Raw genomic sequence first — 144,179 nt, 5'->3', positions numbered from 1 at the left:
AGTAATATTTTAAGATATTTTGAGAATTCAAACTTTCTCCCCAGGTCCTTGAATTTCCCTTCTGAAGTATTTTAAAATTTTGGGTTGTTGGCCATTCAAAAGAATAAAAATAAGTGAAAATTCTCCCTAAAACTGGCTCTGGTCAATACCAGTGATGGCTCCTTTATTTACGGACCTCTGGTGGCAAAACCAGATCAGAGAAAGTGGAAGGAACTGATTTGAGACAGCTGCAAACTAGAAAATATGGCTCAGTTGGTCAGAGCATGGTGCTAATAATGCCAGGGTTGAGGGTTTGATCCCTGTACAGGCCATTCACTGAAGAGTTGGACATTATGATCCTTGTGGGTCCCTTCCAACTCAGAATATTCTGTGATTCTGTAATACAGTCTTCTCGAGATTCACAATAAAAAAACTGTCTTGCTTTCATATGTACAGTTAATTTGTTGATAGAGGATAGCTTAAGACTGGACAAACAAAAATGTCTTTCCTATCTTCTGTTTTTCTGATTTTGTGAAACCATACCATGTGCTGTCAAGCTATTAAAATAAGCTTTGAGTGCTTACCTTCAGTTTCCAGCTCTACATTCAGTAATAGCAAAATGTGAGGCATTGCTCAGGTTCAGACTAGTGGGTGTACTGTGACCTGACATGGTCAGAAAATGATCAGTCCTGATTATGAGCTTCTTCCCAAGGCCACCGTGTAATTTAGAAGGTAACTGCATAAACAAAATTTTACTTACTGGTAAAACAAGACGCCTGGTCTAGACCTCTATGTGATTTAGGAATGCAGAATAGAATTGAGTGATTTAGAAATGCAGAATAAAATTGTAGATTTGAACATGGACCATTTCAGTCTATATTATTTTAACCTGTGCTGGTGGCAAGGAACAGCATTATTCTGGATACCCAGAACCTACCAGGGGATTGGGAAGAAAGGATTAAGTCAGAGGATGGAATGAGAGTCTGCAGGAGTGCAGGAGCTGGTTGGCACTTGTACATCTGCACCTTCAGTTCAGAACAGAGAAGCCATTGTCTCCCCACACTAATCTGCATGACATCTCATGGGATCAGGAGTCTAATCACAGCTGCCTAATGACTGAAATACTCATGAGGGTCAGCTGGGCATGCAGTCCCACTCGAGGGGACACTGTGGCATGGCTTGGGTCCTGTCTGCCTGGGTGGTTAAGTTGCAGGTCAGCCCACTATCAACAGCTCTCTTGTTGGTCTACTGCCACAAGATGCTACCAGAAAGGGAATATTGTACCTTTTGAGGCAAAAGACAGCAAGAGATATGTGTGTTATAGTAATTTGTTTTCTCCTGTGCAATGCCCACAAATTCTTTCTCAGCAGGTCCAAGGTTCCTCCGTTGCAAGATAACCTGGCAATGACAGGGTGTTTAAATGGACGAATAGCAGGCAAGAAAGTAAGCAAAGCAACCAGTGTCGCTGAGAAGGTCATGATTCGCATTCCACCCTTCAATTAAGCTGCCACCTTTTCAGGTTTTGATACAAACTTTACTCTTAGTCTTCTGTAAGCCCCGATGTTCCTATGTTATCTCTTCTGTTAATCTTGAAGCAAATACATGTGCCAGCATATTCCAGCTGTCCAGACTCAACTGATCTGGATTTTAGGAATTTAAAATTATGGTCTTGTCATTAAATTGATCTGGATAAAGGTGAAAACAATTGCATGAGGAAACTTTACTGCAAAAAGGACAAAACTTCTCATTAAATTACCAGCTAAGATCTGTATTATTTCATTTTCTGCAATAATTAGAGTTTTTCCTTCCCCTTCTAGCTTTCTTCTAGAAGAAGGCTGTCCTTCTGCATTTTACAGTCCTGGGTATGCATTATGCACGAGCAGAGTGAAAGGCTAAGTCTTTAAACACAGCTGTGCTTGACAAATGTAGAAGGCAAATTGAGGCTGATAATTCATTAATAATTTATTTCTCCCTCAACAGATATTTTTAACACAAACTGTGGACACACTGGAGAATATAGATCAAACTAGAGAATGAGTTGTCTTATTAAGGTTAGTGGGGTGATTTGAATGGTTAAGTATACTCATGATACTACAAGCTGTCCTCTATGGCATGGGTTTTGAAGCTGTGCAGTGAGAAGTCCTGCTCTGAACAGGTACTGGTTAGAATGAAGAAAAAGACAGTATCTCCCTATACTATTACAGCTCTGTCCTTTTGGTTTGAAAACTGAACAGAGGGTTTTTGGATTTTTTTTTTTTTTTAAATTTTGTTTTTCCTCATCGTGACTGGACCTTATGCTTCTGAAAAAGCAAAACATTAGACCAGAAAAATATTTTTCCAGCATTTTTTCTACTGTGAAAATAATTGTAAGATTTGAAACATAACCTATTCAGTAATTTCTTTCCACTTTCAAATTTGGAGTACTTCTTTTAGAATACATGCACAACAAAAATTTGGGTTTTCAGAGGTAATTTTCAACCAATAAGTAGTCTGTGAATTCTAAATATTTTGAAAGCCTGTTCAAATCCCAAGCTTTCCTATTCAAAGTCAGAACGAAGTTGTACTACTTCAAAACAAACTAATTCACAGTCAACAGAGCTTGCTGCTTCATCAGAACCATTTGCCATCTTCTGCTAGTTGCTAGACTAACAATTTTTCTATATAAATAGATGTGGTAAAAGTGATTGAACAGGACTGTAACCTAATCATGTGTGCAGGTGATCTGAGAGCTGTGGACCCAAAGGCACTGGTCACCAGTTTCCTGGGATGCAGCTCTGGAGCCAGAACACCTCTGCTTCTCACCATGACTTACCTCAGCCTAGTGCAACTCGTCAGCAGAAGGAAGGAAGATTCTTTTACTGAAATCTGATTCTGGCACCTCTCAGAATTCAGGAACTGTCTACCCTGGGAGTGGTGTCTTTGATTCTTCATCCTCTTGCTTTGCAGGTATAAATTTGAGGGTCTCAAAACTTTTAGACTAATAATTCATCTGTACATGCCAACATTTTTAAGAATCTGACTCTTTTTCACATCTATAATGATGTAAAAAAGAGGAATGTCAACTGATGCTGGCACCCTGTGAAGATCCTTGGGGCTACTGCCTTCATTCAGTGCAGAATTCCTCTAAACAGAATGTTCCAGGTGTTTTGAAACAGTATTGTAAAGTGTGGCTATTTTCCCTGCTACAGATAATATAAAACTATTGTATTAACAAGTTTCTGTGTCTCCACAAACTGTTAGTGAAAGTTAAATGGAAAGCATTTTAAAAATTGTGAATGCAATTATCTGTATCCATTTTTAGTTCCTGATTAAAAGTGGTGCCAGGACAGGAATTTTGTGTGGCCTATCACCAGGGTGTGACTGAGGAGACCAGGGGCATGCTGCATGTAGGGCTTAGGTTTAACTTAGTAGCTGCAGAAGAGGAAGACACAGCTATACAGTGAAGAAGTGTGAATGCAGATGTACGACATCCCTTGACCTTTCTGGGGGAATCACCACAAAATACAACTGGAGGAGCAATTATGGGCTCAGAGAGCTGTCAAAGTCATTTATTCTGCAAACCTTGCACAAAAAGCACTGGGGAGAAACTCAGGGCTCCTCTGGTGTAGTGCTGGACTAAAATTAGCTAAATTGTAGATATGTATTTTAAGTTTCTGCTCCAGTTTCTTAGGATGATGAAGCTACTGTAACACAAGGGAACAGAGTTATTAAAAAACTCAACAAAATTCATTCATCAAGCAGCAATATTTGAACCACCATTACCCTGAATGACAATGTTCTCTACTTAATCCATAAGGGCACTGTGTCAGGGGAAGTTTAGGTTGGATATCAGGAAAAGGATTTTCTCCCAGAAGGTGTTTGGGCACTGGAAGAGGCTCCCCAGGAAAGTGATGTCAGCACCAAGCCTGACAGAGTTCCAGAAGTGTTTGGACAATACTCTCAGGCACATGATGTGGCTCTTGGGATGTCCTGTGCAGGACAAGGAGTTGGACTTCGATGATCCTGATGGGTGCCTTCCAGCACAGGATATTCTATGATTCTATTACTTAATTGGCACACACACTTGACAGCAAGTACTTTCAGTCTGTCTGTAAGCAAAGATGAGTAATTGGTATTGCAGGTCTGACACATTCATAACAGTGTAAGTTTCATCCAACGCAAACAACACACATGCACATAGTGTTATGTTAACCTAGCTGATAATTAGTCAAGACTTGTTTATGCCTTACCATATTCATCCTGAAGCAGCTCATTGAATTTCCTACACTATAAATATTTACCTATTATTTCTCTAATATAATCCCTTGAAATAACAAAAACTAAATTGCAGTCTTGTAAGGAATGTTGATTTGCAATTGATGTTGTTGAAGAACTAGTTTACTGTGAGAAACATATTTTTTTTATATAGTTGGCTTTATTGCTTTTGCTGTAATGAAACTCCTACAAGTTGATATTTGGATATATTAAAATGAGACTACATATGAATGGAAGTTCAAGTAGAACAATGTCAGTTTGCCACTTCTTCTGGAAAAATTAAGTATTTTTATTTGGAGATAATAACAATTAAACTTACATACTTAATATGTGATGGTTACAGCAAGAAATCTGGATTAGCTCTAAAAATGGCAAAGTCATTATTTTTCTCCTCCCCTTCCAGAGAGTAATGGACATCAGGGAGGATTTATTTCCTCTCAATAATGTACGAATCTATGATAGTAATGGAAAGGAGGCACTACCATAGTGATGGGTGTGCTTTTGTGAAAGTATAGTTTTGCAGTGACCTTGCTGTGAACTTCACTCACTAACTATTCTCACTTCAGCTGGCAATTAAGTACCGCCTTCATCTCTGTCCTGTTAAAATTTTTGTCATGATTTTGACTATATGAAGAGTCTTTTCACTCTACAGTGAAACTGGGGTGTTTTGACATATTCGACATATTCTGGTCTCGATAAGAAAAGATCTGCCCCAGGTTGCTGGAAACACTTTCATTCAGCATTTAATTTTCGATAGCTTCTGGGTTCGGTTGTGAAATGGGGCAGACATCACCAAACTGATTTTAAGTGACTTAGGATGCAACAGAGGTAGGCCACGAGGTGGGTTTAGAGCACTATAGGAGTTTTAATTTGATGTATTCATTACAGCTTGGCTTTAGTACTGGGATTTGAGAAGCTTATTAATGCAGTGAAATAGTTTTTTCTTTGTTCTCACTTCTAGTATTTTGCTCCTTAAAATTTATAATGAAAACATGTTAGAATATAGATAATATCTGCAGATGAGTAAATCTCATTGGTGAAATGTGTGGATATTCACTATACAGAAGCTGACTGGAAAAAGAATTATAAAATAATAAGATCCTACTGTTTTAGAATTTTTTTAAAGCTTTCCTTCTAAAAGCATCTAAAGGATGTTTTTTGCTTTGGCTTGGGTTTTTTTTCCACATTTGTTCAGGGTGGTTTCACTGGTGCCCAGTGCTATTTTTTCTGCTGTTTTTGCCAAAATGTGTATTTCCAGCAACAAATTGTCAAGGTCATAGAATGAGATGGGCAGAGAAGGAAAAGAAGATAAAAAAAAGATGCTGAGAAAAATAAATGAGAAATTCCAAAGCAATTTGTCCCACCTTCCTTTCCTTTATTAGTCTTGGGCTGTACCGAGCATGTGGTGTGTCAAAAAGGTGGATGTGCATCCTGTCTTTCAGGACCGTTCCCACCTGTCACAGGGGAATGTATTTCTCAGGGGTTAAGGTTTTTTTTTGTTTGATCATTCCCATTCCAGCCCTCGGTGGAGAGGTGTGGGAGAGCAGGTTGCGTTGCGTTAGTAACGAGGGAGTAGCCTTTACCTCTTGCATCTGTCTCAAGCTCCAAGATATTTAACCAACAGAAATGTGTCCTGGGCTCACAGGGTTCAAATAAACAAGTTTCAGGTCATGCACATTGTGTTAGTCAGCTATCTTTAGGGAAGTTATTTACAGCTAGTTCTGCCTACCTTTTGACCTCACTAGCTTTCTGCCCCCCCTTCCCCAAATTCTTGAGTAATTTCCAAGGTATGACTAACATGTTTCTCTAAGTGCTTTGGGCTTCACACCCTAGCTCTTTTACTTCAATGATTTGTTTTGTCATAATCCTGTTTACTAATGTTTCAGTCAACAAGACTTGCTTGCTTGCTCCCTGAGGGGAGGAGTAACAACGCCTAAAATTATTCCTAATCAAGTTTCAACTACTACATAATGAGAAAGATGAGAGATTTATTACTGTTAATATATTCTTGTGGGACATCAAATGTGTTTTGGTAATGGGCATCAAGATAAGCACCCAGGTACTTAACTGAGAAGGAGATTAAAGAATGGAGATATTAAGGTTTAAAATGGAATACTGTACCCTTCTGTTAGTGAGTGTAAATCAGTTGAGAGAAGAGTTGTAAACATTTTCCATTGTTTCATTTAAACTTATCTAGGTTACCTTTTATCCAGACATTTACCAATGTTGCATATTCATTAAAAGTTTTATAGTATAGGAAAAATAAAGTTAGTTACTCAGTTCTAGCACCTGTTTAAATACCATTGGTTTCTGTCTGATCAACTGATGGCAGGCAGTGCAGGAAAGCTACCCCAGGGAGACACAGTAGAGAAGCTGCAAACATTGGAAAATTACCATCTGTGTGAGTCCAACATAAAGGGGAGGCTGGGGTCTGGCAGGGATTAATAGCTGGCAGGAGGCCTTTTGGGAAGTACAAAGGAGCCCTGGAACTCCCTTTAATCTTCTGAGAGGTTCCTGTGGATATGGGGGGGTAGGTATGACTATGAGTGTGATCTAAGCTGGAATTCAAGATCAGGGACTGGAGAAGTCACTCAGACTTTATATTCTTCTGCATCTACTCTCTTGTACTCGGCTGAAGTGAGAATCTTTCTCCCTTCAGCATGTGCATGACTGTTAATGTTCTTTCTGCCCTGTGCCACAGCAAAAGACATTGAGATCCTGCTGAACTGTTCCCAGAGACATGATCATTAGCAGGATTGTGTGAGGGTCCACAATGTTATGATCAAGATACTGTGATACTATGATCACAATATGTGGAAAACTTAATTAATTTCAACACAAAAGAATAATGTATTGAAATCACCCATTCATCTGAAAAAGCAAGTGGGCACAGTGGGCTAAGAGGACTTCTATATAGTTTCCTTTTAATATCTTAAAATAGGGAGATGTAATATTCCATAGAGGATCCTATGGACATGGGAGAGAAAATGACTTTGTCTGGAATCTTAGCAGGAAGGTGGCATAAGGCTCATGCAGTCTTGAGCAACCAGGCTGACGATAACAATACGAGCAGTTGTCTGGGAAGAGACCTAAGCCTTTGCTGGAATTCCAGGCACATAAGTTGGTTCTGTGCAAGAGCTGTTCTCACAGTTTTCTAAATCCTAACCAGTTTTAAAGACTATAGTAATCCAGGTAATTAAGAAAAGGCACACTTTTTCTCTTGTTTTCTCTCATTGACATCTAAAACTCAAAAAGCAATTATACTGAGAGTGTTTGCCGTTCCACTTGCTGCAGCTGCTGTTTTATCATTTCTTGTTCCAAAATATGAGCAGGAGAATTCCTTTCAATTTTTACATTGCAGTTGACAAGAACTAATCAGCAAAATTTTCAGTTCTTGCTTTGCAGATATCATAGAGTTGATAAGTAAACATTGATAAAATCAAGTGAAGTTTCGGCTTCTTTCTCCAACACATACTGAAAGTCAGTGTTCACAAAACAGGAACTATTATGAGCTTTCAGCCATATCTAACCTAGTTTGAATCTTAGATGCTGATAGCAGTGTTGTGTCATCTTTTGGGAAAAAAGGTATCTTGCTTGATATTAATTAGGTGACATTCTATATTTGAAAGTTATGCCACAGATATTTTAAAGTCTGCCTGGTGCTTTTGATATTCCTCTGATTTAGATTGATTTGAAAGTAGTTGTTTTTGTAGCATTTTCCTTGTCAGGGGAAAGAGTTTTGATGCATCTTTGTGTGTTTCAACTGGTATTTAAAATATCACCTTTTAAAAATACTTATTTCATTAAATTGCACATGTTCAACAGCAAAGGAAGTACATATTCTGCCATGTAATGCTCTAAAATAACACTAGTACATGCTGCTTCAGGCCTGTATGGTACTTGATAAAGAAGAAATTGTTCAGGGAGTTCTTTTTCTTCTACTTACAAGCATTTATTTAAAACAAACAAAACCCCAAAAAACCAAATCCAAACCCAAAATAGACCTGACTCCCTGCCCTCCCAAAACTCACCGCCCCCCCCCAAAAAAAACAAAACACCAAAAAAACAAACCTCCAAATCTCCCTCCCCAAACCAAAACTCTAATAAAAGAAAAGTTGATCAGTCACAGTGACAAGGATAAGATGTACCCAGCCTGGACTCAATGCGTTCATCATTTAGAGTCTTTATCCAGCACATTCTTCCTCCAATTATCACATATTTGCGCATGGAAAGATGAAGTTTGGCTCATGCAAACAGTCCCCAAATTCCATCAGTTTTGAGTAGGGACAAGTTAGAGTCAAAAAGTGAGTAATCTTTGGCTGAAAAGTCGAGGCAAAATTCACCAGTATGTGTGTGAGGACTGGGTGAGCCCAGGTAGACAGGGACTTCCCTAATGGATTTCCACTCTATCACTTCTATATTTTCCAACTACAGTTAAACTGTGCGAGCAGATCAGAAAAGAAAAAAAAAAAAAAAAAAATGGGTTATAAATGACATGATAAGAGGCACTGGAGGAGCACTGTAGTCTTCTCCAGAGCTACTGGTTGCTAGGAGTCGAGCTTGATCTGCTAAGCATGTAGGGCCATTCCAGGTCAGCTGACACCAGCTGCTGAACTGGCAGGAGCAGGACACACAGCAGGAAAAGGACTCATGTTTCTGTTAGGAGCAGATTTCTAGGAAGTAGCTCAGCTGGTGAGGAACACTTGCTGCATTTCTTATGAAGGCTGACAAGGTTTTCGAGGAATGGTAGGGTGCTGCATACCTAAAGGGGTCCTGCTGGGAGAAAGCTGGAGAGGTCACGTAGTGATAGGACAAAGGGTAATGATTTTAACCCAAAAGAGAGCAGGTTTATTAAATATTAAATATATTTATTTATTTAATAGATTAAATATTAGGAAGAAATTCTTTATGGTGAGGGTGATGAGACACTGGCACATGTTGCCCAGAGAAGATGCAGGTGCCCCACCCCTGGAAGTTTTCAAGGCCAGGCTGGATCAGGCTTTGAGAAACCTGGACAAGTAGGTGTCCCTGACCATTGCAGGAGAGTTGGAATTAGATGATCTTTAATGTCCCTTCCAATTAAAGCCATTCTATGATTCTACTGATTCTGATTTACTCAGACACAGGAAAAGGTTACTCTTCAATGAGTTTTTTTTTAAAAAAACAGAATCCCTGTAAAAGAGTAGCACCAAGTGAGGGAATGAAGAGTTGGGATGTACTAACTGTTATTACCCTGGGCAGTTCATAGCAAGGATGATCCAAGTCACTGAATACAACAAAGCTTTTCTGTTCAAAATAAATCGAGGGCTCAACACCCTCCTAAACCAAAGCTAAAGTTCTTCACTTAAGTTACCTCTGACGGGCTTTAGTTTCAACTAAAGAAGTAGAGTTAGTAGCTGTTTCTTGGATCTTATTTGTCAATAAATCTGTATAAAATTAAAAAGGAAATATTAGGGTATGTTCCTATAGAACTATTAGTATTTCTTAGAAATCTTTCTGTTTGGATACTCTACATTTAAAAGTGAAGTATTAAAAGGTAGAATCTTGATACCAAGTGCAGATGGTTATGATACGTACTTACAAGACATTTACTTGACTGAACTTGCTACAAATGTAATTTGTCCTTTATGTAATTTCTCTGAATTCTAGTGGTTAAGACTCAGGTGACCATATGCTTGTAGAAATTTCTGGAAGTAACATGGAATGATATTTCCTAGGCAGTAAATTCAGACCTTTTTCTTACAGCAGTGACAAAGATGTGCAGTGACAATGACATGCTAGATACCCACCAAACACACAGAAGAGTCCATAGTGCAATGGAATAATGTCTAGGAGGGAGACCAAGTGACAGAGAAGAGGGAGGTAGAACACTAAAAGCTAATTGCTATTGAAACAAACAAGATTCTCCTCAAGAAAAAACAAGATTAAGAAAAATCCCTAAACACCTTGGTAGTTTGTTTGGTGTTGGGGATTAAAAACAAAGTAAAAAGTGAAAAAAAATAATGGCCTGTAGAGGAATCCATGTGTCCTGGCTGGAGAAGAGCTATTAACAAAAGTATATAAATGGCTTTGTGAGAAACTGCCAGTCACAGGGAAATGAATGATTGTTTAGCAGAGTGTCATGAATGTAGAGAAACACAAAAAACCGTGAAAATAGGGAAAAAAATGCAAAGCGAAACAATCCTGTAATTTCAAGGAGAAACGGGGCAGAGAGCAACAAGACACTGCAAACCTAAACAGCAAATAAAATATAACACGTAGAGCCTACATGTTAATTTCTTTTGTGCCTTGACACATTTTCATTTTGCAGTCCTATCCCACTAGTACAGTAATAGTCAGAATACCATTCAAGTATGCAAGTATATATACATACTATGCAAGTAATAAAGCACCACTAAAATTGCTGCCAAATTCCTCCCTGTTTTCAGAGTCAATTCACCTTCAGATACAGTACACAGACATGAGAAGGGGTGGGTGGTACCCTGGGAGGACCTGGAGAGGCCTTGCAACTAAAAAAGACAGGAAGTTGTGAGGCCAAATAAACAACTCACTGACCACAGCATTGTTTCTATTCTAGATGAGTCATCTGTATTTTCCTTACCTTTACAAGTGCTTCTATGCAGACCTTGTCTATAGAGGAAAGATGTCCATGTCAAACAACCAGAGACAAAGATCTTAATTTGTTCCAAAGGTTGTTAAGAGCACTTTCTGAATGTTGTCAGCCTACTTTTTCCTCCTTCCATTTTGCATCCTTTCCTATCACTCTTTGAAAAAAGTCTTGGTTATTTAGGATGAATTGGAGTCTGGATGGAGTAGGAGCCACTTCATTGTTCAGTTGCCTTGATCCTATTCCTTGTGGCCTATATAGCTGCAGGAGCAAAGTTTATTTCTGTCCCATTAGTCCTTGGACTTTATTCTGCATGCATTGTCGTGACTTCCATGGTAAGTGGGTACTGGCCAGTGTACATAGCAGCAGCAAAAACAACAGCACAATTTGGAGCAGTCTGATCTGTGTGAGAATGTGTTTCATGCAGCCTGAAGGGGCTATCACAGAAAAGCTGTCAGAGTAGTAATCCCTTTCTACATGAAAGGAAATGAAAAAATGTCACGAAAGCAAATTGAAAAGAGAACAGAAGGTGATGGTTGAATGTACTTGGACATCACACAGCAAAGCTCAAAGTTTCAAACAAATATAACAGCAAGGTTACATTTGTAACCGGGGAACCAATTTTTCAGTGATAAAGGACAGTGTGGGTGTAGGAGAGGCTTTTTTTTTCAGACAAATCCAGAATAAAGGCAACAATACAGTAGTCTGCAGTTCAAGACTGTAGCTCAAGACACAGAAAATGGTGTCTGAGGAAGACTAACCACCATGAGAGAGCAGCAGAGCTGTGGAAATGCAGATCATGTCAATGGGTGAGAAGTGCTGAGTGAAAAATACACTGGAAACCTTTTAGTGCCTCAATGAGAGTGGGAGTGGAAGGGGCAGAAGGGCCCACTAAGGAATCATTGCAGGGACTTTACTGCATCTTGCCATGGTGAGCTTACTTCTACTTACTTCAAAAGTGCTGCAGAAAGTGATTCCTGGGTTAACTGACTACATCTAAAACTAGCCTCATGTTTATTATTATTTTTTAAATAATAATAAAAAACATAGTCTATTAATACTTAATACTTAATCTAAATCTATTATTAATAGGTTTAGATTAAGTATTAGAGAAGTATTAAGGTATTACAAATATCTGCTGAAAGCAATGGGTTTTTTACAAATAAAAACAATAAAGTTTTTGGAAGTAGAATAGAAAATGAGGTGAGGAAAAGGGCTAGTTCTAATTAATTGAATGCTATTAAAATTCTCAAAACTATGTGAAAGTATTAAGTTTTGTGTACCCCATTATATTTCTAAGCTGTATATCCTGATGGCCAACTCTGTTGCTTTCTGGACAAGAAAGGATTGCTGTATCAGTTATTTATTTACTCTGGTTATTAGGGTACACATCTTTAAGCTGTGTAAAGAACAGTAGTATCTCACAGTTGCTTTCAAGAGTAAGTTGCAGTTTCCTCAAGGCACGAATTTTATGGCCTGTGCAGTGCTTGTCTGAAGCCTTGGTAGAGCAGCATTTACTTGTGATGCTATCAAAATGCTTGTAATAATAATCTCTTTTTAGTTTATTGAATCTTTTTTCTCTAAAGAATTAAGTATCTGAGGTACCTTAAAAAATATACCCTGCCCTAGGAAGGACTTTTTCTTTTCTGTAGTGAATTTGTGTTCAGGGTTCACAGATTTAAGGATTGCAAATATTTTTTCTCCCACAAAATAATGAAAAACAATAACCGATATCATTTTCTAGATAATGAAAAACAATAACTGCTAATCCTACCTTCTTTTTTTTTAATATTACTGTATTCTATTGTAATGCTCTAACCAAATATGCTTGACAAATCTGTGACTCTCTGGAAGTGCCTGCTGTATTATGTCCTCTTAATTTCAAGGTGCTTATTTAAAGACTTGCCTAGTCTATTAAGATCTGAAAGAATGTGGGTTTATATTACTGGGGAGGATCTCTCTTTCTACTGGTGCTTTCTCTTGGCATTAGTGGTAGGCAGTGTACTTTGGTCAGCAACTGCTGGAGTCCACCATCCCCAAAACTCTGGATCATCTAAAAGGGGATCTGCTCCCTTCTGGACGTTCCTCTCTTAGCTGAAGAGCCAACTTTGCTGCCATCAGCCGAGAAAAGGTTGTTCTAGTTGAAAGAATCTCATGAGCTGTGAATCATACACATAAGGAAAAACCAGGTAGATCAACTCACACTGGCTGTATAAACCAATTTTGAACGGACAGGAGAATGCTCCTGTAATCCTTTTTCCAGTTTTGTTTATAATGGTGACAACCAACCATAAACCAGAACACTCGTTTGCTAGCTAAGCATCCCTCTAGTGCCTTGAATAATTAGCTTGCACTTTTTGTTTTCTCTGACCGATCTATGAGACAGGAATACCAAACAAAAGTCTTCTTTTGAATATATATATATGAGCTATCCCCATGTGATATAAGTTTTCTGCTGTCTTCCTGACTGTTTATTCATATGTAGTTGCATTTGCCATATCCAGTCAAGCTGAGAATGAAATCTAAGTTAAAATGCTCAAATAAGTTGCAATGGATTTAGTTGGCTAATAATCTAAATATATAATATATAATGATTTATTGTAAATTATAATATATAATAATCTATTTCCTAGAAATCTTAGAAGGAAGGTGGAAAGAGAAATGTAAGAGCTAAAGTACACATGAAATCAAACATATTTTTATCAAGAAACCACTTGCTAAAAGACTTTCACACTCAAGGCTGGATTTTCTGAGTGTCTGGACAGGTTAAAAACAGTAGAAGTCTCTGGTTTAATCTGGTTTTTCTGCTCGAGATTCCAAGGCTGGTGGTTCGTGTGGGCTCCGAGGGAGTGATTTTCCCTCTTGACCTCTGAAGGATTTAGGGTCTGCTGTCTGACTCTGTGTCTCTGTGTTCTGTGGTTGGCGCGAGAAGGATGTGGAGTCTTGAGGTCTTGGTTTTCTTGGTTTCTCACGTTGTTTATTAGTTCTTACAATTCTCTGTGTCCGGCCAAGATGCTCACAGCAGCCTGGACACGAGGTGACTCCCCCTGTGATGGGAGGTCACTGTCTCTTATACAGATAACTATGTACCCATTGTTTACAATTCTGTGCCAATGTCTATCACCTACACTAACAGGGTCATTTCTACTTTGACCCAATCCACTGAAACTACTTTGTGCCCATGTCACCACAGAAGATGGATGCCAAGGGAGAAGAAGAAGAACCCAGGGCACCGCCCTAAAAACTCCATCTTGTCCCTTTGCATCTACATTCTAAAAATCCAAAACTACAAAATCTTCTACACAGTGATAACTACACTACTCTCTGTCACACATATGTGACTTGCAATTCTTCTCTCTGTTGGATGTTTTTCTCATGGACCAAAATCAAAGACTGTGTCCTCCTGGGCCCTGTGCCAGGCAAACCCCCCTGCACAGACCCCAGACCCTCTTTCTCAGGTCCCAGGCCTCTCTACCGAGGTCTGTGACCTTCCAGGGTGCCCAGAGGGATGCCCTGGACTCCAACACAGAAGAAATAGGTTCTGTTTGCACACAGCAAGGCCCTTTATATTACCATTGCTGTTCTTGTCAGTGCTAATAAGCAGATGCATTGCCCAATAGTCCTGATAATTAGTCTATCATCAGAAGGAGCTGGTGTTGCAAGTATGAGTAAAGATGAGGTAGATAAAGATAACTCATTTAGAACAGGAAGGGCAGTGTGGTTGATGACTATCATCACTGCATTTCTACTCTGAAGGAAGAAAAACAGTTACAAAACACAAGTACATTTTTAACTGCTGCAGAAGATTTTCCTGGATCCCTAACAATAGAAAAAACAATTCATTTACCTTGTTACATTTTCTAGATTACTAGCTATAAGAAGCACCCATTTTCCCTGCAATTGCACCTGTGGTGTTAGGTTTAATTTCTGACCAGTAGGCAGAGACAGTAATTGAGGTCAAACCCTCAAACTATAGTGCTAGTTTGTGTAGCTATTTTCCTCTTTAACAAGCTACTCATTGATTTATTGCTTTACCACTGTGATTCTCACAGGTTTTTTTTTATTTAGCAGTTCTCTTTCTTGCAGGGTAAATAAATAATTGATCACCTGGAGTGTATTTTCCCCTCCCTATCCCATGTGTGATATTTAGAAGAAGCTTAAACATCTCAACAACTTTACACTGTGTTTTCAACTTAAAAAACCCATTCAGCTGATTTTTTCCCCCCCAGAGAGTTATATTGTTGGAGCCCTTGAGGCTTTTCAGTTTTGCCACTTGAGGAAACATATACCCATTTCCAGAAGACATGTTGAACATTTTTCAGCTTGCTGACTGGAGCTGATTGTAACTGATGAGGTTTTTTTTGAAGTATGTAATCACATTATATTTTAAGTTTTGTTGTGCTTTTCTTACACCATCTGTTGCAGACTCCCAGTAAACAATAGAAATATATTATGTAGTTCTTCTTTAGCCACTTGATCATGGCTACCTTTGCGTAGCATGAACTTTTCATAACTAGTGTTTGGAAAAGAAGGAAAAAATAACATTTAATGAGAGGTATTTTTGTAAAGAAACTTTAACTTAACTAGCATTTCATTTAGCAGAGGTGCTGTTGCTGAAGGCTGTCACCCTTTGCCTTTATTCTCAGCCTATACTTGAATAGCTCTAACTTCATTCTTCTTTGTCACAGGCAAAATTATTTTCCAAGACAAATTTGCCTTTATGAATGGGGTTAGCTTCTTCTAGTTACATACACTCTCAGTTCTAAAGATACAAACTGGTTGTGAGATCATACAATGGCTTAGATTAGAGAGCTCATCTGTGACAAAAGCTGGAATAAAGACAGAAGAAAATATTTCACAAGGAAATTATCTTCATGAGCTGTAACAACTGAAGAGCTGAAACAAGGATGCTGTGGAGCCTGGATATCATGTAGCATAGCTATTCTCATTATGTTAGTGAAGACTATTAAAAGTAAACCTTACCGGTCTGTAAGTGAAGAGTAAAGTCATTCTAATTTTCTCCACTTTTCTGAGCAGGCACTTCAGTAAGCACTGTCCATCCCTTCTTTCAGGCTGCAGACCAGAATATGGAATTTCTGTTAGCTAAGAAAAAGGCATGTGGTACACAGAGCCTGAAACTCAGTTATGCAAAGTTATGAGATAGATTTCAGCCTGGACTGAAGGGGAAGTGGTCCCTTCTGTCCCTAACTGGACTACATTTTTGGCAAGATTCACAAAGTGGGAAAACTCGTGAAGGAGTGGTGAGAACCACCAGTGTTTTTATGGACTAATATGAATGAACCTGCTTTGGAGAAGTGTTTTGTAGATAATATCCAATTGATTTTTAATATCAGAAGGTGCAATTTTATCTTGTAATAATTCACCTTTTCTTGTCATTTTTTTTTTCTGTGATCCATTGGGACAGTGTTCATCAAATATCTCTCTTTGTTCTTCAAATGGATTTGAATGGACTTGACCTCTAAGCAGATGAATGTGTTTGATGAAAAGAAGATCAAAAAGAAATATGAAGTCTGGTGTTTCCAAACACAGAAATGAGATAATCTTTGGTAAGCTGAAAACTTGTAAATATCCAAAAGTACAAGGAGTACTAGCAATTTGAATCACGGTCTGTCTCCTCATTCAGAAAACGCGTGAAATGATTGCTACTCTCACAGCAATGTAGCAACTCTAAAACCTGTCCTGTAGTTGAAAACAAATTTTCCAAGTGAGGTGATTCTGTTCTTGAGAGAAAAGCTTTTTGAAGGTATTCTTCTCCGAAGCTATGTACACAAGAAGGCATTTCAAATGGCTCTTGACAATAGAAGATAGGAAATGTGTACTGTTTCCTAATCCATGAGAATACCTTGTGGTTTTATTTGCTCTTCTCTGCTGACTTAAAAGAACAGCTATCTGCTCCCGTATCCAGCATTGCCATTCTCTAAATAATGGTTATAGTATTTTCTTTTTTCATTCTGAGTAAGTTTCATTTTTTAAATGGAGCTAAGTTAAATGTATTATTTTAGGTCCCATTCGATGTGACTTCTTTGTCAATGGTACCATGATAGGGAAGAGATGAGCTGCTTTGATATTAAATAAACATACTGTCGGGGTGTGAAAGGCTTCCTCCCCTGTGATGTGCTTTTGTGAATTGGAATTATTATCCAATATGGCTCAGGCATGCTGTAGGGTCACCACTGAACACCACTGCCCTTCCCTACCAACGTCTTAGTGAGATGCACCTTCTTTGGCCTTATAAGATAGATAAAGCCTTAATGATTGCTGTGATTTCAGTGAAATTCAATCAGGCAAAATTTGACAAGCTTTTTTTATGATCATTGTATGCACTGAAGGTTTCTTTGAGATGTAGCTATATCCATTTTTAAAACAGACTTACAATCTGGGGATAATTTCTCCTACATTAACTCAGATTTGGTAAAAAAAAAAGGAAACGAAAATACACTTTGATATCTGAGTCATTGCATGGAGCAATTTTGCATATGGGTAGTATTTCAACAATATGACACGAAAAAGGACAAATAAAAAAAAAATACTCATAGAAGGAATAATTTCCTTTAGGAGTCTGGGTGAATGAAAGGAAAGCAAAACCATAACTCTATGTGCCAATGGCATTGTTTACTTATTTTAAACTGCAAACAATATAGCTTGATAATTTCTGTATTGTCTTGTTTTTATTAAAAGGGAAGGAAGACAGTGTGAAGTGAAACTCTCAATATACTTTTTTCCCAGGCTCAGAAATGTCATTTACTGTTTTAAATTTTAGTTGATGAGGGACAACGGAAAAGGGTCTGAAGGATAAGATGCACACAGGTATCTAGGACAGATCTGAGTGCTCCTCATGCCTGTGCCTAGAGCACCATGTGGCATTTTGCTGTCTTTTTCAATTTACATCCTTCATAACAGTATCTCAACAATATAATAATGGTATCCGCTTCACCCTCCTTGTAATTTTTCTTTTTCTTATTTAATCAAGTGTGTAGGTGGAGATTTCTTACAGATCACACTGCGACATAAAATCTGAGCACTCAGCCTTCTGCCTAAGAAGTAAGGGCTTTATCTCAGAGAAACCAGACAGTGTTTTAAGAACATTATTAGAAGGCTTGCTTCAGGCATATTTTTAACAGAAGTTTTCTGTGTCATAACATTTGGCACATTACAAAACTACTATCCTTCATTTATCTTAGCAGAGAGTGTCTTAATCAGATAGCTGAAGATCTAGTGAATAAATCCAACAGCGTGTGGGTTCTTCAGGCTTTCTAAAAATAATTTACCAAAGGCTATCAGGTCTGCAAATCAAAATTGCTAGTATAAGAGTCATACTGAACAGAACTCAGTAAGAAAAAGATGCATCATATGACCACAAATCTATTAGCCATATTCAATATGGATACTTACAAAAGAGGGCTTTTCACAGAGCAGAATTTTCAACCTCAGGTATATTGAGAACAAGAGGTACTGCTTGAGCCCTGGTTGCTTGTGGTGTCCTATCCTGCAGGACCAGGCTTAGTGGAATGAGTAACAGATTACTGTGTGCACAGAGCCTTCAGCTCCTGCAAAATGAATTAGTTTTGCTTAACTCGGATGGACTAACTTTTCAGCTAAACTAAATCATGGCAAGACTAGTGGCTTCTTTAGAGACCTTTTCTTGTCCATATCATGCAGTAAAACATCTTAGCTTTTCCTCTTCTTTTAGCTACTAAAAAATAACTTGTTTTGAAGATTGCTCTGCATTAATCATTCAGGCTTTACTTTACAAAGCAGGGAGATGTGACTGGTGCCTCTGCCTTATCCTATCCAATGTTCCCAGAGAGCATGGAGCCAGAGTGACATTGTCTAGAGAGGGTGGGAAGGATGACAGCAGTGAGCATACTTTTCTCCAGGGTAACACCGAGCTCAGCTTTAGCAATTTAGAGCATGAAAATATATATTTTGCTAGAAAAGACATGATAGGTAATTAAAGAATGTATGGAAAGCAAGTATTTTCAGTACTTCCCCCACCAGGTTTATTTAATATGCAGACTAATTGAGAAGTCCTTCTGATATCAGTTCCAGGAAAATATATTTCCTTTTTTTAAAAACAGGTCAGTAGGAAACTTGACACCTCCTTGGCTACCTGACCTCTTTTTTTGCAGGTCCAGAATATCATCTGCAAATGAGAAATAAAAAAGTGTCAAAGGGACTAGAAGACCTTACTGTGCTAAATTAATTCACCTTTTTTATTATTTATTTATTATTTTTTTTTCCTAGAACAATAAAAATTCTCAGGCTTTCCAGCCACAGTGTTATAAGCATCTGATTAATTTCTTGTGTAATTCAGATAGGGGAAGTAGTTTGTTGGAGAGGATTGTTTCTTACTGATGGGGAAGATCCTGCAAGATCTGGCTCTGATGGCAGCTCCATATGTGAGGGAGCAGACACTCCTATTGTGTCTGAATTGAAAAAATAATTGGAAAGCAGCTCATGCTTCAATTCCTGTTTTTGTTTACTTCATCCAGCTGCACCAATGAGAAGCCCTGTAATAACATGAGTGAGTCATTCCTTGTGTTGCTTGATATCTGTTTTGAAATTCTGACACAGATTTGAACACCTGACTCCTTTTTCTATGATGACTTGGTTTTAAAATCAACTCTGGAATTGTTGAACACTATTTAAGGTGCTGCAACAGGTACCAGCTCTGATCAAGCAGAGATATGCTTCTGTTTGTTTGAGAGTAGAGTTAATCTCTGGAATGGCTCAAGGATTTTTTATGTATGGTGTTGTGGTTCTCTGTCTGGAGTCTGAAAAATATTTTTGTGATCCTGAGGCATACACAGAGACAGCATCTATGCATGCAAACAGACAAGGAACTTGTTTTTGTACCCTGCCAATGAGTTTTAGCCAGGGAGACCATATAAAGTGGAAAGATTGCAATAGGAGAAAGAGAAAATTTTGGACGCCCTATCAAGTAGGATTTTTTCCAGTGTACATGCTCCAGCTCAGCATGTTAGAAAGGAATTTTGAAAAATCCCATTGCCTGCAATATGAATGTCACAGGGTGAAACAGGTTGTTTTAGCCTTTATTTATTTTGGCACGTAAAAAGTCAAATTCCTCCTTGCCTCTTGTAGAAGAAAAGAACATTTCTCTTTAGTCCATGTAGGTGCTGGTTTTGGGTTTTTTTCCTACTTTCTAACAGTCAGTGAAAGCATAAAGATATCAAGAATGAATAAATAAACAAATAAAAGCAACAAACAAGAGCCATGGTCTTAATTTCAAGTGGCAATGTGTGACTTTTATATTGAGAATTCCACTTACCACTACAGAGAGATCCCAAGGGTGCAGACTGCCCATACTACACCTTTCAGCAGATCTCTCTCACTGTAATTTGTGGTGAGTTGTCCTACTGTGTCCCCATAGGATCTCACTGTTACTGCTTCAGGAAAAGCTGGCACTAGTTCCTCAATGCTAAACCTTCATCTGGCGTGTGTATGGCATGCATAGCATGGTGAGTGGCAGGGCTCAGCAGAGGCTGGCCATGGCTGAGATACCTGGGAAAGCTGGTGAGGCTTTTCCTCAGGGATCTGCCAAATCATGAATGCAATGTACCAGGCAGGAACATTTGTTTGCTGTTTCTTCCAAAATGAATGTTGGGAGGAATCAACAAGCAGAGCCTCAGGTTCATCAGGCTGATAGGGGTCAGGGTGTGAAAGGGCACGTAAATCATTCATGGGTTAATGGACAAATTAATGAAAAAAGAATTCTTCTGGGGACCATCTAATGCACAGTGATTGTATCAGGTTTGGGAGGTCTGTGAACTGGAAAATGTTAGAGGCTGAGAGGAGGGAAGAGTCAGAGGTGGCTGTCTTCCACAGCTAGAAGTGCATATGTGGCCATAGAGTTTGTAACCAGGCAGGAGGGACCTTCAGTCCAGTCCAGGAGAGCTGTTCTTATTTCTATTTATGCAAAAGTACAAAACCTACTTTGAAACACCAAACCATAAGAAGAGTGGAGTATTACTTTGAATAATGTCCTAGAAACATTTTTTGAAGATGCCAAAAATGCCAGGGGATCTTGTTTTTCCCAATGCTTTTTAAAAATACTGCTTTCTGCTCACTTGTCTGAGATGTTTCTAACATATTCATGCATAGTCAGGGATATTGACATTGCTGGGAAGAGTAAGGGTTGTCCATTTCAAAGAGGTGACTTCCTGCTTTGTCATAGGAAAACATTTTAACTCAGAAGTCTTGTATGGGCTCTAGAGTTAAGCCACACATCATTTTTTAAGAATTCTGTGAGGTAGAAGAAAATTTCAAAACGTTGGTGGATTGCTTCCAGAGGCGACCTCAGTCTTGCAAGGAGCCTTCCCTACACATGTTTTAGTACTTGTGACTCATGCTGGAGTGTGATACTTGTTGTTAGTGCCAACGTTTTCCTGAGAGCCCCTTAACTCAGTGTCACTCCATGTTTGGGTCGTCAGATAAGAATGTAATTGGAAACTTCCTCTAATTAAGTCCACTACCTTCAATGGGTGTTAAGAGTCTCTCTACATAAACATGTGAGTCTCACTGGCTATTCTGCATTTTAATCACTATTTTCATTTGAGTGAGCTCTCTGTTCTGTTCTGAAGACAAACAAAGGTGTCTACAGGACTTTATTTAGCCTCATATGTGCCTCTGCTATGGAAACTCCCTGTAGAATGTCCCCATCTCCTCAGCTCACCAAAAATTGATTTAGGTGAGATCTCTGTCAGGGCACGGACAGTCCAGCAGACTTGGCTCACGAGGCAACGAGTAACTTAGCATACTTGGCACCCCTACAAGAGTGGCACAGCTCTCACATGACAGAACAGTGTGGTTAAAAACAGGAAGGTCAGCTTCCATTTTTAGACAGAGGCTGCTGTATAAACACTAGGATATATGAACTTGACATATCTAGCAGTGATTAGTGCAGTTTAATGATGTAACTGGCATAATATCATGAGCTGGTAACAAATCTGAAACCCATTTTACCATGGTTGTTCTCTTTACATTGACTCACAATAAACAAGCACATATAAAGAGAGCTATGATACAAAATGCATACATTTTTTCTTGTGACAAAAAAATACCTAAGTACAGGATTTTTTGCTGTCTAGATCATGAGAAACCAGATACAGAGCACAAACCATAGCTCCTGGTTATGGTTTTCTTCTGGTGCTTCCTGCCAATTAGGAAGACAGCAGTTTCTTGAGCATACCCTGTATAAAAACAACCGACTGTTGATCACTGACAATCTTGCACTATCTGTGTGCTCTGTACTGGTTTGATTGACTTGCTGACAGTAGTGATTTAATTACTCTAGCAGGCAGAATCCAGGTGGCAAATGGTGTGTATATACATGAATAAACTATTTTTTAATGATCAATGTAAAACCAGTGAGTAGAGAAACTATCAACAATAGTTGTATACACCGATAAAGCTCCTGCTGATGGAGGACCATCTCTGTTTCCTACTGTACAGAAAGAATACAAAAAGATAAAGTGATGATGTTAGTTCATTAATTGAAATTTGAGTTATATATATACACAGTGTTTAACCATTGTCATAAAAAATATGGAATTTATTATTATTTTTTTTTCATCTGCGTTATATAATTATGCCAATGAACCCCCAAAGTAGTACAAAAAATACAATAAAAAATCTATTCTAGTTTCATCTTATCAAAAATCTTTTTGGTTGAAAATACGTGCAGTATTTTTTAAAACTAAATTATAAGAGAAGAAAAAGGAAAATCAGTAGGACTAAATATCTTACAAGAGACTAAGCTGTAAATTAATTAGGACAAATATATATTAGGTTCATCATAAATCTAACATAGTAAATTGTTAAAATAAGGGGAAAAAAGGCACGAAAGAGCTAAGATTTTCTGACTCCTGAACTACATAACTTGCATAGGTTCAAAACAGTATTTCAATGAGTTTAGATGTCTAAAACTGGAGTAATGACATGGTGAACAGCAATAGTGCCCTGCCATCTGTGTGGGGACTTGTGCAAACCTCCAGTGTCTGATTTGAACACTCTTTGAAACAAATGGCCGGTCTAGTCACTGGCCTTGACATGGTCTTTTCTTTGTGGAGGTTTTCCCATCATGCTTATGCCGTTTGATAAGAAGAAACGTGATTAGTCACTTAAACATCTAATGGCTAATTTTTTCCTTGGATGATACTGCTGAAATGCCTCACATGAGCATGTGCTTTGATGTTCACCTGAGCTAGGGTCTCCACTAATCATCTAGACAACCTCTATGACAGTTTGATGGCTCTGGTCAACAGTGACTCCTTTTAGTCCTTGAGAAGCTTGGTACACTTTCATTTTGTGCTCACACAATCTCAGAAAGAAAATTACATCAATGTGTGCTTCAGTTAATTCCTAGAAAAACCACTATAAAATAATAATAGAAGATGCAGAAATAGAAATAAAAGAAGAAAGAAAAGAATTGCAATATTTTCTTACTCATCTGCACCAGTACAACCAGGCTGGAAACTTGCTGGATGAGGAATGCTGACTACAGTTTGTATACTGGACCTAGCTTCTACAGATGTAGTGTCCTGTCACAATATCTCAAGGTACTGATTTGCACAGTTTACTAGAGTATGTTCTTTAGTGTATGTAAGATTGACATCAGTGTAAATTAAAGTAGGTTTTCTAAATCCAATATCTACCCCAGCTGAAACCAGCACATCTCCTCCTTACTCCCTATGATTTGCCTCATGCACAGGTCCCACACAACCCCAATAATGACCACCCCACTTCCTATTCTTTTATATAATATACACACATAGTAGTCTCTTAGTCTAGGACCATCTCTGAAAAATGTGCATAAAATATCCACCAAATGTCTGTTGAATTAAATTAGTTCATGACTTTGGGCTCCATATGTTATGGTGGTCCCTCAGGACAGAAAAGGTGATGTGTTGCAGGGAGTTACTGAGCACCAATGTTATGTCAGGTTTGGTCACTGCTGCACTGCAACTGCTTCTTGCAAGGCTTCTCCTCCATTGGTTTGGGTAGTTTCTCTTATCATAAGCCCTGAAACATCCACTCAAATAATGGCTTAATTTAAAGCTATGTCCATTACAATCTTCACCCTGGTCCTTTTAGACCAAGTTATCTAGTTTAACCCTGCAATGAACCCCTCCCTTTGTTCTCAGCTTGGCTAAAAAGCTGAGGGGTGGTTCCTTCCAGAGCTGGCCAGTAGCACAGTCCATACCCTAGTCCTCTATGGGCTGCAGGTGGATCTCTGTTCCGTCATGGTCTCATTCACATCTCAGTCCCTTCAGCTCTTCCCACTGGAGCTCCATCCCGTCCAGTACCCCACCACAGAAAGCAGCAGCACCACACTGGCCACTGGCCAGTGCAGGCACTTCACCATGGTTGTAACCAAAGTGTTCCCAGGCAGAGCACAGGAAGGTGATTAGCAGTACAGCAGCAGCAAAAGTGAAAGGTGGCCACTGACAAGCACTAGACTCTAACAGTCAGTCAAGAAATAGAGCCCTATAGAAAGAACAGTAGTCTGCTCTCTTCCAGCTGAACACCACTTGCAATGTAATTTCAATCTAGTTCATCCCAATCAAATCTGCCATTGTCTCAAACACCTCAAGCTCCACATGGAGAACCAAAGAGGATTGTGGTGGGTTGACCTTGGCTGGATGCCATGTGCCCACCAAGCTGCTCTATTGTTCCCCTTCCCAGCTAGTCAGAGTAGAGAAAATAAGAAAATGAGTCATAGTCTGAGATAAGGCAGTTTACTGAAGGAAAACAAAAGTTTGTGCATGCACAAAAGAGAGGAAAAAGAAAAAAAAAATTCCCATCAGCAAGCAATGTTCAGCCTCTTCCCAGAAGGCAGGGCTTCAGCATTTGCAGAAGTTGGTCCAGAAAGCAAATACTATAATTCCTTCCTTCCTTCCTTCCTTCCTTCCTTCCTTCCTTCCTTCCTTCCTTCCTTCCTTCCTTCCTTCCTTCCTTCCTTCCTTCCTTCCTTCCTTCCTTCCTTCCTTCCTTCCTTCCTTCCTTCCTTCCTTCCTTCCTTCCTTCCTTCCTTCCTTCCTTCCTTCCTTCCTTCCTTCCTTCCTTCCTTCCTTCCTTCCTTCCTTCCTTCCTTCCTTCCTTCCTTCCTTCCTTCCTTCCTTCCTTCCTTCCCCTTGCTCTTATGTCTGACCTGATATCATTTGATATGGAACATCCTTTTAGTTAATTTGGGTCAGCTGGCTTAACTGTGCTTCCTCCAAGGATCTTGCTCTATCCAGCCCCTTGATAGGGGCAGAATGTCGGAGAGGGAGTGCTGTTGCTGTTCCAGCCCAGCACAGCAGCAGCCAAAACACTGCTGGGTTATCAACCACCTTCCAACCAATGCAGAGAGCAGCACTGCAAGGGAAAAGGGACGCCAGCTCACTCCAATCCACTACAAATGATTTGCCCTTAGAGAAGCATTCTTGACTGTCAATTCTCACCTCCTTTAACATGTAGGAGAATCTGCCTCATGATCTTGCTGGGCACAGAGGTGGGACTTGAAACTATGTTTCTTGGGTCTTTCTTTTTTCCTTTTTAAAAAGGGGGCTTTTCAGTGAGTGTGGTCCTAACCAGACTATGCCCTGACTAGCCATTCAAACCTGATGACTAGTGGCTTAGACATTTCATCTGCCAGTTTCCTCAGGATCTGTGGATCCATATCATTGGGTACCACAGACTTATGCACCTTCAGCTGCCTTAGATGGTCTTGATCTTCTACAGCTCTTTGTTCTCCCAGCCCCTCCCTTTTCCTTTTGCAACTCTGGTGGTGTGGCTAGTGTGCTTGCCAGTGAAGATCGAGGCAGAACTTTGTCGAGTGCCTCAGTCTTCTTCATATCTCAGGTAATCAGGTCTCCAATTTTCTCCTAGAGTAGATCCACCATTTCCCTACTCTTCCTTTTACCACCAGCACCTGCAGGTGCTGTTTTCTTGTTGTTCTTGATGTCCTTATCAAGGTTTAATTCTCTCATGGCTGTAGGTTTCCTAAACCTTAGTTTCCCCAGGTTTCTCTGTTTCCCATATTATCCCTGTTTCTATCCTCTGTAGGTTTCCTTTTTGTTTGATTTTCTTCAGGAGCTACTTTTTCATATACACAGGACTCCTGGAATTTTTGCCAGACTTCCTTTTTGTAAGGATGCATCACTCCTAAAGTCCGGGGTGGTGAGCTTGCTTCTTGTCCTCCTCACTGCTGCAAGGATCTTGAACTGCAGCATTTCATGGTCACTTCAGCCCAGGATCCCTTGAGTTTCACCTTCCTTGCCAGCCCCTCCTTGTTGGTGAGAATAATGTTCAGCACAGAATCTCTACTTGTTGGCCCTTCTCTCACTTGGAGAAGGCAGTTGTCATCAGTGTGTGCTGGGAGACCCCTGGATTGCCTGTGCCCTGCTGTGCTGTCCCTAAAACAGATGTCAGCGTGTTTGGAGTCCCCCATGAGGACCAGGGCTTCTCAATGTGAGGCTGCTTCTCTCAATAGAGGGCCTCATCCACTTGGTCTTGCTGGTCAGGCAGTCTGTAACAGACCCACACTATAATTGTCACCTGTCCTGTCCTCTCTTTAATCCTGACCTATAAGCTCTCAGTTGGTCCCTCATCCCTCCCCAGACAGAGCTCCATGTACTTCATCAGATCATTGACATGAAGAGAGACACGCTCTCCTCACCCCACTGCCTGTCCTTCCTACACAGCCTGTGTCCGTCCATTCCAACTTTGGAATCATAGGAGTCATCCCACTACATCTCTGTGATTCCAGTAGGATCGTAGTCTTGCAGGCATATGCATGTCTATAATTCCTCTTGTTTATTCCCCATGATGTGTGCATTTGCATGGAGGCATTTAGATATGACTCTCTATGAATCTGACTGCAGTGGCTGGAATTCTTTTGAACTGTCTCAGCTCTCCTGCTGACCTGTGATCCCTCTCTAGACTGTGCACATCTGTTACTGCTCCTGGAATGAGACTGGTAAGAATGGGATGGATTGAGGCTCCCCTCTTCTGGTAACTTTAGTTCAAAGCAACACCATTACTTTGTTTCTCTGTGTTAAATTGGTAACTTGTATTTAATGATGGCAATGAAAATATTATTTACAATTAGAACAAGACAAAAATTATTAAAATAAAAAAATTAAAAGGACAGACATGATATGTTGTGTAAAAGAGTTTGGGAGAAATACTATACCTGACAAAAAACATCATCCTCTCCCGAATTTTTTTATTGATCCACTACATGAAGTCCAAAATTGAAGAAATACTTGAATTTTAGGAGCTTTTTAATGTCAGTTTCTTCATTAAAGGTACTAGAGCTCACTGGAAAGGTTTAGTGAAACCTGGGGATGCTCCAGTGCTAGCTCTCCACCTTTGGCTAGGGATGTGTCCAGGCACTGCAGGCTGATTCTGAAGTGCATTGCTTCTGCCCATTTAACTACTTCAGTACAGCCCAAGCAGTGCTGCTCCACAGGAGAAAAAAAAAAAAAGTCAGCTGTAATTTTGAACTCATTGATGTTGGTAAAAGTATACTCCTTAAGTATACTTTAGCACTTCAAAGTATATAAGAAGCGCTTCAAAATGTTGAATCCTGTCTGAAGAAAAGAAGAACCTGTGCATTCACAGCATTCACAGATATCCTCTTCTTGTAATTTTCCTGAAACACTTTCCTCTGTTAAGTGCTTGCTGACTCTGATGCACATGAACATCTTGACTGACTGATTTCTGTAGTTTGTCAAGCTGAAGTGAAGAAACTTCTGTGGTTCAGTGTAGAGGCCACAAGGTCCATGAGCACCTTGGGGACTGTGGAGACTTCCAGGAACGCTTATGCTGATTGCTAGGAGATGCTTTTTTCCTGCACATGTATTTGCAACATAAGAGATTCAGATTTTCCTTTGTGAATGATAAGCAGGACATAGCATCCCATAGGCAAGTAAACAGCAGGTGTTAGATTCCTTGTCAACCCCAATAAGAGTGTTACATATCCTGGAGTGCCATCTACTGGCTCTTTTCCTCTGTATTAGGTAGATAAAAGTGACAGCTTTGTGTGTTTGTTACTTTATCCAGGACTAAGGTAAAATTGCATCCCGAGGAGGATCTTTCCCTTCTCCCACTGCATTCAGGACTCAGATCCCCAGAGAATTCCATCTCTAGACCTTCAAAGACTCCATACTGGTATTCAGCGCAACACTATACATATCTCAGCATCCTAGTTTTTCCCTTGTAGTGGTTCTTCCCACTCCTTACCATTTCTGATGCCTTTGAGAGTATCTTGGGAGAGAAGCTCAAGTGTGCCTCCACTGAAACATGCAAACACTGTACAATAGTAACGGTGAAACAGTTAATCATAGAATTACAGAAATGTGGAATATTTCAGATCAGAAGATAGCCATAAGCATTGAGTGCATCTCCCTGCTCCTCTCAGGACTAACCCTAAAACTAGAACACCATCCATAATCTCCTTGACTTTTGATAGACTTTGTGCTGTGGCCACTTTCGAGGAGAGCATGTTTCAGTGACCGACAATGCTTTCAGTGAAGAATCTTTACCTGAAGACCAATTTGAACTTCCCCTTAAGCAGCTTCATTCTTCTCAAGCAGTTCCCAGAGAGAGGAAGTCAGCATCTCCCCCTCCACTGCTCCATCTCAATGGGGTCCCCCCCAAGCCTTCATTTCTCCAAGATGCGCAAGTCAAGTGACCTCAATGCTTCTCTTAAGTCTTGTCCTTGAGTCCTTTCACCCTCAGCTTGGCCACTCTCCTGTAAATATACTCCAGAGATTGATGTTCATATATTGAGACGCCCAAAATTGACACTAGATTCAAGGTGAGGCCACCCCAGTGCAGTGTAGAGTGGGACAATCACATTCCTTGATCAGCCAATGATTTTGCTCTTGATGTACTCCCGGGAATGGTTTGTCCTTTTGGCTGCCATGGGACACTGCTGACTCATGTTTGACTTGCCACCAGTCCAAATCCCCAGTTCTCTTTATGTTGGGCTGCTTCCCTGCCTCTTATCCCCAAGTTTGTACGTATGTCCAGGATTTTTCCATGTCAGATGTAGAATCTAGCACTTGCTCTTGTTAAATTTCATATGGTTCATGATTGCCCAGCTCTCTAATCTATCCAGATCTCTCTCTAAACCTCTCTACTCTCAAAGGAGTTCACAGTTACTCCCAGTTTAGTATGGTAGGCAAAATTATTGAGTGAATTTACATTTGATTCCTGTGTTCAGATAATTTATAAAAAGCATTATAGAGCAGTAGCCCAAAATACCAATCTGTTTGAACCCAAATTAATGCAACCCTTTGAGCCCAACCCATCAGACAATTGCTCACCCAAACTATTGACTTGTCCAGCTGTGTGCTGGCCAATTTATCTGTAAGGATACTGCAAGAAACATTACCAAAATCTTTGCTAAAATTCAAAACCTCACACATTTCTTGACTTCCCTTAGTCAACTAACTGGGTAACCTTGTCATAAAAGGAAATTAACTGAATTAAGCAGCACTTTCCCTTTGTCAAGCCCTGCTGGCTGTGACCAATGACTTTGTTGCCTCTCTAGTGTTTTGCAGTAGCTCCCAGATTAACCTTCTCCATGATTTCATCAGGCATTGTGAGACTGACAGGCCTGTAATTACCAGCCTTCCTTCTTTCCTTTCTTGAAAACTGGGGCACCGTTTGCTAGTTTCCAGTCCAGTGGGACATCTCCAGACACCCAAGACGTTGAAAATGAAGGGAGATAATGTGATGCCATAAGCCAGTTCTCTCAGTACCTGGAATGGACCCTCTTGGAGTGATTTATGTTCATCCAGGTGAGGAAGCAAGTTTTGAACAAGCAACTTTGGAGTTGACATCTTTCCCCCAGTCATGGTCTTCCAACACCAGACTCTAGGGGCATCAGGGCCCCCCACTTATGTTAAAGACAAGAGCTGAAAAAGGTTTTAACGTTTTTGCTTTGTCTATGTCCTTATTTATGACCGGCCTTGTCAAGCAGTGGACCAGTATCATGTTTGATCCTCCTTTAGCTTTTCAAATACTTCTAAAGCCCCTTTGGTTGCTCTTCACAGTGCTGACCAGCTTGGACTTTGATTGAACTTCGACTTCATGCAGGAGAAACACAGTTTCTCTGTGCATCAGGGAACAGCATTGCTGTAATTGTCCTGTGTTGCCTGTCTCTGTTTTTCTACACCTTCATTTTCTGCCTAAGTTCTGGAAGCAGATCCCTGCTCAGTCAAGCTGGTGCTCTGCCCTGCTACTTTGACTTCTGACACTTTGAAATTGCCTGCTCTTATGAAATTGTCACTCATGAGAGTTGAAAGAAAAGTAACGAGCATTCATTGCTCCAAGTAAATTCAAAAGCAGATCCTCAGAGGATCTTACTAAGTAGCTCCGTCTGCACCCTGAAGTCTGGTCTCCCTGTTCTTTATTTTCTTTCCCCTTCATAAAGGGTCTCGGCAGTGTCACCTCCAGCTCCAAGAGGCATACATTCCACATCATCCATTACATAAATAGCCACCCCCTCACCTTACCAGCCCTGCCTGTACCTCCTGAAGGAGGCTGTAATCCTTGAGCAAGGAACCCCAGTCACAGGATTCATCTCATCAGGTTTTGCTCTTGCCAATTATGTGCTTTTTCTAGGACTGGGCCAAAACTTCTACCTTCTCCTGCATGTTCCTTGTATTTATAGATTGAATAGAAATCTTCAAATGTGATAGTAAGAATGGGAGTAATAGTCACAGATTTGAAGGGATGATGCAGCCATATAAATAAATTTATATGACAGAACATTAGAGGAAAACAGCTTTATTTAAAAAGAGGGGACGGGCGAATGGCAAAGTCAGTACATTTGAAAATATTTATTTACACATGTCCACCTGTCTGTAGATATGTCTGTCCTCTCTGTAGCAAACTGTTGGTATATGTTATTCCTGTAACAATGGATTGACAAAATTATTTGCAGGTGTTTAAGTTTTACAGTGACATTTAGGTTTTTGGTTTGTGTGCCTTTTGAAAACACACAGATAGAGTTATTTTCTACTTTTTCTTCTGGATAGAAGAAGAGATGGAATAAAGAATAGAGATCTCCTTGCTCTCTTCAGCAGTTTTTCTCTGCTTTGTTGAGTGCTACAATTTCTGCATGTAAGCATCCATTTTCTGTTAGAAACACTAGCAAAAAAGTAAGGTTTGCCTCTCATAGCAAGAACGGACTTCTTCCAGAGCCTTTCTTTCCTGTAGTTAGTTGCTCTTTGAGTGTTGTTTTGAAGTTATTTCCATACAATGAAACAAGAGAGTGCATTTTTTATATCACTGACAGATTGACCAAGAATGATATTTTATCTCTACCATCCAAATAGTTGATTTATTTACATGTAACAGGTCATGACAAGAACAGACATAACTGACAGGATGCAAGATTAATGCACTTTAATTTTGTGCTCTCTTTTTTGCTGCTTTTAAGCAAAACATCTGTTGAGTGGTTGTTCCACAGCTTTCCTAAGAAATGAGACTGATTTTCCTTTGGTGCAGGTTTTGCTGGGAGGGGAACCCTTGCTTTAAGATGTGGTTGGTTGACATGCATTGCCATTTGTGGATAGCTGAAACTGCAGAACCACAGGAGAGGTCATAGAAAGACAGAATCACAGAATAAGCTGAGTCGGAATAACCCCATCCAGATCATATAGTCCAACTCCTGGCCCTGTACAGGACATCCTAAGAATCATGCTGTGGGTCTGATAGCATTACCCAAATGCTCCTTGAACACTGTCAGGCTTGGTGCTGTGACCTCTTCCTTGGGGAGCCTATTCCAGTGCTCAACAGCCCCCTGGAGAAAAAGGTTTTCCTGATATCCAACCTAAACATCCCCTGACACAGCTTCATGCTGTTTCCTTGAGTCCTGTCACTGCTGGCAAGAGTGAAGTGATCAGTGCCTGCCCCTTCATTTCTTCTTGTGAGGATGTTACCTCAAGACCACTATGAGATCTCCCCTCAGTCTCCTCTTCCCCAGACTGAACAGACCAAGGCACCACAGCTACCCCTCATATGGCTTCCCCTCCAGACCCTTCACCCCCCTCATGGCCCTCCTTTGGACACTCTCTAACAGCTCAATGTCTGTTTTGGATTGTGGCACCCAGAAGTGCCCCCAGCACTGAGATGAGGCTGCCCCAGCTCAGAGCAGAGTGGGACAATCCCCTCCCTTGCCCGGCTGGCCGTGCTGGGCCTGATGCCCCCAGGACACCCTTGGCCCTCCTGGCTGCCAGGGCACTGCTGGCTCATGTTCAACTTGCCACTGACCAGGACCCCCAGGTCCCTTTCCACAGCACTGCTCTCCCATCTCTCATTCCCCAGTGTATCTATCTGTACATCCAGGGTTGCCCTGTCCCAAGTGCAGAATCCAGCACTTTAATTTATTAAACCTTGTTAAACCTCATCTGGTTGGTGATTGCTCAGCTCTGTCATTTTCAAGGTCTTTCTGCCCTCAAAGGAGTTGGCAGTCTTTCCAGTTTAGTGTCATCTGCAAGTATTCCTTTAGGTCCTGCTTCCGAGTTGTTAATGAGGATCTTGAAAACACAGGGCTGAGGATGGAGCCCTGCAGGTCTGCACTACTGTCCCCACCACTGTCTGATGTTACCCTGTTACTCCAGTGTCTGTTCACTGGAGTTCTTCCCAGCAAAATGTAATCCAAATTTCTATCTGTTGGACTCTGTGTGGTATATATGTGTGTATGGCCAAAGAGTGATGGAAATAATAAAATAATTTTTATCCACTTCTGCATAAATAAGAAGCATTAAGTCAATTAATATAATTTGACAGACATGTACGTGTGTGTGTAAAACTGCAATTAACGAGTGTGCGTTGCATCACATAATGAAAACAAGTGTGTGCTAATAGAACATGAGAGTGTTTTTCCTAAGGATCTTGTGTACCTAAATGATGATACAATGCTGTTGTGTTAAGATACAAGGACAAGGGTATCCTGAAAAACGTCTTGATTTTGTCTTCCAGCAAATACCAAAGCTTATGTGAAGGAAGGCTCAATAGCCTGTCATAATGGTGTAGTTTTCTGTAAGATTTTTAGTATATTAGCAATGACCTGAATTTTGTCCAAATCATAGTAAATTTCAGAGAGACTTTAGTGTCTATTACATTCAATGTCTTTTTTTTCCTCAAAGGATCTTTTATGTTGCAAATAATTCTTTCAAGAGTACTTAACTTTATAGCTTTGATTTTAAGGAGAATATGATTTTATGGTTTCAAGCATGTATTTCAAGCCTCAGTTTGTTGTCCAGAGTTTGAGCAAGATATTATTTTTTCAGTCATGGAAATAAATCTGGAGTTCCTCCATTGGGTGCAGCCACAACTGAGTAGTAAATGCAATTACTTGAGCAATGTGCCCATTTCTCAGCATAGCAGGTGCTACAGTCACAACAGGCAGTCTTTACTGCCATTGTATGTTGCTAGATATTTATATGGAAAGCAGGTCTAATAATGACCATTCATTTGGCCATTAATTTTGGCTAGAAGGACAAGAATATGTTTCTAAATAGAAATATTTATTTCTAAGTAGCAACATCATTAGAGGAAATTTTTATATATATATGCATATTTTCACACGAATTTCCCAAAAACTTCCAGCTAAAAAATTTCAGAAGTGGTGCAAAGAACAGAACATATGAATCTGTAGAAACGCTGCAAAATATCTCATTTTTCAATTTGGAAAAAAAAAAAAAAAAAGAGAGAGAGAGTTTTAGCAAATATTTAGGATTTTAAAGTGAGCTTTGAGGTTATAATAAGACATTCCTATTACTGATAGAGCAGGATAGAGCCATTCATTAAGCCAATTTGGAGAAATTCCTCTTAATCATATCACCCAAATATATTTACTCACATCAATTAATTAGAGATTTTTAATGGCTTCTTCATGAGACTTTTGATGTTTTTTCTTTCAACGCAGTTCTTTTGTCTACCATGAGAATCTAATGGAAATTACATCCTGCTGTACTTTTAGCTTAAATTCTAGTTTTTTTGAAAAACATGAAATACAGTATTTCAGAAATATCAAAGAAATTAAAAATGGCTTTAGAAACACTAATTGCAAAAGTATATTGGCATTCCCTGTAGTTTTTCTGGCTTATTTGTTAGATTTACTTTCCAAAAGGAGCTCAGAGATCTCAACACAAAATAAAGGTTTCTCTACAAGTAGATTTAAGCTGCAACTCTTTTCTCAGTCAATACCAGTGAGGTATCAGAAGAATATTACCTGTGTTTCTGTTTATGGCATTCCCTGAACAATGTGCAACAGCTGAACTCATTGACTTGGGAATTATTGTTTGAAAAGAATGCAAGTCAACTTTTGGAAGGTTCTGGCATGAAATTAATCAATCTGATTAATTTCAGGTGCCTCCAAGTGCCTGTGCCGCCTCCCTGCCCTGCTGGCGCTGCTGCAGGGCTGCTGCCCCTGGGGGAAGTTTTGATCCCCATCCCATGTCAGCCGCTTCCTGGTGCAGCCTCCTGCTGCTCCCAGACGAGATTGGCAAAATCGTCCACTCAACTGTGAAAAAATGTGCGATAATGAGGGTTGTAGGCACAGACTTACTAGTTAATGCTATTCAGATTCCTCTGAGTCATTTGAATGCAGAGTTAGGGAAAGATAGACGTTAAGTTGTACATTAGAATAAGGCTTTTCTGCTACTGCAGCAGTGCCATGCCTTCAGACTGTTTTTTAATCTACTTCTAGAAATCCCTGATTTTATCATGTCCTTGACAGGAAGAATATAAATTTTTATTGCCTCTAAACAAAATGGCATTTTAAAATCCTATCCTGAAAAGAGTAACCTTTAGCAAAGTCTGTCAGAAAATAATTTATTGCCCTGTGTTAAGCATTAAGTTTAGAATCAGAGGAAAAATTCACCTTGGGACATGTAAAAATTAACGTTCAGTGTATTTCATGGTTGTAGAAAGGGTTTTCAGCTGCTATGTAGAAGTGTGAGGAAGGAAATTACAATAGTTCTTTGTGCATAAGTTGTGCCACTGTAACTTATAAACTGTTTACAAGCAAAATTGATACATGCAGATTTACTGAGCCATTAATGTTTATACAAAACATAGTTAAGTCATCATTCCTTGGTGTCATTGCTCTTTTCCCCAGCTGGATTTATCTGTTTGGCAGATGGGTATCATCACTTCGGCAGTGTGCAGAATGGTATGCAGAGCAGTATTTTCCACTACTTCATGATGGGTTTTCACCTGAGGTAATGATAATTAATTGTGTATTGCCATCCTCAGCTTTTGCCTACCATGCACGCTTCAGCTCTTGGAATATATAGTATGTGTTTCTGAAAAAGAGATACAGATTTGGGCAAAGGAATAAAATGTGACATGTTTGCCAACAACGAAACTTTTGCAGTGTCCAACTGCGAAAAAAGCCAGTTCTCTAAACCTGTCTGCACTGGGATTCTTTTAATATTTTTTAATTTATTAATAGCCTTCTATATTGTTCTGATTTCATTGCTATTGTATGCAGCTAAATTAAAATGGTTTGGATTTTTGTTTGTTTGGGTTTTAGTTTGTTTATTTGGTTGGGTTTGGTTTGGTTTTCTTGGGGTTTTGGATTTTTTGTCTTTCAAGCCTTATGTACTGTAAAGAGAACCTAGTGTAAATGAGAACTGTTTGTTCTCAATCTCTGATTAGTATTGGAACTCACAGGGTAAAGAGAAATCTAGGACGGATCTCCTTGCTATGTTAGCTCCAGTGACAAATCTCTCTTCAAAGGTTTGCAGCCTCTTTCTGCCTCCTGTCTCCTGACCGTGGCTGCCCTTTCCCACATCCTGTCAAAATCTGACTACTTCTTCTTGTGCTAATACAATTGTTTGTGGACTGTGCTGTGGATGGGATCACTGCACTAAGCTGACTTAAGAAACTGATTATTTGCTTTGATTAGTGATCCAGTCTGCACCGCAGCCCCACAGTGACATATTGATGAGGACAGCAAGTAGTGGAACTTAAAGAAACATTTAACTCTGCAGCCACAAATATAAACTACAAACCAGACTGGAAGCACTAAGAAGTTGTACTGAGATAAAAGAACTTAATGAAATCTGGTTGCTGACTGAGCCAGGAGACCTTGAAAAACAAACAAAATGGAACGTGCAATTCATGTATGTCATAGCAAATATTCACCCACAGACAACATTCCAACTGCATGTATAAATTGTTTATTTATATATTTTTTTAAATACTGCCTTTGCATCTCTGATTTTCATGTTTTGCAGTTTTCTTAGGGTGAGATTGATAAGTCAGTATTCAATATTTGTCCCTTTGCTTTTCATAGATCCAGCAAAATATTTTCCAATGTGGCTAATAGATGTAAATGAGGTATTATTAACTTTAAATTCTGAAGAAGGTTTATACCTCCAGTGCTATGCCCCATTTTGACTGCAACTACAAAATATCTTGTTAGAATTTTTTGACTGGTTCTTTTTGCAAGTACTTGCAAATCCATGCTTATCATTCTTCCCAAGATGTTCTTCTTTCTGTTATTAAAGAAGATACAGGAGTCTATTACAGAAGTCTACCAACCGAATTTTTAGAACATGATTATTACTGTTCTGAATACTTAAAACATAGTCTAACTAGGGATATTCAAAGATTATTTGAATGTTTTCCTAAATTTCCTGTTTTGTATTAGGAGTCTTTTCCAAATATATAAAAACACAGGATCTAGCATATCATGCAATGACTAATAGAAGAATTCAGCAAAAGGAAATAATACCAGTTCAGAAAGCATGTTTTATAGCACAGACTCTTACAATTGTAAAGCCAAACTATCTCTTGGGGAATATTTCAAACATATGATGTTACTGTTCTAAGAGAAATAGCAATATGTTTCAAAAGAAAACAAAACAAAAACCTCTCCAACTCCATGCTAAACCTTGAAAAATGAAAAGGTAAGGTAGTCAGTCTCACTGGATTAATTTCCAGATAAACTTCCTTCAGACAACTGAATGACAGCTCCAAAGCAAAAAAAAAAAAAAAAAAAAAAAAAAAAAAAAGGCTTTCACAGCCCTGTGTGTAAGAGGATCCAGACATCACCCAGGAGCATCTGAGAAGGTAGACTATTCTGCAGATGCTTACACTCTTTTTCAGCTTGGTCACACTGAAAGAATTTCAGATGAGGAATTATGATGGAATTATCTAGTCAAATACAAATACTTAATGCAAGAATTTTATCAAGATTCTTCTTTCATGTTATTTTATTTGTAACATATTATTTCAGATTTTTGCTTCCAAACTTGACTTGTCTTGTAAACTACATTTTGGCTTTCTTTCACTGTTAATTTAGATCAAAGGCCAGTCCTTGTAAAACTGGTAAACTTAGGGTGTAATATATGGAGACAAAGGCAGAAGCAAGTGTCTTAATAGAACTGCAAGAAGGTGCAAATGTAAACCAACAGATACATCAGAATCTGACTAATTTTGCTAAGATTTTTTAAATCAATGTCAGGCTTTTCCACTAAAGCAATGCAATTTAAGCATGTCTATGGTAAAAGCTGACTTTTGTGACATAATAACAGTCTGTGTAACTTCCTCCATGTGCAGAACTGTAGATCTGTATACAGCATGAGAGGATACTGATGTGGACACAGTGCAACCTTCTTCCTCAGTAACGCACTTAAGCACTTAAACATTAGTGTTAGTCATAAGTAAGTACATTGCAGAAGAGTTTTTTCAGCAATATCAATAAAGAAGGTTCTTTAATTCTTTTAATTCTAGCATGCCAAACCTAAATAGTAAACTAAACATTCATGAAAGATTTATCACTTAGGAAATTAGTATCTTCTTATATTTCAGTGAGTGAAACTTCACCAGCGCCGTCCGTTCAGTGACGGGCAGGATGATATTGTGGTATGCTTCATCTTGAGCCACCCAGCCTTCAGACACTCTCCTCTGTATCTAGCACCTGCTGCAGCCCTGTGGAATACCACGATGACTAAACAGGACAAGCCAACAGAAGGAAGTGGTAATTACAAATATAATTATGCAGCTTAAGCACCTATTGACTTTCTGCATGTAGCTCAAAAGTGTGAAATTTCTGCTTTCTTCTGCTTCTTTTTAATATAAAATCTTGTTAGCAATAATTCATTATCTTTTGTTCCGAAATGTGTTTTATTTCGAAGCTGACTAGTTGTAGCTTGGTAGTGTGGCTTTCTACTGATTAGTAAATGAAAAGATTGTGACTACAGCCCTGTTACTTGTCTGACACCCACATGTAGTTTTTAGAAAATATTAAGAAAACAGTGCTATATTGTGGCTTCTGCAAGGTGAACAAAAACAACGCCTCCTTTTCTTACTGCTTTCAATATTCGTTATGAAACATCAAACATTCTTCACAATAAGATTAACAGTATTTCTATACTAATGCTACACTGGATCTAAGAAATGTTTTTGTAGGATAGTAATGCCTAATGTCTCATTCTGGCCATGTGCAAGGCAAGTCTAATATGGGAAGTGCTTCCAGTTCTCATGAGCAGTGCTACTCTTCCTAAAGCAAGGATCTCCATTGTATGCAAAAAGCATGATGTTTCTTGTCTTCAGCATAGAAGAAAATTGCCAGGGATCTTATTCTTTAGGTCTTGCTAAGTACCAGGACTGGTACTCTGAAATAGGGCTTTCTAGATTTTTAATCCATAGTTTTAACACTCAATAGTAATAAAATATGTTCTACTTCAATAGGAACCATCATAAGCACTGCTGAGAATTTTGACAGAATATAACAGGCAGTTCATTTTAAAAGTCTGTGGTATTTGTCTTCCTTTTATTCTTTTCTTTCTTCACCTCAATTTTTCTTTTTTACAACACCCTTTACTGACCAATTTAGTTTTCAAGGAGTATGTGCTAATGGAACTCATTTTAACACAAGAGAATCAGAGAATTTAATGCAGCATAGGCAAAATACTTAATGGCTACAAAAAAAATTATCTCCATAAGAAACATTACGAGCATGACCATAGAATTTTTATAAGCATTTATAATGAACAAATTCTAAGACTAACGGTATTCTTAGTTTGCCATAAATATCTGCCTTTTGCTTGACAATACCTGACTGAATTAACTCGTATTGTGATTCAGTGACTTTATTATTCATTTGAATTATAGAGCATATCATTCCTGTAACAAGCCAATACTGCACACTTTTAACCTGGAGAAGGTAAAGACTTTTATTGCTGAATCATGATCAGTCTTTGATACTTTTTTTTCCATGAAAATTTATCTTGTATATATAATTTTCAGTAAAACCCAACAATCTTAATGACAATTATGTGTGTATTTGGAGATGAGATCATGTAAGTAAACTTAGAACTGCAATATGATTTCAGAACATTTGAGAAGCTGGACCTCCATTACAAGTAACTATGAAACACTTCCAGAATGTAGTTCTCAATCCACTTGTCAATTAAAAAGTCCAAGGTCTGGAGTTATATTGCATAAAGCTCAGGAACAAATCTAGTTGCAGTTTCTTTACAGGAGGTATTGTATCATCACTGGAGGAATATTCTTACAATAGTTTCAAATAATGCATTTTTGCTTTTTGGTATCTTTATCTCTAGTGAAACCATTATTGGTTGGTGATTCTTCTTGGTGATTCATGTCTGCTGCAAAGTCTAAGATAGTAGGAGATGTATGATTCATTAAGCTGAGTTCATGAATGTGAATTCGTTGTTCCTGGCATCTCATACAGGAAAAGATAACCTAGGGCAAAATTTTCAGAGTGGATTTTTCAAAGGGAGCAGTTGGAAAGTGCCTGTTACCCTCTAAATACAGTAAAAAGAATATGTGGTGAGCTGGTCAGCTCTAGATATCAACCTTAAAAGAGCTTTCTTCTCATGATATAGTAAAAAATGCAATTGATTTCGCATCCACTAAGAACCCTTTGTTTTTAGCTTGAATATAAGCACTTTTCTCCATATTATCACGTTCCTCCCATTTTAACAGCATTATTTGTGAAAGACAATGAGCTAAGTAAAACCCATTTCAGAAGTGGAAAAGGCCAGGTTGGTATAGTTTACTGCAGTCTCAGACTTCTCAGGGTGCACTGAAAACTTTAATATTCTGATACTAGTTCTTGCAGTAAAGTCTGCAGCAAGAACAGAAAATTGCCCACCACTAGCCCATCCCTATGTGATGAAGACCAAATGCAAGTGGTGTGTCTTGTTGTTTTGTTACAGTACTCAATGTGCCCTGCAAGGTTGTCAGCTCTCTAACCTTGGATAAGGCAAACCCTCCAAGGTCAGATCTTTGTAGGGCACACTTTTATACATTTCCCTGAAGGGGGTGAAATACTGAGGGGCTTCTCATTGAACTGTCTTCCCCCTCTACCTTTACTTTATAACAGTAATATCAGATTTTACTTTATAACAGTAATATCAGATTTTAGAATCCTTGCACTGAAATCATGCAATAAACAGCTTACTTGTCCCTGAAAGGGAGGATTAGCCTGGAAGAAGTCCTGACCCTCAAACTGAGAGACATCTATCAAACCTTGCCATGTGTAAGTATAGCCCAGAAGGAAACCAGGAAGAGGAGAGTGCAATTAGATAATGTATCCTACGCTACAATGTCAACATGACCTATGTGAGCTCAGTCTCTGCTCTTTCAGTAGAAAAATCACTGATTTTTTTTCACCAGTGGAGAAGAAATTAGCTATTTAGGGATGTGAATTGAATGGATTTAATTTACTCCCTGTGGTCCCCAGCTGTAGTTTTCTAATATTGATTTCAAACATTGCAAGTATTAGGTGGGTAAATATTACTGTGGAGAGGGAAAGCTCATTGCCCCAGGGACAATTTCTGGGAACGACTCAGGCGTACAGGTCTGCAGAGTACAACATTGTACATTAAGACTAATAAGTCTTCCAAGATCCAGGTGTCCTTATGACATTGAAGCATAAATATTCTGCCTACTTTGGTATTTATGATATGGCAAATTTAGATGGGAAAAATAAGCAATATATTAGCCAGTTTGTGTGCAACTGAATAGTAATTATTATTTTACTTTATAAACTTATAGCTATTAGTGGTCAGGATACACTTTTTGAGTTGTATGATTTTTATGTTTGTGTATTGTAAGTAAAATTTGTGATACCAGAAAAAAAAAAACAGATGAAAAAACTCCCCATAATCTGAAATACTGAGTGTTAAGGTTGCTCTATAAATGTAATTTTTATTTGAGGTTTCTGTGTTTCAAGCTCTCTTGTTTTGTGTCCAAGGTGGGCCAAGGTGTTCTTCCCAAAGTCTGGGGAAAGTCTAAGAGGATGCGGTCTCTAGTGTTAAGGTCTCAAATCTTGGATGTTGAAGTCTGCACTAATTAACTTTTCCAATAGACTTCCTGTGATATCTTGATTTATTATTTCTGGTGTATTTCAGAGATGTTACTTCTAGTGATATTTGCTTTTACAGAAATTTTGTGAGGTATTCTCATATATCCATGATTAGAAAGAATAATACGGAAATGTATGTAAATATATAGAACTGATATTACATAACACATGCCTTTTTTGACTGGTACTTGCCAGGCATTTATTGTCTAATATGATTTTGCATTTCTGACATTTCCTCTTGTTGAACACTTAGTTTATTATCTTTCTAGGCTGAGGTCTTTCCAGCACTGAAAAGATATGGTCTAGTTCAGAGGAAAACACAGTAATTGCTTACAAGGCTCTGTCGACAGATAATCCATTTCATTGGCTTGACAAATTAATTAAGAAAGTAATTAATACATTTATTTTATTACATACACAAAAAGTCAGACAACATTTTTTGATATGGTTTGCATTCCACTGAATTTTTTGTACCACCAAAATGTGGAATTGCTTAGCAGCAGTCAGCTTTACACTGCAGTTGTGGGAGCACAGATATTACAAGGGTGGGCCATGTTCTATAAGTTAGTTTCAAGAATTATTATCCCTCTCACAGTGGAAGATCCATAAAACTATGTCAGTATAGAATAAGTTTAAAAAATCCAAAGCATGAAATCTGGGTAATAGCTTCTGATAGAAGGTGTACAAACAACTTGGAAAAACAAGATAAGGGCAACACAATTCTAATGATCTGCTAAATGGATGCCTTATAGAACAAAGATGATGGTGTTATGCTTTTTTTTTTTTTCTCTCTTGGCCTTAGTTTCCTCCATCATGTCAATGTCTGTAACCCTCTCCTGAGCTGTCTGATATTCTGCCTCGTGTCTGTGATGTGCAGGTTGGTCTCAGCCCATATTCAGGACACCTTCTTTAAGTCTTGTAGTCTAAATTATGGCTATAGTCTAAATAAGACTTCGAGTAAAACGATAGCTTACTTAGATTACACTATCACTGCCCTTAATCTAGAAAGATGAGAAAGTTTCCCTTAAACTACTTGGGGAAAAAAATAAGAAAGTGATTGGATTTCCTAGACTAAAAGGAGTTGTGGACTATATCTTCAAATATACTTAATGATACATATGCAAATATACTGTCATTAGGACAAGATGATGTATCCTGGAAGGTGTAGCAGTTGAGCTTTTGCTCTAGGTCACACTAACTCAAGTTAGCTGAGTCAAAGGCTGCTATTAGCCCCATGAATATTAACACTGTGAAGATAAGGGGTTCTATCAACCCTTTTCTGGAAAAATTAGTAATGCTAGACAGTGCTTTGTGACATTTAGTTGTTTTTACAGGAGGATTCACTGAACTTGCGATAAGTGGGATCAGATGATCTGTTTAAAAATCCCCAGGATTAGTATATGAATTTCTCATACAGTGAGGATTTTTTTCCTGCAACGAATACTTCAATTTAACTTTAAAAAACCAAAGCATAAAAAAGACATTTTGAGTCCCCATAAGATGCTAATACAGTGCCTGAGAAATGTACTCTACTGTTTGTCTGTGTCATGGTTTACAGCAGAGCATTTAAATTAAGTGCTAAACTGCATTTAGATATAGTGTCATCATGAAGCGTAATTTGTTCTTGAATATTGTTGAAATGCTTCTCTAGTAATTCATTGAGACAGGCTTTTACACAAGCACCTGAATTGCTGCATTGTGAGTTGCCTAGCCTGTTCCCTTCCTCTTTGAAAAGTACAATGGAATTTACGGCCTGAAATTACATAGTAGTAGTAGTATTAGTATTAGTATTAATAATAATAATAGTAATGTTGCATATGGTAATGTTTATTTATCTCTTATTACTCATATACCCAGCCAACTATCAACACTGGTCTTTTAATTAGTGCAAAACAATTAGACACAAAAAGTTATTAATGCAGCTTGTCTGAAATACAAGTTGCCAGGGGTAGCTGCAATGTGGGTGTGATGTGGAGTGGCAGAGTACGTTACATGAATGGCATGGACGGAATACCCATATGCGTGGCCCTGCACAGCTCTCGGGGTGACAAAGCTCTTCCATTCCTGCTCCTCAGTGATTTTTTTTTCTTCTCAATACCAACTCCTATCACAGGAGTCACAATCAATAACTTTTAGTTCCACCTTGAGCTTCAGCAAAATGCTCTCTGCATGCATCTGTCACACCCAAGGACCTGGAAGAGGTCTCATTTTGTAGATACACCAGAATGAGAAATACACCCCTCTAACAGTTTTCATATTAACACACTTTATGTCCATGTGAAGTTCAGTTTGGACATACAATTTTCAATCTTTGCAGATATAAATTTTGAAGGTACAGTAGTGCTTGCACGTCTACAGTACCCACTTCTAGCTGATAATCCCATGTAATCACTGGTCATGCTTTCTAGGTTTGTTTTATGGCAATATCTATTTCTGTTTGATTTGGGGCTTATTCTTTATTTTTAAAAAAAATTGTTCTTTATCATTCATGTGCCTGATAATTCAGATGAAAAAAAATCCATAAACATACAGAACTTAATATTCAGATATGCTCACCCATAGCAGTGCTTTCAATCCTTTTCCCAAGCTGTCTGAAATCTGTAAATTAGCTTAGAATTTTATCTCAAATTTTCATGTAGTGAATTTGCTATCCTTATGCTACTAGAATTAGTATAATAAATAGACTCCAGTATCTATCTTCAACATTGTTTAAGTCTCTGTCTCACAATTCTTTGTCACTGTCACTGTTATGCCAATAATAATGTCATATTTATGTCATTATGTCAATATGAGACTGTTGTCGTTATGTCAACTCAAGCTTACTTCATGCATGATGCAAATATGCTGAAACTGCTGATGCATGTTTCAGCATATATGAGAAACTTCCATTTGTTTGCCTGTTGTATGGGCTCACCAGGCTGCACCATGGCCAATCTCTAACCAATACAGTGCTTTTCTGGGAGTTTCTGTTTGTCCATAGGAGATCAGCCAAAGCATTTGTTTTTGTAAGAGATAGTCCCCTACTGTTGCATATGAAGTACCTCTTTAGAGGTGTCTGTCTTCGTCTTTGGAAGCTTTCAATAGCAGCACAATGTTCTTTATCAAAGGAGATCCTGTTACTGTCAGCAGCAGAAGGCACATGTCCAGGCAGAACAAAGGAGCACTTATTGTCACATTCCAATGATGATATTGAATGACAATATTTTTTGCATAATCTTAAAAATTATACTGCGGATGATGTGGAAGTAGTAGAAAGTGTTAATTACAATTATAATTTTTTTGTAGGGAAGTTAGACTCAGTTTTAATATGCCAGTTAAATTCTGGTTATTCACACTTTGCCCATTACTGCACATAGTGAAACAAGACCCTGGATTCCTTCTTGTTTGCAGCCCGACATATTTTACTCCTTTTCTTTGATACTAGGCAAAGCTAAGAATTTGCCCTTCATAGTTAGCCACAGCAGTCCCTAAATAAATCAATTTGTGTATACATTTTCAATTAATTGTTAGTGACTTAGTGAAATTTATAAAAGAAACTGAGGAACAAGAGAATGTGTGAAGAAAGAATAGAAAGAAAATTTCAGAAATGTTAGAGATGATTGAAAAAGGAAGATAATTGCAGTTTCTTGCCAGAAAAATGTAACTATTAGGATCAGCACCTCTCACCTTTCCAGAGGAGAAACTGGACAATATACACAGGGAACAGACAGGTTGTATAGGAATGGAACGACTGCTACCACTTCTACTATTTAATGCATTCTGTATTCATGTATTCTACTATTTCATCTATTCTGTGAGTCTTCTCATTAATTTCCTACCACCACCTATTTCTATAAATACCACTGATCTGTCTAAAGTGTTTTTCCACACATACAAACTCAAAAATACCTCAAAAGGGCCCATTAGAAGCTGGCTTCTCAGGTGTTGGTTCCTGAGAAGAAAATTTCTGAGGGAATATCAAAAGCACTTTCAGAAGCAGTTTCAGAACACTTATCTGTTAAGTAACATGTTAATATCAATGTATTTAAAACACACATTAATTAGACATCAATTAGATATATAATGTATGTAATACATATCAGAGTATTTTTATTATTTAGTTTATTCTCTATAAATCCATGATTGCAGTTTCAAAGCATACCAGGCAGACGAAATGGATAATTTTCTGCTTATTGATGGGTAGCACAGACATTGTCTCTTATTGAGCTTATTGAGAATGAAAAATTAAGCAAGAGATTCACCCCAAACCAAAGATCTTTCTAAGGAGAAACACTACAATCTTGTATAAATAGACTATGCATCTAAACCCTTCAGTGTTAAAAACGTTTCGTGTGATAGAATGGTAGAATAGAATTTATATGTAATAGAGCAGACAAGCGAGCTGGATCAAGTTTTGTCCCTGTGCTTAGAGAGTTGTTTGTTGGAACTGAGAGTAGGTCTGCCCTTTCTTCTGGAACTGCACTCTTCAGCTGTGGTGCAGGTCTGGAGCCTTATGCCTTCCAGTCAGTCAAATCAGGAAATGATTCTTTTAGTATTTCTTAATCTCAGCCAGTTATTTACCATTCATGTTTAAGGAAATCTCAGAGAATTGTCTGAGCAGCATTTTCATCCTTGATCTCCAAATTTTAGGGTATTTTTATCATCTTCCTTTCCTATTTATTTCTTCTATAAGAAAGAGCTCTTCCTGGTGTCCCTTTGAGGCTTATTTATTTGAATGCTGACAAGAAAGTGTAGGTGTTTTTTCTGTCTTCATCTTACTTCTTGAAAACTCTTTGCCATGTTCCAAACGACTGGGTCCATAAAATGTTGTAAAGAAGTACAAAGCAATAATTGCCAAGAATTTCTTGAACACCCTAAATTCCTGATGATTGATCTACCCTTCACATGCTCTGGCCTTTTTTTTTTTTTTTCCACTTAACAGGTGGCAGTGATGACAATGAAGAAGGCAGTGCAGTTGAGAATGAAGAAGCTGCCAAAGGAGCAGGTCAGTAATGTGGATTACTTTGAGGCCAGACACAGATGCTTTCTGATTATTAGTAAGAATGAAGGAGGAAGAAAGGTCTTCTTCATGTGCCTTCCTCTCATGTGTTTTTATGTTTTTTAATCAATCACAGATAAAGGGAGGAAGAGAGCAACACCAAGAACCAGAAGGGCACATGCCAGAGGGAGAGACAGGCATGGTGATGAGGAGGATGAGGATGATGACTTTGGGACTAGGAGAGCTGGGCATCGCAGGAACAGGAACCGTAGACGGGGACGAGCAGCTGGAAATGAGGCCAGTGATTCTGATATGGACCCTGAAAAAGCCAGGAAGAATCAGGCAAATCAGAAATCCAAGGAAGATGATGAAGAAGAGGAAGATGAGAAAGGGGGTAAAAGTGGGAAAGGTAAAAATGAGAAGAAAGGGGACAAAAAGGCTGATAAAAAAGGGAAAAAAGAGAAGGCCAACAAGAAGAAAAAAGACAAAAAGAAATCAGGATCAGGGTAATTAAGTTTTTTTTTCTTATAATAAGAGTATAGTTATCTTACATAAAACTTGTTTTCACTTATAGCTGTGAAATACAAGGAGTCAGTATGACTCCCTTACTTGGGACAGTCAAATTAGAGCTGGACAGATAGTCTTTGTCCCGCAATGAGGAAATGATGGCTGAGTGAAATAAAAACTTTCTGGAAAAGTCAGATCTAGTTATAGCCCAAGTTTATGAGCTGTTTTCTAGAGAAAGGAAAAATGACAGAGGAGAAGAGAAAGTGGTAGAAGGAGGTGATAACAGGTGAGTTCTGCTCCCCTTTTTTCTTTCTGCAAAACTAAAATGTCCCAAACCCCAAGTTGATAACCCTCCAAAAAAAGCCAAGTTTTGTTTCCAGTATAGAACTAAAATCTTGATGCTTCTCAGAAGATCACATTCTTGTTTCCCAGCCAGTTTTGAGCCAGCTTTTTAAGATCAGTGCCAAATTTCAAGAATCCAGAACCAAAAACTGAGATGGGATTTTCCAGTCCGTCTCCCACTCACTTCCCCTGAAATGTCACTTTTCAGCTTTATAAAGCATCTAATGCAACCTGGAGTCTTTAGAAGACTCCAGTGATAGAGAGCACTTCAGAAAAATATTTCTATTTCTCTGTCATCCTAGCATTCCCTTTCTCCTTGTCCCTTCTTGTGCTTTTGAAAGGAAGCAGCCAGCCCCTGTGAGCAATGTAAAAGGGAACAAAGGGAGCTAGGCACACTTATCTCAGTGGAGAGGGAGAGAAATGTCCATTCCTCATTCAGCACTTGTTACAGCTGTTTTTGTTCCCAGAGACATTGATGGAGAGCAGGAATAAAAGGAAAAAAATACAGTGAGGCATGCTGATGCATTAGTTTTTCTGCGATGCCATTTCTATGCATGTCCACTCCATTTCCCTTCCCAATGAGAATGAGAATGCCTAAAATCTTTCCTTCTGCTGGCTCTTTGTGTGGTGGCAATTATACTCCTGTGTGCACTGCAGTTTCCTGCTCTCACAGAGCAACAGTCCTGACTATGTAAACCTATGTTCCTTTGCTTATTTTTGTCTTCATTGTAAACATTTACTCAGTGTTGATTTAAAGAGGCCACTGAAAAAAGAAAATTGAAAAAGGGTTGCAGTGGTTTTCATTGTCTTCCAAAGTTCTCAATATCGAAATACATAATTTTGGGCTAAATAACTTAAAATTGCTACCTGGAACTAGACTTTGTTCCTAAAGTAGTAAGCCTAACAACATTTGAGGAAAAATTGAGGACACTCTCAAAAGATAACTCAAGAATATTATATTTTTTGATTTACAGGAGCTGCTGAAAAGATTGCATAATAATAAGAATATTTTAAAATATTTGAAAAGAAAAAACAAAATAATGTAAAAATGAAAGATAGCAGGCTGGTGATCAGTTTGACTGTGATTGAGATAAAGGGTTTGCAAAGTTTCAGAATGGAAAATAGGCTCAGCAGTATAGAAATATAGGAAATCTGTGAGGACCTATCACAACAAGTGCTCTCTAATGTTTGAACATGAATCTTACTGATGCAGTTTTTTAGTTGCCAAGGTGTTTCATCATGAAATATCATGAAAAGAGCAAAATCAGAAGTTGAGAAAGAAAGGACAAAAAAAAAAAAAATTAAAAAAAAAAAAAAAAAAAAAATCCCTAAATGAAAAGTGAAACTATTTAACAGAGAGAAAATATTGTATTTACCACTCTCATTGTGGTTTGTGCTAAGCTGTAGCAACACTGACCATTTTGGTGAGGTCATAGTACAAGTCAGTAGAAACTGCTGCAGTTGCTCTCTTCCCTCTCTGTACTTTTCATTTAAATCAGGAAAATCTCTTCATTCACTACTTATTCTACATAGAGGACACAAGGGAATCCTAGAAGAATTCTGCACTGATTTTCTGGTTTAGCTATTTTGTTTTTTTTCAAAACTTAAATATTCCACTCTTGGTTAATTTGTGGTAGTGAGTTCTTTCTGGGTGAGTTTTAAATCTTCTGTTCTTAGGTGTCGATGAGACTGATTGTTACCTGTTATTGAGGGTGTGAGGGGGGCCTGCTCGACATGGTTCATAATCATCAATGCCAAAATATCAATGATAAATTGATCCCTTGATCTCACTTTGGGGGTCTGACATGTTCCTGGGTTAAAAAAATGGTTTAGTTCTTTACTGCCTTGTTTCTTTTTGTCTGATTAATTTCGGAAACTCTGTGCAGTCACATGAAAAAAATTATGAATGGGATAATATTCTTTCTACTGCATAGCTCTATCTGTGAATAAATAAACTAACTTTTATTAGGTTTACTTGAGAGTATAAAAGTTCTGTGAAAGCCTGGAGGCACATGGAAGATTAAGACACTACCTGTTTTTTCAAACTGAATAACATTATCTGACAAGCAATGATATGGGGATTATCGGTATAAATAGATTTACACAAAAAACTTGAAAGAAAGATTTCAAATTTAGTCAAATTTATTTAGTTGCTATGCTATACTCTCAAATCATACCAGTCTTATCCTGCAGCACCCAAGCCCAAAGAAAACATTTTTGTTGTAATTTTTAATGCTATACACAGAAATAATGAGAAATGCAGATTGCATCCCTAAAGAGGAGATGAAACTAAAACCAAAGTAGAGATGTATAATAAAGTCATAAAACCAAATTAGAGATTAATAGAATGAAGAAGCTCATTATATGTATAACTTGAAGAACCACTTGATTTCAAGATCTCCACTGACTTAGATATGTATTGAATTGGAGCCAAGGAGGATGGGAGCTTGATATCAAGATATTTATTGAGACTTGATGCTTTATGTTAGCCTTCTGGCCTTCAAATATGTGAATAAAAATCCTTTATGAGAGGTTACGACTTCTGGTAGCAGAAGACAGAATTTTGGTTTCCTGACTTGAATAACATGTTCCACCACTTGAGCTAAAGGAAAAGTTGGCTGTTACTCCTCCAAGCTTTACTGCGTAACATAAACACACTAGAAAATACTGATGCCTTAAAGAAACTCTGAAATTTGGATTTTTTATTATTTTTCTGTTTCCAAAGGAAAGTGAAGAATGGAAGGTGAGACATGTCTGTAAAGACAAGCAAAGCAGTATCTGGAAAAGAGTACAAAGCCCATAATATCCCGACTTGACCTCTTGTATTCTATTAAGCTTCCTTTTCTCAGTAAGCTCACTGCATTAGCACAAAGCCCTCATATTTCCCACCCTCTCACTGCAGCATTATAAACCAGCAAATTCCAGCTTTGAATAACCCAGCAATCTCCCATCAAAAGAAATGTTTAATATCAGGCACATCACTCTGCTTTGTAAAATGCAAAGCAACTGATTGCAATAATGGCTTCTGAGCTCTCTCAAATCAGAGACTCTTTTAATCCTGTTCTTCATAAAGACATGACTCTCCTTGCATTCTCCCTCAAAATTTTATGCACAAATAATTTTGTTATCCTTTATCCATTTGATTTCAGTTTTCATACTGTTCTCAACTTGCTCTTCACAGTACTGGTAGGACAATAAATAGATGTGGTGTTCAGTAGCAGTTTGTCTGTATGTAGTTTTAAGTTTTCTGCGATACTATTTTTTGTCGTGTAAAGCCCAAAATGGTAAGACTGATGGGTACAACTGTCTAAGGTGACAGTCTATTCAGTATGGGCCACAATGATGCTCAGAGGGTAGGAGAACCTCTCCTACAGGACAGGCTGAGAGAACTGGAATTGTTTTGCCTGGAGAAGAGAAGGTTCAGGAGAGATCCCTCTGTGGCCTTCCAGTGCCTTAAGGTAGCTTATGAAAAGAAGGGAGAAAGACTGTTTATACGGCTGACAGTGACAGAACAAGGGGCAAAAGTTTTAAACTGAAAGAGAACATGCTTAGATTAGATGTTAGGAAGAAATTCTTCATGCAGAGTATGGTGTGTCCCCGGATCAATTGTTTAGAGAAGCTGTGGATGTCCCACAACCAGGAAGTATTCAAGGCCAGGCTGTATGGGGTCCTGAGTAACCTGATCTGCTGAATGGCATATTTGCATATGGCAGAGATAGGTGGAGAGAGATGATTTTTGAGGTACCTTCCAACCCAAACCATTCTGAGATTCTATAGCTCTATGATAATAACTAGAATTTTAATCTTTAATAGCAGGATGACCCACAGCTAGGGTAGCCTCTTTCTTTCCTTTGCTAATTTCTGTGTGTCTGAAAGTTTTCAGCTCATCCCCTAATGTTTTGTTATAATTAAGTAAAATTTATGAAGACTATAGGTAGATTACCAGTAAGAAATTTGTATTTTTCTGTGGTTCATAAAGTACTTTGCTTTTATTTTATTTGTTTGTTTTGAATTCTATCAGTAATTTAGATCTGGTAAACTCTTGTGCCATTTGCATAATTTAGATCTGTCAAAAGACCTGTGATACCTGTTTTGGTAGAAGAAAAGTTTTATAATTTTTAAATTGTTCAGGAGATAGAACCAATTCATTAGGTAATGAATCAATCAGCTCTCACATCAGATTTTGGATATCTAACTCTCAGAAAGGTGATGTATGAGCAGAAGAGTCTGAAAACTACTTGCTTGATAAAGTCAGAATAAATTTTTCTACAATGAAGCCAGGAAACCACTAAAAAACCCTCAAAAATCTTGCAGTACAGCTTCGAACTTTCAGAAGACAAACAAAGAAGCAAGCAAATCAACAAAAGAAGCTAAAGAAAACACAAGAACAGATAGAAATGCATCAAACAGCTATTACCAAGAGGTTACTTAGTGGTAGTTGTCACTGTCAGCTTTTTAGAGCAGAAAGTCAGAGTCTATTGATTTCCTCTTTATCATTTTCCTGCTCACTGGCATAAAAAGAGGAAGCACCTGTTGTTAATGGATTGCTACATGCCATTATATGAGATGCAAGATTGCTCACAGAAAAGAGTATCTATGCAGATGTTAGGAAAGCGAATATTATTTTAAACAGCTGTTTTTTGCTAAGATAATGCAGACTGATGTGTGGATAGTAAGATCAGATCATTGACACAACGTACCTGAAGATGCCATTACAATTGCACCTCCTTTCCCGGAGTGCTTGCTGCTTTCTCGTGGTCTTGCTGCAACGTGACTTTGAGTTTTTCCCATCTATGAAATGTTAAGCCTTGGTAAGTGCATGGGCTGTCATTTGGGGTTTAAATTTGTCTTAGCTGAGGCTGTGGTGTCTCTTCTCTCACTTGTAACACATTAAGGTAAAGGAGCTTGTTTTTATGGCTGAAGTTATAGCATCGTCACTTGATCATTGTGAGTTTGGGTTGGACTCTTAGGAGACTGATTACAGCTGCAGAGACAATAAGTGACTGTCAGATTTTACCCCAAGAGGGCTGCTCCCTGTCCCTGTGATTTTGAAGGTGTTGTGTTTCTTCACCTGCAGGTCTCCATTTTGTGTGGAGGCTTTGCCTTTCATACTAAAATTGATAACAAGTTCAAATGAAGGGTGTTCTCCCTTCTGAGCAAATGTGAATGCACTTATCTAGTCTCAAATGTAACAGAAATTAACACAAAGTATGTTTTTCTGTGAAAACTTCTGTCCTGTCTGAGTTTTGGTGATGTTTTCTGTTCCTGCTTTTGTTTGAAGCTCTGATTCTGAATCTGAGGAGGAGCCAATTACAGAGGAGGAGTTGGCCAAGCTGAAAGAAGAGGTAGAAGAAAAAAAGAAACTCATTGCCACACTACGAAACAAGCCATGGAAGATGAAAAAGAAGCTGTCTGTCCTGAAGTATGGTTTGATTTCTGTAATGAATATCTGCTGTCCAGCTTTGCACTGTTTTTCTGAATTTTCACTATAGTTAGGCACCTACTTACAAATTAAATTCAGACCACCTCTATCTTCCTCAGGAGCTATTCTCACAATAAGTGGAGGTAAATGGTGTTTCAGACCAGAGCTTTCTTGTCCCAGTAGATCTGAAATCAAATATGGAAAGCTTATGAATTTTTGGAATTTCCATTAAAACCCAGTGCAAAATCTTTTCCTTTTCTTCAGTTAGATTGATGCTGATGAATACTTCCACTGGTAAGATTAGGAGCTCATTAATATCTCTCAGAAAAATTATGCAATTGCAGGATTGCCTTAAGATTGCTAGAGAGAGAGGATTTTTCTCCTTAGTCTGACTTTTAGGAAAGAAAAAATTAACTTATGAAAAAGCAAACTCTTTGAAATAGAACTTGTACTTTCATGCATTTTTATTTATGCTGTATAGAAAACTGCATTTTGCCCTAGCAAAGCTATTGCAATATTTACTTGGAAGCCAAAAATTAAGTGTTCATTTACATTTAAATTTCCACAAAACACAGGGACAGGTAAATAGAGAGAACTTTATTCCTTCAACAAAACTGCTATGCTCCCCTGTTTTAGATAACTTATTTACTGTGGCGATAGCAAAACACCAACAAGACATACCTAGCAGAGAAGGGATGGTCTGTCCTGCAGAGAGTTTTTAATATGAACAGAAAACACAGATATGAAATATGGTGTGGAAAATCTACAGATTTGTCCTTTTAGAAGGTAAGGTAATTTTGGAAAGAGTAAACTTGCAAAGAGGTAATGAAAGATTCAAAGGAGGTAAAAGGGAACAGTATGTAGGAGATATAGAGTTAAAGCTTTTTGAAGACAAGAGAAAATTTGCAAAATATAAATGAGCAGATTAAATTTTGGGTAGTCTACAGCTGAAGGATCCCCATGTACATAAACTGAACATTTGCTTGTAGTCTTCCTATGGAGAAAGTTTCTATTTTTACAACCATTTTTTCTATCTGATAATTCCTAGCAATTCCAAGGAAACTTCATGACTTGGTATGTCCCTTAGACTATTTTCCATTATTGCTTTTTCATGTGGGCAGTGATGATACTGCAACATGTAGCTAAAGGATGATTAAGAGACACTTCTGGGCCTTGGGATATCTGGTAAGGAAAGCTGGTGCAGAGGTTAGTTTTTCCTCTATGCTTCCAGCTGTGGGCAGTGATATTGGAAGAAACAGATGGACCCAGTCTGTTAACACAACAATTCACAGAAAAAATCCTCCTAGGAACTCTGCCAAGGCTATTTGAAGGTGGTGAGGTGATTTGAGACAATCAGTACACCTTCACCAGGGAAAAAACTGCCTGAACAAACCTTCTGTGATGAAGTTACTACATTAGTGGACAAAGAAAGGGCTGTGGATGTCATTTAGATGGACTTCTGTAAGGTCTTTAACATGGTACTCCAGAAAATTCTTCTCTCCAAATTGTAAAGATATGGATTAAATGGGTAGATTGTGTCGTGCTAAGAAATTGTCTGAATGGCTACACCCAGGGAGTTGGTGGTCAATGTGTCATGTTTGTTTGGATATCACTGACAAATATTGTCATTCAGGGATTTGTACTGACAAGTGCAATTTAATGTCTTCATCAATAACGTAGATGGAGGGATTGTCTGCACCCTCAGAAAATTTGCAGATGACAGCAAGCTGAGTAGTGCAGTTGACACACCTGAAGGACAGGATGCCATCCAGAGGGACCAAGACAATCTCAAGAAGTGGGCAATGAGAAATGGGAATCTCATTAGGTTTAACAAGACAACTACTCCAACTTTGTTGGGGCAAACCCCATCGTCAACATAGGCTGCAGGAGGAACAGATGGAGAGCAGCCCTTTGGAGGACTTGGGGGTGCTAGTGAATGGAAAGTCAAAGAAAAGCCTACAATGTGGTTTTGCAGCTCAGCAAACCAAATCTATCCAGGGCTTCATCAAAAGCAGCGTGGCCAGTAGGGTGGGGGAAGAGATTCTGCTTATTTAAACCACTCTAGTGAGACTCCAACTGAAGTTCCGTGTCCAGATTTGGGGTCCTCAGTACAGGAAAGGCCTGAACCTGCTTGAGCAGCTCTGCAGGAGGGCCACAGAAATGGTCAGAAGACTGGAACAGCTTTCCTATAGAGAGAGGCTATGAGAATTGGGCTGTTCAGCCTGGAGAACTGAAGGCTCTCGAGATATCTTATTGCAGCTTCTCCATACTTAAAGGGGACTCTTAGGGAAGATGGGAACAGATTTTTACAAGAGGATGGGGTAATTAGACAAGTGGTAATAAGATCTTCAAGAATTTAGATTCAGACTATATATAGGGAAGATATTCTCTGTGGTGAGGGTAGAGAGACACTGGATGGAGCTGCCCAGAAAAGTTGTGGATGCCCCATTCTGGGAAGTGTCCAAGGACAAGCTGGATGAAGTTGTGCTTGTTCTCTTATAAATTTAAGATTTATAAGAGAATCATTAGTCTGATAGATTGCCACTATAGACATTGTTCTTGTACATGTTAAAAATGGATGCATGCTGGCTGTAAGAGCGTTAAAATTCTAAATCAATAATGTGACTTTTGAATAACTTTGTGTTAGTGTTCCTGGCTCTTGAAACTCTTGGTGAACCATTGTTAGTAGCAAATATTTCCCCTTGTCATCTGCTTCTTTCCCTGTTAAGGATTCAGAATATCATGGGATGTGTGGTGAAAAAACAAAAACTATCTTCTTACAGGTAGAAGAGCAAATTGCCCTATTTGTTCTTCCAGCTTTCACGATTGAGAGATACTTCATTGGAGGTTTCTTCTTAGTATTATATAAATGTTACGTAGTTGTATAAGCCAACCCCCACTCCCATGTTTGTTCTATATCAGCATCTTTTATTTCCAAGACTGGGAAAAAATGCTATCCAGTAATACTCCTATACATGACAAGACCAAAAAAACCCTTTTTAAAATATTATTTTGAGTGGTTAATATTAGCATCAATTAGGACTTTTAATTCTAAATACTAATTTTAAAAAAATAAGTGTTGTCAGAATAAACAATTTTTGGGGAAAGATTTAATTTCCACTGAAATTTGTGGTTTTTTAAAAAACAAAATATTTTAAATAATTAAAACGTTTTTAAAAGCATTTTCAAAGGAACATATTTTCATGGCTTAAACTGTATAAGGTGGGAAAGATGATTTGTACTTAACTCTAGTGATTACTTTGTAAAATGGTAAATATTTTCCTTCATTCTTTGGAAAATGCATGAATGAACAATAATTTTAGAACACAGATGTCGAACTATTTATTCTGCAGAAAATTCATTCTGTCAGAACATGGCTGAGAGCTCATTGCAGAGATGGCATTCTTAATAGAACTACACTAGCAATTTAGATCAACTCTAATGTCTAATCTATATCCCTGTGTCTAAAAAGATGCATTTCAAACAGCCCATGATTATTCTCTGAAGGACCTTGACTTGAGGATACTGCTCATCAGTGTCCCTCTGCAGCATGAAGTTGAGCTGTGTTGATATTGTCAGACTCTCAGCTCATCCTGAGACATCACAGTCAGATCTTCATGGGTCTGGAGATGTAAAAAAGAGAGGAAGAAGACATGGAGAGGTGTGAAAAGATGTTACAACAGTGTCTCCACTCTCCTAGGCTCTGAGCAATAGACTTGTTAGGCTGTGGGCTGGGAACACACTGGTCTGTGCTACTGACTATACGAGTGTGCCTAGAGTTCAGACTTTTTCTCATTTCCAAGACAAATATTCTCCTTCTGAAGAGCTATCTTATTCTAGTAATTTTCCCTTGACTGGTTTACATGGTTTATGAACAATGTTGCTTTGCCTTTTCTATGGGAGACAAGAACTTGTGATATTTCTTCTTTGCCACTGCCTACTCAGGTCAGTACAAAGTTGCCTGAAGAGCCACGAGGTGATAATGGCTATTAATTATCACTTGCAAGACTGAGATTTAAAGAGAGGGGTGAATTGACTGATTGATTGATTCATTGATTGATTGACTCCATGGGAGTCAGTCCTGAAGGGCAAAGTAATCCGGGAAGGCTGGATATGCTTTAAAAAAGAAATTGTTAAATATTCAGGAACAGACTGTCCCCATGTGAAGGAAGAAAAGTCATTAGGGAAAAAGGTCAACCTGGTTAAACAGAGATATTAGGCTTGATCTCAGGAAGAAAAGAAAATCTATTGTTTCTGGAAGGATGGACAGGTAACTCGGGAGGACTTCCAGGATGTGAAAAGTTCAAGCAGGGAGAAGATTAGAATGGCCAAAGCCTACTAGACCCTGATTAGCATCTACTTTTAAAGACAGTAAAAAGTATCTATAAATCACATTTTCAGTAAATGGAAGGTCAAAGAGTCTCCTTGTTGAATGTGAAGAGTAGTGACAACGAATGAGAGAATGGCAAAAGTACTTAATGCCTTCTTTGTCTCAGTCACCAATATCAAGACCAGCTGTCCCTATGATATCCAGGGGAAATGTGTGAAGCCCCAGCAATCCAGGAGAAGATGGTTAGTGTCCTGCTATGCCAGTTAGACATGCACAAGTCTATGCATCCTGGTGGGATCCACCCCACAGGAATAAGGGAACTGGTGAAAGAATCAAAACATTCTCAATAATCTGCCAGCAGTACTGGTTAGCTGGAGAAGTTCCAGCTGACTAGAAATTAGCACAGGTAATGCTCATCTACAAGAAGGATCAAAAGAGTGATCTGGGGAACTTCAGGCTTGTCAGCTTAACCTCAGTTCCAGCAATTTACGGAAAACATTACCCTGAGCGCCATTACGCATAACAATCAGGAGATCAAGCCCAGCCAACACAGATTGAAGAAAGGCAGGTTGTGGTTGACCAACTTGATCACCTTCTATGACAAACTGATCTGCTTAGTACATGGAGGGAAGGCTGTGGATGTCACCTATCAAGGCTTCAGTAAAGCATTTGATACAGTCCCCCAAAGCATCCTTCCAGAAAAACTGGTTTGGATGGGTGCACTCTTCAATGAGTAAAAACTAGCTGTTTTTCAGTGCCCTGAGAGTGGTGGTGAATGGAGTTAAATCCTGCTGATGGCCAGTCACTAGTGGTGCTCCCCACAGCACAGTTTTGGGGTCAGTATTGTCTAACATTTTTATTGATGATCTGTGTGTGGGAATTGAGTGCACTCTCATTAGGTTTGCAGATGACACCAAGTTGGTGGGAGTGTTGGTCTGCCTGAGGGCAGGAAGGCTCTGCAGAGGGACAGGCTCAGTGGGCTGAGGACAACTGCAGGAGGTTCAACAAGGCCAAGTTCTGTGTCTTCCACGGGGGTTGCAGGAGCCCCTGTGCAGCACTACAGTCTTGAGATGAGGCAGCTCGAGAGCTGCTCTTCAGAAAGGGACTTGGAGGTTGCTGTCTGAACATAAGCCAGCAGTCTGCTCAGGTGGCCAAACAGGCCAGTGGCCTCCTGGCCTGTGTCAAGAACAGTGTGGCCAGCAGGACAAGGGCAGTGATCGTGCCCCTGTACTGGGCACTGGGGAAGCCTCACCTCAGTCTGTGCTCGGTTCTGGGTCCCTCACCTTAAAAGGGACATTGAGGGGCTGGAGCCTGTCCAGCAAAGGGCAACGAGGCTCCTGAAAGGACTAAAGAACATCTCTCATGAGGCACAGCTGAGGGAGCTGAAGTTGTTTGGTCTCAAGAAGAGGAGGCTCAAGGGGAGGCTCATTGATTTTTACAACTCCCTGAAAGGAGGTTGTGGTGATTCAGGGGCCTGTATCTGCTATAGTGCCTGCAGTGAGAGGACAAGAGGAAATGGCCTTAAACTGAGACAAGGGAGAGTCAGATTAGATACGGGAAAAAGCTTTTTTGCTGTTAGGTTAGACAAGCATTGGCATAGGATGCAACAGGGAGGTGGTGGTGGAGTCACCATCCCTGGAGGTGTTCAAGAGGCATCTGGATCTGATGTTCAGTGATGTGGTTTAGGGATTTGGGGGTTATAGTGGTATTGCAGGGTTGATGGTTTTCTGTAAGGTCTCTTAAAGGTCTCTCCAAACCATTCTATGATCTTTGGATTAGAGGAAGGTACAAAAGAAATAGAACTAATGGGCCAGAATTTCAGCTGTTGCAAACTGGAAAACCTTCAGGGAAAGCTATCCCAGTTTAAGTCTGAGAGTCAGATTTTGGGAACTGTATCCATGTTTGTGCATTTTTCTGCCTGAGTTTTACACCAATATTTAGAAAAGGAAAGGGTTTAAATGCTGCGTGTGCTTGCCTCTGATATACTCATCTCACTTCCCTTCCATTGCTCATAGCACTTATAGATAGACAAAATTTTGTGCTATAAAAACACAAAGTTCATTAATAAGTGGGTACTTTATATCCAACAGCAATGCTTATTATGGTACCATATAAATAGAGAATTGAGCACAAGAATCCAGAGATGTACCCACTCTGTTCTCTAAAGTTATGTGCTCTCTAAAGAAACTCAAGAACTTTTTTTTCTGCTAGGAAAATCAGAGCAGTCCAGAATCTGTTCTTCACTTAAAATCATAGGATGGTTTGAGTTGGAAGGACCCTTAAAATTAAATTTATTCCAACCCATTTATTCCCTTCCTGCCATTGGAAGGGACACCTTTCACTAGACAGGTTGCTTAGAGCCCCATTCAGCCTGGCTTGAAACTTCCAGGGACAATGTATCCACAACTTCTCCAGAAAACCTGTGTCAGCATTTCACCACCTTCACAGTAAAGAATTTCCTCTTAATACCTAAACAAACTTATTCTATCTTAGTTGGAAGCCATTCCCCCATGACCTGTCACTACATCCTCTAGTAAGAAGTCCCTCCCATTTCAAGCAGGTCTTCTTCAGGTACTAGAAAGCTGTAACTAGGTCACCTTGAAACTTTTTCTTTTCCAGGCTGAGCAAACACAGTTCCTTCAGGCTTTCCTCACAGGAGGCTGGCTCCATCCTCCTAACCAAGTTACTCTAAGAGCAACTTTGTGGTTCTCCTTTGGACTACCTACAATAGGTTGATGTGCTTCCCTTTTCCACTGATGTGGTCACTCCATCATAGCAGACCACATGCTAGGGACAGAATATATTATGGTGATTTTTCAGTATTTTTGCAGCATAATTCATTTTATTACTTGACTTAGACTGTGTGTCAAGACAAATGAACTGGAAATAAGATATTTTATAAGCATACAAACCCTAAGTTGTATAGGGTGCATATGTGGGATGGTGGAAATTTCTCACCTTTTGTTGCACTCTTTGTACTCCCATCAATCAGTATTTCATCTCTCTTACTGTGGACGTACTGACAGTCCTGGAGGCCGGACTGGTTGTCTTGGAGGCCAGGTGGGTATTAAATAACGCTATAATTTGCCCACTATTATTACTGAACTGCTTTTCAAGTGAGCTGTGCCCAAAAATATTTGTTTTGATGTCTGTTTTCAGCCAATATTATAAGACCCTCAAAAGTCTGGGACAATCAGTATTTATTGAGCTTTCAGTTCTTAGAGTCTGAAACCTTCCTGAACTGTTACTGAAAAATGTGATCAATCCACTCAAATTGTATTAATTAGCAACAGGCTCTAAGAGCTGTAATGCATCCTTTCTCCAGCACAGAAGTGCCTGAGGTACCATACACCTAGCACTTTGGAAGCTGTAACTCCACACCTTGTATTAATAATTAACTCAGGCTTCTCTGGGACAATAATGCCTGCCCCCCTGAAACATTTATTAGTTCTAGCATCTGTAATTCAATTAATAAGCTTTCTCTAAAGCTTCTCTAAATTCACAGTTAGCTAGTGGGGCACACTTTGGCCTGTCTTGTGATACAGATAATTTACCTCTAACACATGATACCAGTGATTACAAAGCTTGATTTTGTTGGTCTGCATTGTTTTTGACACATCCTTGTGTTTGTGAAGTCTCATTACTTCCAAGTGCCCATGAATATGTATATATGTACTTTTGGTTTTTTGTTGTGGTTTCTAAAGTATTTCTAAGACTTGCTCATTCCTCCTGTTATGACACTTCATTTATAGCTTGAAAGAAATGGAGGAAAGACAAAGTTTGACAGAAGTCTGCGGGGAGGTACAAATAGGGGTCATTCATTTAGATAGTTTGGATATCAAGGTAGAAATTAGTAATTTAATTACTTTAATTTAGTAATCTGTTGAATTATATTTAACAAGAATATGTGTCACAGGTGTGGAAAGGACATAGGAAGCCTGGTCCCTGACTGAATGATGCCAAGTTCATGCTGAACTTTTAGGGCCAGGAGGTTTAAATAACTTACAAACCACAGAGGTCAGGGGTAAGTAGTGAGTGGAGTAATTAGTCAGTGGACTAATCTGCTGCAGAGCTGGTGGGGGAAGAAAAGCTGAGGAGAGAATGAATACAAATTCTGTTTGATGGCTCTAACATCATAAACAATATGAAAATATTTAGAATGTTACTGGTAAAATTACCAAAATGTAAGAGATACCTGTAGAACATCAAAGGTAACTTTATTTCCTTTATTCCAACAGTGAAAAAATACTTCCACTATTCTTTCACAAAGTAATTTTTTTTTTTTTAATTATTTCTTTCAATTGCATAACAATAATTTTAAAAAAATTAGACTGGAAAAGAAATGATCATTGAGTCCACTCATTAACACAGCACTGTTGAGTCCATCTCTAGTCCAAGTCCCTTATGGCCACATTTACACACCTTTGCGAAACTCCAGGGATGGTGATTCAACCACTTCCCTGGGCAGCCTGTTCCAATGCTTCACAGCATTTTGGTGAAGATATTTTTTGTAATATCCAATCTAAACCTCACCTGGAAAAAAACTGAGACTCTTTCTTCTTGTCCTGGTTCTTGTACCTGAAAGAAGACACTGATTGTCTCTTCACTACAACCTCCTTTGAGGAGGCAGACTGACTGAGGGTGCCCTTTATCCCCTCCTCCAGATCATGAAAACAGCAGGACTGTCCTCAGTATTGAGATGAATTTAACTCTGTTCACCACCACTATTTTGGCCCTATGACATGTACTACTCTTTTATTAACTATATGGTGATTATTGACTATGTGATGATTTTGGCTATTACTTCACAAGATTGGAAACATTATTACCACAATTTTTAATGCCTATTTGAAAAATCTTCTTGTCGTGGTTAGTGTGCATTAACAGTCAATGCATCAATGCCAGCAATTCTATTAATGAAAAAAAAAATTAAAAAATTAAAATGCATTGTTATTATACCAGAGTAAAATTCAGTGTAAATGAAAATAATACTGCAAGTTCACCATTTGGACTTAGCTGATTTCTTTCATCATTTATACAACAAATTATTAAGTATGGGAAAGCAATTTATTAAGACAGGGAAAGGAGTTGCTTCATGCTTCTTTGATGAAACATGAAAATAGCTTCTTAAATATTGTGCAGGTATGTATCCAACAGTTTTTTTTGGTTCAGTCTTTCTTGTGTAACTCAGTTGACTGCACTTATAATCACTTAGTAAGAAAGGGTTGTTTGTGATACAATGATGATCTTAGTCCAATGCAGGGAAATGAAATGAAAATCAGGGAAAAATAGGTTATAAAATGTTCAGGGAAGAAGGGATGCAAGGAAAGAAGAAATTTCAGCACTGGCAAAGCAGAATCCAAGAACCATTCCAGAACATCTGCAGTGTAAAATCTGTAGGTCCAGATCACCACATTCAGAAAGCAATTTTTTTGGTTTGTCCTGGAGAAAAAGCTTAAATACTGTTAACACTTGAAAGATTGCTTGATGGCAGTCCAGGTAGCAGATGAGAATAAGAAAAACTAGTTTTAGTAGAAAATCTTACAAAATTAATTTAAAACAAGTCAAAAAGGGGTTTAAGGGAAATAATTTTGAGGAATTTGATAGTGGAAAATTCCTTCCTGTTTTGGCTTAACATTTTTTTATATAAAAAAAGTTTGTGGAAAGCTTGAGTGTTTCACCTATAGATGCAAAATATACATATATATGCTATCAAGGATTTTAAAATATATTTATTGCTGTTTTTGTATTATGCTCTTAAATTTCTAACTTGTTGCTTCACTCTGAAAAAAACTCAACTTAAAATTTGAAAATTTCATATTCTGCAATGTAATGTAATTAGTGACTGAAACCACAAGTTTTCTACTCTATAGGTTTTGATTTCAGGAAATTTTCATGAACAAACCTGAATTATCCAGTGATAGAATGGTAGTACAATACAGTATCTCGACTTGGGAGATTGGCAGGTGTGCAGTTTATTGAGTCTGCCTGCTTCTATGGCACTGTTCCAGAATTGACTGCTGAATTTAGGAGGAAGCTGCCATCTGCTGTCAGGACTCCCTTATGCCTGTTGACAGAGCACCAGGATTTTGGATTCTGAGGTTTGAGTTTAAAGGTTACCCTCGGACACAAGTTTTCCTGAAGATGAACTTATCTATTTTCTCTGACTTACTTGGGAGAGCTGAAATCTAATTGTAGATTTTTCTGAGAATCAAAATGAAAAATGGTATGTGAGCAGTGTGCTGTAAATTCCCTGCGGCACTCAGAGTGGCTTGGAAAATAAAGAATCCTCAGTCAGTGTCAATGTTAGCTAAGTACAGAAAGCTCAGACTTAAAAATACAGAATACAAATGTGAACCAGAAGCACAGGATTGGAAATAAAGGATCTACACCCTTAAAAAGATGTGACTCAATCCTCAAGCAGTGCTTTTGAGGTGATGAATAGGTGGGTTCTGTGGCTATGGAGGTGGCTGGGTATTTTTGTCTTTTCTAATCTGAGTCTTTGCTTTCCTTGTGCTATAAAGAGAGAAAAAAGGTGATTATATTGGCATTCATAATTTCAAACATTGGGAAAAGCTGTGCAGAAGTCCTGAGAAGGTCAGGTGAATTTGCACTGGCCCTGGTGTTTCACCAGCTGTGTTTGGGTGAAAGCACTTGGAAGGAGGGAGTGCTCAGAGGTCTCTCAAATAAGGAAAGCTCTCAATGACTGAAAATTAAATTCAGTAACTTAATTTTGCACTTATGTGCACTTATTTGGATCCTTGGTACTGCAAGCTAAAGCAATTGTTGCAGTGGGTGTCTAAGTTGTGAAAGGCCTCGATAGATCTTCAGACTGAAGATAACCCTAAGAATTTGCAGTTACTTGAAATACGCAGTTGCATCCACAGATGTTGAGATTTTTAACCATTAAGTTAGAAAAGTTATGACGTGGCTAATGGCCATCTTGTCACACAATTTTAATTCTCCTTTTTTCAACTAAACTGCTATATGTCATTTACACTGTCAGATTTAGCAGTTCAGTGAGATCTTTTTCCATCCTTGTATAAAATATATGAGCAGAAGATATAAGCATGATAATTAATTTCACTTTATAAACTTATTTGCAGTCCTGGAAAGAAAGAAATGTGTGTCAAAATCAGTATGCATCACAATTAGTATTTTCCAATATTCTACCTTTTCCCAGGTGCTTTGTGTGATACAATAATAGTAAACATACTACAGAGTGCTTTGTAGCTATCCAGTGTAACAACAAAACAGTTTACAGCACTGTGCATACACTGACAGTTAAAAATTCTTAGTCTGTTTACCAGTGGTTTAGGACATTTAGCCTTTGGAACACATTTTTTCAGGAGAGACATAATGGAAAGTCATAAGTGGAAATTGGATTAAATATAGAAAACATTAGTATGCACTTCATCTAATCTCTTTATTGTTTCATTCCATGAACTTTGTGCATTTTGTAAAGAGTTTAAAAGCCTCCCTTTCATCTTTATTTAACTTATATATCTTTATTGGCAAAATTTTGGCCTTTTGGGGACCAATAAAGCTGAATTTCAAAGAAATTACTCTGGGAATGGTACAGCTAGAGGAGATGTATGCAAAAATTCAGAAGAGGTAAAGTAAATGTAGTATTGAGAAGGGTGGGCACAAGGGAACCAAAGCTCTAATGTACACACACATATCTCTCCCAACCTGGGAATGCATCCTGCACTGCCAGTGCAGAGAGGGGAGGTTTGAATGCATCCAGAGCAAGACTAAGACACAAATGTGATCAAATGTTGGTAATCAAAATTATAATTCACTTAAATTCACATCAAAGAAGAGAGCAAGGAAGAAATTAGAAAAGTAGGAAAAAGCAAAATTTTACAGAAAGCAAGAAAGGTGATCACCACCAAGAATCTGCAGTGTCCCATGAAGATCCTTCTTTCTTCTATCAGAATAACTGTTGGAATAACAGGAATAACTGTGCATCACATAAATGTGTAGTAGCTGAACTGCAAAAGTCAGCTTATTGACTTATTGTGACTAAACATATTTAGTAACCTTAAGTGGACATAGGCAGGTCTCAGAGCTCCAAATATGTTTGTATTAGATCAGGTGACTGAAGTTTCTTGTATTTTTGCATTACATATACATTAAATAGTCTTCTGCAAAATACAAAACCTCAGAGCTTTACTTTCCTAACATTACTAAAGGAACAAGATTTTACAAAGCTTTATAAGGAGTAAAAAAATTACATTAATATGATAGATATAAATATAAAATGTAGTATAACATAATCTATATCTCTCTTTTCTCTTCATTTTCCAGGGAAGCACAACTTTTTGTTGAAAAGTTTGAAGGTGCTCTTGGAAAAGGAAAAGGAAAAAAATTCTATGCATACAAAGTGATGATGACCAAGGTAAATGGATTGTTTCACTACCTTCCTGTGAAACTAATGGGAAGCCTTCTGGAGATTATTGCCATGGGTACTCATCTTCCACAGTAGTGTTCTTTGTCTTTCTATGGATTTTAAACTTTTATTTTCACTGGTCTTGCATGAAAAGACTTATAATGAAAGCTTATTGTTGGTTTTTGAAACTTGTCATCAAAACAGAAATCAACTGCTTTACAGGAGTTTGTAAGAAATCAATGTCTTGTGAAAGTTAATTTCTTTTGGTGTAGATTAGGTATTTGTGTGGACTGAATCCAAAGTTCAGTTTTCCCCTTGAGATAGCCATCTGTAAAAGATGAAGAAAAAAAGAAAAAGTGAAGGAGAAAGAGAACAAAAAAGAAAAAAAGAAAAAAGAAAAAAGAAAAAAGAAAAAAAAAAAGGAAAAAAAAGAAAAGAGGAAAAGAGAAAAAAAAAAAAGGAAAGGAAAAAAAAGAAAATAAAGAAAAAGAAAAAAGGAAAAGAAAAGAAAAGAAAATAAAAAGAAAAAGTGAAAAAGATTGGCATGAAAAGATGTGATTAACTAATAATTCTTCTTGCGGCAGAAATAGGAACTTCACATAAATCCAGTAGAAAACATATTGAGACAAACAAAAAGACAATGCTCTTCAGAAACAATTATTTTGTGGACTCTGCCAATGGGTTTTGTGGTTGATCAAAGCGTTACATTAGCTCAAGGAAGAACTGATCATCAGGGCTCTGAGATGATTATGTGGTTTTTGTTTTTTCTTTTCCATGACACTTTTCAGAAATGGATGAAATTTCAAAGAGATTTTGAAAATTTTAAGACAGCCTGCATACCCTGGGAAATGAAAATAAAGGAGATTGAAAGTAAGTATGATTAGGATCTAGTATCATATTTCTGATGTCTGTCAAAGAAATAAATTGCTTTGGAATATGTGCCTGTATTCAATGCAGATTTTAACATCAATGAGTATTTATTTTTTAAATTAATATTTATTGAGCCTTATAATATAACTAGTTGGAAATTTTCTTCAGAGAATATTACTTTACAGATAAAATTTTTCATTATCCAGGTAGTAGTTAAAGAGACAGTGTTGAAATTAACCCTAGAAAGTGTAATTGGGATTTACCTACCTGCTTTATTCACCTTCACTTTATTTTGTTTGTATTTATCTTGTACAGATATATAGGCTATACTGCAATTATTTCTGCCCCCTTTTTGTTATCTTGAGCTTCATGTAAGTTATATTTCTCTCATTGTCAGCCACATAATAAAATGCAGAGAGAACAGTATTGGCCTTTGATGTGCCAAATATAGACGAGGCAGTATAGTTAGTTCTATGGATATATTTGAGAGTAAGGGTCTGTCACAAGTCAGTTTTGTGTTGCAGTTCCAGCATTGAATTTAAACTGCAGCCTTTTATTTGAAGGAGATTTGACTTAAGTGCGTGGACGCCTGAGTGAAGGTCTGCCACTTAGATTCCCTTTAGAGCAGATGCTTCACACTACAGCATAAAGAGCCTTTCTCTGTACCTCAGAGTTGAGTCTGACTCTTCCAGTCCTCCAGCTACCTAGAAAGATCAAGGAACAGCTTGAAGCACTGGGCTACCTCATGTGCTTCAAATGAGAGTCCCTTCTAGCACAGGGAGACTGGCTTCAGAACAAAGGGCATCAAGCTCTGCTGTGCTGCATCCTCATGTTGGCAACAGGTGAATCTGATCCTGGGGCTTTGATATTTAAAAGAGAAGTTGACAAATTTATGAAGTATTTATATTTAGGGAATAGATGCTTCCTTTCCCTACAAAACAGATATTCAGTATTATCTGCCTCACTGCAGATGCTCCAGATGGATGCATAGCAGAGGTTTCATCAGGATAACTGATATAAGAATTGTAACTCAATCCATGAAAAGAAGGTATTCCCAATACAAAAGGAGTATGAGGATTCAAGCAAAAGAAATAATGGGGCATGGAGCGGTCTACAAAAGTAACATAAAATGAGAAATATTCATAATTTCCTGCACTGTATTTTTTGAGTCCATAGTATCCCCCAAAGGCTGTATTTTGGTTACAATTGGGTAATCTGCATCTCACAACCAGACAGATTAACTCAAAGTCTCTTGATTTATACCTCTCCACAGACTTCCCCGTGTGTCAGTAACTGCTAAGGTTGGCCACTTTGCACAAAATTTCAAAATGATGGTTTAATTCTGAATGGTGAATAAAGCAGATTCAAAATGCTGAAATCCTTGACAGAATGGTGTGTTCCTTCCTTTGCACAGCTGTGACAAATGTGTCTTAGTTTGCTCTGTTTTATATTTGGTATTATTCCTGTTCAATTGTATTAAATTTTTTACTGATTGAGCTGTTTCAGTAAAATATGAATATATGCTTCCCAAATAACACAAGATATATTACCTTCATATTACAGACTGAAAGAATGCACTACATGTCTGCAAAAGGGTTTGGAAATAACAATATTAATAAGTCTTTCTGAACAGAGAGATTTACTTTTCAATTGCTATCAGTGTGCTCCAGTCTTCCAAACTAGTGTGTGAAAAACCTATTGAAAGGTCCATTCTTCCCCTGAAAATGAATGGTAATGGAACTGAAATCTAGCACTTTTCTCAGCAGAACTGTGCTGAAGCAAGCTTGGGTTGAATTTGAGCTTTTTTTTTTGTTTGCCCTGATTTGCAGAGCATGGGTTAAATCAGGCCCTTGGCTCTCGGTGCTTCCTCTGCAGTCTCTGGTCTGTGCACAGCTCTGGGTCAGGGGTTGGAATGTCTGAGGTCAAATCCCTCATGCAGAGATGGGACAGCCTGCACACCTAGCTGCAGATAGAGCCCAGAAATAGAAAAGTAGGAGAAATACAGGGTACAAACACTTGCAGATAACGTATTTTGTCTTTTGTGAAAAAAATCTGGTGAGCACTCTTATAACAGCACTGAAAACTGTGTTTTATTGTCTTGGAAAGACTTTCCCCACTGACTAATTCTGCACTGCTTTCTATTAAAACTACTGGTTCTGCATGACAAGAATGCTTAAAATCCATATCAAACAAAAAAACATATAAAAATAATTGAAACGTACTTCTAGAGATTACTTGATAATAGTAAATATCACAGCTTTTATATGACCCTAAATGCTACATTTAGCTAATAATTTTATATTTTTGTTTCTGTTTTCTCAACCAGCTCAAGGCATACTAGTATGCAATATGCAAAAAGTTATTAAAATTATGGTAATAAGGAAAAAAATTAAAATTAAGATTAGTTAAATTTAGAATTAATTAGATTTTAAAATTAATTAACATTAGAATCAACCAAATGTAAAACCTCTTCTGATTTTATTTATTTTATATAAATTTTGCTCATCCTTAGATAAAATAACATCAAAGGACTAGCTTATCTGCCTTTTTATCACATCTCATGTTTTCACAGGTCACTTTGGCTCATCAGTAGCATCTTATTTCATATTCTTGCGTTGGATGTATGGAATAAACATGATTCTCTTTGGATTGACCTTTGGTCTTGTAATGGTGCCTGAGGTGGGAATCTTTTAAACTATTTTTGAGGATTGCCGTGTGGATTTCTGTCTTTGCAATGAGATTTCATAGGACTGGAGCCTTAAACAAGTTTTTAGTCTCTTTGTGCTCCATTTGCAAGTATCAGATTGCAAGCCTGTAAAGATGGGCTTTCTTTGTGGACAGTTGTCTCTACAGAGAGATGTCTTGAATTAGACAGGAAAATGTAAAATATATTTAGGACTGTCTTCTGAAATGGTTTAAGTCTGGCTGGGATGACCTAGGTGCGGGATTTTTTTGTTGTCTGGGGGAGTGGGTTTGTTTGTTTGTTTTTGGTGGATCTGTGCATAACAAAATAGAGGAACTGAGACTAAGAAAAAGCCAGGGGGACTATTTCGACTAAATGTGCATTTCAATAGAAAGATGCATCCTGGGGCTCAGAGGATCCTTTCAGATGCAATACTCACATGCTGATAAGGTGCAACAGGGCTGCAAAGTCAAGAGAGACCCCTCATATTTTGCACTGTGCAATATTACTGTTAAGAGTGGTACTAGATCAAATATTGGACTCAGACATCAATTAGTTCTATGAAATGTAATACTTCCTAGGTTCCTTTGAGCCACCATATTGCCCTTCTAAAAGGAGGACTTCTATGCAATTAAAATTATTGTGCCATCTCCCTGATTTCAAGATCCCATATTCCTCTTATCTTTCTCATTTTGTAGTAAGCAGATAAGAAAGAGTCAAGTAGGAATGTCCAACAACTTCCCAGCCCAGAATTTCAGTATCATGATCCCTCCAGCTAGACCCCTACAAATCTATAGGGTATTCATCATCTGATGTCATTGCAAAAATATCTCTCAATGATTTTTGAGTGGTCTTGGGAATTAGGAGAAGTCCTAGCTGACTGGATGCTGGCACATGTTGTTCCAATTGTCAAGAAAGGCAAGAAGGAGAACCTCAGAAACTACAGGCTTGCCAGCCTCATTTCAGTGTCTGGTAAAGTTAAGGGGGAGAATTTTCTGTGAGGTATTGAAAAACACAACAATGCAGTGATTCACTGTGCAAGAGGAAAGTCTGGCTCGTCAAACCTGTGATCCTTTTATGACAAAGTTGATAAAGGGAAGCCAGTGGATGCACTCTTTTTGGACTTCAGTTAAGCTTTCAATAGCTTTTCAATAGTGTCTCTCCCAGCATCCTTATGGACAAAATGTGCAGCACACAGCTAGATATACACATTGGGTGGGCAACCAACTGGCTCGTGGGTCAGGCACAAAGGGTTAAAGTGAATGGAGTGACATCAGACTGGTGACCTCTCACCAATGGGGTCCTTCAGGGCTCCATCCTTGGTCCTGTGCTTTTCAAAATCTTCATAAATGACCTAAACACAGTAGTGGAAGGGATACTAAGCAACTTCACAGACAATCCAAAACTGGGAGGACCTGTTGACTGCCTTGAAGGCAGGGAGGCCCTGCAGGGAGATCTCACCAAATTAGAGTACTGAGAAGTCACCAACCATATGAAGTTCAACAGAGGAAAGTGCCACATTCTACCCCTGGGAATGTCAATCCTGGCTGTACACACAAGCTGGAGAATGAGCAGCTGGAGAGCAGTGCTGTGGAAGAGGTCCTGGTCAGTGGCAAGTTGAACACGAGCCAGCAGTGCCCTGGCAGCCAGGAGGGCCAAGGGTGTCCTGGGGGCATCAGGCCCAGCATGGCCAGCCGGGCAAGGGAGGGGATTGTCCCACTCTGCTCTGAGCTGGGGCAGCCCTCAGTCTTTCCTTACGTGCCACAATATAAAACAGACTTTAAGCTGTTAGAGAGTGTCCAAAGGATCATGAAGGGCCTTGAGGGGAAGCCATATGAGAAGCAGCTGAGGTCACTTGGTCTGCTTAGCCTGAAGAAGAAGAGATTGAGGAGAGATGTCATCAGAATCTACAACTTCCTCATGAGGGGAAGAGGAGGGGCAGGCACTGATCTTTTCTCTGTGGTGACCAGTGACAGGGCTCAAGTGAATGGCCTGAAGTTGTGTTAGGGGAGGTTTAGGTTGGATATCAGAAATAGGTTCTTCACCCAGAGGTGGTTGGTACTGGAACAGTCTCCCCAGAGAAGTGGGCACAGCTCCAAGACTCACAAGATTCAAGAAGTTTTGGGCAATGCTTTCAGGCACATGGTGTGATTCTTGAAGACAATCTTTTGCAGGGCCACGAGTTGGATGCTATAATCTTTATGGGTCCCTTTTAACTCAGCATATTCTGTAATTCTGTGATTTTCCTGAGAAGCTAAAATAGAATAAATTTCCAACAGTTTTCACTATGAGCCTGGAAAGGATCCTGTGAGGAGGTGCACTGTGTCTGAACAAGAATCTTGCCAGCAGGAGGGGAACTGTCAGAATCCAAAAACTGATTCCCTAGGATATTCCCATATATTTAATTAAAAATATCCCAGAAAAATCCCTAATTCAAGAAAAATTAATATTTTCGTCTTTGGAAGATAAACATCACTCTTCTGAGAAATATGGATGGACATCTGTATTGTCTTTAAATGTAAGAGGCACAGTTTGGCAATCCATTGATACTAGCAGAACTTTAAACTTAAAACACACCACAGAATGCACATGCTAAACAGTTTCAATCTGTAATGTGAGGAACAGTAAAAGGAATTGTAAAAGTAGGTAATTCCCATTAAGGAGTTTAGGAACATAAAAACAGTCTTTCCAAGAAATGACAGATCACTGTCCATTTCCTTTGCTTCTATTCTGCTTTAAAACATAAATCACTTTCATTTTTTGTTTTCAGGCTTTGATGGGTAAGCCATATGGCTCTTTACCTAGAAAAACTGTCCCAAGAGCTGAAGAAGCAACTGCTATGAATTTTGCTACTCTCTGGGATTTTAGTGTAAGTGCATAATCTTGCAATATTTTTTATGACTTTTATTTGCAATTACTTCATTATTTAATATTCAGCTATTTAATATGAAGTATTTCTGGACATAATTCACAAGAGAATTAAATTACCTTTTTTTTTTCACAAGCTCTCTGTATAGATGTTTCTGTCAGACAATACATATCATGATACAGACAATACAATATCATGATGAAGCTTGATGTTCACAAGCATGTCTCAGTATACATAGCAATCCAGAGCCACGGGGGGAAATATCTCAAAGCTTGTTTACCATTCTGAAGTACAGGGTTTCTCTTTAAGTGTGAATTCAGTCTTCTGCTTTTATATGATTAAGATTCTGAATTTTAAAAAGCAGTATGAATTAGGAAAAAAGAGAAAAAAATACATTAAAAATGACAGTGAGCTATATGCATTTTATCCCTTCAATTACATACAATGCCAGTGGTGGAGTCTCCTTAGGTAAAAAAAGGATTGGAAGATATTTCTGAAAACTTGTGTATGTAACATTTTGCAGTGACTACTTCCTGAAATGGCATTGCATCTAGTGAATCAGAGGTTGTATATCTGACTGACAATAAGGATAAATCTAAACATGTGGCAGGGAAGTTAGAAAATTATAATGAAATGATAAAAGGAGAAATAAAAACATCAGGGACATATTGCAAAAAAGGGAATTCTAGTAACTTGAAGATTTTGTAAAGAGAATAGGTTAGAAGATCTTTATACAGAAGATCAATGTATTTGAGAGAAGATGCATGAAGTCATGGTGGAAAGACTGGGAAATTTTTTAATAAATGTTAGAAACATAAACTGACAGGTGTGAAGAAGAAAGTATAATAAACAGCAAAGTAGCAGTAAACAGAAGAAGCAGGTGCAAACATAGTAAACATAGAATAAGGCATGACAGTGGTAGATCCCCTGAAATATTGAGGGGAAAAAAAATAAATTCTTGAGGCATGTCAGATTGACAAATATTCCCTGAAGAATAATCTTTGCTTAAATTGCACAGGAAATAGTACCTTTCATCTGCTAGCAGCACTTCTATGCTACTAGATAAGTTAGGAATAAACAACCACGCATCACCTACCAATATTTTTTCCTAAACAAAACCTCAACAAAACCCAAAGGACTCCAAGCCCTATATAAGGACCTAAAAATGCAGCAGGAAACACTGTCCCCATAAGACAAGCCAACATAGGGGAACCTGAGATAAACACAGATGTTGCAGTAGGAAGGAGTTAATTCCAGGCCTAACGGGGGTGAAGGCTTGGTTACCATCTGGATAAAAATTATCATTGTGGCAAACTGTGAGAAAGGAAGCAAATGCTTGTCCACATGTCACCCCAAGTCATGGACACCTGGAACTACTTGGACTGTATAAAGTTGGGACCCCACCACTGAGGACTAGGGGGAAAAAGGACTGTCAGGATGCCACATGAATCCATGTGGTGATAGTGGATCTTTCTAGTGGTGATATCTTTCTACTTAATCTCTCTGTTTCTGTATCTCCATCTCTCTTTCTCTCTCACTTGGTCTCTTACACCCCCTCAGTCCCATTTCTTTCTCTCTCTGTCTCTCTCTCTGTCTCTCTCCCTCACACTTAATGCTAAATAAAATCTGTACTGTTGAATTCAGTGTAAGGTCTCTTATGGTCACCTTTTTTTGGGCGGAGACGTCTCTTTATAAATGAATCATAACACCCCACCACTCTCTAAGACAAGTAAAGAACAGATGAGCTCAGCATGCCTATTCTGCTTTCTTTTGTGGTGAAATTGTGTTCACATTACTGACATGGCAAAGGGAAGCATATCTGGCTAGATTTTGATATATTCTACTTGGAATTTAGTTTCAGATTATAATCCAGTCATAAAATATTAGAGTCTCAAATCTTATCACAATAACACACTCAATCATAGTCTTTTATGTTAGGCTCAGAAAGGAGTGAAAAAGATCTATGCATGCCTACTTTTACAGAGATGAAGTTATTTCTAATCTTACGGTGAAGTGCTGTGGAATCAACAAACTAAATGATACACAGTGCAGGAATTATCCGTGACATGAAGAACACAGAGACTAAAAAGGCATTTTAGTAATTTTGGGGACCCAAAAGGCTCTCCGGAGCTGCATAAGACTGTATTTAAATCTGGGATAAGATGGATTTACAGAGTGCTTTAGTGATCAAAAATACACAATATACATGCCTTTGAATTCGAATGTGCCCTGACTGGTGTAGATGTTTTACTAGTAATTAACAAGAAATGTGCTTTATTAGAGTACTTGCCTTATTAGAGATGAGCATATTTTTATCCATTATGCATAGGCATATATCTCAAATCAAGTCAGAGGTGAAGAAAAATGAGATATGTGGATGGAGATATTTTGAACAATATTTATTGTGTGCTTATATTACTATTGGATTTTCAGCTTGGAATTGTGAATTAGGTTTTTCAGAAGTGCCTGTGACCCATTTAATGTATAGTAATAGTTTCAATAAATCAAGTGCATGTTTTGAAAAAATAATATGAGAAAGATGTTACTAATTTTAAGGAAAGTGGGCAACTGAAAATCAGAAGGGAAACAAATGGTTTTTTAATTCACCAACCCTTCATCTTATTGTATTACTGACAAAATTATGCATGGTCTACCCTCCAATTAAGCAGTCAAATACTACATATTGCACTTGGAATTCTTACATCCAGCTGGAGGTTTGCCACTGCTGTGCAGGCACTGAGCTGTCCTGGTAAAGGCTCTGGCTTTGGTCTTCTTCTCGGAGGCAAGTTCTTGCACTAACCTGAGAATTACCAGGAAGTTTTAGTTATTTGATCCAGGTAGATGCCAGCAATTTCTTACAGTTAATAAAATACTAGTAAGAATTTTGAAAAATCATCTGTCTGACCAGCAGAAGAGAGTGTAATTAATATTAAGATATTTAAAAAAGAAGATAGACTTTGAATTGCTGAGGAAGACAGTTAATTTATAATGCATTTTTGACAGCTTTGGAGTCAAGTCTAAGTGTGCAAAAGATCTATGTACTAAATAATGGCCCATAAAATGCCCCTACCTATTGATTATCATACATACTGAATGATCACCCAAAGAACAGGAGACAACTGTTATTAGACAAAGAAGGACGAATAGAGATTATAAGATTTTCATATCAAATTCATGCAAATAAATTTTAGAAAGGTGAAAATTAAGTGAAAAACAGGGATTTTATCTGCAAGTAATCTGAAAAACAAATTTTGTAAAACAATATGATTACATTGCAAGAATTATGTTGGTGAAGATGTTTTGACTCATTAAGTTGTAGACAGATTGTTAATGAACAGTTTTAAAAGACTTTGAAGTTCCTATGAAATATGCTATGTCTTTTTAAAATAAAGGGACGCATTTTCTGTCCTGTGAACTTCATTATAGTGATATTTGCAACTGATTTTAATTAACTGAAATGAGTGGTTTAATACATTACTATTGATACATTTACTGATATTGTGCATAATTAAGAGAAGTAACATTATAACTTTTTCTGACTTTCAGGGCTTTGCACAGTATTCTGTACTCTTTTATGGTTATTACAATAACCAGAGGACAATTGGGTGGCTCAAGTTCAGGATGCCTCTTTCATATTTCCTTGTTGGAGTTGGATCTATTGGCTATAGCTTTATGATTGTCACTCGAACGTAAGTTCTCCTTGCTTCTGGAAAAAAAATACATTCAAAAAGGCAGGTAATTGCACTGTTGACCCTGGAGACCGTCTTTTTTTTAAAAAGCATTAATTCTAAGTACAGGACAATGGAAGATCAAATGTAAGGTCAAAGTTATGTGAGACTCCTTCAATCTGTATTTATTTATCTGTTCTTCTGCAGCAGAAGTTGTGTTACAGTGTTGTGAAAGTGGAAATAAATATTTACTGAAATAACAAGGCGCTTCTCTCCTGAACTTCAAAATTGAAAATGAATCCATAAAGTGAGGAAGAGGTCTGTCATTTTTTAATAATACTTGTCATCTAATTGGTTTTCAGGTAATATCCAGGAAATTCAATAATTCTAGTTTTAGTCGTACTTTATGTGAGTTAAACTCTTTTCTGAAGGAAGAACACAAGAAAGAAGCATATGGCAAAATAATTCTGCATGTTGCTCAGAGTCCACAGTAAATGCTGCCAGTTAATATAATTTTTAATACCCTTGATTCAAGCAATATAACCACCTAACACAGTAGTACAGTCATCTCTAGCAGTGGTTTTATAAAAAGCCTGTAGTGGAAAAAACAAGTTTGCAGTTCAAGATTCAAATACACTTTTAAATATAGAGAAAAATGTGGTTAATGTTATTTCCGTTTTGTTCTAAAGGCAGTATTTTTCACTTGCATGAGCACTAGATTAATTCATGTTCTGTTTTCAAATTGGCTTCCTGCATAAAGGAAGAATAATTTGAGAAAAAAAAAGTCTTCAGTCACATACATGTATTTTTGGAGAGGAAACAAACTAGTACAATAAAATAGCAATTGATTTAGTTCAAAAATATATTTTTGAATATTTTTGATAAAACATCTGCCAAAGTTAGAAAAGACTTAGTCTCAGACAATTTTATTTCACTGACTGTCACTCAGACAAAAAAATATTCCTGCTAGCAGGAAAACACTATAGCCCAAAGCAAAGAAATATCCTTGAGAAAAAAATACATCATATGTGCTAACTTTCCATCTGGCCACTTGACAGTAATGATGACCAATATTTGGGTAAATATATGAGAGTTCTTGCAGTCTTCTGCTCTTTTCTACTTCTCCAGAAAAAATCACCATGAGCAATGTAACAAAAACAATGTAACAGGAGGTGCTATAATTTTTCTGCTGTTGTCTGAGAACTGAGAAAGGTCCATGGGAAAGAGATAGTGAAGATTATAAGCACTATTATTTTATTTAGGGGAAATATTTAGATGTAGGGCTCCTCTCTTCAGCTCTTGCAGCATATATCATAAAAATGAAACATATCTAATCTCAAAGAAATTGTATTCTAACCACAAGGATGTTCATTATTTCATTAGAAACTCTTGAGAAGAAAACGTCTTAGACTATAAACCAAAAGCAGGGCAGATTTTACCAAGAACCTTTCATGATCTCTGACTCTTCTGGATATGACCAACCCTGGTATTGATTTTTGTCATCTCAGGAGGATTTTCTTTATTATTTACTTACTATTCTCTTCCTAGATTTCAGAGCATGTATTTAATTGGGCATTTAAAAATGTGGTACATAGAATGCATTAATATTAATACACTTAACTCTGCTGCATTATTGAGATGAAAATAAGTTGTGCCTTTTCCTGACCAGAAATACTGAAGACTAGGTGATTTGCACATTATCAGTACACTCTTTCTTTGTGTTTAATGACTTGAATTAGGCGACAAAATATGCAAAGCAATACTACAGTTATTACATGAATGAAACCCCTTTAAAAAAGAGAACTTTGAAGACAAGATTAAGTGTAATCTGAAGAAGTACTTCTCTGAGGAAACAATCTGATGCTTCTGGACACTGTAATAAATCTTTTCGTATGTGCATAGGAGATGAGAGGGAAGATAGCTGTATGAGTGCTGTTTTATATGTTACAACCAAGTTTTCTTCTGTCCTGTTATTTTAGAATATTTATTATATTTTTGTATATTTATTTTGTTTTGTTTTATTTATCTATTTCTTTTGTTTATTTTTATTTTGTTTATTAGATTTTTTCCTTCTTTTTCTATTTATGAACTCTCTAATAAAGTCTATTGCAGTTCAGGATGCTCTGCACCTTTCTATTTCATGGATGTTCTCAATATTGTTTTTCTAAAAGCTTCTTATCCAGCAAAGTTTCTGTGAGATATTAATGAAATACATTCATTCTTTCTCATCAAAATATGTGCGGTGAGCTCATAAAGTGTCTAAATATGAAAATCTTCATCTTGCGCACTTGTTTCAGAAAAAGAGATTTAATAAAGCATGACTGACAGCAAGAATGCTGTAGAGCTTTTCAGAAAAGAAATTAGAATTCAGGAACCATTTAAAAGTCACATCCACAAAGCAGAACTAGTGCTAACAAGGTCTTCCTGTGTCTGTCTGTTTTTTGTAGAATGGCAAAGAATGCAAATGATGATGGTGGCGGAGATGACACCAGCTTTAATTTCAGCTGGAAAATGTTCACAAGCTGGGACTACCTGATTGGTAATCCTGAGACAGCAGATAATAAGTTTGCCTCCATCACAACAAGCTTTAAGGTAAAACAGAGTTTACTAAGGAGAGGCAATGTGATTTGGCTTTCACGCTGGCGTGAATCAGATGAAATTAAGGTCCAGGGTTAGGTGTGCTGAGGCTCAGAAAAGTATACTCAAATGGGCATCTGTACACCCTTCTGAGTCTCTATGTCTTGCCATCAGATTTTTTCTTTTTAATTGTGAAAGAGATAACAATGACATCTTTTGTGTCCTCTGTGCTGACAGCACCAGTTTTAGAAAACTGATTTTACTCTAAAAATAGCATTTTCCTTTTCCTCATCTCTGATGGCTTCCAGTTTCTATGGTGTTTGTCTGAAAAAAATTTTTAAAATGTTGCTTCCCCTTTGCCAACCTCACATTGTCAAGTTCTTTTGTAACAGAGAAGAAATATAAGACAAATTAATAGAATATTTTATATAGGGCTATTTATCAGAAGAACTAGCCTCAGAATTTTGAGTTTATACTTGTTTTTCAGTGTTTTTATTTTCAAATTAATTACAAAATATAGCATAATTTGCAAGGCAGTGTTTTTAGGCCTCTTTCCAGTGTGTAGGGTATGCTGATTCCAAAAGTAATTGTGTAAGGAATCTGGCGCAAGATGTAAGATGCAGGGCTGTGAAAACAGCAGAAGGGATTTATTCTCTATGTTGAATGATAAAAAATGTCTTTGTGCTGTTGGGTGACTGGGACACACCAGTGTAGCATACAAAGGAAAATTTAATTTTGAATGTAATAAAGTACAGGGAATACACAGGAGAAATGTTGCGAGACAATGAAGAAGGTGCTAGACTCACAGTCACACTGACAGGTGTGACACCATGGGAGATGTAGCACTGAGTACCAGCTGCTCTGCTCAGCTGTACCTTTCCTGCCCACAGCAGTGGTACAGCTGCCACACCTCCTCACCCTGCCCACCTTCTCAGCTGCAGGCATAACAGAGAACTGCCCTCAAGGTTAAGTCATCAAGAGAAGATTCCAAGAAAGCAAATTCTGGAGAAATACTGACTGAAAGTGCTGAATCTGGATAAGCTTCCCTGCGTGCCTACTAAGAACAGATACTGAAAGCTATTTGGGAAAGAGTACTTAGTAAGAGGCTGAATTTTAAGAAATAAATTCATGAAGCTTTATGGTAATTCTGCAAACAAGCAAGGAACCTCAGAAAGAAATGGTGAAGTCTTGGCTTGGGTGAGGTCATGGGAGTTTTGTTTGAAACCTGCTGCAGCCTCCTGTCATTTATGTGACAAAACACATGCTGTAAAAGGAGCAGAGCCATGAAAGGCAATTATTATGATGCAGTTCAGCTTCCCTTCTGGGCAACTGATCTCTATACCAAAGTCAGAAGCTGTAACAGAACTTCCTTTCACGAGGGCATTCCAGACCAAAAGCCCTTTCATCTGGCAAGAGTAAAAACTGGAGATTATAGTTGCCTCAGAGTCTTGATATTTATCAGTTATGATCAAGGGTAAATGTGGGGAAAACATTTTGTTCTGAAGTCTGAAGCTCTGCACAGTCCAAATTTTTTGGGATTCCTACATCTCAACTGTCTTTTCATTCTGAGTTTCTGATTTTCAGAGTAAAATGTTTTCCTCTTTTCTCACAAATGCACATTTTTAAAGCATGACATATTTATCCTGCTGTATCACTCAACCTCGTATCACCTTGTAAGCTGAAAGAACGTGCCGAGTTTTTCTGACACGAGTACAAATGTAACAAGACTCATTGGGAACACACTCAACAAAGGCAAATGGAACCATGGGCAGCCAAAACCCCAGAATCTGCCAGGACATGAACAAGATTTATGAGATAATATACATTCATCTCAAAACATGAACCCCAGGTGTCCATTTGCACCTTTGTAATTTATTTAACTGACTTCTAACAATTGAAGAAGAAATGTAGGGCCTTGACCATTAAAGTATTCATTCTATTCTTTTCTTTCTAACAAGTGCAGGAAGCAATTGTGGAGGAGCAGGAGAGCCGAAAAGAAGAAAATATTCATTTGACTCGATTCCTAAGGGTCCTTGCTAACTTCTTAGCCCTATGCACACTTGCTGGAAGTGGCTACCTCATCTTTTTTGTTGTCAGAAGATCCCAGCAATTTGCCTTGGAAGGTCTGGAGAACTACGGGTGGTGGGAAAGAAATGAAGTTCGTGCTATTTCTATAATAGATGTGGTTTGAAACTGTTCCTTTGCTTTGCATGTTTATTTTCCCCCTTGGTAATTTAAATACTCTGAGTGTGAGTGGGAAATGTCTAACAAAAGAATTGCTTCCACCCCTGTGCTTCTTACCTCATCAAATTTCTTCTTTGCTTCTTTCAAGTATCCCTTAGTATTTAGCTTTCATTTAAGGCCTTTACATTTCCTCCTCTGTGCTCCTAGGATTGTTTTCCAGACACTCTATGGATTCATGAGATCTCTCCAAGGAACCCATTCTCTTCTTGGTTTTATCCTGAGACTGGCCTAAGCAGAGTGATTGATCTGTGGGCACAGAGAAAGTTATTTGGGACCTCATGGATACAACTCTGCAGTGTAGCGACAGGTCAAAACTGATGCCTCCTAGTTCCACTTGCCCTGTCCAAGAGTCCCATGCCATCTTTTTTTAGTGCCTAATCTGTGCCTAATGCTTTCCTCAAAACCAGATGCAGCCTACCTGATAGTGAAGATGGTGGTTTTGTTTGCTACGACAGTGTGCAATATGCACCTGAAGTCAGTGTGCTGTATGAAAACCTGAGAAGGTTTTACTTAGCAAAAATGCTACTGTGCATGTTGTAAAAATACTTTGTTAATTCAAGATTATCTTATGAGCTGTTGTGCAAAGTACATACCTGACTTAAAGTAAGGCAAAAAAGTGCTAGCCTCATAAAGCTGATGAAATGGGCGATGATGGAACAAGAAAAATCAACCCAGAATTTTCAACACCAAAGCCTGAGAAAGTGACATTAAAATATGAAATAACCCACCTCTGGAATCCAGAGAAAAAGGGCTGTTGTGAGTGGATTAAGTTACTTGTTATCACATTTTAGCTTGGTGGGAAAGGAAAGATAGTGTACAAAACTTCTTGATTTAAGGCAGCACAAGCTCTGAGACAACAGAACTTGGAGAAATTCAGCTTTCTCTCATTTTAAAGGTGTGGTTTATGTTCATAGTTTTACTTTTGTATCTGTAATAAAAATATACTTCTAAAATGACAGAGTTAAGATCTGGAGCAGGTGTGTCTCTAAAGGAGAATGGGTAAAGCAACATTGATATTATTTGGCTAAAAAAATTTTTCCTATTGACAGGTAATTAGCGTATTTTTGAGTATAAAACATTGCTCTTGATTGAAGGGATATTAATATTTAATTGTATAAATATATTTGGCTTCTGAGTGAAATTCACACATTTTTCTTGGTTTATAGATCAAATTATCTTATTTTTACGTCATTAATATATGAACTGAGGATTTGATCAGAAAAAAATCCCAGTACCTAATGTACAACATACAGTAAAAAAATTGCAGTTCCTACATACAAGGCAATCAGCAATATCTAAAATATGACATTGTTCATAAAAGTATTAGGCTGATTTTGTAGAAAATTTCATTACACTAGATTCATTAAGGGGATGAATACTGTTTACATGCAATTATGTGATAGAGAAATCCATGGTAAATATATTTTTTGTCATCTGTTCCTGAAGTTCACACCATAATAAAGGGCTGCTGATGACTTTGTGGAAAATAACGTTTTCCCCCTGACCCTCCTCCTCTTTATTAATGATGTAAATTTTTTATCTCCCTCTCCATATCAGCAGTACCTAGTTTTGTCGGAACACAGTTCAGATACAATTGTCTAGTGTGTCATGAAGAGGAGGATGTCAGTGGAAATAGGCAGACTCGGATGGCGTGTGGATTTCTACTTGTGATACACAGAATGGATTTTGGATTTTATTAAATCAAAACCCAAATAAAAAGTAGTAATGGAAATATATTTTTCACCCAAATCAATAATAATAATTTATTTCTAACATTTCACTGTAAACTTCTTTCCCCCCTTCCTCAGGTGAACACGGTTATGTCACTTTTAGGAATGTTCTGTCCAACTTTATTTGATGTAATCAGTTCTCTGGAGAATTACCACCCTCGAATAGCTCTAAGATGGCAACTGGGAAGAATTTTTGCTCTTTTTCTTGGCAATCTCTACACTTTCATTATTGCCCTAATGGATGAAATCAACCTCAAGGCAAGCTATTTCCTTTCCTTCACTATGTTTGACATGTAGCTGGGCAGCATTGAGGACCTCCAGCCAGTCACAGACATATCAGAGAAAGACTATTTTTCTGTGATGTAAATTACTTCCATAGCTAAGCTAGCAGTGGGAATTTTGTAATAGACAAGCTTGAGGGTTGGTAAAAACATCGTGTTGATTTTTTTTCCCCCCAATTTATTTCTTTCTTCTACTTAGTTGGAAGAAGAAAAGATAGTCAAATATAACATGACAATATGGGAAGCCAGTCTGTACAATGGTACTATTCCAGAGAATTCAACTGCTCCTCCAATACAGGTGGATCCTGCTGATGTCCCCAGAGGGCCGTGCTGGGAAACAATGGTAGGACAGGTAATGTGGCTGCTTGGAGCTCATCTTTGAAAATAGGTCGTACAGTCTCTTACAGGATATGACATCTAAAGCCCCTGTATTTTGGCTAAAAGGTGTCATATACATGAGAAAATGTAAGGAAAAAAAGATGTGTGACTTTCTCTTGTACTAAAAGTTTAAAAAAAATTATTTTTTTTGAATCCTGTCTAACAGGAAATTCTTTCTTCCGTTAGTTGACAGAATTGAAAGGACTTTTTTCCCCTCTCCTTTCCTCTATCCTCTTAATTTATCTTCCTCTTCATGATGCTATCTTTGCCTTGCTTATCTACTAATTTAAAAAAAATAGAGGAGTAGCTCTAAAAGGACATGTATACAAGACAGCTCTTACAGCAGCATGCATTTGAGAAGGCACCTCTGTCTTTAGCTAAGCAAAGTAATTCAAAAGAACAATAAAAGTTTAGTGGAAAACCTGCTCAAATATTTTCTTTGATTCAGTTGAACATTTATTCTTATTGACCAACTAGTATAAAAAGTGATTTCCAAACAATTTTCTTACATATCTATTCCCTCTCTTTGGTGCTACTACATTGTTGTTGATTTGTCCAAGACAACAAATTCAATATTGAATCAATTTTACTGCTCCTCCATCACTCTGACAATCTGTCCTTCTGAATGAACAAATCACCAGCAGGGACCAGATAGACATCTTTTCACTCATGCTGAATAAGAAGCTAAGAATACCAAGAGCTCATAAGTGAAATTGTTTTACCCTTAATTCATATTCATATCAGGGAGAGTAATAGCTTTCTAGGCTGTCGAGGTAAGGCCTGTTAAAGCAGGCTTGGGTGAAACACAAAAAGTCTGAAATAAAAGTAGAGGTATGAGGATTTGCATTAGGATTTTCTTCCTTCCTCTCCACATCCACTGTACATTAAAATTCTTTGAGAAAGAATGTTTTTTTTTTTTTTTTTTGTTTTTTTTTTTTTTGTTTTTTTTTTTTTTAATCTCCACAAAGTCAAAGATTTCTGTTATAGCAGTGATCTTGGCTGGAAACCTTTCCTAGTTTAATCATACTCTGGAAGTCTTATCTGATAATATGAACACAAATGAGAGCAAAGGATACCTCTAGAAAACGAGGAGCAGTAGTTCTGACACATTACAGAATCAGTGGATATGGAAAGGTTAAGAGTTTTATCAATGTTGAAGCAGGATAAGTACAATTACAGACCCAGTACAGTATTTAGTTATAATTGTAACTATTAATTCCTTAAATGTATTCTTACAAGAGAATATTGTTCTAACAGGAATTTGTGCGCCTGACAGTCTCTGACATGATGACCACATACATCACAATTCTAATTGGTGATTTTTTGAGAGCTGTCTTTGTTAGGTTTTTCAATTACTGCTGGTGCTGGGACTTGGAGTATGGATTTGTAAGTATCTGATTTTAAATGTCGTTGCTACCCATTACTTCACAGTTAAATAAAAAAGTTCATTTTCCTTTCAATACTACAGAGTGAACTTTTGGTTAGATACACCAATTTCAAAATCCTTGAACTACATTGTGTTAGGTTTTTTTTGCATTTTGCTTATGTCTTAATATTTGTTTTCTTCTTTGGACTTTGATAACTTCAGGACTTCTTTAATTTCTTTTTTTTTGTGAGGGAAAATTTTATTTTGTTTGTAAGAACACACATTTTTCACACATTTACTATTTCAACATTTCACAGAATACAATCTCTTTGGTTGGATAGGGTCTTCTAGCACCTAATTCTTCTGGAGAAAAATATGAAAGATCCCATTCTAGAAATGATACTATATACATATTTCATTAGAATTAGTTTAGCTGATGTGAAGTTAGTAAGGCCTGTAACATAAGCAGGCATAGAAATCCTCACTTGGGAGTTGAGACTTCCAGTCTCACGCTGACCTGATCCAGGTTAAATTTGCCAGCTACTTATGCTTTGAGGGATCTAATGCTATTTTTCATCTTTTAAGTGGCAGTGATGGTGTTGTCAAAACTTGTGAAGCTCCTAAAGAGTCTTCAGTACTTACTGGGAAGTACAGAAAAGAGTTATGCAATTTAAGGCTATCAAGGGTACCTCTGCATAAGCTGTCATCATAGCTGTTATTTTCACATTCTTTGGTCAAAATTTTGTCTTCGTATTTGTAAAAATTTCTTCCGTTGCCAAGAACTGCCTCTAGGAAAATCCCAGTTTTCCAAATGAAGTGAAAGTTTCTGTGTTTTCTATTAAAAACCTTTTGTTTCTGGTATAGCAATCTCATTGTTACTTGCTGACTTACATGAAATTTCAACATTATTTCTATGTTTTACATTCTGCCTCTAACAGGACTAGTGTAGAGATGGAGGCAAAGACCACCAGCTAGTCAGGTTGTGGTCAAACAAGTAATAACTGTTACAATATCAAAATCAAATGGAGGAGTTTGAATATAGCATGAGCAGAACAATTGGCAGCAGCACATCTGCTTGTAGCGGGTCCTGAAACCATTTTATAATTGACATTTTAATTTGGTGGTATAGAGGAATGTCTGTAATGGTCTGGTCATTTATGGTCCTCAGGGCCAGTAAACTGCCTAAAACAACAGCTGGAAGTGGAAGTTGAAACTGGAAATCACTGAATTTCTGGAAATAGTTAATCTGAAAACCTTCTTTAGGAAGGAGCTATACTCATGTCTCTGTGGTTAGTGGCCATGGATATATATCCATTTATTTTCAGCTTTTTGCTACAAGAAAAATATTTTTTACTATCAAAATGTCCTTTGGTGAAAAATTCCAGAGATTAACTTGCACATTATGTAGGAAGAGTTTCTTTTCATTTGTTTAAAATTTGGATATCAAATTATTTTATCTGTTAATGCTAGCACCTATGTTATATTACACAGTTGTATATAATACATTATACACCTATGTCATATTATACAGTCATACATTATTTGATTCTGTATGATCTTATTAAAATCTCCTATATTCTATCCTATACTGATCTATTTAGAGAACGGCTTTTCAAGTGTAATATTAGTAATCTATTTAATTTTTCCCTGGTGAAAGCAGATTCATAAATACATGTGACATAAATATACCAGTTCATGGTAAACATATATATATATGTATAAGCAAAAAATTACACAGAAAGAGTGTAGGAGCATAAAATATTCCAATAACACAGCACAGTACAAGTTAAAATTGTGGCTTTATTGAAGACTTCAGAAGAATGACTTTGTCTTGTTTCAGCCATAGGGTAATTGTTATTTTTGCATCTGATGCCCTTCTTACCCTCTATCAGTTATCCATATAATTATTACCTGGAAGATATGCATCATTCATGGCCTTTTTGTCCATTATTTTAGTGAATCATGAAACCACCAGCTATGGTGTAAATAATATTTATAAATGTATAAATAATATATTTAAAACAAACATTCAGGTATAAAGAAAAAAGTTCAAAGCCACCAATTCCTTAGCGGAAAGTTTTGATCAACAAATGAATGTCTCTTGCCTTTCAAATGTTGCTTAAATTTGGTGTATTCAAGGTTTATAATTGGAAATGTTAATAAATAAGAAATTAATATTTAAGATAAAAGAAGTGATTAAGTGATTTCAAAAGTGATTAAAGTGATTAAAGTGATTAAAGATTTCAAAAACCAGAATGAAGGGTCAAAATACAGTTCAGAAATAAAGGACTAAATTTTTTTTAATGATATTTATGTGTCTACATTGAAAATAAGAATGTATGGTATAGGGCTTTCTTCAGCAAACAAAGAGATAATGAGACCCCATGGAGTTCCTAAAGTTCTGAATCTTGAAGGAAAACTTAGACTCAAACACTCAAATTAGAAATAAGATATTCATATTACAAAAAGAAAATGATTGGCAATCTCTGTAACCCTGGCTTGTGCCTGACATGTTTGGTTTCCTGAAATTCCTTTCCCAGAGAATTTTCTGTAAACAAGAGATGTATTTTTGTAATGGCAAATTTGTTTACATATTTTCCCTAGGAGGGACTTCTTCTTGATGTCCCTCCAGTCTGACCGATGTGATTGAAGAGGCTTGTCTTCTTGTCACCAATCAAATTGGTCTGTATAGAATAATATAAAAGGGGAGACACTTCCCAAGAATAAAGGATTAATTTTCAGCCTTCTGAAGTTGGACTCTGTGTTGTTGTGGTGTACTACAGCATCAAACCTCTATCTATGTTAAAAGGAAAACTTTAAAGGCGCAATATCTGAAATATGAAAAAAAGGGAAATATAGTGCTAGAGTTTAATTGGGTATTAAACGAATTAAATCACATTCATCACATTAAATTTCACTGCTGGTGCTGTGCTGGAGGACACAATATTTTGACAAGCAGTAGCCACTCCAATGGAAATTTTCTGAATTGTTGCTTTAAAATTTACCCAATAACCAGAATGATTTTTAATTCTCTATTAGCACCTACCTCCGAACAAATGTCAGAAAGGTTTTCAGAAAAACTTTGCAAACTATATTAAATACCAAGAAGTAGTCCTTTTGACCTTGAATTATATTATTTATTTCATGATTCACTGATAAGATGCAACAAGAGGCCTTGCAACATGATGCTAGCGTGCTGCTACTGTTCAAAGTGACAGTTTGCGTCTACTCTAACTCATCTTAAAACCCTTTGTGTGAACCTAATGAAAACATCCATATCATTTCTTTCAGCCATCATATTCTGAGTTTGATATTAGTGGAAATGTGCTGGGACTGATCTTTAACCAAGGAATGATCTGGTAGGTGTGGAAAAACATGCTGTATCTGCAGGCTGGTGGGATTTTTCTGTATTTGTGAAGGATTTTTCTGAAATTCTGATCATGTCCCATTTCTTTAATTTGATGGAAGTATATGCAATGTATACTGAACTCTGGTACATTGCAATCAGTTTGAACAATTAAAAACTAGTTATAGGCTGAGATTATTGGACCACATACATCAGGATTTTGCACTGTGTTGGTAAAACCAACCAGTAAAAATCTGCATAGATTAAATTTATGCATTTGTTCACTGACTGCTTGCTGTAGTGTTGTGCTTTGATATTTAGCCTTTCAGTATACCTTAGCATTCTTTCCCCTTGTTCCTGTGCAAAACCACCTCGAAGCAAATGTATTTATACTTATCTGTGCAGTCACATGAATGTGTAAACAATGTTACTGCCACAGCATTAGTCCTTACATGTGATATGTGGAGGAGAAAAAGTGTAGATTTTAATTCTATTTTTTGAATTTACATGCCTGGTAAAGAACACCAGCATGTAAAGCCCTCATGCAAGATGCTCAGTCTTCCTTATGAACTGTTCTCTGCAAGCACTGTTGGCTTCTCAGTTCTTGCCAAGGCCTAATTTTTTACAATTACTATGGCTCGGCTGATCAGGCTTTTTGTCTGGTAAAAGCCGCCACTTCTGTAAAGTGTAAAGCCTGTCATTTTTCTGTAATCAGGTTTTTCCAACCCTAATGTAAATATATTTCCTGTTTCTAAATAGAATGCCTGGGGCACTCAGGGGAAAGCAGCTTGGCTAGGTCACCTTGTCACCTGATCACAAGAGCAAGGACTAAGGAAGAAGCCGGTTCCCAATCCCTTGTATTTTGTACCATTTGGCCAGGGAAATGAATTTTGCTGCTCTTCAGTCAGCATGATACAAGAAACAAGGTGTGATAAAAATAAAAATGTGCCAACTCTTTCAGTGTTGTAACCATGCAACCATATCTATCAGGGAAGAAACCACGTTTAACACAATCTGTAAACAGATTGTTGGCATGAAGCCCTAAATTACCCTGGCGACAGCAGCTAAAATAAATGTCATTTAAGCAAAGATATCCTTTCTAAAAGTGCTAGTATATCAATACAAATAATAAATTATGAATGAAATTATTTTGTTTATACCTAGCTGTAGGAATTTGTAATACCTTGTTTTACGGCTATCATTTTTTTACACAACACAAGCAAGGTGCTACCTGGAAAAATTGAGAGTGAATAACATTTCACCAAGTCATCATTTAATTTGCAGAGAAAGAGGACTTTGAAACAAAAAGTTTATACAGATAATTCTCTTCATACACCTCCAGTGGTTTTTAAAAAAAGAGCAAAGATCAGTTAAAAAGCCCTATAAAGTTGCTATATGAATATCTGAGTGCACAGTGTGCAAAACACATTGACAGAGGGAATGCATGACATACCTGGAAAGACAGAAATCCTATAACATATCGGTTATTTTATTTATTTGCTTCTCTTCCAGGATGGGATCTTTTTATGCTCCATGTCTTCCAGCAATCAACGTGTTCCGCCTGCACACATCGATGTACCTGCAGTGCTGGGCAGTGATGTGCTGCAATGTTCCCCAGGAGCGGGTCTTCAAGGCTTCCAGATCCAATAACTTCTACATGGCCATGCTGCTCTTCATCCTCTTTCTCTCCACACTGCCTGCTGTGTACACCATTGTCTCCATCCCACCATCTTTTGACTGTGGTCCTTTCAGGTTCTTTGCATTTTACCTCCATCTTTTGCAATTGTAATGGACTGCCTCCACACATCACAGTGAATGATGCAGTAATGAAAAGGTGCTTCCATAATAAGCATTAGCACCTGATATGCCAAGAGTTTAAAGGGTGTAATTGTGATGTATTTCTCATGGTGAATAATTCCCAAAGCTAGAATCCTGGAAAACTGACTAGTTCTTTAGAAAGACTTATCTGAGGTGTAGAACCAAAGATCTTTTTTTTTGTCAATGTAAAAAAAAAAAGCTATCATTACTGCTGCACAGAATCAAAATAATTCTTAAGGAGTAGAGCAGTGATCTGCTGTGCTTGAAAGAGATGGCTTTTAGGAAATGTCTGTATGCCCTGTAGGAAGGGCAGATCATAATGCATGAGGATGTGATAAATGTACTGTGGTTCAGTCTTTGAATGCTGTGACTCTCTCCAGCTTGCAGAATTTCATGTATCTGTACTACCACTGTGAAGCTGTATTTGTATCTGAAATCTTCAAGGCCTCCATAGGTCTTGACACCTATGTCTGCCCTGCAAACAGGTCTTGCATTCAAGGTAGTTTAGACTTTGCCACATTTTCTCCTTCTGTGCACAGTACCTGGAAAGTCTAGGATAATTTTCATTGTCTTTACCAGCCAGGTAACATGATATACAAGTATAATGAGTTGTATCATATGACAACAGACAAGAAAAGCAATTAAAAATTTTAAGAGCCTTTAGCCTTTGTTTCTGAACAAAATATTAACAAAGCAAGAGTAGGAGAACTGTAAAAGAGAGATTCTGGTTGCAATGAAAGGTTTAAATGACACTGTTGTGAGCAAAATGACATTTGTATGATCCCCAGTGCACTTTGTAAAGGAACAGAAGTCTCACCATATTAAATTCAGCCAAAGGCAAAATGACATAGATTTTCATTGCAATAGTTACAGGCACCTGAAAGAGAGAATCACATGACACGACAAGAATTCTGATGAGACAGAAAATTGCTTGAAGTTAGAGAATAATTTACAAAAAAACAAGAGATACATTTTTTTTTTTTTTTTGAGTAATAGCAAAAACATATTGAGGGAAATATTTGAAGTCAGATCTGAGTAGCAGCAGTTATTGAATTAGGTATTAACTAAATTGTGAGATTACTCTTCAAAATGAGAAGGATAATGTTTTCCACTTTTTCTCTGTCATGTGCAGAGATATATGGTTCCTCATCACAAAGTGAAACCTTCAATGTAATTTTTAATGGGGAGCACTTGAAACTGATGAAGGTTCGTTCAGCCTCAGTATAGGTAATGCTACAGTTGAACAGACAGTGAATAAATACTGGTAGAGCATGCCTCTACATCTAAAAAATTAAAACATTTTCCTGTTGGTAACTCAATGTCCCATCCTTTTTGAAATTTTTGAATCATTTGGGGTTTAGATTTGGTTTGGGGTTTTCTTTTATTTTAGTCCACTCATTAAAGCAACATACACAATTCAACAGAGACCTGCCAGGAGTAGGGAAGACAGGACTGAATTAGCATTATTGCAGAAGAAAAATCTTTGTGCATACTGGAGAGCATGAGAGCAGAGGATGGAATTTCTCATCTACTGTGAGTGGGTAGGGCAAGTAAAGGGTAAGAACAAGCCTGAAGAATTCTACCTGCAAAATTTTTATATTACTTGAAAGGGTGTAAACATTAAGTATGAATTAAGAAAAAGATGCATTTGAAAGAAACTCTTTACCAGAACTGAAAAGCAGTGACAGGAAACTTCAATGACTGGACAATCCAGTGGCAATTTGGTGACAATTCCTACAACTAAGTAAAACTACTAATTAGAATTGATACACAGAGACCCATTTTGCCAGTCTTGTCCAGGTTAAAAACAACAAACTTTTGTGCCCCAAGGGACAGAGAAAGGAAAAATAAACAGAAATAATTTTTCAGAACATCTATTGATACACTTCTGAATGAAAATAGAATTAACTTTCTAAATTAGTTGGAACAATTACACATGAAGGTAACTAGATTGCTGAAATAACAAAAATATCCTGAAACACAGCCACTGACTTATGTAGCATTGGTACACACTGAAGAGAGAGGAGAATTGGGCTGAACAAAAAACAATTGCAAGCAGACCACTCTTTGCTTATCAAGCACAAAAAACAAGATTTGATTTTTTTTCTCCATATCTTCATAGAGCACAAATAACACTTCATTTGTTGGTTGATGGTATGGGGTTCACAACTCATACACTGATTCACTGAGGGATAATTTGGATGGTAACCTGGCAAAATCTATTAGCATACAGTAAGAATTTTGATGTCTTTTTCCCCCTCTTAGAATACATAAATATTACTTTAGACAATATTCCCTTCAGAGTGTAAAGTTTAAATAATGTTAACATACCATTTATTATCCTTTTCCCAGGTTTAATGTGATGTGATTAGCTTATATATTCATAGTTGCCATATTTGTATGTGATATATTGTCAACTTTTTTGTTTAATAGTGGGAAGACTAGAATGTTTGAAGTCATATCAGAAACTCTGGAGCACGACTTTCCTTCCTGGTTTGGGAAGGTATTTGGTTATGCCTCTAACCCTGGACTTATCCTACCCTTTATATTGCTGATGGTGTACGTATAGAATATTAACTCAATGCTTGCTGTATCTAAGGTCTGCTAAGTTTCTTTCACTCTGAATCATTGCCTGAATATCTAAGAAATATATGAGCATACTTAATGTGTGTTTGCAGAAAGATTAATATCTCTTTTTTCAGTGTTCAATGGCTTTGTTTTTGGTTTAGTTATGCTTTTAAAAAGTGTTCCTGCCACAAGAGATAGAAAACCACTAAAATGCAAAAGGCACATAGGGAGTCTGTAGTGCTGTGACTTCGATCAGCTTGTCCAGCATGCAGAACAGCACATCATAAATCCTTAGCAAGTTCAGTAGAAACATGAACACCATGGAGCAGAGTTATTCTCAGTAACTTTCAGTGAATATGATCTCCAGTGCCTTTAATTGATGAAGACTGTATGTATTGTTGAGACAGGGGTGTGAGACAGGGTTTTGGAGACTTTGTGAAGTAGTGTTAGTAGAGGTTTTTTGAGTGACTCAGTAACTGGTAAAGAAAAATGCCCCTGGAATATTTACTCTTATATATTCTATTGAATGTTGTTTTATCAAGGCATTTTAACCTGCTTAACTGGGTTATTGTATTGGATTACTTAGCATACTGAAGAACTAAAAGTTAATTCTATACAGAGATAATCTGGGATTTAACTTCCCATTACAGAACTGCAAGTAAATATAGAAAAGATTACAGAACACAATAGAAATTACAAGAGGATTTTATATAAGCAATATGAAATATTGAGATGAAATTTTGCTAAGGTCCACTTAATACCATATTCTATTTTTACCCTTAGCTATAAAGGAAAAGGACTCTAAAAATAAATAGAAGAAAAAAAAGAAAGAGGAAAAATGCAAGGCAAAATCAGGCAAAGCAGAGGAAACAACATATGCTGATTAATTAAAATATTACTGCTTAATTAATTAAAATATTACTGCTCATGAGGTCAATTAAAGACCCCATAGCAGATTTTTTCTTATTAAATCAGGATAATGAAATCTACTAATTTCATAGAGTTGTTACAATAGTAATTCCATACACAAAAAAGCTAAATATTCTTATTTTTCTTAGTAGAAGAAGGAAGTAATAATTGAAAAAACAAAAGGAATAAATTATTTTGGTTGTTTTCCTGGAAGTATTTCAGATTGCTTACTATATTTGTTCAGAAGCTTTCATAGTATGGTTTACTAATTTTTAAGGTGTCATATGACTTAATTAACTTTTATAAGTTATTCTATAGAAGACACTTCACAGTTAAGTGCTACTTAATGAAACATCTTTCTTAAATACTGCAGGACTGAATGTAGAATATTAATAGATAGAATAATTTCTTTCATTTTTCTCCCCTGAAATAAGAGTGTCTTCTCCATAATGTAAGGAAGCATATTGTTCATTGTCATAATATTAGTACTGGTTAAGCATAACAAACGAGAAAACAATACAGGCCTTATCACAACTGTAATGGTTGCTAAAGAAATGTTTTGAGTCTTTTTACTTAAATCATTGTCTAACAAGAAACTACTATTTTTTAAATTTAGCCTGAGCCTTTATTATCTCAATGCAACATCCAAATCCTACAAGGAAGCCAACTTGGAACTTAAAAAGAAGTTACAAAGTGTAAGAATAGAGAATTATTGATATTTTTTCATTTAACTAAATATTGGAGAAATTGTTCGGGTATCTGAAAGATGCTTTCTCTCTCCCGATCATTAGCAAGCGGAAGAAAATAAAAGAAGAAATAAACAAAAGGCACAAAAAGCAAATGGACAAGACGAAAATCCATTTGAGACAGACCCACCACCGTCAAAACCTAAAGAAGACAAGCAAGATGAATCCACTCCAAACAAAGGTAATATTTGTTTTAAATATCTCACAATGAGGAATTCATGTACGCGTGATCCTAGTCTTCCTCACTGCCTTGACTTCTTCCTCTCCTATAATCTCCCAAAATATCTTCACAATACTGAATCACAAGTATTAGCCTAGTCTCCAGTTTGCACTCCTTTCTTTTGCTTGTTTAAGAAATATGGCAACATTATTCCATACCTGGCAGCACCAAAGTGAAAAGCTGAACTATAATGAACTGAAATCAGAATCCTGAACTGAAGTCAGAATCCTGCTGAAAAAAAAGCAATTAAAGCCTAATCTAAGTGTTAGTGATCCTTCCTACCTATCACATACCAAAGTCTAAATCTTCTACCTTTCCACTGCATTTTGTTGACCTAGAACTACACAGGAATGTATTTGTCACCTGTGCCAGGTTCACCTGGAGAAGGTGTAGTGAGAACACAGTAAACAACTCTTATCAGAAAGCCTGGCTGGGGCAGATGGGTGTCCTGAAGGATTTTGCTGGCTGTTTTATTTCCCTCATCATGCACATATGCCCTGCAGCCACTAAACTGCCTCAAGCCTAGGGAGGAAGCCCAAGTGAGAGATGACTATCTTCGTAAGAGCCATATGTAATTACTGCCTTCATCAGCATTGATAGACCATATCTAAGGGCATCTTCAGAAACTGCCCACTTGTTCCCATGGGAGCCTTGCAGAAAAAAAGTGGATGGAAAATATAGCACAAAGATCATGAAGGTGCATTACTCCAGGTTTGGGCAGGGGAGGCCCAGACTTTCCACTGCACTCTAGGATAGTCAGGCAGCTGCTGGGTTTCCCTGTCAGGGAGCTTTGAACTTGCATGATCATTTATTAATTCTGTCCTCCAAACACATTTCAGACAACAAGAAAGGACAGGATGGCAATGGATCAAATAACAAAGGTCAGCCACAAGAAGCCAACTCCTCTCAAACACCTCAGCATCCTGGCCCTGTCCTGAATGGCCACTATCCTCCACAGGGCCGAGGAGGAAACCTTCCTCCACCATCCATAGCTGTGACAAGGCCACCGGGGCCCAGGAGGCCTGGGATGCCAGGCTATCCACCTGGAAATCCATGCCCTCCAGGGATGCAGCCAGGAATGCCCAGGGGCCCTCCCATGTACAGATAAAGAGCCTTAAGAGTAGTATAATACTACTGAAGGACGGAAGCATTATCCTAAACCCAAGGACACTGCTGTAAGAGAAGAACCTTGCTATGTTTGTTGTAAATCTTCATGTGCATGGAAGTAACTCATGTGCTTCAGTTTTTTTGCAGCATGGGAGCTTCAGAAGAGAACATGGCATATGTCTTCTTGCATTTGAAGGCATTGTGAAAACGTGTTGTCTGTATCAATGAATTGCTAAAATTACAGATTTTTATTGGGGATACTTGTTAGAAGAGTGGAAAACAATTTGTATTCAGTTGACTTTTCTTAAAAGCTTGAAATTTTGTTCCTAGTGTCTTTTCCTTTTTCTTAGAAGAGCATTACACTGGAAACACAGACGTGTATAAAGTTTATGAGAACCAGTTAAACCCTGCATATGTCTTGTCCTCTGAAGGTCACAAATGCTTAGCCAAAGATTTCACATTTTACATGGGGAGACTAAGATCAAAACTAGGGAAAGCTGCATGGTTCCATGTAAAGTCTCTGTAAAAGTGTTAAAAAGGAAAAAGAAAACCTGTAACTATGGAGAAAATTTAAGTTCTATTACACTACCACTTTCAGCTATTACTAGTTTTATCACATTATTAAAGACCAGAAATAAATTTAAAGAATCAGAGTGGTAAAGGAATATCTCCTGTGCAGGAAAACATATTTGGGGAATGGAGGTAAGACAACTGCTGATTAATTTCTCCTTAATTCCCTAGTGGTATAGAGACACTTAACATTGCATAAGAATATGTACTGCGCAATCTTCTCTGTGAATTTATGACTGGATAATTGTATTGGTCTCTATACAGTCCAGGGTGGAAGAGGCTATTTTTCTGATATTTTTCTGTGGAAACACAGGATGGATGTAAGCCCAGAGGCAAGCTGATGTTACCTAACCCAAACAGATAGGTTGACTTTTTTTGTTCTGATCTTATTTCCTTTTTCAGAACACTGATCTTAATAATTATTCTAAACCTTAATAACAACAAAATTAATCAACTTACTGTCTTCCAAAACATAAATGTAATTCAATTGAGGGCCTTCTGTGTAACAGACATTAATTTTGTATAACAGAAAAATCTTAACCAAATCCTAGTATAAGGCAAGTCTGTGACATCACAAAACAACCTCCACCTAATTAAACCACAGTGATCCAGATAAAACTCCCAGCTCAAGCAGTCTTTAAACCAGTTGCCAGAGCTTGGTAAGATTAAGCAAAGCAAAGTTCACTTTATGTTTTACTTGACTGTTGTACTGCTTTCATGAGTGTCCACTAGACATATCTGCAACTGGAGTGCTCTGAGTCTTTTATTTTAAGTTATAGGAAGCACAGATAAGTGCAGTGTAAGTTGTTTCATCTTTCTCCTCATCTATGGACTTCACACTCATGGAAAAAGTACAGTAGTTCAAACTGTTTATTAATTTGTAAATTTTGTAACAGGATTAACTTTTTAACTGCATCTATGTCTCTAGCCCAGATACAAAAGATTGTCACTTGTCTTACTGAAGCTAAGCACAGGACCAACTGTGGTAATGTTTTCATGCTTTCAAAAAAAAAAAACCCAAAAAACCCTCTTCCTACAATCTGGGCTTGATCTATCCTGAAATATTGATTTACACAGAAATTTTAGTTAATTGTTTCTTAGCATTTTATAATAAGGTAACTCTGGGTATTCCTCAGAAAAATGATGATTTTTTTATAGAAAAGGTGAAGAAACTGAGTTTAAATATATTTTATAGCTTGTTGAGTTTTTCAAGACATCTTGGAGTAAATTAGAGTTGTAAAGTACTTTTAATGCAGTCTGTTTCCCTAAAATGTAGAGAGATATTTACATCACATGTATAGACCTTAATAAGGATTCCTTGTTCTGTCAGGAGTGAAAATTTTCTGTGGATGTTAAAGGCTTTCTCATTGTTAATGGGTTTAGTATTTCATTCTGTGAGATTGCTTTACATTGTGAATGGAAGAGAGACACAGCAAAGAATCCACCAACTTGAATTGCTCTGGGGAGCTTTCTGTTAGATCTGTATGCTGATTTTCAACAATCAATGTATTCTCATAAAATACGTGTATATGCAGAGATCAGCATGTAATAGTCAATATGAATATCAGTAGCAAAGCTAGGTGTTATTCATCAGGATACTGTGATTGAAAATGAGATATTTATTTTTAGTCTTTGGTACATAAAAGTAAAGGTACTTCATCACTCTATTTTGTGATTCTTTGATTTCAGTACAACAAGGAAGTGTTGCAAATGTTAGGATGCAAAAGCACTACCAGTATCATATTTGGGTGTAAACATTCTCTGTGAAGTATTTGCTTGTACCTACATTATTAGAAGGTTTTAGATTAGTGTAAAAAGCTGAAAGGTATTTGGAATTAATGATAATTCAGGTAGGAATAAAGATAATCTCCCTGTGTGTTTGGGGAACAGCTGAATGTACTGATCTGCACTTCAAAGGTCTGACTATTTTATTTTGCTTAGTATGAAAATTTAAAGAAATAAACTACTATATGACATCAGAATATTTTGCTTTCTTTTGAGATATAACATCTCAGTTGCAGTGCATAGTCATAGAAAATTGTGAATCACATCTGTTGGCGTGTTAATTAATAATAATAAAAAAACAGTATAACAGACTTCGAGGCTTGTTTTAGTCATAGACTTTTTGTTGAAATGTTTTGTGCTTTTTTACGTTATAGTCTCTGCTCTTACTATCACAGATTTTCAAAAAATATTGGTGATTTAGTTTGGAAGTTGCAAAAGGGAAGAGAATTTCCAATACTTGTGGTTGATTTTTCAGTTTGATCCATCATTATATGTGTACATTGGTATCATACACAGCTAATTATATGTTCAGTAAATAATGTTCATCACTTACCATTTGACTCCTTTGTCTGTGTCCTTGCCAGCTCTCCACAGTTTTGAAGAGCTTTTAATATTTCACATTTTTAATCCACTGTGAATAACTTCAAAAAAAATAGATCAAGAACATTTTTTCCATCTCTTTCTTGGAAATAGATAAGAAAAAAAAAGCATTTTTAAATTTTCTGTTAACAATATTTATAACCAGTTGTATCAAAATATTGCATCATTTGTATTATAACAGTTATATTGGAAATCTTTAATTTCCATAATTCTTACAGCCAATAGTTTTCAATCAGTACCAATTTTATTCTGACTATAAAACGGTACACATAGTAATCTCAAGTGATTGATCCACAAGCTAAAAAAATATTTTCATGAAATGAGCTATCTAAAAGAGAGGGAAGTGGCAAACAGAATATTGGGAGAATTAAGTTGCATCACTGATAGGGAATGAGTCTTGAATTTTTAAACATAAATAAAAAAATAAGTTATTTTATAGACCTGGAAATAATTATAGGAAACAAAATCTTCTAAAATAAGTTCATAAGTTTTCAAAGTATGAAGGCCATTTTTTGAGCAAAACACCAATAACATCTGGAAAGATGATCTTAATCTAAACCATAACTTATATAAAATAACAATCTGAAACAATTTTCATCTTACAGCATGAAAATATATGGCAAAATTTCATTGAAATTAACACAGGATTAATTTCATGCTAGCTGAAAGTAAATGTGATATTTCAAGACTTTTAAAATTAAATTACCCAAGAAATATTCTGCAGATAGAGCCATGGGTCCAGATATTTTGGATAAAAGATAATTTTAGAAAGTCTGCAAATTACACACACTTGTTTAAAGGAATCATATTTAAAACACTGAGGATATTTCCCCCAAAAGCTAGTAAACCTGGAAACCTGGTTGTTATAATCTGATTAGTGATTCTGCCTGAATTAAAGTGCAAACAAGATCATATGTTAAAATAAATAATATGACAGGATCACAGAATCACAGAATAAGCTGAGAATATGGTTTTTATTTAATACTAAATGTGAGGTAGAGACAAAAAAAATATAGAAGAGAGGTGATAGGGCTGGAGATGGGGAGAGAAAGAAAAAGAGAGATCAAGCTGAAGATAGTCACCACCCATGGATGCAAGGGCATCCCACTTTTTCACACTGGTCTTCTCAGTGGTGGGGATCCAATGACTGTTCTTCTGGGGATACCACATTTATACATTCCAAGTTTCGGGTATCTGTAGGGTAGTAGCAGATGCTGTTCTTGTAACTTTGTGTGATACGAGCAGTCACTTCCTTCCCCATAGTCTGCCACATGGGGAATTTTTGTCCAAATATGTTAGCCATAATGTTATAACCAGTTCCCACCTTCCCAGGGCTGGAATTAGTACCTCCTTGTTGTAATTTTTTATCTCAAATTCCTCCTGTGGTGGTCTATCTTATGACACATTTCTTCTGTGGCCTTGAGAGTGTTTTGAGACATGCAAGTGTGTTTTTAAAGTCCTTAACATGCAAATTACTAGGATTGAAAAACTCTAAAATGTCTTCTACAGTTTTAAAGGCATGTTCTGGTTGCCAATGTATTGCACCATTCTGGCATCCTCCAGTATCTCTGATGACCACACACAACAATGATGCTGAAGGACCATAAATCAGCTATGTTCCAGCTACAACTAGATTAAAAGCAGAGAAGGGTTTGCTGGGTTTTTTTTAACAAGTAGTTTCTTACTCTCAGTCCTACCATGTAAAAGCAGACTGACAGTTCTGTCTGTGCCACTGCTGCTCTTGTGTGCTCCAAACAGATGGGCATTCTCTGTTTGTAAGCTGTGCTCTCTAATATTTTCTGCCAAAATAATCTTCTTGGCACTTGGTGTTTCCTATCCTCAAATGAACTTTGCTGCACAGTGGAAAATGAATATTCTATCGTTTCCAGAAACAGAGGGAAGTGGCACAACATGTATTGGAAGTGAGATACTTTGGGGCACGGTGACAACTTATTATAAATAACAGCTTTCAGAAAATTTTAGTGCCCACCATCTGCCTGTGTAATATGATGCTGCTTTCATCACCAGACAGACTAGAAGTAAATCTATTTATCTATCTATTTATCTATCTATCTGTCTTTCAATAGCTGATGTGCTAATTTCCAAAGCATATTATGTGCTAAAATCTGGTCTCCTCTTCTGCTTCAGTATTACCTCCCAGGCCAATGAAAAACCTGTGATTAAGGCGCATTGTCCTGGAAGCTCCCTGTCACCTGAAATCAAAAGAAAAACTTTCCAAACAATATTAAAGTGGTAATATAATGAGAAGTCATTTAATGAAAGCTTTCAGGGGCACAAAATACAGCTATATGTGCATGCACAGTATCGGGTTTCCACACTTTTACTGAGTTTAATTAATCAGTATATATAACAGGTACATCCAATAGAAGACTGGTTGTCCTGGTAACCCACCCTTGGACCTTCCCTATTGGAGAGGCTCCAAGGGGTTCCTCAACCCATATTTTGTTATGTCTCCAAAATGCCGGTGCAAAAGTGGGTGTCCTTGTTAGAAATTCTTTTCCTGAAAGTAAGACTAAACAGAATTTTAAGGAGGCAACATAAATGTGTGAGAAAGGGTAACCTACTATTCTAAAGCATAAGAAAGTGTTAAAAACTGTACAGCTATATATATATATAAAATTTACAAAACTACAAATATATAAAATATATATATAAAAAGCAAAAAATCTTTAGGCACCTTCCACTCTACCCTAGCCATTCCCTCCACATGAGGATGCTGAGGACACTGGGAATTCTGATCAACAACCTGTGGGCGCCCATCTTCTAAACATCTTCTAAATGTCTCAAATCAAGGAGGACTTAAATCTCTGGGCTGTCTCCTGCAGATTCTTTCAGCAGAGATAAAAATATTGTCAGTATGGTGCTGTCTCTAACCTTGGCTTGGTCTGTGGATTGGTCCCTTTTAATCAGGCTTTTAGTAATGCTTCCATTGAAGGTTGCAACGTAATCATTGAAGAGCAGACAGATACTGAGGAGAAGAGGGAAGTGTTTTTCCTTCCCTTTTCTGTGCAGCATTTTGGTGGTGGCTGTAGTTCCACTTCCCTGGTGACAGGTTGGTCCAGCTATGTCCCATGTCCAGGTCCGATATAACAAAAGCAGAATCTGGTTTTTTTTCCTGAGCTGCCATCCCATCTGCTTGCTTGAGAGGCTTGTCAGACCCTTTTCCAGACCTGCGGCTGATGTTCCTTTATGCTGTCCTTTATATCTGGGATAGAAAAAGTACAGCATCACTGCATATCCTCTCAGTTCATGAAACATATCCATGCCCTTTCTGTAAAATTGTCAATCCCTGTGTATTAGGCATGCATATTACACTAGAGGCACTGCGCTGGGATGGTCATGCCATGGCTGAGACAGGAGGAGAGACTCTGTGTTTAACCAGTGCAGTTGAAAGCTCAGATCAGCCACACAGTCTTTTTCTGACTGTACTTCTTTCACTTGTGGGTCCATCATTTCATTCCTCTGCTTATGTATAGATGAAAGAAGTCCCAGTACCCTTCCTTTTGCTCTTAATTAAGTCAGAGGCTAAAATGATATTTGCTTACTTAATGTATGGATTTATCTCAGTGTCCTAAAATCAGTTCCATAAGTAATTTTGCAGAATACCACCAGAATGTCAATAGTTATATGTATGGCTATTTAGGCCTTTACCTGAGTGAACCCAGGCTGGCTATGTTTACTTTTAAAGATTATATGGTATCCCTGACAGGACTTTAACGCTTTGTAAAAGGCACTCATTAACTCTTTGAATCCCACTTTTACCTTGTCTCTTTATTTGAAGGTACCTCTCAGCCCAATTAAATTTGGTTGGTAAAATGCTTTCTGTATTTTTATATTCCAGAGTGTTTGAACTAGGAAACAGTTTGTCACTAGGAAGCAGTAGTTCACCAGCTTTAACTGAAGAAAGACAAATATATCACTTTTTTCTTGTTAGTATATAAACTTGATGAAATTGTTCCTCAGTTCTTCCTTGTCTTTCTCTTTCTCCTGAAACCTTGCTCTTCTCCTTTCTTCCTTGCTAACTGTGGACATCACTTTTAGTTTAGCTTCTACCCTATTCACTCTATCGCTTAAAAATAGAGATGAAGAGATCATAATCCAGCATTTACGTTCATTGACTGCAGAAGGACATTTTGTGTCCTCACTTTAATAATTACTGAATTTAATTTGAATTTAACTTACTAAAAAAAGAAATTTGCCTAGACATTACTTTTTTTCACATTTTACATTGTGAAATTTCATGTCCTGAGCTACATATGAACATTTTGAGGTAGCTTAGACTTTTTTTCTGTCTGTGAGGCTCCCACTGCAAAGCTGTTCCAATGTAACTAGAAGCTACTAATAAGTGGGCATCTAGGTGTGTGAGTATCTAACCTTTAGTTTCACGCTGATATGGGCCATCAGATATGTATTAGTCTATTACCTGCATGCATAACAGTTTTAGAGCTTACAGTGAAATGAAAAGTGTTTTTTTCTCTTTCCCTTCCACTTCCCTCATTAAAATAATAACAACAACAACAACAACAACAACAACAACAACAACAACATCAACATCAACATCAACATCAACAACAACAACAACATGTGTCTTTGTCTTCTCTCCAGTAGAGGTCAGAACAACATAAGATAATTCCCACCAAGTGTGTGAATAATTGCCTTAGGAAAGAATAAATCCTTCCTTCTTAATCCCATAAAAGTTGACAGAATTAAGGCTGCTAATAGCTCCAGATCAACCGGGAATTTGTGGAAGTGCCAGAAGTCTGCTGATATGATGTTTCAAGCGATGCCGGTGGTACATGTTTGCTATTCTGTGGCTATCTAAAAGAAATAAGAAAATTATTAGGCCATCTGAAATAGTGCATGGGAAAATTCAGGAGAAAAAACTTTCCAAAATTAATTAACAACTAGTATTGTAACTTCTTGGGAATCAGTATTTTGATTTCTGCTTTTAAATCAACATTGCTGAATCATGAAATCTGACCTACATAGACCATCTATTCTCTCACAAAAAATATGACAAAATGTGATGCTTGTTCAAAAAGCCCTATTTAAACATTAGTTATAAGTGTGCAGAAAAGGTAAGCTCCAAAGTCATCAAAGGAAATTTTCATTTCAGAATCTTTTATTCGGTCAAAAAACCAATGCCCTCCTGTGTGTCTTGTTTAAAACAGCTAAGTATTGATTAAGTACTGATTTTCATTTTCCTGAATAAATCTATAGATACGTAGTAATATTGAGAGAGATAAGTCTTATGGAGGATAATTTGGGAAATATTTTTGCACAGCAAAGACGTTCAGATAAACTGTAAACCATAGCTCCTTCAGCAGAGGTAGCAAAAAATTGCAAAGAATTCATATCACGGTGAATCTGTAATGGCTGAAACACACAGGAATGAGAGGTTATGTGCAAAGATATGATTAAAGAAAAATCCACAGCCTTTATAAGCTGTGACAGAATAGGGCAGAAGGATTGTCCTGCCTCACATGAACTGTCTATGGAGGTAAACACAGCACCTGAGACATCTCTTTCAGGAGGTATGTGAAGGCACATATCCCTTCATATTCCACATTGTGAGTGAACAAGTTCAATAATGTTTCAGACTTCACTTTTCCACTCTCTAACACAAAACAAATATGAAAATGCAGAAAGGATTCTGTTCTCAATTCTATTCTTCTGCCAAAGGCAGAACAGTCAGGTGTCATCCAGGTATATCCAATTCCTACTTTGTTTTTCAGTTGACTACAACAAATAAATGTACGTCAGGAAACAATACCCCCTCCAGGTGATTTCTGCACCAGAACAAAGGCAAGTAACGTAGGCTCTAGCTGCCACTGTGCAGTGTGGAGTAAGTTTGTTTTGTCTTCTGTAAATCACAAGAAAAATAAAACAGTATGGGAATCTTATAGCAAGAAATCAGGAAAACGAATTCCAGGAAAGCGTGAATATAAAACTCAGCATCACCATAGAATCACTGGACCACAGAATCACAAGAACAGTTCTGGTTGGAAAGGACCACAATGAGTCCTCTGGTCCAATCTCCCTGACCAAGCAAGGTCATGCCAGAGCATATGGCACAGGATTGCATCCAAACAGTTCTTAGTCTTCCTCCAGTGAGGGAGACTCCACTACAGCCTCTCTGGGCAATCTAATCCAGCGCATGGTTGCCCATGCAGTAAAGAAGTTTTTCCTATCCAGGTGGAATTTTCTGTGCATTAGTTTCTGCCCATTGCCTCTTGTGCTACTGCTCAGCACAACTGAGAAGAGCCTGGTTCCATCCTCTTGGCATCCTCCCTTCAGGTACTTATAGACACTGATAAGGCCCCTCTCAGTTCTCCCTTCTTGAGGCTGAGGAAGCCCATTGCCCTCAGCCTTCCCTCCCAGGAGAGATGCTCTGGTCCCTTGATCATCTTTGTCCCCCTCTCCTGGACCCATTCCAGGAGCTCCGTGTCCTGGCTGTACTGAGGAGCCCAGAGCTGGACACAGCTGCACTCCAGATGTGCCTCACCAGGGCCCAGAGAGGGGCAGGATCAGGTCCCTGGAGCTGCTGGGAGAGCTCTTGCTAATGCACCTCAGGACAATATTGGCCCTTTTGGCCACAAGGGCACACTGCTGGCTCATGGACAGCTTGTTGTCCACCAGGATCTCCAGGTAACATTTATGCTTTTTTGTTGGTCTTCTAGGCATTCACAGGCGTGTTTCTAGCAGAGATTACCATGAAGAGTAAGAAATAAAAAAATAACCAATTTTTACTGTAGCTCTGCATATAATTTATGACAGGCAAGACAAGTTAAGTATTGTTGTGCAATCAACTAGAGGCTAGAAACATTTCCTTTATATAAGTCCTTCTGTGGGTACTCTTTTGACAGACTATTTTTGTCATCTATATATACATCTTTTTTTTGCTGTTGTTGTTGAGGAAGTGATTGCATTGCATTATGGCAAAGGAAAAATATATTTACCACAAAGAGGAAATAAGACCCATTTGTCACAAATGTCATAGCAGCAGAAACAAGTTTCACAGACAGATGGTCAAAATGTTCTTGAAATCCACATTTACGAGTGCATCAAAGATTGAGCTGATCAAGCCAAACAACATCCTGCACATTAGTAAGTTGTCTGTGGGTGATTCTGCTCTTTTTTGCATCTATTTAATAAGTATTGGGAAGAAAGGAGAAAGTATAATAAAATAACATATAAGTCAAATGAACTACTTGCACTACCTTGCTGCACAGGTTCACAAACAGCTTCTTCTCCTTTGCCAGCTGTGGAGTGTCACTGTCAATGTTACTGATGTTTGCCAGCATTTCAGCCTTTTTGACTTTTAAGTTTAATATTAAATATGAATTCTCTGAATCTGTTCATTATGCCAAGTGTAATTTTTTTTCTCAAATTTAAATTCTTCATATGTATATGCTGACCTCTACTCTTCCTGGAATTATATATATATAATGGAGAACCATAAATCTTAGGATCTTAGGACCTGGACTTTTTAGGTGATGGTTTAAAAATATCATGGGGATGGAATGTTTAATTTACTTTTGCTTTCAGACGTTATAACTAAAAATGCATTCTTGCAAATGCTAAAATTTCGTAATTGACCATATTTTGCTGTCTATTAAATAATATGAGGCATTTTATTTCTATCTCTGCAAAAGGTTCAGTGTGGTTTTCTGCATCAAGCCCGTATTGACAATACAACTTTCCTCTTGACATAAAAAATATATTCTCCCTCCTCAGTAAGATTCTTGATTTATTTTATGTATTTTATTTCTGATTTCTTTTTCAAGCTTTGTTTTTTAAAGTTTGTGATGCTTTTGGGTGACAAAATCCTTCTTCCTTGGAGTACCTCTGCCTCCATGTGATTCTTGTGAATGAGATTTGACATTGCCATTGTGGATTTTACCAGGTGATTGTAGTTCATTGTCACACACATTCACAGGTTTGTGCATCAGTACTTTAAAGACTCAACATTTCTTACGGAGAGCACAATGACAAAAAAGTTAACAGATTATTTTTGTTTAATTATGCAATGTCTTATTTATACAGCAAAATTTTTAGTTTTAAATATTTAACTTATTTCTGGATTCTCTAAACTGATGTGCTCTTTTTTCTGTCCCCACATTTCTTTTACATTTTGCTGGCTGAATACCACTGTTATTAGTCTCATCTTCAAAATAATTTATTCCATGAACCATTCAACACAAAAATTAGTTTAGAGATGCATTTTCTTTCAGTATAAAAGAGTTAAAGTGAGTCTTTCAGACAAAACCGTGATTTTGGAAGTTAAAGCTGCAATGCCATGTAAGCAGTCCTGAGGGAGTAGACAAGATTCCAATGAAAAGCTTCTGTACAGAGCATATAAACGTTCACAGAAGATATTCACAGAAGATATTTGTCTGAATGGTTATCTGGAACCATCAAAATTAATGCTTGTGACAACTGCAAAACTTTCTCAAAAATATTTTGTTTAAAAAATCTTAGTAAATGGGATTGAAAATTTTGTATAGGCCATAGAGTGTTCAGAAGTTGTCTCTGTTATTGACAAAGCAGTGCCAGTTTGGACAATTCTGAATACCAGATTTAATAGTGAAAGATATTAGACTCTGCTAGATTTGGTGGTGATGGAAAGTTTTGGAATCTAGAAGTCCATCATTTTAATACACAGGTGGCTTCTCCCATACAGGTCTTCATTCTTTGTGAAAGAATGCCTAATGAACTGTGAATCTCTTCTTTGCAGATGCTTTCCAACTGCATGAATGCCATAAACCCCCACAAAAATCTGCATCAAACTGACTGACCCCACTCTTCTCACAGGCAGTGGCTTGTTTGCTAAGGAAGTAGGCAATGAAACCTCTGTGGCCTTGACCTGGGCAGGCATGTTTGGTGAGACAGAGAGGATATATATCTCTTTCTTCATGTGTGCCTGGTCTGTCAAAGTCTATTATTTTTATAATCTCCTTATATGAAATGAATTTTTGCCATGTTCTGTTGCTGTAAATATACTCCATAATAAAATTACTTATGTAGGAACTTATATTTGTGTTGCACAGGCTTAGTACCTCAATATAGGTTTTTCTGTCAGTAAAGTATAAACAGGAAAAAAAAAATAAATAGCATGTGCAATAAACCGATCTCATAAAAAAATATTCATTTGGATAAAAAGTTTAAGAAGTGGTCTTCTGGTGTCCATAAAGCCATATAATTAAACAGCCCAATTTCTAGCAATAAAAAAGCCAGTGGAGATTAGCTATAAAGAATATATTCTCAGAGGCAGGAAAAAATGAAAGATAAAACATTGAACATTTTAGAAGGGCTGTCTTAGCTGGAAGTGGCTACCTTTGCTAGTGGTGGCTACTACATCACATAAAGAAAAGGACACAGACCAGGTAGTTCTTGAGATAATGACATATTATCAGACATGATCTATTTTGTATCAGTGAATGCATGGACATTTTTCCTTTAGATATAATTTTGTTAAGATAACATAAACCTCTCTGAATAGGAGTGCAATTACACAGTGCAGACTGAAGAAACCTATTGTGAGGAATACCCATATCCTGCTCTGCTGTGTGTAAGGTTTAGGCTCTCAAGATAATTTCACATACAGCTGGTCTTCTTTTTAGTGGCATCTTTCTTTTTTGTTTTTAGGTAGAATAAAATCATTAATGTTTGAAAGAATGTTTAAGTACATTGAGTTCAGTTGTGTTCTTCTGTTTGTTGCTGAGGTCTAGAGAGAAACATGAAGAAACCTAACCCTTTCATCAGAAAACCAGCAAAAATATAAGATGTGAAACAAGCTGTTTATCAGACCTCAAGGTATCTTTAGCTCAATAGAGGGGACTCTTTCCATAATGGCTAATTCGCATATAAATAACTCCAAAATTTAATTTCTCAATCATGTTTAAGGGAGACTAACAAAAAAGCTATGCGTTTAGGTTTTTTTCTTACATGGACTTCGTTTTTGTGAGCTGCGAGTACTTCTCTCCTCTATGTCCTTACTCTTACTTTGACCATGATTATTTGTTCACAGGAATTTTTGCCTTTAAAATATTGCCATCAACACAGTGGATAATAGAGGCCAAAGATCCTTTATATATGAGTTAACTCTCTAACACATGCAGTTCTTAGCAATACACCATGCTTCTCCGTAATTCCGAGGTAAGTGCTAACGTGTCTGTGCATGGGATATATTTATGCTCCAGATAGAAGATTCACATGAACCTTTTGTTTCATCACACTCCCAAAAAGTCATTCTTGACTAATAGGTAATCCTATAGGTAATTGTGGACAGTGTTGTTTGTTGTCACTTATTTTCATGTCAGACATTTTTCTCTTCTAAGGGCAATACATCTCTAATATTGCTCAAATTTTGCCAGTCTCATTATTCTTGTTACCACTGTGTATTCGTTAGTCATAAGCATAGGGCACTACATATTATAAGGGGCTATATTCATAATGAGTGTATATTCAAAAATACTGGTGTCACCAACATGCAAGAAGGACGTGGTACAGCAGTTTGTGCCATTTGGCAAGGTTTGATAACCAGAGACACTTTTGTTTGCTGCAGCAGGGTTTGTGCTGTATGGGCCATGCTGTATTATCAAAGCTTTTTAGCAGTATATGAAAATGTACTCATAAAGAATGTGAAGAAGTAAGGAATTTTTCTGTGCTGATAGAGAAGGGGAGGGGGACAGGTGCAATACTATGTTTAATAACTTAAAAGCTTGTCAGAGTGTGTCAAATTGCTCTTTATGTCCAGAGCTATCCTGGTTTGGGGTATATTCATCGTTTGTAATTGTCAAGTTATTATTTAGTTATAATCTTATGCTCCACTTAGAACTATAAGCAATATGAGAATATAAAATAAAATAATGAAAAACCCCCTCTCATTCCTGCTATCTGTCCTAGCTTTCTTACTTTTAAAAAATCCTCAGTACTAATAATTTCTCATTGGATAACTGGTTTCTTCTATTCAGCTTCTGTCAAGGACAACCTTATGGTATTTTGGTTAAGGCTTCTGCCAAATTTCTCTGCTTTGCCTGCTAATAATAAGTAAAAGCAGCTATGGTCCCTGCCTCTTGTATGGCCAGTTTATAGTACTGTGTAGGTATCATCTTTGTTGCTACTCTTTGAGGACCATTTCACAGGCTAGATTTTCAACAGTCAAATCACCCAACACACAGTTCTGTTTATTGGGTCATTATGCCTGCCCTATTTTTCATGCAGTGTTAAACTGACTGACTTGGTTTATGTTGTGCTTCCAGATTTTTTACTTTTGTTTCCAGAGCACTATATTCATCAAGTCACTGTTTTTCCTTCAGCATAACAAAAGTTATAATTCAGTTCTTCAGACCTCCTACTAAGTTCACAGGGAACTATTATTTCCAAATTTTCAGAGACCTCTTTTTACTGGTTTATTTTATAGTGGACTTTTCATAATAAGGACTTATGTAAATCTCAGTTTTCACTGGGGAATATGTGGAAAACAACACTAACATCAAGAGACCTCTACCATGACTTGAATGAAAAGAGGGAAAACAGCAGTTCAGAAACAGTCTGAGAGCAAACACGGTGATAGAGGGGCTGGAGAAAACCACTTCATCTGTTAAAATTCACGTTAAATCTTTCAGAATGATAGTGAGATCTAGCAGTGAGGTCTTTCAGATTCTCAGGGTGATCCTTTGCTTTTGTTCCTCACTGGACTCCTTATAGTTCTGCTACTACTCTGCTCCTTTCCCCCCTCTTTTTCTTGCACTTGTGTTTTCTGCACTTATCTTTCATGTCCCAGATGGCCTACTCTTCTCCCCAAAAAGCCTTTTGGCTGCCAAGTTCACATCTTTCAAATTCCTCCCTAAAACCTATTTCATCAGAGAATTTTCACTTTTTATCCAAGCCAGATGCCTTTCTTGCTCTGAATGTTTTTTTCCATATCTTTTCTTGTCTGTCTTAAGGCCTGCATATCTGGTAGTCAAGGATTATTAGTAATTTTCTTTCTTGAAATAGAAAGAGAATTCCTTATAAATTCACTGTTTTGACTGAAATAGCCTAAGGGTTCCTCTATCGTTCTGTTGCCTTTCAAAAGCTTCCTCTCTGTTAAAAAAAAAAAATTTGTCAGAGGCAGGGAAGGGGGCAGGGATCATCTCGATGGCAAGAAAATGGCCCTAAGGAACCCAGGTTTCTAGAGCTTGCTTTTCCATGTGGTATAAAATTGCTTGAAACAGATAACTTTCCAATAAGACTGCAAAATCATGTCCTTGGTCATACTTCCATGAATATTAAAGATGTATCTTTAATAGTCTTGAGGAGATAGAAACAGAGTTCACTAGAAAAAGAAATACTCCCACTTGCATTTGCTGGAATGTTGCTCTACATTATTTACCTAGGCAGCCATTACCTTCAAGAACTATAGGAAAAATATCATAGTTTCAAAAATAAAAACTTAATAACTGCTGCTGACACTATTGGTCAGTTTTCAGGGCCTTGAGGGGACTTGCAACAAGCTCATTTCTCTCATTAAATTTCATCCTCTATGAAATACTGATTACAACTTTACTAACATTATAAGCAATATTTATGTAGAGATCAACTAGTGCTTTGCTCGTGTTTAATTCCAGTAAATTTCAAGGGTGCTGCTTTGGCACATAATGGGAGTAACATGATAATGATTCAATCCCAGAAAGAAAGGGCCTCCTTAATAATTTGTGTAATATTTGCAGAGTTTAAGTCCTCATTTATTCCTGTTCAGATCACAAGTCATCATACTTGTGTACAGATGTAATTCAAAGATATGACAAAAGTATTTCACCATCAGATGTAGACCCTAATACTATGAACATAGTTGCAAACACACCTAATTTTGAAAGGACATTTGTTTCATTAACAGGCTGAATACTACTAACACTGTGTGCATCTTTGAGAGAAATCCACTTCTGACCTTTGAGTCAGTAAACTGGCAGCTGAGGAACAAATGGGACCATATTCTTTTTTCTGGCTTGTTCATCATCACTGTAATGATGTAAGTCGTGTAACATGTTCATGTAAGTTAAACTGGACTATGAAATTTATTGAGCCATTGTTTACCTCTTTCAAACATTTTTCAGCTGTTTAAGGGAATGACACACATGTTGAATTCCTTAAGCTTACTGAATGCCAAAGGTGTATCACTTTATATTCAGTGTGTCATCGGATCAATCCACATCTATACATGACTCTGATGAAAACTTGGGGTGTTAAACCTTGGCCAAATTACTGTCTTTGCTTCTCTCCCTTTCTCTCTCTTTCTCCTCCCTTGCCATACATAACACACACATGAAAACACTTCTCTGACTCAAGGCATTTGAAATATGGCAACTTCAAGTGGCTGCTAGATGTCACATTTTGATTACACTGAAAAAATGAAATTGACAGAACAAGACCATTGCCAGCTTTCTTTTACCCACCACGACTGCCAAATGGGAAGTAAAATACATATTTACAATATTTTTGGGGAGGCTATTAAAATATTTTGACATTCTAAGAAGCAAATAGATATATGCAAACAAGGGCCCAGTTGGTCCTTCTCCTATACCCCAGTATTATGCTGTGTTTTCCCTTTCCTTGTGTTATATTCCAAAGTCATTCTTTGCTTGGGCTTGCAGGCAGTGTGAGTAGAACTGGATTTGCAGTCCTGTGCTGCCAAAGGACACTGAAGAGAAGGGAACCAGCTACCTACATAGCACACATTCAGAGGGGAATTGCTTCAGATTAGCCCTAGTCCGCTTCTAAGACCTGAATAGTTACACTGGTTTGGACCACACCAGAAACCACATGTGATCCTGCAGGCTTAATGTCACCAAAAAAGAACCCCATTTTGCTCCCTTATATCCTTCTTCTAAGTAAAGAAACTAAATTGGGAAGATCAGGAATAGAATTTCTGAATCATCCTTCTGATCCAAGACAAAATGCAAATGTAGGCTTTAATGGAATTTGGCTTATTTATCCTTCTTTCAACTTCTGCTCTTAAATGCAAAAGCAGAATTTGGATGGTAGAAATTTTTGAAGACCCACACCAACTCTACAAATGGCTTTTCATTTATTTTAAAATATTAAATCTTTCACTGCATCAATGTTTTCACTAATACTATGTTCATTGCCACTTTTAAAGAGTTTCAGATAATTTTGCTGTTTTCTTGCAGCTTATTTTTCGAGGCTTTTTGTTGTTGTTTTAACTTTATTTGGCATTTACTTTTATTTCTATGCTGTATTTTGTCTACTACTTCTGCAGAAAAATCTCTGCTAATTATTTCACAGTACACTATTGCTTTTGATTCACTCTTTATTCTTTTCCTTTATTAGTCTTTTACTTGATTCCTATATGGGACAGAATTCAATTAATTTGAAAACTATATCTAATGAAGTTACTTTAGAGGCATGAATATGGGATTTGGAATGAATACCTTTCAAAAATAGATAATGTAGAGGCTGTGGAGAGAAATACCAATGCCACAAATTTTATGTCCAGCTCTTCATTGAAAAATACATTCTAAGAAAAGTTAAGAAAAAAAGAGAGAAACACTAGGTTTTGTAGGTGAATTTTAATATTTTTCAACATTATACAGATTACATTCATGTAGCACGATGAACAACTTTAATAGTCCAAGAAACATATCTAGAGAAACATAAAAATGTTTGCTAACTACTCTTAAGTGCTTTTGTTAAGGCCACAAAGAAAATGCAAGGAGAGCTTGCCATCTAACACTTACAAGAGCACATTAATTCAAACTGTACTTATAGAATATACTGAAGAAGGAAAGCTTTCATAACAATACAGAGAACTACAACTGCGAACAAGAGTAGTTTTTTCTGGATATGAATTTTAAAATGAGTTAGCTGTGAACCAGACGTTAAAGATTTATTTTCAAAATTAACCACATTAATTTTTTCTATGCCATTCCTTATACTGTTAATGTAAGAAGGTACCTCATACAGTCAGAAAGCAGAAAAGCAGAAAGCAGAAATACTTGGACAACAGAACACTTTAGAATTCAGATAGCCTTTTCAGATTCATTTGAACATGTTAGTTTCTGCAACTCAAACAGCATTACGAGTTCTTTTGAGGGATTTTGATTGTGACAGTCTTAACTTCTGTGTATTCATGAAGTCCATATTCTCCCCTAGATAAAAGAGAACCAAGAGCAACATTTATGATAATGCTTTTTATATGAGTTTTGTTCTGGATGGGATTTTCAGTGGTAGTGTGCAACTGGCCAGATGTATAGCAAATGTACTGGACATATTTGGAAGACAGCTGTGCAGCTAGACTGATGCTGGAAACCTGGAAAGCTACAGCAATGGTGTCCTGAGAAAAATGGGGGAGAGTAGTTTTATTTCTGTGAGTGGTATTTAATTTAGAGAATTTCTAAACTGGATTTCTGTACAGCAGATCAGGATCATGTTAGGTCTCCACAACTATGTTCAACAAGTTATTTGTAAAGCTGTTCTGCTGTCAAGAGCTTTCTCCAGAGTCAAAGAATAGGAATTTCATCTCCAGTAAATGAGGGAAAAATATTCCATGATGAAAAGTCACAAACAGTGAAAAAGGGTTAAAATCTTTGATGTATTATGACCATATTTCACCTTTATGTTTTCAGTGATGAGATAAAGCTTGTTTGTGCTCCTAAATATTTCACATCTGATGTAAACTATTTAGACATAACTGCTTGCTCTATGGATTATGATGTTACACAGTTCTCACTGCTGTCTTATTAGATAGATATATAAGTAAAAGAGAAATGTGTGTTCAGGACACTTGTGCTGGGTGAAAATGTTTACTGATTCCCTTCATTTTTAGAGAGGAATTTTATTAGTATATGACATTCAGTAGTTTGATTAGTAATGGTGTTATCACTCCAAGAATTTTTTAGAGAATTTTATTCTGGGATCAAGGAAGTCAGTGGCTTAGGACAACCACATCCTAACTTTTTCAGTGTAGGCTTTGCACACATATTTCTACTTATCATAAAAATGGTTGTCACATATTCACAAATTTTCTCATGATAGACATCTATCTGATGATGATTCTTTCCTTGACCTTTAGTGAGAATATTTTATTGATAATTGTGACTTTGAACCCAAAAACTTTGTTAGCATGAAAGATTATTTCCTTCAAAATGTACTGTTATAGACAGCATTTTTGATAGTCTTTTATTTCCAGCAAATAAATCAAAAAATATTTCTAAAAAAGGCTTTTATTCAGAATCGATTATCTCCCAATTATTGGCACCCAACAAAGGCAAAGCTGTCTTTGATAAAATGGCCTAAATTATTGAAGGGTTTCAATTTCCAGTTTTCTAAAGCTCTCAACAGTGGCTTCACTGTTTCCTTTGAAGTCAGTGGGAGCTTTGCCATCAGAAGCAGATTGTGTGCAGTGATGAGCAAGTATGAAAGCACTAGCCTTTATCTCTGAAGAAACTGCATAAAAGGAAGCCCTGAAGTGTTTCACCTATACATATCTTTTTTAATCACTTCCATGGTTCACTAGAAGTGTTATGTATTTACGTTAATAAAAAAGAAGGCTTACATGTACTGTTTTTTAGTCATTGCTTTAAAAATAGTTTGTTCTCATACATATGGCATATTTAAAAAATAATGAATACAAGTAGGACAGGATATGATTCAAGTTGAAACTGGATTAAAACCTAGAAGTTTGAAAAAATTTGATTAGTTTATAATATTTGTATGCCACTCTGCTTCTATTCTGTGGAAAAAAACAAAGGTCCAAATTCTGCAGAAGATTATTTTCATCATAACTTTTTTACCTGGCTGGCACATACTGTAAAAAAAAATTAGTTTCACAAACCTTTAAGTGAAAAATCTTGCTTAAATTAAGGATTTTGGATAGTCTTGTGTTTTTAAAACCTAGCATGTACCCACAGATTTACCTTAATGAAAATGATAGTTTCTTTATATATGCAAAAACTGTAAGCCATGAACACAATGGTCAATTTTGCTTACCAGTATACTGTGGCCACAGTAGACTGCAAACTGGTCATATTGAAGAAGTGTGCATCTAAGATTTTTTCTTATTTATTTTGTAGAGGAATTGCTGGTTGATATTGCCTCTGACAACATGATGCCTCAGCACTCTAGAGACTGGATTGACAAAATCTCAAACTGGACATCTTAGTTATGCATATTTTAAGTCAGGGTTTGGAATTTTGTTTTGAATTTCCTGTGAATCAACACTTATAAAAGTATTTACTTACATTTCTCGTCCGTTTCCTGACATCTTAAAACCTCCAAAGGCGCATTGAGGAGAAAATGCACTATAGCAATTAACCCTGGAAGAATAGAAAAATTACTTTTAATTGTGTGAAAATTAACACTGAAAAATCAGTGTTTTTCTGTCACCTCTAAAAAGCCTATGGTGGTAGTCAGAAACAATATCTAGGTTTGCAAAAATACATGTAGTTTGAAGTTCAGATAAATGAAGCATCAAAGCCATCTACAGTTATTATCAGCATACTAAAACACAGCAAGGGTCTTCAAGCAGAAAGACAGTACTATCTTTCTGTGATCATTGCAACAAAATTCCTAATTTGTATATAAACTCTCTCACAAAAGATTATTCACAGATAATTGTTCTGCAGAAGAGTATATCTACTCTTCTAGTAGATAAACTCAGCATAGTTTCACTATATATTTAGGAAGTTTTGTTTGGTTCTACTCAGTTAAACTTTATTCTGTATTGTTGAGAACAAAGACAAAATAATAAGTATGAAAGGAATTTCACAGGCAAATTTTTAGGTATGAAGAATTTTGGCAGAAGGCATGTCCTATTTCCTAGCTGAGAAGCTCTTTTTGTCTTACAACCTTGTCAAATCAAATATTCTTTATTTTCATATCTTATATTCTATCCTCCTGCTAGTCTACTGGGTTCAACAAAAGAGACTCTGTTCATAGTTAAGGATTCCTAGACCACCAATCACGTAAGAGGAAATCTCAAATATTTCACTTCTATTCTAAACTTTCTTCCATATAAAGAATACCAGCTCTGAAGTCAAGATTGTTAATTTATTTTTGGAAAGCATAAGTTCTTAGATCATAGGACCTGGGCAGGAATTTGTGCTGGTTGCAAGCACTTTCAGATAAAATATAAATTGGACACAGGTTTTGCATTCAAGTGAAATTGGTTGTTCTCTTTCTGATACATTGTAATAACTGTAGAGAAATGCAGATTTTGTCAGTGATTGTCATTGGACCCTGCTATGCCTCCTGATAAGCTTTCACTCTTTCATTTCTTAGCTATTCCTGTTCCAGCTCCATATAGGTTGCCTCTTCTTTTCCATTGCTGGAAATAGTTGGCCTGTTAGTAGTTCTCCCAGCTTGTATATCCTTTCTTTGTTCAATCACATTTTATCAATCTTTCCCATTACAGATGGGTGTTCTGCTCAGGCTAATGGCCACTAAACTTCAAATAATTAATTTCTTTACACAATACCAAAACTTATCTCATAAATTATCTATTGGGCTATCCCCAGATCCTGAAGTAAAGGGCACTCTCACAGAATTTTCTTTTGCTTCCTTTTTCTTTTAGAAGTAAATTTCATTTTTTTGACTAAATTTACAGGAAAGTAGTATGAAGACTAAAAAAAGTAATTATTTAGCAACACATTAAATAGGAAACACATGGGAATGATAAACAGAAGAGACAATGATCCACCTCTATAAAGATGACAAGGAATAAATATTAAAAAACCTACACAAAATACTGTGAACATGCCTTACAAATGATCTATCTATTGACATCTGCAGACCTAAAGCAAGAATTTAAAAAAACATTACTTACCACACTGTTCCAGCCTGAAGGGCAGCTGCAAAAGTCAGTGCTTTATCAATGTCTTTGGTAAAAACAGCTGCTGCTAAGCCATAGGTGGTATTATTTGCCCTTTTGATAACTTCATCTATGGTTTTAAACTTCATGATTTGTTGAACAGGTCCAAATATCTATATCAAACACATATAAACATATGAAGTGAACTAGCATAACTTACTATTTGAAGTAATTTATGTATTTTAAGTTTACTTCTGTCAGATGGTCTTATTCCTGAATCCATTCAGTCAAGGGTGAATAAAGTTCTAAAAAATACTATAAATTAGCATAAAGACTTTTGCAATATAAAGAAAGTCTAGATTACATATAGTAAATAGTTCATAAAACAACAAATGAACAATATAAAAAACTAGCGATTAAAAGGTGCCCATCATAAATGTAGTTAATGTGGTGTCACAATGTGCTACCTATCTATACTGGTTACCAACTAGCCAGTTGTTTTGGTTAACCATCTTTTCTGGACAAGCTCCATTTTTAAAGTCAAGAAAGACATTAAATTTTTCCTTCACCTAAATTTACTATTAGACTTTTATCCCTGCAGGTAGCTGTACAACTGAGAATAGTCTCTCAGGTTCAGCTTTCCTATTCAGAGTTCTCAAGCAGAGGTGCCCATGCCTATCACAGAACACCAAGACTGTGCAAGCTGTGGGCATTACAACATCTAACTGATTCTATTTCAATAAAATGTGAGCTTTCTCTTGACTCAGTTTTTAGTGCTGGTTTCTAGCTAGAGTTGTAAGGACTGATTTCCATAGATCAGAAAGATTACTGAGCATTCCCCCAGTGTTCAAGTTGTGAGCTTCAAAACTCAGACATTCTTTAAACTGTCTTAGCTATCTGTAGCTTCTTTGTTCATTAGACTTAAAATAATGTGAGGAGCAGTCCTTGTACTGCTGACCAAAGGGTAACAGAACTGTGGAAAAATCTTAACTCTGTGATGTTTCCTACTTAACTCATAGTATGGTAAAATCAATCCAAATTCTGTCTCATACAGCTCTATCATGCTTCACAACCTCTCCCTGACACAATTAATTTTAAATGCTGTGGTGTTCAATTTTACTCCGGCTGTTGCCTCTTGCTGGATATAAGTATGTTTAGCAGACGGAATCAACTTTCTAGTATGAAGTAGTATAATGGACACCAATTGCACATCAATTGCAGCAGTTATTACTTAAGATAAATGTAAGAAAAACATGGCAAAAAGGTCATGACTTGACTTTGAATCTTTATGTACAGAACTAGCTCAGCATTCCCAAATGTCTCTGGTTCCTTCCAGGCCATCACTGGTGCTCTAGCATTGTCATCTTAGTTGGGACAGTAGCAGATTCTTCAATAACGTGAAGACACATCTGCAAACTGATCTAAGTTAAATAATGCCACAGAGGAAAAGTGAAATGCCACCAACAAAATGCCTCTAGAAGCACAGTCCAACTAGTTTCTCATATTGCAAAATAGCTGCCTGGTGCATACAAGCTCCAAGTTAAGTGCTCTTTAGGAAATGTACAATATTCACAACTTGTGCCTCCAAGGTTTGCATCTCTGTTACAGGTCACTGTGACTCTGATATGTGAAATGTGGACAGTATGGAGAAATGCAAACCATCCAAACCTCAGCATTTATCAACTGCAGGAGCCCATGTTGGCCAGGCAGCTTCATACTCCTCTCCCTCCTTGAGCAATCTGATGAAATGGGCACCAGAAAACAACAGAAGCACTTTAAACACTTCCAGGATGGAACAGCAGTTTTAATGAGAAAATTTTCATATAGTCACTTGACCCTCTAAATGAGTATTTTGTAAAGACATTTAAGGAGATGACTTCAAGTGAGAGAAGAGATTGCAGAAAATTTATTTACCTCTTCTTTGGCGATGCGCATATCATCCGTAACATTAGAAAAAACTGTGGGCTGGATGAAGTAACCCTTGTCTCCCCAGGGACCTCCTCCACATTCCAGTTTGGCTCCTTCTTTTTTCCCACTCTCAATTAGCTCCAGGATTTTTTTAAACTGCTCCTTATCAATCTAAATGAAAAGATATTTCAGGAATGAAAAAAACATACGCTGATAACAGTTGGTCTTCTAGCTTATTAATCTAAACCTGTGTCCCTGTGAGCTAGATAAAAATATGGCTTTTCTCTGTGGCAATAGACCACAGTGAATACACCTGATACAGGCTATCATTTTTTGTTTCTAAAAAGAATTACTCAAAGCATAACAAGGAATCTGAAGACAAAGAGAGATATTTAACCTAATTACCATAAAAGAAATGCAGCTACACCCTACGATTACAATTTTCCATTAAATAGGATCATACCTGTTCTAAAAGGAGTAACTTTTCTAATCTGTAAAATAGTTAAGCTTTGGCTAAAGGTTTCTAAGGAGAAAGATAAGTCAAAAAAGGCAAATTATGAGACTGGAAGAGAAAAGACTACGCTCATTCAAATATTTTCTTTATTGCTTTTTTGCACATATTTAACTTCCTTAAGTTTTTAGTAAGAGTGCATTTACATCAACATTAAAATTGTAGCATGAAATTCAAACTCAGCAAAGCCACAATAATATGAGAGAAGATTTTTGTTAATTTTATATTAGCTATACACCAGACAAATGGAGTTTACTTTTTTGAATCTTCCTGTGTTTTGGCTTTTAAATTTATTCATCTGAATTTATTATCTTGTATCAAAACATATTTCAGGATATCAAAACAATATTCTTAAATTTCCCAAATCTTGTGTGGCTTGGAGTGCGTTTTTTCCAATTTACTGGGTGTCTTTTATTACTCAAAATGACTGTGATCATCAGTCTATCAAATTACTCTACCAAATGCATGGGAGTAGTTTTGTCTCCTACTTTTTCTTTGTCTCTACTACAGTGCTTTTATTACATATCCTGTAGTATAAGCTGATGTAGGAATAAGACTATATGAAAACTATTATAACAGTGCTCTGAAGTGATCAAGTGAGTTCACAGTATTGGGAAAGCGATTTTTTTTTAATGCTGCATTTTCACATTTATTTGATTGGAAAGCTGTTGATACAACCTTTTAACAAAAGGAGAAAAGAAATCACTTGCATTTTAATTAATAGTGTAATACTTTAAAACTGAGAGCAGCATAATAAAAATCTAGTGTCTTGAAAAAGGGAAAAGATATTGAAACTATTATTTCTTCAAGCTAGTCACTTTTAGTGGCATTATCTGAGTGAAAACTTAGTGAGCTCTAGCATGACATGGGTGATTGTACTTGCACTTTTACAGATCTTGCATTGGAGCTTTCTCAAAGCATTTCGATTTTTATAATTGTTCCCCTTCAATAATAAAAAGAACTAGAAACGAGAAGGAGACCTTAGGCCTATGACACTGGCACAAACAATCACTCTGATTTCTTTGTTCGTGTACTCCAGACTAACCTCTACAAGACTGTACTTAGCCTTGAAACTACAGCAACAGCAGGTTTAGGAAGACATTAAATTTTGATGTCATGAATTAGACATGAATTCTGAATTCATGTCCAGAATTATGCTGGAAACATGTAATAGTACTCACTTGAGGGCCCTGCTGTACGCCAGGCTTCAAAGGATCCCCAAGAGTATATTTCTTTGCTCTTTCAATGCTCCGGTGAAGAAACTCATCATAAATAGGCTCTTCCACAAAAATCCTGGATCCTGCTGTACAACATTGTCCCTGGTGATAGAACAGACCAATATGGGCAAATTCCACAGCAGCGTCCACTGCAAAGAAATGCAGAGTTCATCAGATCATAAACCTGAATTGCCACATCATAAAATCTTTACTGACATTTGTCATCCATCTAATTTCCTTTTCTATCACTTTTTATTTTTATGGCCCTTTAAAACACAGATATATAACCATTTACTTATGTCCAAGCAACCTTTGTCAAGAGAATCATGGTACACCTGGCTGAACACATATTCAGATATTCTGTGGGAAATGTAGATTTAACATTATTTGCCCTGTCAGCAGTACCAAGAAGAGTATTCAGACAGAAAATTAATAAACCTGTTTCAGAGCCTTCTATGTACTTTTCATTCTACATTCATGTTTCATTAGGATGATCATTAATTACATTAAGAGTGAACAAGTTGTTCAGAGGTCCATATCTATTCAGGAGCAATTGATTTTGGTAGCAATCTAACATAAAATTATGGCAAGATCAGAAAATATTAAAAATTATTTCTTTTTTGAAAACATTCAAATAATTTACTGGCAAAGAAAGGAAAAAGCGCATTGGATTTGCAATAGTAGTAGTTCATATAATAAAATTGCTACTAACAGTCTGCATCTGCAAATATAATGTTAGGACTTTTTCCTCCAAGTTCCAAGGTAACTCTCTTCAGATTACTCTTTCCTGCTGCTTCTTTAATCAGTTTGCCAACCTAAAAGGAAGGGAGAGGACAGCTTCACGTCAAAAAGTTTGTAATGACCTCTATAATACTTTTCTGATTTCCTCAAAAGTGAAAAATCAATTAAGAGACTTCTACTTTCCCAGTAATAAAATGAAAAAATAAGTTAGAATAAAACAACTGAAAAAAGTCAGGATGCGGGGGACTTGTACCCTATGAACTGGAAATGTTTTCCAGAAAAGTTTCCCCCCATAATGTTATCTGCTAAAGATACACTGTGCTTTTTGATTACCCCCACTCTACTTGCATGTACCTCTAATCTAAAGGAGGCACAGGTTACTGCTACACCAGTTCCTCCCATTAGGTTAAAATTCTTTTGTTTTATGGATGAGAAGGCTCTTTAATGAACAAAAATTTATGAGACAATTTACACTGATTGCATGGACAATCTTCTTTGTTTCCATTTCTCTCAGATGAATGAAGAGGAAGAAATGGACACTGCAAGCTAGAACCCCTACTCTGCTTTATTCTACTGATGACATGACTAAAGGAACTACTTGCTATAAATTGCCTGAAAAAGCTGTGAAGGAAAATTCTGCTTGTAGTTATTATGGCTTTGGTCTCTATCTTCCTGTGTGTATCAGCCATTAGGCAAACTTCCTCCCTCTGCCAGCCTTCCTGCCATCATTTCTCCTTGTCAAATTGCACTGCTAGAAAAGAACAGCCACCAAGCTCTAGAATACACCCTATGGTCCATCTGCCTTTGGAGGGTCACTGGAAGCTGGGAACTGTGGTTGTCACTGTCTATTTGGAACATCTGTGGGATATTTCACAGATGTCAGGGTTTTGGGTTGTTTTCATTTCCCATTACTGTGGAGCTGAAGGTTTCTGAGAGTAAACATCGCTCTTGCACTCAGTGTATACTGATCCCTGACATGGGGCAATGGTATTTATCTTTGGAGTCTATATCCAAGAAGTTAAGAGACCAGATGGCAGCTTTTCCATTTAGCATGCATATAGACAGACAAAATGAACTGTGTTAAGAGTGTAGCTAATCCTTAATCCTATATATAGCCTGCAATGAGAAATCTTCAATTATAGCACTCACAGTTCTTGGGAGTGAAGGTTAGGGAAAATTAACAGTGGTCTTCCTTTTAAACAGATAGATATTCAAACACTCTTCTAAGGACCACCCAGATGGTACTAAGTATCACTGAAATACCAAAAATCTGTCACCTCACCTAAACCTGTGCAGAAGAATGAGATTTCCTAGGTACCTTCCTGTCATCTTGTTGTTATTATAATTAAAGATAACAGAACTTATTGAAAAAAGATATAAACAATGTTAAGAAAAAGATTTGGTTACAATGGGTAAGGCTTAAAATATATGCTTGGTATATTAGAACCTATTGTATCTCATGGGCTGCCTTTGTTTGAAGGGTTTTCCAGCAATACAAACATTGTTTAAATATGTTTAAAGTTAATAATAACCAACAAATCATTAAACAAACTTTGTTTAACAAACCAGCAAGCATAAGAAAGACGAGAGTTAAAATAATTACACAGAATAAGTTAGACATTAAATCATGGCTGGGAATCAGAGGGGCACATTTCCTGCTTATATTTTCTTGCATTCATTATAGTACCTCTGTAGAGCCTGTGAAAGCTACTTTATCTATATCCATGTGGTGAGAAATTGCTGCTCCAGCGGTGGGTCCGAAACCTGGCACAATATTCACTACTCCGGGTGGAAATCCTGCCTGAATTGGAAGAAAGAATCTTGTAAATCTGGGGAAGGATAACAACTAAAAAACCTGTGTTGCATGATCTTACTTCCCTTTTCAGTTCTTCAGCCACTTTTTCTTAGCCATATATTTATTCTCAGCTCTAGAGTCCCAAAGGATTTCATTCTCACATGATTACATGATTTATACCCTCTTTCTTTCACCTGTGTTTTAGGTTATTGAACTTTTTTTTTTTTTCCCAAAGAACATATTACTTTAGTTCTTTGTTATTGCCATTTCCATTTATTGCCATTTCAAAAAAACTTTTTAAAAAATTTTCTCACTCAGATGTATGAAGAACTATTGCCTACTTTCATATCTACTTCATTAAAGCTGTTCAAATCAACATATGTGCTTACTGGCTTTTGCACTTTAATATCCATGCTAGACGAAATTAATTAATGATCTATTACTGAAATTCTGTTAAGAAAAATGATGGAACTCTGGATGTAGGTTGAAAATACAGTGACCAACATGAGAGTTTACAGCAAACAAGGGGCAGATCAGCTACCAAGCATGAAAAAGCAGACTGAGATATGAACAGTTTTAATATCTTGAAGATTTTTTATGCAAATAAGTTTTCCATATGGTTCAAAACAAATGTATTGTCTCCAATCAACCCTGTATTAGATATGTTCCATTCACAGGAAAAAAAGTTATTTTCTTCAAGCAGTTTGTCAGGCTAACTCCAAGGATGTATGAACAGTAGATAGAATTTTTGTTTGTTCATGAAGCAGCTGTACAATCTCAATGACACTTGAGGAACAAACACAGAATTAAAATATCAAATAGATTAATATCTTGCATTATAATTTCCATAAGTCTCTTTAAAACAGGACTTTGGAATTCCATGCAGAAGCTCCATAATTTTTGGAAAACATTGAATTTCAGGTGGTGAGTTGGAGCTCCTAAAACTCAGGGCTGCATCTGGGATACCAGGTTGTTACTTTTGTTCAAGCCACTTCTATTCCTTACAGTTTCATGCTCAGATACAGTCTGTCAATGCTTCCTACATTCATTTAGTTTTCCAGATAAGTGTTTACCCTGAAATTGGTGAGACAATGAGTTTTTTTCCATTTGCTTAGCATTATGTTTCTTAATTAATTTGTGTAGAGAAGTCTCACTCTGAGTATTTAATTTCCATGTTTGTTTTAAGAGCTCTTCCCTATGTATTAGAAAGGGAGCCTTGTGAGTGCTATTAAGCAAGATAGTGAAGGTTACCGGAAGTGACTACAGGTATATATGTATATAGTGGACAATGGGGAACTAGAAATTAAATTAGACCTTCAAATATTTTTACAAGTCTAAAGCAGTTATTGAAGTAATCACTGGTAGGGATTTGGGCATAAATGTTTTTTTTAATATTCTGGACACTTTTCACATTCCCACTTCTGAGCTTTCCTTTCAAGGAATCAGAATATCAGAATAGATAATTCATTAAATGGTGATGGAATTGACTTACTTTCCCTGAGAAGTTACTTTTTCTAGAGAAATACACTTTTGGATACTTATTGTTAAAAATTAATAGAGAAGGTTTCTCTGATATTTTTTAAAGCTATTCCTTCTCCCCCATATTATCTAATAGCAGTTACTGTGTGATGCAATAACAGCAGGACTTGGCTCCATTCTGATAATCATTTCATTTCTGTGTAATATTAACACACAACCAGTCAGTATGCTCTGCTGAATCACTGTTTCAAAGCAAAATTATAAAATGTGCCAAGTCATTGCCATTAAAACTCTGCAAGGTTACTGAACTGGTGATTATTGACATCTGTGCCAACTTTTGAAACACCTCAGATTGTATTTGTTGATTTTATTGGGAAGAAAGCGAAACTGTTTTACTGTTCTCTTTGGGTGTTTGCTGGACTGGGCACAATAGTTAGCTTTGGAGACGCTAACTTTCTAAAGAAACTGACACACCCCTTGCTCAGGACCACAAAGTGTCTTCTCACAGTTTATGTCTGAAGAGAATTCATAGGTTTGGCAGCAGCCACCAGCTTGATTTTACAGCTTCCTGTTAATAATAAACTTAGGTGGATGAAAACCTTGTTCAGCTAAAAAAAAAAAAAAAAAAGAAAAAAAAAAAAAGAAAAAAAAGAAAAAAGCAAGCTGCACAAACAGGTTATTTTCTGTGATAACTATGCTAATAGTCATTGCCACCCACTTCCAAGTACTCTGCACTTGACTCCTTGTTTGCTTTTGACTTTGAAAAGTACTGCGTTTTTGTAATACAAATATATCTGCCAATGAGTGGAGTTTACTAGATTGTTGTTGTGAGATTTTTTGTGTGTTTACTAGGCTGAAAGATATGCATGCTTTTGCCCTGGTTTAGTTTCACTGGTTTACAGCAAAGTGAGTTCACAGTTCAAGGCTAGGCATGCAATGAGCCTGTCTTATATTACCTTTGTGGCATTTCAGCTGCCGTGTACTCTTACATTTCTGAGAGAGGCAAATAACTCTGTGGTTGGTGACTTACCTCTTTAATTAAGGATCCCATGTAAAGCGCACTGAGTGGAGTTTGTTCTGCTGGTTTGACAACCACCGTGTTTCCACAACAAAGGGCAGGGGCAATCTTCCAGGTGAACATAATCAATGGGAAGTTCCACTGAAAGACAGACGAGAAAGTATATCCTATTTCTAATACATCTCCAAAATACCTCAGCCTTTTCTATTACAAATTTTCAACTGGATGGCTGAACTTTTTGTTGAACTCCTTGCAGAATGAAGATGTCACATCTTTTGAAATTCTTTTTCTTTTGAAAAAGAATTGGGAAGCCATATAAAACAAAGCCTCAGCTCAATAGACCCCCTTTAGAAATGGGGAAAAAGGCTATTAAGAGTTATCTATTATGCCAGAAAGGAGGAATATACATGTGACGCTTCTTTTTTTCTCTCCTTGTCTCCTTTCAGACTCACCCCAGCCCCAAAAATAATGGGAGCATAAATAATATAAAGTGAGAGATTACAGGGTTTCCTGCATTATTCATTGTTAAAGTAGAACTGCATAAGTGAAAGGAAGTAGAAATGGTGAGCTATGAAAAGTGGTTTGCAACATGCACATAGTCCTCACAATTTTGCTCTATATATAAACCTCCAGTTTGTTGTTTTGTATTTCAGTGGAGAGAAAATGAAGACATACTTGGAAATACATAACATTTTATGAGGGAAGTCAGTGTTTGAACTAACTGCAGCTTGTACTTCCAGTAGATAATTATATTTTAAATGGTCACATCTAGTGTTTCTAGCTCTTTAGGATAGCTTGGCTGAGTGTTTTTCTTGAAATGTCTTGTGTCTGACCTAAAAAAGGATCTACACCAGCAGTTTCCCAAGCTCTCCTAGGGACTGGATTCAAATATACTCAAGCTATGTTCTCCAAATCAATGTTGTTGTCTAAAGATATAACAAATTTTCAAGACCAGCTTAAAGACATCAGGAACATGAGTAGGACCCATATGTCTGAGCAGACCTTATAGACAAGATGACTTTTTCAGAATCTGTTGAGTTGTCACACAGGTCAGGTGAGGCTGCTCATAACTACCATGTGTGAGGCGATAGGTGGATTAGGAGAGCCTTGTGCATGCAACTATTTTCACAGACACCAGCCAAAAAATAATATATATAGACTTCACAAATAAATTTAGAACTTGAACTTCTCAAGTGTTTTGAATGATCAGACTCAGGTAGGCCTTTTGAAATTTCAGTTAAAAAGAGCAAGTTCAAATGTGGGAATTTAGATGTGCCAAACAGGAGCTTTGTTGGACACATTCATTATGTTGAAACTTGTACCACCATCATGGTGAATGAGTCTTAGCCATAAATAAAGATCCAGCCATCTGAATGCTGTACGGAGCAGAATAGACATTTTAGGTCTTAAAGTGCTTATTGTTTATAGGGTTATAGGCTTAAACATTATAGACCGTAAATATTACACTCCCCTACATGTTTGTTTCTAATTCATTCAGTTTCAACAAAACAATTCCATCTTTCAAATTATTTCGTAAGTCAAACTTTCGAGATTTATTTTCTCTCCATATACAGGGAGGAGGGGGACAATGTTTAACCAAATTAACTCATCATAAACTGATGAATCAGAATTACTCAGGATAGTCTCTGTCTTTCAGGACCTGAAAATTTCTGATTAGTAGCATTTCACAAAGGCACTTGCATAGGTGAAATTTCAAAAGGAAACATTTGTGTTTACATAAATGGTTCCAACTTACAGGAATAATTTGGCCACACACCCCAATAGGCTCATGTCTTGTAAATGTAAAAAAGTTTCCATCTATGGGAAAAAGAAATAAATTAGACATTCAGACAAAGCATTTGTGAGGAACAGTTAAATCAGAAAGATGACAAAGTAGGGTGCCAAACATAGCTGGATACAATTTTACTTATAGATGATATTTTCAAAATCTTAACTATGTAAAATCCATAAAGTACATCTGGATTCAATGTCTACTTTCTTCATAGCTCCAAGGTTTGATTTTTCCAGTCTGACTGTCTTCTTTCAGTGACAACCCTGCTTCTCAATATGGTATGCACAGCACACCAATAAGCATTTCTCATTTCTTTTTTCTTTTATCACCTTTTTTTTTTTCTTTCAAAAACTTCTCTTTTAAATCCTAGGTACATATCAGACATTTTTTAATATTAGATCTTAGCTTAAATCAAATCCATTAAATAAAAAATTCTCTTTGATTCAAATAAATATGTGTTCCATTAAACCTAGTATAGAAGTCTACATGAGGCAAAAAAGTTGGAAGTATTTATCACTCTAGTTTTCCTTAATTCCTTCTTTATTACCTTTTCCTTAATTCCTTCTTTATTACCATTCTTTACTTTGTCTTTCTGAGACAAGGTAGCTAGAGAGACAATGTTTTCATAGAGCTGCTTAATGGGAAAAGGAATGGAATGAAATTTTAGCAAATGCTGTTTCCTCATTCCTATCTCTTAGTACTTTTCCTAGTACTTATCCAATCACTGAAGTAAATATTACTGCTTTGTGCTAATCTTTGCTCAAATATGTAGACACCCAGGTCTCCCTACTATAGTCTTGTATAAACTATACATTGCTATGCAAAAGTAGCCTACTTCATTTCTTAGATGTACATAATGGTTATTTTTTTTTTGTCCATAAACAGTACTTGTTAATAGTGCATTGAGCAAGAAATAAATGTGAAGACTTACACTAAATGTTTAAATGGAGAACTATGACAAATCTTTAATAATCTATCTTATAAACTTTCCAAAATATTTTCCATTTGAGATATTTTCTCTGTTACACAACTTTTAGATTAGAGTCAGTTATTTACAGCTTGTGTTGGCCTCAGTTCTGTAGTTTTGTTATCTCGGAGCTACTCACCCATTGGAACAGTACGCCCATGGATTTTATCAGCCCAGCCTGCATAGTAGCGTAAAGTTTTGATACAGGCACCCAAATCCATTAGATAGGCTGTGGAAAAGAGCTTCCCACCATCAATGGTTTCCATTGTCTGCAGACAACAGCAATTAAAATGTTAATGTCAAATACTGATAATGGTCCTTTTGTTTGTGGTTTGTACTTTAGCTTTTGGTGGTTCACTTAGAGGATTTCAGCTTCGGAACAAACATTTAGATTACCTCCCCTCTGAAGAACACATTTTGAAAAGCTGTATGTAGAAATTTACAAGCTAGATAATTTTCATGATGGTTTATTTGTATTGAGCTATGCAGAGAGCATGATTGTGACGCATTTGTAACAGTAAGATTTACTCAAAAACGTTCTCTCCCATATATTATCATCAGAAACTTACACAGTTCTACTTTATGTTAAATATTTTGCAAGCACAGATCAAGAGATGAGGCAAGAGACAGTGCAAATAATGAATGCAAATAAAATGAGTGTATTTAATAAAATATCAGCAATACTCAAATCTTGTAAAAAAATATCCTAAATACACCTTGAGTGTTTTATGTGCAAAGGAAGGACCTGTGCCATCTAGAACTCTTAAGTGAAAAAAATTCATTATGAAAAATAAACGGTATACAGAAGAGAGTCTCTAAATAGGGTTGCTTTCCAGCCAAATCAGATTGGTTTGGATTAATTTCCATGTCCCTTACTGTTGGGACATAAACATCATGAGAAGTTCTTAATTAGAATCAACATATTTTTGACACTTCAAGAATATTTTTCTCAAGCTTTCCAAAACAGAGAGATTGAGGACCTTCGATTTTTATGAACAATCCTGTTACGATATTCAGCAGGCAGAGCCCAAACTATAGTTTTAAGATCTAAACTATAATTTCAAGATGCAATCAGATGGGCATTCTTTAGCATTTCAGACTGGATCAACAGATTGATCCTCCAAGAACAGTTTTTCATCAGCACCTCCCCTGAGAAGTCCACATTTTTAGTTAACTGGTCACAATTCAGACATCATACTTGGGGAGAGAACAGAACAGAGAAGACAGCAATGCTTGATGGCTCTTAGCAACAAGAACAGATTAAATGAGATATGCCCATGCAATTCCAGGCAATATATGTGGCACTGTTTTTGTTCTGTTTGGACATGGAAGAAAATTTTTCCCTGGCCTCAAATTTATGAAATCTATTGCCTTCAACATCATGAGATTGAATCCTAAGCAACACAATTCTCTGTGGCTCTTTCAGTACCTTTTACTCTTTCAGTTGCCTATTGACAGGGTTGCTGAGCCTCTTCAGCATCTCATCAATAAATAAAGCACTGAAATGGAATAATTTTGAACACAGGAATATGACTTTGCAATGAGCTTTGGACATCTATTTTGGTCTCTAGTGTGCAGGAGTATGTGTTATTCCATAGTACTATTTTACAGGTAGGATAAACTATGAGTTGAGAAAACCTCGTCTAAGTCTGGAAAGAACTTTACTCATACATACCTTTTCTAAAAAGGGAAATAGTTAATAAAGTAATTAAGTTGTAGGAAATATAAATAAAGTCAGTAAAATAGAGAGTTGGAAGGGGCCTTAGGGAGAAATGATTCTTTCATATTATGAAAATGGCAAATGTGAACAAAAACTAATTCAATGTTTCATCTTTTCTGTGGAAAAAAAGGTTTTATCTTCATCAGCTTTGCATTTGTAATGCCTTAGACTGTACAATAAAGAAACAAATGCCAGCTCATCCAATTATTTAATGGATAGATGGCATACTGCTCTAATTAGAATGTAGCTCTCTTAAATTTTTATCTCTCTCAACTCAAATCTAGCATATTAAAGGACCTAAGTTCCACTCACACAAGGTTTCTCCTGAGAAACTCTACTACAGTCATAAGGACATATAATGGGCAACAGATGCTTTGCAGATTTTACATAGGGTTTAAATTTTATATAGGATTTTACATAGGGTTTAAATTTTATGAGTTTATCTATAAGTTTTGTGGCTAATGGCTAAATACTTCAAATTGTAACAAGATCAGTCTGAGTGATGATCCTGGATGTTGGATACTCCTCCTTCTCTAAATTTTTATGCTGCTTGCAGAAAACCAGGATTCATCTTTAACACAAGCAATTATTCCACCTAAATTTTAATTCCAGAATGTGCTTGAAATAGCAGAGAAATCACCTTAGTAATAGTATCATATGTGGAGTTTAAAACAAGGAGAAGAGGATATTAGTCATTATTGATGCATTTGTATTTATGTCATTTCTTGCCTTAGAGCACAATCTAAGGTGAGAGCATTACAACTTATATGCTTTCTGTTAAGTGTGGTAAAGTAGCCAATACACAGTGGTTTGTAAAGAGAGGGCATAAATCCCCAGCACTCATGGTATTGATCCTTTAAAAAAATCCATTGCTGCCTTTGGTTCTGGTTAAGCTTTATCATTCATTACTAGTTGTAAGCTGGATAAGAAAATACAGATTAATGGAATTCAAAGTTTCTTCCGGTTCTGACTTATATCATCTATAAACATGGAGCCAGGTTTAGAGTTTAGGCCTTGATTCAGGCTTTGATTTGAATTTGGGCCTTGATGCTGACTTTGATTTAGACAAGCATTTACCATGTGATCAATGTTAATGTGCCTTTAAGAATCAATGATTCAAATTACTGTGGTTGTAGGTAGTTTATTATCACTTTAAAGCTAATCAAATACTCAAGTACTTTGTGGATATAGGGTGTTAATAGACCAGAGTGCAAGCCAGCTTAGTGATACCCATTTGCTACAGAGAAAAAAAACAAATATTGAGACAGTCTAATTTTCCGAAAAGTAGGCATGTTTGACTTGCTTGTGTCTTTCTTTAAAAATCAGGACTTTTTTCCTTGTCCTTTTGTTCAGATATCATACTCACAGCTAAAATCAGACGATCTCTTTCGACTAAGTCAGCCAGTTTATTCAAGAGCCTTCCTCGCTCTGAAGCGTCCATCGTACGCCAGGTTGAGCCAAGCTCAAAAGCCTTTCTGGCTGCTTTAACTGCCTTGTCTATATCTGCCTGTGGGGAAAGCAAAAACACTGACATGATCAACAATTGGTTCTGTCATAAGCTTTTTTCGCTATTGAATGGGTAAAGTTCATTATATGCTTAACATAAAGTTTAAATAAGAGAAACAATCCAATCTAATCAAAATTAGTATCAATAATGTTAAATATGTCCGTTATTTTCTTTCAAACACTTCTGTTGTTATTTCAGCAGGGTAAAATTCTATGAGAAACAGAGGCTTCTCAAAGTTTCCAAAATAAAAATATATAAAAGAATTCTATTTTTAAAATTTAGATTTTTAAAGCTCTTTCTATGCACCAAGCACTTACATTGATGATACAATTTAATCTCTTTTATTTATAAAGAGACGCCTAAGTCTATAAGGTAAATGCTTAATTATGCATCATCTGAAAGTATCTTATGGTGTAATGAAGACCAGATTAGAAAAGCCTGTTCCTTAGGGTGTCTCATAAAATTATTTATTAAACGAATTTATTATTAAGGAAGACAAATCAGTAAATTTATTTTTGAAAGTGTTAAGAAATATTTATGTATAAAATTATTTTAAAAATAAGCCAGGTTTGTATAGCTAAGCTTAAGTATTTTGAAGTCTAAACATTGTCTTTGCACATAGAAGATAATTTGTTGGTCCATTAGTGGTTTTTATCACATATTTTGTTATTTATCATTTGGTTTTCACTATAGAAGAATAATTACAATGTAACTATTCTGTGCAAAGGGTATTCTATGGTTTAAGAAAAAACTATTAAAATTTCTTGAAAACAGGCTTTTAGTACTTGAATTCTTCAGTATTTCAAAGTTCTTGTAAAATTTACCAACAAAAACAGTGATATAAAAAAGAGGTTTATTCTAGGTGTTTTGGTGGAAACAAAAAATTTTGAGAAAAAAAAAGAAAAAAAAAAAGTTTCTATGTATGCCACATTTCCCAGAGAAATTTTCATGCAGTGTTGGAAGGATACCTTTCAAACATTTTTGTATTGCTGTTTGCTAATATCTCCTCCAGGGAAATCATTATCAAGGTTGGCTAAGTCAGTAAATTCAACTGAGTCAACATTGTAGTCAATTGCTTTAAACATCAACCAGCTCTTGGATCTTTAACTGATGTTGGTAGCCATCAATTAATTTTAAGAAGCTGTAAGGGGGGTGTGTTAGTGGCTTGGAAAGCCCAGCACACACCTGTGAGGCAGAAGGTCTCAGAACTTCCAAAACATTTTCCAAGAAATTTGGGAAAAGATAGGAAGGGACTATATGAATAGCATAGCCATTACTGTAGAGTAATATTGACCAGTCACCTATACCAGGTAGCTGAAATCTACCAAACTAAGAATTGCTTTTCTTCAGAATCTGTCAGCATGTTGTCAAACACATCATCACTTTCTGTGATCCCTATCACAAATTTTCTACATCTTTGCATTGGGACTCAAGGGTTGTGGCTTGGCCTTAGCTGGAAAAGGAGAAGGGAAAAAATGTCATATGAATACGACAATGTAAATTAACGTTACATTGTCTGGTGTTCTTTCTGCTAGAAGTGGAGAAATAATTAAGACAAGAAAAACAATATAAGAGTAATATAAGGCTGTGAATGAAAAGCAATAAAAAATATTGTTCTTCAGCTGTATGAAATTTAATTTCATTACATAAATCTACACTATGAGCATAAAGACTCCTTTTGAGCCAGTTGAGATTTTTTTTCACAGAAGTACATTTATTTTACATATGCTGACCATTTGGTGAGCTGCTTAATTATTACTAGGGGCCTTTAGGATTAGGAATGTAGCTTGAAAGAGCCGTCAAAGTGGAAGAAAACAATTCTCACCCACATATACGTCTGTTCTTTGTAATCTCCTCTTGTTTTTTAAAATACCATTGCAAGGCAGTGGACAGCCCTTTGTCAACCCTATTGTATACATAAATTAAATTCCTAAAATCTCCTGGCTCATTATTTGAAGTCTAGCCTCTTGCATATTAGGTTCATAATGGCTGTGTAATTTACTAGATCTGCACAATTCACTAGTCAATTTAGTTAATAGCAGTTGTCATTACCTATTAGTTTGCAAAATTATTGAAGAGAAGGCAAACCTGTGTGTTGAATAGTATTATCTCTTTATTTAATGAGTTGTTAGAGAGCTTGTAAGGAAAGAAATCTACAAAAATCTTGAATGGTAACTGAACAGTTGCAGGTTATGAGTAATTTAATTTGGAGATGATAATTTATCAGCATCTCAGCACTATTAATTAATAACAAGTATTAAAGAAAAGTAAAACCTTTGAAAAACTTCAGGTTTCTAAATTTTTAAAAATTATTTAACTCCAGGTGAAATAATTAAAAGTCAAACTTTCTCAGCCATGTTTTTTCTAAGAAAATGTTAAAAATGTGTCTTCATTATGACCTTCTTAATCATTTGTGGTCACTATTTCTCAAGTACTAGACAACATTAGAGACAAAGATTATTACAAAAGTCATGATGAGATTACAGACCAAAATAAGAAAGATTTAATTCAAAGATGATTCTATTCCGAGTGTATTTCTCAAAAGAGAATTTTATTTCAGTCTGAATTTCTGTTCTCTGAAAAAGCATATGCTTTTTTTATTGGTAATATTTTTTGGTGAACCTATAACACTGACAAACTTATAAGTTTTACATTAGTTCTACTGGATAAAAAGGTTTTTAACACTTTGATGCTAAGCTTAAAAAATGCTGGTTATACAAAACATTCTAGAGATGCACATTTCTTTACTAAAATGAATATATAATTTTGTGAGAAACATGAATTTTTTTTAATTTTTGAATGCAAGATTGACTTAGAAATGGGAATGTAGATAATTAAATACGTATGTGCAAGAACTAAACCAGTAATTATAAAACCAGCTTTATTTCCAGTTAGAATCATGTGAATTGGAAATCACATCTTCACTTCTTGTACTTACTTTCGAAGACTATATTAAAAAAACACCAACCTTTCTTTGGTCAGCACTTTTAATGCTGTTAAGCACATTATCTATCCCATTTAAAAGAACTACCAACTTCCTTACATTTAAACTATATAGTAGCACTAGCAAATCCTGTTTATAAGAGAAACAGACCATATAACAAAAATACAGAGATTAGGGCTTAGGTTTTCATTATATCTTTGATTACATGGCATCTATCTGAAACTTCCAACAACAGAATCTCATAAATATATATAAAAAATGTTTCTTTACAGTCTTCAATGATTTTTTTAGTCATCTGCTTCATTGATTCAACATTCTTTAAGGAGGTTAGTTTGGGAGGAATTAGTAACTGTTTGTTAGGCTACCTTCAATTTCAAAGCACTTTTTAGGACTATGTTCCAATATGTTTTTCACAAAACAAAATGTCTGAAGGAGGCAGTATTGAGAATACATGTAAGCTAAAATACTCATGGCAGTGATCATCTTCACAAAATTTGTGGGAAATGATAAGTATTTGTCCTTTTTATATTTTCTATAAGGAAAAGCCTTATATAAATGTGTAATGAACAAGATCATATTACTTTGTAATGAAGAAAACATAGCAGAATAAAATAAAATAAAATCCCAATTAAACTTTTAGATGTCAACCATCACAGATAAGAAAAAGAATCAATAATATTAGTAAAACAAATCAGCTAAATTATTTCTTCATAACTTTTCTCATATGAGAGTAAGGTAAAGCAGTTTTCCTGTGTCTCTTAAAAAAAAAAAAAAAAAAGGTTTATTAGGGTGAGTGAAAGAAGGTGTACAGGATGAAGTAGGTAAATCTGAGGTGATGTTTTATGTCACACAAGGCTGCTTGCCTTCCTGCTTCTAATATACACTGAAAATAAAGTTACAGCTAAGGGCAAGAAAGAAAACCTTACCTTGTCGCCTTCTTCAACCTCACAGATTTTCTCCTCATTTGCAGGGTTAAAGACTGCAAATTTTTTACCACTGACTGAATCATGCCATTCATTGTTTATAAATATCTGCAGAGGAAGAAATAGTACAACAATATTATATAATAATAGCAGATTTTTTTTTTTTTTTTAATTGAAGCTGAGACTGAAAAAACCCTGTCATAGTCAATTGAAAGACTTAAAGAATCACAGAATGGATAAGGCTGGAAGGGACCACAGTGGGGTCAAATGGTCCAGTCTCCCTGCTCAACTAGGGTTATATTAGAGTACATCACACAGATTTGCATCCACATGGTTCTGTATGCTTAGGACATGCATAAGAACCTCAGGGTGAAATTTGAGGTACTCATCTTTGTTCACAAATGGAAAACAGAGCCTGGGTCTTACCTGTGGGCACACAAGATTTGTATTACTCTAGAACCTGCCGTGTCTTGGGCACTGTTGGTAAAATGATCCAAGTGATTTAATTTATTTTCTACCTGTAAGTTAGCCTTGAAACAGAAAGGAAATGCTCATTGAAAAGACCTGATAAATGCACAGCTGTTGAAGAGGGTTTTGTATGTTGCTAATAAGGATTTTGTACATTGCTTCTAGAAGTGGACATGATAAGGTATTCAGTCCAAAGTTAACAACAAAGTTAACCTGTCTTTCTCTGCCTGAACCTCTGTTATCTCTGGGTTCAGGTCAGCACTGAAATGGATGTGCCATGATAAGCTGTCCTCCCAGTACCCTGAGCCCACCTTCCCGATGCTGGTGGGCTGGTGCCCTCCCTTTTCATTGCCTTCAAGTGCCATGGCACTGTGAAATCTCAATTGCACTCATCTGTAAGGACATGTCAGGCTCTGACTCACTGTAACAGGTATTTTGAGCTCAAATTGTACTTCTCTCTAGAGCCAAGGCATCTTGCCCCACAGTTAGTCACTGGAGTGAGGCCAGCTAGCACTCTCCATTAGGATAAACAATGTAGCGCTGCTGCTTAGAGTAGCAGGAACTTTGAAACAGAAAACTAGAAAATACTTTGGTGCAGGCAAAGAAGATGATGATTGACTGAGGGCAAGCCCATATCAAGACACCAGAATTACAGGATAAATACTTCTTGTCACAGAAACTTGAAGAATAAATCCTTCCACCACCACAACAGATATTATTAAAGTGCGACAGTTTTCAGGGAATAAATTTTCTGCATAGTGCTAAAATTGCTTGAGAAGTTGTCAATAATTGGTGAATAGTTTATCAATAACCATCAATACTGATAAAATTAATATCTCTAACTGGATATAGAAACAATCCATTAATATATTAACATATTCCTGTACTATATTAATACAGTCCTGTATGTTTCTATTTGTCTTCATGTGGGCAACTTATACAGTGTCATTGCCATCTCTGACCATCAAGACTGACCAGCAAACTCCTGATTTAACAAAAGCTGTCTGTGAAATAAATATTTAAGCCCATGGAAATTTCTGATCGGTGATGAAGCAAGTTATAAGAAATTCCACACAAAATTGCAATTGTAGTGAAAGGACAAAGACAGCAGTGAAATGGTTAATACAAAAAAGGACATTGCCAAGAAAAGAGACAAAGTAAAAGGTAAATATTAGCATAACACTGCTATGATGTTACAGTATGCCAAATTCTTATCTGTCTGTGAAAGGAATAATACAAAAACATACCATTTTTGGAAATATTTAAAGTGCTTGTTTAAGTACTACATTTATTGCACCAATCAATATCACCCATAAAATTAGTTTAGAATATATTTCTTATTAATGTTTCTAATACCATTCCTATTTAAAACATAAATTCATTATATGAAATATATATAAAATATTGTATCAGAGTTGTATAAATCAAACGACCCAGATGTCTTTCATAAGCTAGATAGCAGCCTTGCAAAATGGGGGCAAGAAAGATGGGAAAGGAAAAAGTCAAAACTCTCATGTAAGCTGTATTAGCACAATTCAGGCAGCTGTACTCATTAATGTAGATGCAGCCATGCTCATAAAATGCTGTGGAGCGTTTGCTACAAACAGGACGCGGATCTCTTAACCCAGGCAACACTGAAATACCAGCTAACAGCAGCCTCCAGCAACAGCCCTGACCTGCTGGGGAGAACAATGTTTGGGATCATCCTGCAATAGGTTACAGTATTTTGTCAGTGAGCAAGAACTCCACTGACAGTTCTTCACACATAGATGCAAAGGACCTACCCCTCTATGGCAGGCGCTGTGCAGTGGGTTATCTGTGGAGATTGACTATGGCCCAGGAGGTTTTGGGACACAAATTTTTGCAAAGATTTAGAAATACTGTTACAGATGTTTTGCAACTGTAAACTTTTAGGAGAGAAGATATTTTTTCATTATTTCCACAGCCCCAACCCAGGAGTTAACGATTGGTCAGATTTCTTTGCAGTCGAACTGCAAATACAGATTTCCAGTAGATGAGACTGTACACTGTTAGAGCTTAGTATTTTAAATCAGATGGCAACATCAGTCAAAAGGATTCAGATGTCTTTATTCCTCAGTGCCATAGGGCAAAAAAATCTTACATTTCTGAAATAATTGATTTCAGTTCAAATGATCTAATACAATCCATTTGGTGTTGAAGTTACCTCCAAGACTACAGTATTTCTGTCCTTGTTTACACAGTTGATTTTGTCACTCTGTCACTCAGGTGACTTAAGCAAAGACCCAAAGTTTGCCTTTTTTTCTACCATGACATTGGTTTCTTTTTCTTCAGTCCTGGAGTATTTTGAAAGAATTGTGAATTAATTTTGAAGTATATGATAGATGGGAAGTGCAGTATTTGTATCTATGCTGCATGAGGAAAGAAAGCATTTTACTCTGTACAGCTTTTCCTCAGACAAACAACACTGTAACTCTGCTGAAACAAATTTTAGGGTCTTTACATTAGGTTTCATCATCTTATGAAACATAACTTTTTTTGCTTAATCTTCCTTAGAATAAGGGTTGCCTTTTTTGTGGGCTCAATGTTTTGCAGTCTGTACAGGGTTTCAGGCTTCAGCACCTCTGCAAAAAAGTTAAAAGTAGAGCTTCAAAAGAAAATTTCTGCTGTTGCATTGATCCCATATTCAGCCTCTTTATATAAACTCACTGTTTGTTAGGGAGGAATTTTTATATATTTCACTAATATTGATTTTCATTATAATTGATACAGGGATGTAGTCAAGAAAGGTAATGGAACTAGCTAAAATGTGGACTTTTCCTAACTTAGTTATTAAAAGTAGGTTTTAAAACATGGAAATAAAAGTCTAAGCTATCTTCTGTTTAGATATCAGAAACTCTTCCAAACTTTCAGTATAAGAAAAAGCAAAGCCTCTTCCCACCTTAAATCTGCCCCTGGCTATAGCAATTTTTTTTCTTGACAATACTTTTCAAATGAGCCCAGTTTCCTTTTTTACAGAGATAAAAGTGATCACCAGATTTGAACCCTTGCACGTCTGACTACTGTCAAGCTTTCCCATGTGGACTGTGAAGCAGGGAATCACACACCCAGCACGTTTTTACAGGCCAGCAACAATGAGGAGACACCAGGGCTGAGGCTGGACACATGCTGGAGGCAGCTCAGCAGCACTCTTGTGAGGTGGTGCCCAGTGCTGAATAATTGTTGTACCTGTTCACTCCAGCTTATATAGGTTGTGACAGCCACTCAGGTATTCTTGAGTACAATACTCACCAAAAATTTACTTGGCAGTAAATTTTACAGATACATCTAAGACTTAAAGTTTTGTGGCCCAAGAGGAGGCTCATTTCAAGTGCTCCAAGTTCTAATTTACTAGTCTCAAAATATGTCATGGAATCTCACTGTATTCTTTGAGCAATAAAATCAAAATATGTGGCATTTATTAAGGTATTACCAAAGAATGAAAATTTAAGCTTTAAGCAAACATGTCAATATAGATGCTGCTGCGAAATCTCTTTCTTTTCTCCCCCTCAGGTTTTCCTTACAAGAAGCTAATATTTGGCTAATAGCTCATGTAACTTCTTTTCCCTCCCTTTCAATATGCTATTATTGATGCAGGAATTACATTTTACTGCTGCAATGGACTAATAATCACAGAACATGCTCTTTCTATTAAATACTGTGTAATTTTTTTGATTTTCCATTTAGTGACTTTGTGTCCACAAAGTGAGCTGATCTTAGAAAGAGTAAGTTTCTATAGTACCTTTCTAACTCATTGCCTTTTCTCAGATATTCCAATTACATTTTTTATGCCTCATCTTTGCTTTTGAAGCTAGTGTCTACAGCATTTTAGTGTTCAGCTATAACTTTTCTTTAATTCAGTGTCTTACTCTTCCACACTTCCTGATATTCCACATGTAGCTAAGCAAAAGAATGTTCAACTCTTTTCTCCCCCTCATGTAACTTGACAACCTAATAATTAACTAATCTGAGTTTCCCTGATTAAAGGAGTACTACAGGTTTTAGTGTATGTGAAAGCATCATGACAGAAAGCATTTGTCAAACAATCATTGTCTAATTCCTCAGTGTTGACTAAGTAAAATATTTACTACCACATTTTTAGCTAGCTACCAAAACTCAGTGGGTTAATGGAAATCTTTAAAGGAGGTTCATATATGAAACCAATTCCAGATTACTTTATGGTCCAAAACACAAGCCAATTTCAGTGTTTAAAATACATTTGATTTGATGTCTGAAAGTCGAATTTCATGAAGAGTGTTAAGTGTAATACTATATGTAAAAGGCTTACTCTGAAATATAGTTATACCAATCTATAAATCATTCAGTTAAGTGAACCCCATGCAAAAGCCACAAATGATCCCAATCAAAGAAAATAAAACAGAAAGACTGTTAAGTAAAGAGAGTCCTTGGAAGATCTCCTGCAGATCTCTCTTCAGATCCTTTTGTGATGATTGTTAGTATTATGTAATAGTAGAAAAAGAGAAATTGGAGGTTATGAAGATGAAGCATTTGGTTCTAGGTGATTTAGACAGAAAGGTTAATACATTGGCAGTAATTGGTGTATCCTTCATCTTGATTCTTCCAGTGTTACTAGTCATCCACATCCCATGATCTAACTTGTATAGGACAGGAGAAGAATGGGTTGGGTAAGAACACAAGAGTCCAAAGACCTTATTAAATTGTGGGATGCGTATTGTGTATGGGGTGACATCTTTATTTTCCCAACTCCCTATCTTCCAGTACACTGCTGGGGCTTTCAGAAAATCCTGTGTGATATTTGAAGACAAGAGGAAAGCATTGCAAATATCAACCCTCCACAGATGTGGTAGATTTTGTAAACAAGTGCATTGCATTTCTACACAGTTAGAATTTATATGCAACTTTTAAGGAAATGGTACCTATTGTCAAGGCAAAAGAAGTATCTATTAAGTGACATTCTCCTTGATTGCATAATACAGACTAGACTTTTCAGCAATGCTGGCTGGTGGTTGCTTTTTTTTACTAACAAAATAGATTTTAATAATGAAATATTTTAGAAAGATGGAAATATTTACAGGAATTTGTGTCTTGCATATTCAGTTACATCAGTTGGTGTTTTTCTCAAGTTAATTGTTTTCCTTTGGAAAACTAAAAAGTCAAAGAGTAAAATTTTTTTGAGACAGGAAGAGCAGTAGCAGGCTATGCCATGGCAGAACTATATATATTTCCTGGTAAATATTTACAAAGTAAGATCCTGCATGATTTATTCAAGAAAGACATGTAGTAAAACATGGTTAAGTTTTTTCCATTAGAAAAAAAGGATAGCATGGCATTTAAAAGAAGTAATTTAGGTGAATACCTGCTTTAGAAAAAGAAATTTTACAGTGGTTCTAGAAATAAAATTATTTTCCTTGCAATGGTATAAAGAAAAATAAAAGAACCTTAACCAAGAATCTCCAGAGATAAGAGGTCCTTTCTGATCAATTTAAACCTGAATGTTTCAGAGGGTAAAATTTCTGCCAACACTTTGAAAAAAGTTCTAGCAGATCTCTATGTGTTACAATACAATATTATGTTATGCAACCAGCAGACTCTTTTAAAGCTGGAAACATAATTCTGAATTCAGACCTTCTTTATCTGTATATTTTTAACTCTATATGGAAAGAATTTTCTATTTCAAGAAGTTTATGGTAATATTGCATAGTTAGATTAGTAGTTTATGAGATATCTGTTTACCTGAAAAGCAAATTCAAAATGAGATTAACTTTCTCACATGTAGATATGTGACCAGAATTTATTTTATTTTAGTTTTGTTTTCACACTCCCCTTTCTGTGTAAGCTTATCTAGTATAATTATTTGAATCTGCTTATAACACAATGCAATATGCTAACATTTTAACTTGCTGTTTTAATTCACTCTTCTGAAAAAAATATAGTAGAAATATTTCCATCTTTGCTCCATTTATACTTTCTGGTAAACTTATCATTGATGGAAATTTGTTTCAGGGGAAAAACAATACCCACAGCAAGTGAAGTATGGAACAATTCTATCATCCATGCACTATAGGTGCTTTAAATTAGTTTAAAAGTATCACTGAACATCACTTGCTAATATGTGTAAAGTCAGAATTCAGACAGAATAAATATTTCAAGCACTAATTTACAATGGCTTCCATAGTTCATATAAGGTTAAAATGAGCACATCCTACTATCTGAAGAGAATGCATAAGAAAGATTAGGAAAAGCAAGTGCTACTAACCTTGGTGTACTTAATTTTCAGATCCTTTAATGGTTCTGGCAGCGCTGGCATAGCTTGAGCAGGATTGGTATCTGAGCCTTGCTTCTTCATGTTTTCAGCTGAGAAGTTTGAGGACGTTCCTGAAACACAGGTAAAATAAGGTATAAAGGGAATAGAGTGATTTTTGCCCTGACCGAGCTCTTGGCTTTATTTGTGCTTTTTTATCTGAACCAGCCATGGTATATTTGCATACAGGAATATGATTGGATGAAAGAATTCATTGCAAAGAGAAAATGACACTACTTATTTTTATGACCAAAAGCAACAGCCTTTTCAGTGAGCTGAGACCTCGATGAAGCACATGCTGCTGAAACAATCTACTTGGGCAGACAGGAGAAATTCTTTACTGGGGAACAGAGTTTAAGACCTGTAAGATCTTACCTGTAAAATTGCTTTCTTTCAGCAGGCAGGTATTCAGATTCTAAGGGAACTTCTTCTCGTACTTGAAGGCAGGTCTGAAGGTAAAGACAGACTTGTTAGCTCTGAAAACAAACCAAGCCCTTCTCACTAGAAGGTTGATGAGAATAATTACCAGAGCTAGAAAGCATTCACTAAAAAGCAAGCCACCTTAATTTACATTTTGACATGATCAGAGTACATTAGAAGTACTAAAATTAATGTCTGTTTTGTGGCTCACAGAGATAAGGGAAGACTATGGTGATAAAAATCCTTCATGTGTTTTTCAAGAAATGTGAAGGTGGAAAAAATGATCAATCCAGAAAAAAAATTCCCTCTAGAGAGAGCTTGGTTTTTTTTTCTTCTAGACAGCACCACAAATTTAAGGACAAAGTTTTTGACACAGTGCCCTTTGGAATATCTAAGTCCAAAACAAATTGTTCAATAGACTAGACTTTTCTGCCCTGTGTGAAACCCACTTTTCTGTTCTGATTATTCAAAGAAAAACATATATCTTGCACAGGCAAATAATTTTATAAAATAAAAGAAACTTCTTTTTTTTTATCAAGTCCTGCCTTTTCTGAATAGTGGTCTCACAGAACCTGCTTTTATATGTTAGGCTTCTGATTAATGCACAGTGGATCCACACCATAGATATAGAATGAAATGATCTTATTGCTTTCATTGAGACTACATAAATGCTTGGAGAATTCACTGGTCACAGTTATTTCATTTCAGGTATCATCTAAATCATCTGTCAAAGGAGGATCTTAACTGATGGATGAGACAGGACATCTCATGAGCTTAATTTTACCATGCATTAATTATATTTCACATGCTTTCTGAATTAAAGTTCATGCCATAATTAATATTGATGATTTTTGTGTTTGGACATATGGTTTGAGGGAGAGTTTCTGAAATTTAGATAAGTTCAATTTATTTCTGGATGATAGAGAATTCTATTGTCACAATAGTAATATCTCAGTGAGATGTAAACAGCCGAGTGAATTGAAACAAGTTTCAGCCATTCACCTTGTCCTGTGAATAAAGGGCACCCATTCCCTTTGCTAAAGACACCATGATATTGAAGGTTACCTGCTCATTTATGTATTTTGGATGCATTCATCAGCTTTTCTGCCTTAGCTCTCTTGCTGATGACATCTGAACATAGAACAGTAGGTTTGAAAGTTATTTGAGCAGCATTTTAACATTTTGGGTTACAATGTTTGCCTGCCTTAGAGAATGTCTTTGAGTCTCGTGCCCCATGTAGAAAACAGAATGTCTAAATAGAGTTTGTTCATTTTTATTTGGAGTATAACTTTTCAGTCCTATTCTTGTGTAGAATTTGTTTTCCCAGATTTAGACATTAAAGTCTATTCTAGCAGTCTTCCTGCTGCTAATTTCTCCATTAACCACAAACAATTTGTCTCCAGATAATTTCCCTACAAATTGCTCAGATTTGTCTAACTGGAGATGCAAAACAGAGATCAGTGGATTTCTCTGGTTTCAGGTAAAGCAAAGGTCTTTCTTGCAGATGAGAGTGTTTTAAATGTATTCTCATTTAAGTACCATTGTATTCCAAACTTTTTAGAAAAACATTTAATTGAGAAGTTAATTATTATAGCTTCTTGTGAAAATGATATCATATATCTTTTTTCCATATCTACAAAGGACAGCCTGAAATTTCTTTAGGCAGGCTTTAAAGATGAAATGCCTGGATGAAAACTTTGATCTTTTCCAAATCACTGCTCTGTTTTCCACACCATTTATTCATTTAAGACATACTTTAACCTCCCTTTTCTCTTTCTGTTTCCCTCTTTCACCCTTGGATTTCATGAATCATATTCACTTTCCTCTTTATTTTCAGCCTAGGAATGCTTTTAGCCTAATGTAGAAAGTATTTCATTTTCCTCATATGCCATCTTCCTGTTTATTATAGCTTTTTGCTATTTTCATTCTAGGACTTTTTTCCCCATCCTGAGTCACAACTCTTTCACATTTCACCTAAATAATGATATGCAATTCAAGAACTGTAACTATTTATAGGACTGTACTATTATTTCAAGTAGTGAATTATACAACACTTGGATATTATGGCTATTGAAGCTTACATAGTTTTGTTGTTA

The 144,179-nt window shown here is 36.8% G+C and overlaps 2 protein-coding genes across 3 annotated transcripts; one reads left to right on the top strand and one right to left on the bottom strand.

Annotated features, from left to right (window-relative positions):
* Positions 1-24,123: 24,123 nt before the first annotated feature.
* On the top strand, positions 24,124-94,586 carry TMC1 (transmembrane channel like 1; the record flags this gene model as incomplete). Its single annotated transcript, XM_083883186.1, has 20 exons — positions 24,124-24,283; positions 46,156-46,218; positions 46,349-46,718; positions 52,343-52,483; positions 65,124-65,214; positions 65,994-66,075; positions 68,648-68,754; positions 71,529-71,627; positions 75,174-75,316; positions 77,743-77,887; positions 79,836-80,030; positions 81,925-82,104; positions 82,327-82,479; positions 83,763-83,891; positions 87,163-87,230; positions 88,730-88,969; positions 91,469-91,594; positions 93,129-93,207; positions 93,304-93,439; positions 94,318-94,586. The coding sequence occupies 20 exons, from the start codon at positions 24,124-24,126 to the stop codon at positions 94,584-94,586; spliced, it is 2,976 nt and encodes a 991-aa protein (XP_083739312.1).
* A 17,533-nt stretch (positions 94,587-112,119) lies between these two features.
* Positions 112,120-142,163, bottom strand: ALDH1A1 (aldehyde dehydrogenase 1 family member A1). Of its 2 annotated transcripts, XM_083884022.1 has the most exons (14): positions 142,039-142,163; positions 141,619-141,737; positions 134,898-135,002; positions 130,887-131,027; positions 127,940-128,069; positions 126,798-126,859; positions 125,054-125,182; positions 122,437-122,550; positions 120,721-120,823; positions 119,973-120,157; positions 118,287-118,451; positions 116,388-116,545; positions 114,805-114,879; positions 112,120-112,713 (listed from the first exon to the last, which is right to left on the bottom strand). In XM_083884022.1, the coding sequence occupies exons 2-14, from the start codon at positions 141,706-141,708 to the stop codon at positions 112,641-112,643; spliced, it is 1,530 nt and encodes a 509-aa protein (XP_083740148.1). In that variant the 5' UTR covers positions 141,709-141,737; positions 142,039-142,163; the 3' UTR covers positions 112,120-112,640. The 2 variants fall into 2 exon arrangements, with proteins under 2 accessions (XP_083740148.1, XP_083740147.1); XM_083884021.1 differs by lacking the exon at positions 142,039-142,163 and having other exon boundaries at positions 141,619-141,810.
* Between the last annotated feature and the right edge of the window lie 2,016 nt (positions 142,164-144,179).

Source organism: Zosterops lateralis (genome assembly GCF_965231275.1).
Source record: "Zosterops lateralis genome assembly, chromosome: Z".
In the NCBI taxonomy this organism is placed as follows: domain Eukaryota; kingdom Metazoa; phylum Chordata; class Aves; order Passeriformes; family Zosteropidae; genus Zosterops; species Zosterops lateralis.
This window is presented reverse-complemented; position numbering and strand designations above follow the sequence as displayed.

Bases quoted from the DNA above. Each gene is read 5' to 3' on its own strand.
- ALDH1A1 (XM_083884022.1), bottom strand. From the start codon at position 141,708: ATGAAGAAGCAAGGCTCAGATACCAATCCTGCTCAAGCTATGCCAGCG. The intron at 122,551-125,053 runs GTAAGTCACCAA...CTTCCAATTCAG, and splicing joins TGGGATCCTTAATTAAAGAG to GCAGGATTTCCACCCGGAGT. The intron at 120,824-122,436 runs GTACTATAATGA...CCTTCCTTTTAG, and splicing joins CTTTCACAGGCTCTACAGAG to GTTGGCAAACTGATTAAAGA.